We start from the raw sequence: 144,179 nt of genomic DNA on the forward strand, positions 1-144,179 counted from the left end.
ACCCCCCCCCCCAACCCCTCAAGTGTAAGACCCCAGCTGTCCCCAATGGAGCAGAATTCCAAACTTCCCCCTGAGCTTCCCTCTGCCCATTGTCCACCTTGGAGGTAGCCGGTCCCACACCTCCTTAGTGCTTGACCACTGGACCGATTGCCAACAACAAAGTAATCATATTACAGTGGCCCTGGGAAACAGGGACAGCTATCCGCGGGGATCCCCCCCCCCGACTAATCCCCACCAGACTGCGGCTTGTTTTCTTTTCATCTCGACTCACCTTGCGCGGTCGCTCCACGGATGGAGGCTTCTTTAACCATCCAAGGATGTCGATGTCCTGTCCTTAACTCCCATTCCGGCCATAAATCGCCAGTGAATGGCGATGCCTCGCAAAAAGAAGGCCGATAAAACAGCCGCCGGCTTCCCAAGCCGACAGCCGCTAAATCCGGCCGAGACGCTGCTGTTTCATATGAACACATTTAGAGGGACTTGGGTAGCACTTTACTTGTGGGGACACAAGTAATGTAGTAGTACACGCTTACTTAATGTATTGATTAACCAGAAACTAAGTGTTAGTTATGTACGGTACCCCTGTTCATTCATTGTAACGCTTCATGTATTTCATGCAGTTACTATATTTGCTTGTTTTGTACTTGAGTAGTAGTAACTGAGTTACTAAGTTACTTCTGCTCCATCGAGTAAAGTGTTAGCAGTACTTTGTTTCCATACACCCAGTACTATTCCAGTGCTCATCATCAAAGTCCCAGGAATGGAAATGGCAGCCCTGTTATCTCTGGATCGAGGGACGATTCGAAACGGGGGGGTAAAGAGGGGGCATGAAGTCATGTTCGCTTGTGTGTTTGGTTCTGTAGAAAAAGAAAAAGTTTTAAGAAACACAGATGTGATTCAGGCTTTTGTTAATAAAACGTTCAGGAGTAACTGCATTCAGTTATTTGTAGGCAGCTTTTTCGTGACTGTTCATCACTGCGGGGCGGCATGGTGGTGCAGTGGTTAGCAGTGTTGCCTCACACCTCTGGGACCCGGGTTCGAGTCTCCGCCTGGGTCACATGTGTGTGGAGTTTGCATGTTCTCCACATGTTGTCGTGGGGTTTCCTCCAGGTACTCCGGTTTCTCCCCACAGTCCAAAAACATGCTGAGGCTAATTGGACTTGCTAAATTGCTCGTAGGTGTGCATGTGTGAGTGAATGGTGTGTGAGTGTGTCCTGCGATGGGCTGGCCCCCCATCCTGGGTTGTTCCCTGCCTCGTGCCCATTGCTTCGGGGATAGGCTCCGGACCCCCCACGACCCAGTAGGATAAGCGGTTTGGAAAATGGATGGATGGATGTTCATCACTGCGTTCTTCATGATACTCCAGTGATGCCGAGGCTTAGGCACCTCCTCCCCCCCCCACCAATACTTGTTGAGCTTGATAAAATTCAGGGCAACCTGGCTTAAACTATACATAAATTAATATGTGAACAGTGAAGGCCTGAAGTAGGGAGACTCCGCATGACAGCGGCAGGGCAGTGAGGTGAGACACCCACACTGAGATTCCTATTTTCGTCTGGTGCTACAAGGCTATCCGGCCTGCTAACTTGTTGACTTTCCGACTCGCTCCATTGCTGTTAACCGTTGTTCAGCCGATGCCACTGCGCCCCCCCCCACCACCCCACTCAAGAATGTGCAACCTTGGGAAATATTTTCAAAGGAAACTCATCGTTCTCTTGCCACCCCCCCCTTCTTCCTCAGGATCTCTCAGAATCAGTGACGCTGGGTAGACAGCTTTGTCAACAGCTTTGACTTTTTCTCATTGATGACATAATAAAAATGTCATTTCAAGAGGAAACGGTATCAGCAAAGACCGGCTCTAGCCCTTTCAGTGTGTTCTGCTCTACACATGTTGCACTAAACACAGTGGACAAAAAACAATACTCCCAACCCCAGCCATTTAGGACTCAGCCAGCATAAATGTTTAGCATATTTATATCGTTGTTTCTAAAAGCAGATTTTTTTATTTTGTTTTTAATCCTAAGATTTAATAGAACGGGATCTCAACAAAATCAACCCTGACCCCAAATGATCACAGTCAGTATGTGTTTGAAGTGCGTTTCACCATTAACGACCTGTAGATTCAAGTACTGTAAACATTCCCGGAAGATCTGGACCCTTCAGATCCAGGTCTATCAATGACAGAAGCTTTTTAGCTTTGATTAGCAATCAGTGTTAGGAATATAGCAATGATAGGCCACCACTCCTTCTATAGCAACTGTGAATGGTGATCACATGATCACGCTGTATCCTTGCCTGATCACGATGTCTCAGATATAAAGCACTAATATTTAAACAACAGCCGGTTAGCATATCAGCTGTGCGTTACCTCCTCCAATTAGGTGGTTACTTTTAAACTCGGTTCTGATACACCACAGAGATCTCCAGTCGTGTTGCACGGCTTTCCAGTTCTCTTCAAACCACTATCAATGCTGGTATGGAGAGGAAAGGACTAGATTAGCACACTGATGCAGCTAATTAGTGAAATTAAGTGCATAAGTGAAGGAGAGCATGTTTATACACTGTCCAGGCAGAACGAAAGCAGAGGGTCTGGAGGTATGGGGGGGAAAGAGCCAAAAAATATGTTTTATTTGAATTTTTTTAACAGATTTCTGTACATGCATATCAAAGTAGTTTCTCCTGCTTTTGAGACGACTTTCTTACCTCTTTTGCACTTGACTGTCAGAACCGCACCTCATCTCCCACCTGGAGATATTTAAGGCAGCCCCGTGTCTTTCCGGGCGCTAACAGGCTATTTGTACGCAGCTTTTCCAGGAAGCCGCTCCGGTACAAAGCAGCAGCACTCAATGAAGAGGACGGGTGCAGCCGCGCGGGCGGCGGTGTGTGATGGGTAATGCGACCCGTGTTCTGGGAAAGGGGGGCCTTTTGTGTAGCTGCCCGCAACAACTTCCCCCTCTTATCACCAACTTGCATCATGGGAAACGGCTGAGAGCAGCACAGGCTCTGAATAACTATGGTACACATGTAGCTGCATTTTTATTGGCCGTGCCAATAAAACCCCATGTCCCAATTGCCGTGTGTTGGCCAAATTTTTTTTCCACTACAAATCACTCCCCCTTACCCAATGGAGGCTCAGCTAAAAAGACCCCCCCAGTTCAGTACAGCTTCAGGTGGTTATTTGGTTTATGGTTTAAACACAGGCTTTTAATCTGAAGGACGGCTGGTGTTGGGTCAGGTCAGGTTGGGGAGCATGCAGAGGTGCAGAGCGCCACCACACCCGCCACACGGCGAAGCACCTTGAGATTCTTGTTGGCAACATCCCCCCCCTCCCAGGCCGACACGGTCCAGTCGCACCCTCCGGAAATCGGCATCTATTGGCCGCAGTCGGGTGTTACGTGGGCGCCCCCTTGAGAGAGAGAGAGAGAGAGAGAGAGAGAGAGAGAGAGAGACAATAGAGGAGATGTCACCAGGTGCCTGAGGGTCGTACGCAGATTTCGGGATTTTGGTTAGAAAAAAATATTTTTAGAATATTTAGAGAAAAAAAAAATCTGAAAATACTGAATAAGCTTGACCTGCCCCCACAGGAGGGAAGTTAGTTATACACATAAAAAACTGAGAAAGAAAGGAAGCAAAAGACCCACATTTTGGCATAAATGTGTCCAAGTTCTCGGTTTCCTGTATTTGGAGGGAAAATTTTGTTGGTACAAATCGACAGCGTAACCCTTAATTTGGGGGGTTGTGGGGACTGTCACCCTGCTGTAGGCTACTTTGGAATGGGTCCACAGAACCCATATGAACGAGATCCAAGGGCTAAATTAACAGGGATGTTTTTACCGGATCATACAGCCGAGTCACGTCACCACCGTTACCTCCAGAATGGGCAAAACTTAGATGTGTATCTCCTCAGTTTGTCTCTATGGCGCGTCCACATTGAAAATAAAAGCCGTTTTTGAAATAAATGTCAGAAAAATCTCGCTACAAATGCAAAAATTATGTGGATTTTCTTTCTTAGCCAGGGAAGATGCCAGGATCCCATAACGGATGATTAATTACATAATGTCATTTTAACAGCATTTCAGACTATGCATGTCTCGCCCCATGACCAGACATAGTGGCCTATTTTATCCAGATAGGGCTGTTGTGTATGCAGGTTTTCACTTCATTTACTAATAGATTACTAATTAGAGGACTGATTGGCTGAAGAGTCCTCACACCTGGGTTTGAACAGCTGACTTACAGGTTATCCCCAAAAACGAGCGCACACACCGATCGCACCTCCGCTACGAGACGAAATAGCAACAGAAAAAGGGAGTAGGATCACTTCACGGTGCACTTCTGCCATCTGGTGGAAGAAATATTTATTCAGATTCCTTAAAATAAGTGCCTTAGACAAATATGGATTGAAAGGCGTATAAAATATTAAGAACTAATTTAACAACACAAAAAACTAAAAAAAAAAAAATACATCACACTTCTAATAGTTGTAAGCTATTGACAAAATAGCGGGATAAAAAGAAATCAAACAACTTATTCATTTACTAGACAATGCTTCTGATTCAGTATTCCTCGTTATTCATACACATATATAAGCAAGATCCCTTTTAATTCTCAACAATGCAATAAAAACGAATTAAAAGCTAATTAAAAGCTAACATTACGCATTGGCCAACACACGCTAGCCAACCTTACTTAACTCTTACAAGACGGTTAGTCCAAACCGGGGGTTAATATTCCATTTTAAAAACGTCACTAAACTGCACATATACACGGCCCTTTGTAACGGTGTGGTCAAGATTATTTGGTAGTTCAATCCATGGTCGGCAGAAAAAAAGAAGAAAATTACAGCTATGCCAACCTGGAGAGGTGCCTTCGTATTACAGCGCCACCATGTGGCATCACTGCGTATGAGCTATGAATATGGCGCATGCCCCTCCCTAAAATAATGCAATGAAGCAATGGACCCTTTTAAAGATTTTACAAAAGATATAACAACTAGTAATAAGCCGTTTGATTGTAAGAGCCTTTATTTGGAAAAACCATAGGACATACAAAAAAAAAAAAAGCAAATTAAGACACTGCGACATTAAGGTTTTGGCTCCTGCGTCGGTGGCGGCTGGAATCCAATCAGGAGACATTATCAGTCATAAAGTAATAGCAACAACGCAGGATAATAGGAATTTACCGCGGTGCTAAGTGCCATTATTCAACTGTACAAATATGATCAACCAACCTCGCGGAGAACAAGCAACAATCAGCATGTAAAGTACGGTAAATCCAGTTCCACACTTCAGGTGCATGGGCTGAATTATAATAAAGCTTTTATAAAAGAACAATAATTTCCCCCCCTTTTATATGCAAACTAATAACATTTATGTCGGAGCTGTAACCTGGACTAAAAACCTTATTTACATCCCAGAATCCATGTCTACGCTTAATCCTGAAGCACCGAAATGACGGCACCAACAGGTACGTTCAATAATGATAATGGAAGACATTCCACAAAGATAAAACAGTTCATTCACTACATGAGGCATATTAAGGGTTTTTTTTTAAAAAAATTATTCATGAAATATAACTCCAATTCCGTTGAAGGGAATGCTCCATTAAGTGGCTGAATAATCAGGAAACACACGAAACGCAAATTTAAAACGGACCGTTAAATGCCAAAACATTGTTGGCCTAATTTGTAAGCACATCACTCCGCTACTTCGCGGTAGCAACGGCTTCAATACTGTCATGATTTTTTTAAATTCTCATGTAGTTACATATAGTTCAGCCACCACCGTCTTATAGAGCTGTGTAATGAAGATTCTTTATCATAAAAAACAAGCAAAAAAAGAAAAGAAAAAACATATTTTTTGGCGCTGCACCACCTAGTGGTAAATAATATTAATTGTTTATACGTGGAATTTTTTTTTAACTTAATTGTTGCGTCGTGTTAGACGTTGAACTAAAATGCTCTGTAATGTATGCTATCCCAACATTTAAGAATAATAATACAAGTGTATGTGTATGAATAACAAGGAATACTGAATCAGAAGCATACATTTGAATTTGTGTTGGGGTGGTGTGTCACTCAGCAGGATATGGCTGTGTCTGCAATCGGAAGGTTACCAGTTCGAATCTTGTCCTCAGAAAAGCAGCCACCCTTGCACAAGGTCCTTAACATCCTGAAAAATGCTCCAGGGTTGCTCTCACCTCTGTATGTTATGTCTTAAAAAGGAGATCGAGATAGAGCATGCAGAATCAAACACATGCCATTGAACTTGTTCTCATACCATTATACAAATGGTAAATAAAGCTTTTAATTAAAAAAATGAAACAATTCAATAATAACACAATAATAATTATAATAAATAAAACCAGTCAGGTATAGATATTTTTTTTTTTTACTTTTATTGAACACAGGTATTTCTGACAGAATGCAAAGTCAAAATGTTTTCGGTTAGTACTCAGTATTTACACCAGTGACAGTGGAAAGAGAGGGTGGTACCAATGTTTCACTTAGTAAAAATCTGTATATAAGAGAGAAGGCCCCAAAGCAGGGAATGCTGGGTAGGAATGACAATGGAGGATTCTGGGAAAGTGACACAGCCTTTTGTAGAGGGTCAAGGCCTGTAACTCACAAAATGCACAGATTAATGAGACCAATTTGCTACCAAAACCCTTTTGGTTTTACTATCAGAGAAGGTTCAACCGCCCTAAAGTTTGCTCCAATGCAACAGGCTTCATTCTATAAGTTCCCTCATGGCACAATATACTGACTGAAAGATTCATGTAAACTCACAAAGAACTTGGTCCCACATTTATGTCTGTTGAGTGAAAAAAGTCAATAACCACAGCAGCCTCCACCAAACATCAAAGAAACATCAGTCTTGCTTCTTTTGTTATCCTTTCATACGTGAGTGTCAGATGAGTTCCCCCCCCCACCCCCCCCCCCACTTTATTGTGAATGACATACATCCGTAGAGTAAAAGCACTTGATGCCAATTATGTAAAAATGTTCTGAACGGACAAGAGTATACAGAACACTTAATTAGCATACAACAAAGAAAGCCTTCATGAGTTCAGATTCCATGAACTGCAGTTCGAACTCAGCCTCAACACCAACGTTATAAATCTAGACCCAGAATTCAGTCTGTGTACTTATGCATGCTTGTTCAAATAATAACACAATATTTGTCTTTTTTTTGGTGTTTTTATATATTTTCTTAAGTTTGGATCACTTGCATTTCTCTTGAAACTTTCCTGCACATCTTGCCTGATGTATCGAACTGATGCGATGAGGGTCAAAGTCAGTGACCCCTCATGTTCAATTTTGCAGGCTGTTAATTTAAGGCTGGGATGAAGTTGCTCCCTCTGCCCTCTACAGACCCTGCTGCTTAACAGTGCTCCTGTTTTTTTGTAATGTTTTACTTTCTTTGTTTGTTTGCATAATGTATAGGCGTACTTCAAGCAGTGCGCACACCTCCGCTCTGTAATGAAAAATGCCTCGGTCATCATCCACTGAGCCTGTTATATGCAGAAAGACATTGAGCCACGTGACATAACTGCTACTTACTCATTTACTCTCGTTTTTTTTTTCTCTCTCCCAGGATTCGATCTCATGAACGAGTAACGGCGCCGACTGACATCTCCGTGGGCCTTGGCGCTGAGTGACAGCGGCTGGCAGTGGGCGGGGATAGGGGAGACCCAGACTTCAGCCCATCTAAGCTTCCTCTCTGTTGCAGACGCGAAACGCAGAACCACGATGAACTTTTTCCGAAGGCTTCTCCCTTTTTATCGTCTGTCATTTTTTCATAGACCCATTTCGTCTCCAACTATCCGCTATTCCGTTCACAACCAAACTATGCAATTTTTTTTTATTATTCTATGACAAAGAACACATTTTTTTTTTTTATTCACACTAGAATATTCACGCATTCACAGTGCACAAGCTTGCAGTCTAAAAGAATGAAAAACATCCTGTACAAAAGAAGGTCTGACTGGGCATTTTGTGTTTCCACCTCCACACCAGAGCACTATGGCTTAAATAATGAATTTGTTCAGGCATTTCTGCTCTTCACTATGCCTAAAGACAGGTTAATAACCTTCTAAGCGCATTACTTCTTTCCTATGCCTAACTTCTCTTTGTATTCACACTTCTGAAGAGGGGGTCAAATCGAAGATACTGACTTTAGATCACCGATGTTAAACACCTCAGGATATAAAGCGAACAAATTTGGTCCATCTTAGCCATTCTGAGGTTTCTCCATGCTTGGTAAACAACTGGAGACTGGTTCCAGATGACTGTTCCTTGATGTGTGATGTGCTCAACCACAGCACTGTGGAGGAGGTGCTACTCTGGGGTCCCACCCACCTCTCCCCATTGGCTAATGGGTCACCATTCCTCACTTTTGTGCTGGCCAATAGCACATCACTGTCCCTTCTCTCCCCACACACACTATTCTGAGGAACAGGTTAATTTTCTTGGTTTATGGGGGGGAAATACAAGATAACCAATCGGCGTGGAGCAGGTTTTCCTACAACTGCCTGTATGAATTCGTCTTTTGGTACCGCAACCAGACTGCCAAACTCAAACTCTTTTAAACTGCGTCAGAATGCTATGCCTTCACTTGTATTTTCATGTTTGCATTAAATCAAGCCGTGTTCAAAAAGGGGAAGAAAGATTAAAGGTGTATAAACATCTGAAAAGAAAAAAAAGGAAAAATATGGAATACGGAAACCTCTTTTGGCCAAGCAAGCATGCTAATTCTATACTATATCCCTCAAAATAATGACGATTAAAAAAATATATAACATAAAAGGCAGTTATTTTTGCACATAATCTTTTAACACAAGAGAACATTAAAACAACTCATTAGCAGTGAAAATAACTGTGGCGATACAGCACATAATAGAACAGACATAATTAGAAATAGTGTGTGTGCACAACATAAAGGCATCGTTATCGGATAAAGCTAAATTTCCTCTCGGTAATCTACTCTGACGGACTGAGATGTTGTTCCACTTGAGAGAGATTACTCACACAATTTCCCCAAAAGAGTGCCCTTGAAGTTCAATTTTGGTTCCCTCCAATAAATCAAGATAGAACTTAAATACAAGATCTTGCTTTTTTTTTTGCTCTGAATGGTAAAACGTACGTTGAAAACAAAACGCAAAACAAAATAAAAATGAACTTGGGGGGGGGGAGAAGCATGTACACAAGATCGTATTCCATTCTACAGATCTACAAACTCGTCGCTTGTTCTGAAAATTCATAAAAGACACTGAAGAAAGAAACCATTTGTAATCTCATTTCAATGTTGTGGTGTGACGTCTTGAAGAGCCGTGACTGACGTGTTCCAGTTGGGCTTGATCATGCTTTGACCTCATCCCCGTTTGTTTGAGCGGCTTCGTTAGGGTCCGTCTTCACTTCCGACGGGGTTTTCTTAACATCTGTCTCCTCTGGTTTGCTTTTGCCGTCTGCTGGGGCCATCTTCCTGTGGGGAGAGACAGGCGCAGAAGCAGAATGGAGTGAGGAATCCCTCGAGGAAAAGCAGAACATCCTCTTTCTTCAGCGCGAGACATCAGACTTGCAGTACTGAGCACATTTCTGAATCTGGGCAATGAAACTTTCCGTAGGGTAGCTATCTGTCACAGCTAAATGTGACTTCAACATCCGTTACTATTGTGCAGAGAGGAAATGGACAGGTAGGGGTATGAACAGGTGGAGAAGAGGTACGGCGTGAAACGGCATGCAGATGAGGAACAACCCAACCTGGGGAAGAATAACATGATCATGGAGGATGAGACCCAGGAGGAGAGCACAATCCCAGTTAGCAGGTCCCAGTTGGGACCGCATCTGCTGCTAGATGTACTGGATAAGGCTGCACCGACTACCAGAGTTAAGATTGCCTGGTCTAATTCATTCAGCCCCCCACAGCAAAATGCACTTTGCACATTCCCCCCATTTTCTGCCACTCCGGCTGCACCGCTGCCAAGAGCAAACCATTTGAGGAACCACTGTGAGTTTGGCCTCAGGATAAGTTGGATAAAAAATTCTGGGAATAATTTAAGAGTCACAATGCACATGATATCGGAATACTGATTGGGACCCTCTCAGAGGAGGCGGAATAATCCAGTCTTTCTCAGCAGCTTTGCTTTGACTACTGAGACCGCCGCTGGGCCGAAGACTCTGTCAGTACTTGTAAAGGGGGGGGGGGGGAGTAAAAACATGGGGTGCACCTGGACCCAGGGAGCATTTCAGAGAGCAATGAACCTAGAAAGTGCCTTGTATGTGTATCAGGCACAAGATCTGAGTTGTGGATTTAGCAACAGGGTCTCGCCATTTCTGCGTCACTCCAAACTCCGCGGGGCTTTTGACGCTGCTGTCGGAACAGCCCGTCGCACGTCACTGGCCTGTGTGGATGATGCCTCCACTCGGCAAGCCGGTGAGTCCCGTTGTCTCATGGGTACTGGAGCGGACGGGCAGCCCCCCCTGAGTGTGGGCATGGCTCCCACTGTACCAAACAAGGCGGGTGCCGCCGCCGAGACAGCACTGTGCACGCCGCCCACGGATTAACTCAGCGTTTTCTGCGAGACACATATTCCGGGTGATGCTGTACCTTGGGCCTTGTATAAACAAAGCCGTTCCACCGTGTCATGAGAGAAGGCTGAAAAATCCTACCCAGCTTAGGTTCTCAGCAGTAAACAGGCCGCAGAGTGCGTGCAGGAACACAATCCAGACAGCCTAAGGAAAACTGCGAAAATTCACATGGTGCTAGAGGATTACCAAGGTTTATAGGACAGTTGTTGAGTGAAGAAAGCGGGACACCTTACCCTGAGTTCGCCAGAATTACCACGAGGGGGGAATGTTGCAGCCGAGCAATCTAACGACGCCATCGCCATTGTCTGACGCAAAGATGGATGGCTGCAGGCCTGACTCAGATTTGCTTTGATTATTATCAGTTGATGAGATTATGTGACTCGCTGTCTGTGAACTTCCCACAGTATGTGTGTGAGTATGTGCGCTATGGTGGACTGGAGCCCTGTTCAGGGTGTCCCTCGTCTTGCTCCCTGTGCATCCTGGGATAGCTTGGGATACCTGTACTCGATTTGCAGTCATAGAATTTGCATAAAGGCAGGGATGGGTGTACAAAAGGCATAATTAAACATATATACCTTTTCATTAACTGAATAAAATCAGTGAAATAAAATGTCACTGCAGACTATCAACAAATTAGGCATCTTCGAGATTTTCAAGAAAGAAGCATTTGTCATTGTTTAAAAGCGTTTGCTAATAGAAAGCCAAATGTTTATGTACAAACCCAGTTGATGCTGGGCACGTCACTGACAGACTGGGAGGATCTGGCACCCAGTGCTGTCACAGCTGAGATTGTATCAGGCATAAGTTTAGACACTTTAGACACTATAACGCCGGAAAAGATCTTCGACGGAAATCGAACATGAAACTGTCAAATGCACTATGGATGAATTTGAGTCTGTAACTGCAAGTAATGTTTTAGGCAGGAACTGGAAATGTTCCTGCCGTTAAGTTCAAGACGGGTCATCAGCCAGATCCTGGATCCCTCACCAGATCGGGAAGCAGCAGCTGGGTGATTGGATGCAGTCACATCAGATGGCTAAATCAAGAGCATAAATCATTTTCGTAAAGCCTGCTGAATATGAGATGCATCAGAAGGAGGCAGGGAAGTAGGGATGGTGCGGACGAGGGTGTGCAACGTGGCATCCTGTGATGACTGAATAGATTCCCTCTCCTGGTTATTTTCGAGCAGACTCCAGCGTTCCAGTTTCCGGAACTTGTGAGGCAATGTGAGCCGGGAGAGGTGGAGAGAAAGCGATGCTCCCTGAGTTCTTGTAAGGTGTGAGGTGCCTGGTGAATATTTTACAGCTGCCTTCAGAAACCATTGGAGATGCATCGGTATCCAGCAACTTTCCGAATCTACCCCAGCATTAGATGCTGAAGGGGCAATGGAAAGCAGGACTTTTGGGATGTGATTTTGTCTTGGGGAAGATGCAACTCAAAGGCTCTGAAATATTGAAGAAGCTTCCTTCTTCTCCCGCCGTTGGGCAAGAGTCATGGTGTGTTTTTAATCTCGACTCCCTCGGACTCACCGCCCTTCTGCAGCCTTTTCAAGTCAGTTCTGTTCTAGACTATCAGCTCTGAATTTATATACACTTAAAAAATAATGATAAAATGAAAAGGTTGGGGGGGAAAACCGTGGAAGAGGCTCCTGGAAATCTGATCTGTTCAATCTGCAATCAGTCCTGGAGGCCATTTCTGGGGGCCACCAGGGAATCCACTCCCATCTGAAGGAATGTCACGGCTAAACTGATTTAATATGGTCCTGTTCCGTATTTAACCAGGCTTGGACTTTGTTTCTTGGTTTGGTTTGTGGGGAAACACAGCACAATGACAGAGGCTCCCTGGAGATTTACATTTGAGTATCCAAGCAAATAGAACGAGGTAGGAGGCGTGCTAGGCAAACAAAAAGCGGGTCAGAACTGGTGCGTTAAGCTGAAACAACCCTAACACAATGCTAAACATAGTTTCCTCCTCATGAAGGAATGCTTACCCTGCCTCCATCTATAAAGCCGCCTTATTCCATAATAGCACTCCGTCTTCTCTTTCTCCTTTTTGTTTAATCATGTCTATTTACTTGCAATGAAATTGTTTTTAAACAACTAAGTGTGCACTTCTGGTTTCAATTTGCTCGGTGAAATTGTGAGGCAGCCTGACTCAGGTACTCAGCGATGTTAAATTCGAACGACTTGGGAACTAGAATTTATTTAATGGGATTAATTCATCATGTCAATTGATTGACCTCCGGGCTAATGGTTCATCCCTGGTCAATTACAGCGAAACGGGATCTTTAAAAAAAAAACAAAAAAAAAAACAATAAACAACCCATGAATCTCAGTGAAACACTTTGTCTGCTGATACACCTGCACCCAAGACCCTGTTTAAATCAGGCCATGAGGAAACTTTAGCGTTTGAAAGTATAGCAGCCACATGGAAGACACTCATCATGATTAGCGTCTTGTCAAATCAGGATAAGCAGGGAACATACCCCGGAAGACCAGCGTACTAGGATGAGCAGGGTATCACACCCTGGAAGACCAGCATACTAGGACGAGCAGGGAACATACCCTGGAAGACCAGCGTACTAGGATGAGCAGGGTATCACACCCTGGAAGACCAGCATACTAGGATGAGCAGGGTATCACACCCTGGAAGACCAGCATACTAGGATGAGCAGGGAACATACCCTGGAAGACTAGGATACCAAGATGTGCAGGGAACATACCCTGTCAGAGAAGGGCATCAAGATCGCCAGGGAACATGTCTTGGAAAAATAGGACATCACGATGGGTAGGGAATGTCCATTCCCCTACATCTACAGGCAATTCAGAGCCATAAGACTATGCGGTCTAACCGTTTCCTTCAGTTCCTTCCTGATGGGGTCCCATCTATGCCTGGTCCTCACCAGTGTTCATGAGGGAAATGGGGAGGGCTGAGCTACAGCAGAGCGACTGGTGCGGTGCTCGTTATAAAGTGGTAGGATTAGTGTGAGAGCATGCATGTGGCAGGACAGGAAACACACAGATGTCACACACACACGGGTTAGACACACAGAGGAGACGTAAAGGAAGCCATACTCGTCCAGGGCTGCTGCGGGGACGGCGCTGGAGTCTGCAGGGGGCCCGGGGGGCTTGCCCAGAGCATCAAACACATCCTTGGCAAGGTCAGTATCTGAGGGCTGGAGGGGTCCTCCGTCTATCTGAAAGTCTTGGTGCTGAGGGGGCTTGACGGCATTGTCGGGGGCGGTGGCGTTCGGGACTGGCACTGGGGGGCTTTTCGGATCACTACGTGGCGGCTCGCTCCCAGGGGGCTTTGGGGCTTCAGCTTTGGTAGGCTGTGTGGTGGGGGCGGGGCTGGGTTCAGATGCAGGGGTGTGGTTGCTCACGGCGTCGGCAGTTTCCGTGCCACCGGTCGCCTTGGTTACAGGGGCGTCGCTCAGGTCGACCAGGGGGGCCACCTTGGGGGCGGCTTCGGAGGGGGGTGGCAGTGGGTGGGGCGGGAGCGGCCGTGCTAGACTTGGGGGTACTGGATTGGGGGACTGGGGGGGCGGCTTTGGCGTCGGCAGCAGGGGGCGCTGCGGCGGTGCTGGAGGTGAGCGTGGTGGACTCACTAGCGGGGCTGTTCTGAGTCGTGACAGAGTCAGAGTTAGTGGTGACAGAAGGGAGCAGGTCCACCACTGTGGCAGTGGTGTCAGCTGCCAGCCTGCAGGAACAGGGCAGAAGAGAGAGAGACACGATGTAGAGCCAGTGAGAGCGAGGGAGAGAAGGAGGGATAGAGAGAGAGAGAGAAGGGTGGGGGGGCCAGAGCGTGACATGCTGTTACAGAAGCACCACCCACAGGAAGATCCCCCCAGTTAGCAGAATTAGAGGAGTTAACAGAGGAGCAGTAAACAGAGCAGTAGAAGGTAGATTACATTTATGCAAATGCCGTGCTGACAGAAACCCACTGCGGGGCTTCAAATCACAAAAAAAAAAAAAAATCCAATTTCCCTCTAGTCGTTGGAAAACCAAGCAGAATAAACCTCAGTGCCGCGAGGAAACATGAAAACATGCTGCTCCGAGTCCACATGGACACGCACTTCTTGTTTCCCAGGCCATGGGCAGGAGTGAGAGAGCGGAGGAGGCGCTGCAGTCCAACTGCAGGCGACGGGACCAGCTTGGCGTTTTCCCGCGCCAGTGACCCACGGCCCACGTCTACTACCCATAATTCAATGGCCTCCATTTCACAGTAGCTAACCATAGCCATAATCCCAACTGCCCGATCTGAAATTGCTTACAGAATATACTACACACATAAAAATATAATATTGAAATGAACCATTGGTGAAATTCACACGTGCTCACAATTTAATTACTGCTCATTATTATTCCAGCTTGGGTATAAATGGCTCCTCTGAGTGCGTAATGCCGATTTGTAGAAACAAGGCTGAATGCTGGCGATACAAACCGCTGCCTTCCACACTGAAGCAACCAATCGCAGAATTATTCTCTCTGCCAATGGGCTATTTTAAACAGAAGTCACACTCGGGGTGGGCGACTTACTCAGGTTCCGTCAGGGGTGTGGTCTCGTTGGGCTCCACCTGGCCCCCTCCTTCGTGGTTGGGTGTGCGCTCCTCCTCGGTCCTCACCTCCACGATGGGCTCCTTTGACTCGTCCTTCCTGCGAAGGGAGTGGCAAAGTCATTTCGGTAAGCCTCCATCCATGGCCAGGTGCCCGTCGTGTGATGCTGGGAGTGTGGCACTGCAGATGTGATGTCAGAATGTGGGTTTACCCCTTGTCGTTTTGGGTACAGTGAGTGGGTTAGAGCTACGCTGATGAGTATCCCTACACTCCTAAGCCAAGATCTGCGGTGTGAAGCTGTGTGCTGAGAGAACACCAGTGCTTCTTAGCACCGAAAGCTGTAGCTTCACATTCAGAGGTTTAGTTGACAACTTCATCCAGAAGCAAATTGTACTTTCAGTTTTTTTTTTTCCTCAAGAGACTCAGGTTTAGTAGCTTAGCACAAGGGATGTGAAACAGTGACCTTCACATCAGGAGCACACATCCTTCACCCTCCGTAGCATTTCCCCACAGTCTCCATTTAGTACTTTCCAAACGGGAGCAGGAACCCTTCTGCTGCGCGTGTTTGCCAAACTCTGGAGAAGCTGACCGAGGCCCACTCACGTAAAAGCAGCCTTCCCCTCCTCAATGTCCTTGTTCTTGGAGCCGGGGCCCGGTTTGCCGCAGAAGTTCACGGCGATGCACATGAGCAGGCCGCACTTGTTGAGGAAGTAGCACGTGATGTCTACAGCCACCAGCAGCAGCAGGAAGATGACGACGAGGATGCCCACGATGGCGCCTGTGCTCATGCTGGAGCCGTTGACCATGGGGTCTTCAGGACGAGGGGGAAGGGAGCGACACAGAGGACAGCATCGAGTGGGTTACAAAGAACAGCCAGCAGGCATCAAGAGGAGTCCCACAAAACATCACACTCGAATTCATTACTCAAGCAGAACAATCGAGTCTAAAAAGCACTTCGCTGGAGATCATTTTACCTTTTTCACACCAAGATCATCCTGGAGAGAAAATCTTTGCAGAAAACTGATTTTTAATCAAATCACAAATTACAATTGTTACGTTATGGGTCTTTTTTTTTTCGTTAAGCAGAAAAAAAAATGTGTATTTAAAAAGTTTACTTGCCTCAACAATACTTGACTGGTGGAGTACAAAATACATCAAAAATAATACAAAACAAAGGTTTATTTTTTTTGGGGCAGACAAAAATGCAACATACTTACCAGGAATAAACAAGTTCATATTCATGAGAATATTATAATTGCTACTTGTGCTCTATTTGTAACTAATGCACGACTAGTTTCTCTTTCATTAGTTCTGCGACCAAAATTTTAGTAAATGCCTAAGACACAAATGAAAAAGCAACTAGAACATAAACGTTATAAACGGAAAAAGAGAAAACAAAAGGCCAGACAGAGATGAGTCCATTCCACTCATTATACAATGTAATTTCCTGTCGAATCAACCTGAACTTTCGTTGTATTACATTTATGTTAATATTTCACTCTGGGCTTTAGCTGTGACTCTTCAAATAGCCCCTGAATTTCAGTAAGAGCTGCTGAAATGGGACAATGCAGAAACACCGTATGTCCAGGTTCATTTGACTGACAATTACTCATAACACAAAACACACAAGTGCTACAAACTTTGGTGATTCTCAAATTTTAATGTCACAGGTTAGATGACAACTTTGTTATGCTCCGTACTTCAATTGATTTTTTCCATGTCAAACTTCAAACTAAGGTGATGTTAAAAAGGACATCTAAAAGGTATTTCATTCGTTATTCTTTCCTCTAAGACTACACAGGTTCTTAGCAAAAACCTTGCTTTGGAATTTCTTCTTAGTCCTGGGAGGTCTGGCGTATCGTAGCAACGTATCAAATGCATATAATTGTACAGAAAGGAACCAAAAGAACATTTTAGCAAATACAAAGAGCACAAGCGCATGAAATTACACGTTTTTACACACATAATACATGGATGACAGGAAGACCTTGATTAAAATTCAGTATCGGTTCCACCTCTTTTGTGCAGTTTCACCTGATGCAATATCTTTAGCGCGAGGATCTATGCGCAAATACGGTGTAACGCTCACTGGGGGCTTGTGTAATCTAATTTTATTATAAGAGGCAGCCTGTACAATATAATGAAGAAATCTAGACCGACAGAATGGAGGTACAAAGTCTTGCCAGCGTACAAAAAAACTAGTGTCCTTGTCCCCGTCTGGGGAAGTTGAGACTCGATTTATGAGGGAGCTCATTGTCAAGGGGACAGCCAAGCTGAAGGAACGGGCCCTTAACTGTTACCTGATCTGTAGCTACTGAGGTCTAAGCCCCATCCCCGGGACAGAAGGTGCTAATATGCCTGGCTGCGTAAGACTGGGTCGCGATGGGTGGCGGCGGCAGTGGTGCTTGGAAAAAGGTGTTTTCCAAAGCAATGTTGGACAGGAGTGAAAAAAAGCAGCCTGAGTGGATGTGAGTTAGACGCTGCCAAACAAACCTGTCAGATTATAATGAGAACATCAAGCTTCCTGTAGTAACGTCCCTGTCAACTGCTCGACAGGAAGTGACAAGCAAGTGCTGCGAACCAGGGATCTGTAGCAAGCAACTGGCTACTCATTAAGGCATATTTTAACACCCTTAACAAACTTCACTTTTTAGTTTCTTACAATGCTCTGATCTCCTGTATGGTTTCAGAGATGAACGATGACAGTTTCGCCCCCAGGCCCGCATGCATGCAGGCACGTAACGTCAAAGTACAGTCTGGCTCTCTTTAAGCCATCGTGTCCTGCCCTCCTAAGCCCTTTTTCTCTACCCCGTGGGGCCCCAAACAGTCCACATCAGCTCTAGGGATCTTCCAGAGGAACATGCACTCCTGTCCGGAGCCTTACGGGCATTTGTGTGCGCCGCGCTTCACCTTGTGGAGCAAATATCCGAAAGCAGAGTAACAGGGGCGCTCGCGGTGTCAGCATCGCCTTCAAACCGCATCAGGGCTTCCGGCGTGACATTTTTAAAATCTGCTGACAGCAGCCAGATCGCAGAGAGCAGGACTGTAACACTCTCAGAACTGTCACAGATGAAAAATAGTTTTATCTTAGCTCTAGGTTCTACTCTCCCTTTACATTGAAAAGCACCAGTTTTAACTATCTTTTTTCATCTCCAGGAAGCATGAATAATATTCTGAAATATGGTCTGAAACAGGCATAATTTCAGTATCATTTTTGTCGTTATGGTTATTAATCAGTATATTAAATTTTGAAATTTTTACAAAAACAACATACTTTTTTTTTTTACCCTTGTCACTCCTTCATCTGCCACCTAAAGCAGGTACTATCAGCGGGAAACAGCGGAGAGCACACTGGGGCTCCTACATCCATCGTCTTATGTCGAGTTGTTTCTCTCTGACACTGTTTTTTGGTCGGGCCTTCGGCAGGTGAGCCGCACCCTGGCCGACGGGAGTCGAGTCACGACGGGAACGTCATGGATATGTTCGCAAAAAACACGGCCACCCGCATGAAAGAACCTCCGGACAATAGGCCGGTAACCACGGCACCATTGCGTGGATACGCTCCTTGCTCATGTAACGAGCTTGTCGCATTTTTCACCGTAAATGTTATTCACAGTACGCCATGTCTGTCTCAGGAAGGTGCCCTTTTCCCCATTCGAGTCGAGCAGTTTTCCCACACGCTGCTCCTCTCCTGATTCCAATTTCCATTCCGTATAATCAGAAAAGCAGCTGACTGGTGAAATGGTACAGAGTACGGAGGCACTGGAAGCCGTGTCGGACACTGGGGTGTCATGTGACACAAAGTGCATTTCAATAAAAGAAAAACCCAAATTTGAACTCAAATGATTTAATTGGCACATGCAAAGTTGGGGGGGGTTCGGTGCAGCTCTACTCCTTACCTTCGGAGCCAATTAAAAACAAAGATGGGGGTGGGAACCACATGGTATGGTGGGGGGGGGGCGGTTAGGGGGCATTCCAATTGGGTGGTAGCTCGTGCAGTCTAAAATATTCATACACCCAATTCCTGTGTGCGCCCCCCACAGCACACCGGCTCACCACAAAATCAGCAGGAAAGCAAGAATCGAGAGGGGGGGGGCCAGGTTGCTTTCAACGCTTACATTTCACAGAATGAGCGGTAAATACACACTTGCTTTCACGCACCTGCACTTCAGAGTTGGAAACTCACAGTTACTATTTTGTCCAAAAGAAAAAAAAAAAAAAACACATCACTATATTATTATGGTTCCTTAAAACCCACAATATTTACTTCATGAGATCATAGCATAGGTACAAAAATCATGTTACAGGGTGTCGTCAAATTACAATATTCACTTTTCGGCATGTATCCCTTTTGTTAGACAGTCAAAGCATTTAGCGTAGAACACATCATTTTTAAGCGAAAAATGAAGGGAGCAAAGGAAGACAGATTAGTGTAGGAAAGAAAACAACCTATAACAATTATATACATTTGTCACAACATAATTAGTATCCTCTCTCGCGGCGCTGAAGACTACAGTCCGGTTTTCATGCTTTAGCACGTTAGCACTGTAGCTAGCAGAGAGCCATGGGAAGAGGACATGGAATCGAGAACCTTTAACGCGTGTCAGTCTCCTGTAGACGTAAGACCCGTCCGTTTGGGGTCGCACAGCGCCTGTGCTCTTCCTCAGATCGTCAAATGATCAGACTGATTATATTCCAACAAATTAGTACCGAGAGTCTTTTCTAGCTGTGGGGGGAGGAGGGGCTGCAGCTTTGTTTACAGGGGATTTTAAAACGGCAACTAAAAAAAAAAATTAAATAAACATCCAGAACGATTAGGGACCAAGCACGCTACCTCCACCATTTCCACAGAAATTCATATTGCTTTTTTTTTCACTTTTGCACTGGGATCGAAGGTATAAAAGCAAACGGCCCGCCAGGATGTGAGAGGGCAGATTTTTCTCCTCCTGGCAGGGGGCGGGGGGGGCAGAGACGGTTTATAAGAGCAGGAGCGCAGTCAGAGTGGAGAGAGTGAGTGAGAGGAGGGTGTAGGACACAGAGGAGCAACCCAGGGTGGCTGGGATCACGAACGGGACACGACACAGACAGATCACGCGTGAAGGGGAGCCACAGTCAAGGGACAGGAAGCATGTTTTTGTGTGTGTGTGTGTGTGTGTGTGTGCGTGCGCGCGCCCGAGTGTTTTTCACACATAAAATCAATGTAAACATAAAAAAGGAAATAGTGTGCATGGCAATGAGATGGTCCAGTAGTTTCCACGATCCCAGAGGAAGGGAGGAGGGGTGGGGGAAAAACGGGAAGAAACAAGGGAAGAGGGAGAGAGAGAGAGAGAGAGAAAGAGAGAAAGATAGAAAAATAGGTCAAAAATACCGAAACGTAAGCTTTAAAGGTAAATCGAAAGCAAACCAAAAAGGGAAAGAGGGATTCAGGCAAGTTAGAGAAAATAAAAACCCAAACGGTCTTCAATGAGAGCGTAAGGAGAAGCAACGTAAAATAAGCAGAGCGGGTTAGGGGTGCCGGTGATGAGGCCAGGGTAGCAGGCTGAGATGGAGAGGTCCGGAACAGTCAACGATGCCGGATTATGGTAAATATGCACAGGATGACACTCAACAGCAAAGCAGGACAAGTTCCCTGGCAGATCAGCCAGCATTTACGCTCATCCTTTAGTCAGTGTAACTCCAATATAGGCCACTTTAGAAAACGCTAAAGATACAAAGTATCTGGATAATTAAATCAAACACCCAAACGTGGTGAAAAGTAAGATCAGATCAATTAAAGTTGAGAACTTTGTGGCTCTTCACATATCTAAATGATGTTTGTTGTTCTCAGCTATACACAGCAGGGAATCATGCCCAGGAAAAACACACAAAAAGGTGGTTAAGGTGTAATCTCTGCAGCGATGATATGGTGTGTGAGTAGACAGATGGAGAGGTGAACTTCTGCCACTAAGAAATGCATCTAATTAATTGCCTATTTTTGAGAAAAGCTTTTTTTAGTTACCTTAGCTGGGGAGATTTGGATTGGACAGTACGCCTGCCATGTCTTCTAGACCAGTTTAAATGATTACCGATGCTCTATTCTTGCTGTGGGATCTAATCCCCCCCCCCCCACCCCAGTTGTTCATATTTTGCGAGTTGATTTCTCCAAATCCTAGACTTCCTTCACTTTGTATTCAGAAACTCACATTTTTTTTTTACATAGAAAACGTTTGCTTTTCGAAGTAACTGGTGTGGTAAAGAAAGTACATTAAGCGCATGTCAAAGGCAAAATAATGACAATATTAATACACACATTGCGTGTCGGCATCTGTGTTCCACCTCAAACGATGCCGCTGGACAGAAAGTCGATAATAAAACTATGTTGTTGTTTTTTTGGATCGTCTTTGCAGATGTTGCAGACGAGTTGTAACAGATGTAACAGCGAAAGCCAGCGTTGTGGAATGGGGGGGGGGGGGCTGTGCAGTCGGGTGGGTGACCCTTCCCCCCCCCACTCTGCTGTTTAGGGATATTCAGCGATCCAAACCTCCCGCTGCTATGGGGGTGGCCTAAGCGTGCCAGGGGGGGCGTTATCTCCGTGCCATGCGGCGCTGGATGCGTTATAAAGCTAAGTTTCAGTAAAAGCGCCGGTGTGTTAGGCCCCGTTTCCAAGCATTGACATGCAGGACCGAGCAGCTGCAACCCCACCAATGCTGTAAAGGGGAGGGGTGTTCAAGGCTCCGGCTGCAGCCGGGCACCAGGCAACCTTGAACTCAAGGAAGCGGGGGTGGGGGTTCGGGCTTGATCAGTCAGTGGGGAGGCAGCACAATTGCAAGATGCAAACGTTCATGGGAACAGCACTGCCAACGGGACAGAGGGCGACAGGCTCGTCATACCAGGGGAAGGGGATCTAGGGTGGGGGGAGGGGCAACCCCGGCTTGGCCAGTGACTGCCTGCCACCATGGAGGAACAGGACTCACTGGAGCTGTTAAGTGGTGTCGGGCTGTGAGGAGCACCGAGCCAGAGCACCCCCCACCCACCTCCCTCCCTGACAGTGGAGTCTTAACCGGCACACTTGTTTTGACTTCCCAGTAAAGACGGGAACCTATAAGAGCATCAGCGCCCCACTAGCGTGGTGATTGTAGCTCACCCAGCCTAAACCCAGCTAGTCTGATGCTTTAAGTACATTGATTAGCATCAGATTTAGCGCGACACGATTGTGGACTGTTTTTGGTTAGTGCAACAGGCTAGCCGTTCTGGAGCTGAGCCCGGTTAGCCTGTCGGAGGGGGCGCGGCTGGGCGCCGAGGTCCGTTGGCAGTGCTGATACTCGCGTTGCGGGGGACAGTGTGGGTAGGGCGGGGGGAGGCTGTGGGGCGGCTGGTACCTGGAATGGCCGTGGGCTCAGCTAAGGTGCGGAAGCTGAAGGTGCCGGCCTTGGACTTGCCCTGCTGGTTCTCCGCCACCACGTGCACCTCATACTCCGTGTTCCAGTCCAGGCCACTCAGCACCACATGTTCGCTGTTGCTGGGCAGGCGGATTTCTGGCTTCCAGTCGGACACGTGCTTCTGCGGGCGGGGCAGTGCAGAGGACAGGGCGCTCACTGGCTAGTCATTACCCTCACTATCGGTGGCACTTGGGGCCGATCAGTTTCCATGGTTACCAAGATGCGGTACTTAACGCAAACCCAACAAAGACGAAAGTGCTTCTCAGTGCAGAAAAACAAACATCATGCAACATCCTTTCAATAAAACAGGATATTATATACTGTATTTAAAATCTATTGAAGTTAGCAAACATTGCACTTGCTACTTATCGGCCATATTGAATACCTCTACTGTGACATAGCCCATTCTAAAGGTTGCCCCCCATACTGTCGGCCATACTGATTACCCCTGTTGTAAAATAGCCCGTTCCGAAGCACGACCCTTATACTCACAGCCTTGTATCTAACTAGGTAGTGCTTGATAGGTGACCCCCCATCATCCTGCTTGATCCAGTTGACCTTGAGAACATTGCCCGTTGACTGCAGCTTGCCCTCCAGTTTGGGGGGGTTGGGCTCTCCTGAGAACACAGGGGGGCGGAGGAGGGAGTCAAAATGTCACCATGCCATTTATGGGCCATGTTTTCCTCCTCCTTCCCACAGCTGTCCTTTGCTTGCTGCACAATCCAGCTCACCTTCTCTCCAATTAACTTTTTAATGAAAAGCATAAATAAAAACAGGCACAAGACAAGGGCTGCCGATACTATATTTAATCACTTACTAAATACATTAGGCTTGTCTCTTTCGGCTGCTTTTAATAAGCTAACTGGGTGCCTAACTCATTAAGGGCAATCAGCCTTTCCGATGGGACATATTCGTCTTCCGTCAGCTGCCGATCACACAGCGGGCCAGCAGCCACGACCCGGAGTGCGGAGAGGACGCACGGACATGGCGTCCATTCCACGCAGACCTCATTATCGATTCTAGCAAAACTAAATGACAGGACAACACGCTAATTAGCTCCAGCATGTTGCCTGGACATGCTACACTGTAATGTTTAATTATGTTATCAAGGGCAAGCGAGGGGGGGGGGGGGGGAGGCGGTCGTGTTAGCTGTTAAGAGCATTTGCAGCTACATGGAGAATTAGCACAACAATTAGTTACGCATGGAGAGGTGATTGTCACGGACTCTCCGCCCCGGCTGCCCTTTCAGGTCGACCGCTCACCCTCTTCTCCTGAACCTACGTCACCGAGGATCCTGGAAGCAGCCTGCTCCGGTAAATCTCACGATTTATCGAGGGCCAGAACCTGAGGCCTTTATCCGGCTTATATCCTCTCACGCACTGTATATCACTGGCGCACAACCGCTTAACATACACAACGATAAAAATAAAGCATTCATTTTGAACAAATCCAAATCCAAAAGGATTCTTTCTCTGTGGCAACACCGGGAGCCACGCCCTATTTCACTCCTAATCTTCTTCCTGTCTGTAAATGTGGACTTGGGAAAAAAAAAAGGTAGCATTAAAAAAAAAAAAAAAAAACTCCATATAGAGGTTAGTGAAGAAAATCTGATTAGGAATTAGCCGTGTGACCTTGAAGCATCGATTTCAACACGTCGCGCAGAATGACACAAGCGTTAAGCTGTTTTATCTGATTCCAGTGGGCTGATGGATTTAACACTGCAGGAAAGTCCATTCGCAATAAGGACTACAACACTGCTGGAATGTAAATAAAAGGGTTAGTGGCAAAGAACACAGTTCAGCAGCACAGCAAACAGACACAAATATACAAATGTAAAGTTATATATTATATATAATACCAGTACATTATGCTCCAGTATGGCCACCCCATTCTCAGTGATGTGAAGGTTACCAAGATGCTAAGAAGGAAGCGCTAATCAAAACATGCACTAACATGCAACATCCTCAGCTCAGTATGCGATTGCTTTTGGCTTATTTTGCATCTCCTTGTTTCGAAATTCTAGCAAAGGTCTGCTTTCGGTGCTGGCGATGGAGTCACATTTGTACCTAACTTTTGAGGCTAAATATTATCTTGCTTTACTGAATGTAGCCAAAAGCCGCGCACATCAAAAGAGTTGCACGTTCGCTGGCGCTGTCACGGTTTGTTACATTTATTCGATTTCCATCCAACCATCTTCCATAATGTCTCATCCCGTACGGGGTCATGCTGAGCCTGCAGCTTATCCCAGGAAGCGAAGAACACAAGATAGGGGACACCTTGCATGATAATTAGTTTCATTCAATAAAAATGAATGCATTTATTGGATTGCTTTTAGAATTTAAAAAATACCGGTGTCGGACCATTTAGCAAGAGAGCGATATGGTTGCAACGTTACACAAACGCTGAAAACCGGTAGGTAAAAATGGGACTCCTGACCAGGCCTGATCGTGCAGACCAGAGGCTATTTTTGTCCCTATTTACAGATAATAGCAACACACATTTAAGGTTAGGCACACGCAAGACAAAAAACAGAGAACTAACGTGCAAAAGGGAGAGAAGGTAGAGAGGGGCAGACAGATAAATCAGAGGAAGCGAAAGGTATGTGCATGCGGTACAGCTGCATGAACTTCGCTGTCAGTCTGAGTCTCGCGGAGCCACGTCGCTCAGGAATGCTTCAGCACTTCATTAGCAGCAACAGTTCAGTGACTATATATGGAAGAATGTGGCAGTAAACGAATGGGAAATAAGATGAACATCTGCAACGGGGGTTTTGCTCCGTGGATTCATGTGATGGGATTCAGCCATTACTTTGGTTTTGTAGAAGGCACATCGGTTCCGTTGATGCGTGGGGCCTGCGCTCCACGGTTCCGCTTCAGATCGAGTGCTAATGGCTCTTTAGCAGCAAGGCTTTTGTGCTTAAATTACGGAGCAAGATAAAAAAAAATAAGCTGATCTGGTTGCACGTTTTACGGCAACGGTAGTAAAGCTTAATTAATAATAGTGCATATAAAATGGGAATTATGACATGGTTCCTTGAAATCCTTGAATTACTTGATGTGGTACCAAATTATAGCTAATGTAAACTATTCACAAGAATCTGTGTTTGGATAATTTGATCTTTTCTTAAAAATATCCTGGCAGCTATCTATTCGGAAGACCTAACATTCTCAGATCTTACAGCATCATGCAGTTGCCAACAATGGAAGATAATCTCCAGCTTAAAGCAAAATGATGGTATCAGAAGGTCATTTTTACTTGAGTTTGGATATGGAATGGTTTGTTAACAAGGTTAACAAAAAAATGTAGAAAAAAGTTTGTTAAACACAAAAGAATAATGGCGTATATGGTTATAAATGTTTTATGCTTTTCTGAACGAATTGGACCAATCAGAACAAAGAGTTTACCTTCTGTTCACCAGCGTAGACGACATCATCAGCACCATGCAAGAGCCACATGACAAAGTCACATGATATGCACGCACATGATTGGTTGAAAGGAAAGTGGAGGAGGTCACATGGAAAATACAAAAGAAATAAAAAATTGATGTAAACATGAGCAAAGAACAAAACAACAAGACAGTTAAAGACCAACTTGTACAAACTACACAAACAACTAAAAAGTAACCACAACATAAACATTTTTAAGACACTGAATACATAAAAATATGGACAGCAAGATAGATTCATGAAGCAGAAGGACCATATTTTTTTTTTTTTAACAATTCACAAAACATTCAGAAGCTTTTTAGGTCTTACTCCATCATTAGACATCTAAGTTATGAGTTACTATAGTGACGAGAGATGGAATGCACCAACTCCAAAGCTTGTGCTAGCTTTGTGGATTGTTTTCATATGGGAGTTTTTATCGGGAATGACAGCTGAACGCTCCCTTCACTTCATGAATCTACTGCAGCGATACAGCATTTCTAGAAACTTTTACAATCATACTTTTGTTACACACCGAACACAAAATACAGCCAAAAAGTCTGTTTAGCATCACATTTGTCACCATGAGTTAAGGTAAATGTCCCCAAGCAGAGTGAATAAGGAGGGATGGGAGGGTGGACACGCTGCAGAATTTTTAATACTGATGACAAAACAGATCCGATAACTGAGGAGCTGAGCGTGGTACGTGGACCGTACCTGCAAAAATGCCTTATGTAGACAAGTTAGTCGCAGGAGATGCGGTGGAGCACAGAGTAAGCAATGTTCTCATAACACCCAACGTCAGAGCAGAGTGGATGGGGCACCGCACAGGCAAAATGCTCCACAGCTCGGGCAGCTTCTGAAATTCGGGATGCTGCAACCTTACCCATAAGGTCGTAGGCCTCTCGACCACAGAAATCCTTAACCTGGCCCTCATATTGAGAGAGGGTGACGTGAATGTCCGTGTTTGGCAGCGGGGCGAGGGAAGGGACCCTTGGCAGAGGTGGGTGATAAATGGGTCTAGGGGCCAGAGGTCGGCCTGTTTGCTGAGGCGTAACGCCATAGCGTAGAATGCGAAACGCACAGCATACTTACCCGCATTCCCCTGTAAGGAAGAAAAAATCATACACGCAGCCCATCTGTTTAGTTCCACAGCTGATATGGTTACATTTCGCAGCCGCAGTCAGATTCACATTTTGCATTATGCATACAGACACCTCCATGGTCAGATTAGACAGGAATTAATCTGCTTTTCCTGCAATGCAAACATCCTTCCTGGCCATGGTTACACTCTGCCTCACCTTTGTTCTGTATCTGACATTTCCACCTAAACAAAAAATAAATAAATAAAAACACCACAGCAAATGGAACAAAAACAATCCCTTCATTTGTGAAATGCGGATTTGCCTATCAGGCCTACAAAATCATTAGCAGCTGTCCTTTGTTTCTGACATTTGGAAAGGTTGTTCCATCATCCGCCTTTTGTCTGGCTGCCTGAGAATTACTCGCAGGACAGCTTGTCTTTTGCTCGTCTGCCATCTCTAATTGCCGGTGACGTGCACAAAGTCGTCTGGGGAGTGGGTATGTTGAACATCGGGCTATGAGGACGGTGCAATGGGCCAAAACGCACATAAGGGCCACGCTGGCCTACTGTAAAAGTAGTGAGGAGTTTTACAGATCAGACTAAGGATATCCGTGGAAATGTGTGCATATGTGAATTCCTCGGTATCAGCCGTGTCTCTCAACCAGTTACCAAACTCTTTTTACCGATTACTATTTCTTTTCCTTGGTGATATACATTTTACCCAAAGACAAACTGTAAAATGGACAACGAGACAGATCAGATAAGCATCAATCCGGTATCGCCTGACCCTACCAATTGAAGCTAGTTATTTCATTTGAGGACAACAAATGCAAATGCAAACTGTTTTCCAACAACGAAACTGCAGGACAACGGTCACTCTATCATCAACATAAACGTAGAATGTAATGATTTCCACTGGGGACATGAAACAGCTAAATTCTACTTGCAAATTCACCAAAACCTGCTGCTTCTCCATTTCGTTGTCAGGGCATTCGAGAAAGCTTTCATCATTCACGCCTAAGGGGAAACATATAACGAACGACAGTCGCGAAGGAGAAACTGTCATGAAAATTCCCATCCGTCATATTTACATTTGCATGCTGAGAAGCTGTCTGCTCCTTAAGCTACAGGTTACGACTGCTACGGCGTTGCGGTGAATACCCAAACCACTCGTCGTAATGGGCGTGATATCTCCCGTGGTGCACGGTGCCTTGGGATTTGTAAACTGCTACGCTCTGTCCTCCACAGAGACAGAACGGCTTTAAGCCAAGTCCTGACCAGCTGCAGACTGACTGCACTTACTGAAGATGCATCGCGGGATTAAGCTTCCGCGACTCTCCGAGGATCAGCAATGATAGACGGCTTGTTAATTAGCCGAATTTATATGCGCTGCCGCATCAAGCTGCGCTTCCTTTAGGCCCGGTGAATATACCTCAGTGGCAAACACTGCCTGGGAAGACCTCTGCTAGCATTAGCTTCCACCACTGCTCGCCGCATGGCCGTCTGACATTTTCACACTGTCCGAACATCACCTGGAATCGTGAATTGGCTCCTTATGAGCGATCGGTGGTGCTCGCTGTGGTTACCAGTGGAATAGGTGGGACCTCACTGATGGGTCTTAAAACCAACAAGCCCCGAAGGATTGTTAGGAGAGATAAGCAGGAGTAGCGTTCAAGAGCACGATAACCTACGTTGTATGTAACATGCATGAAAGAGATCTCTCTTTTTTTGTTTTTGGGGAGGGGGGGGGGGGGGGGGGTGCCAGGCAGTAAGTGAGAGAAGCTTTCAGACATTTCAGTTAACATCAAGGTGCCGCCTCACCTCTAAGTAATTGATCACATGCAGTCTGTTAAAATCCATAAAATACGGACGGAGGTCCAATTAGCATGCAGCGTTTAAACGGCTCAGTGTGAGAATTTCACCTGCGAATGAGTTTTACTCGAGGAAAGCCAGCAGTCATTTCACCCCACTGCTTAAGCTGATTGCATACAGATAAATAAATAAAACAATCAAATAAATAATCCAGACCAGAGTGTTTTCCTTTTATGATCAGCGTAGAGGGAAGAGGTCATAGTATGATGAACGCTGTACAGTTGGTGCCTTCTGTCTTTAGTTAATGCTCGTATCGGTAGCCACTTACATGGACATCACAGCCGGATTCAAGAGGTGCCGGATAGAAAAGGTGGCGTGTGGGTCACAGAGCCATGACAAAAGAGAATGATCTTCTACTGAAAGCACTGTTAGTTTTGCAGGGTGGGGTGGAGGCGAGTTTGCAGGCTTGGGGAAGCGACAGCCAGGCTAACCCTTAGTCCCAAATCCCTCACCTGGGGTCAGCTTGCGGGCAGCACTTTTTATGCTAATTTGCTGTGATGCGTTATGGGTATGATGGCAGGACTAAGCAGGCGGGGGAGGGGATAGCGCGACAGCATGGAAGGTACACACACACCCACACCGTCGGCATACTCACTAGGAGGTGCAGTGCTTGGAGAAATGGGGGCTGGAGTCACTGATGGAACTGAAAGACGGCGAGAACATGGTGAGGGGCGACGTTTGAGGGTTTACCCCCGACCTCTCAGAGATCACAGGCACAGTCACGCAAGGCTACCAGAGACCCTGTACACCAGCAGGGCGGGGGCCAGTTCACCAAGGGTTACTACAAAATGGCCTGCCTTAAGCGAAGCCTTTCCAAAAAGAAAGTATAGGATTCGATATAGAAGGAGAATTTAGTAAAAATAAGTTATGAATTACTAGGTTTATGTATATAATAGACTTTAATTATATTGTCTTAAACTCTGCACAAGCAGTTTTACATATCATGTATATTAATTCCATGTGGAAGCTATGCTATATACCAATGTTCTTACTTAGAGTCCGATATTTTAGCATATATCACTTTTTCAGTGAAAGGCTTCTTGGGCAGAGACACATTCTGCAGGTGACAAAATGCTGATCACTTCCATTTGACCAACCGTACAAGCTAAGGAGAGCATGACTTAAACAGAGGACACCTGTGACCAGCCTGACTGATAAATCATGCTCTCCTGGGAGACGCAGCAGAAAAGATCTCAGGCATGACGCTTGTTTGATGTAGCTGACGGACAGCCGCTCCATACCGGCCAATCATCCAACGCATCACATCAACCACATTAAGCTACAAGCAATATCAGTCTGGGGGGTGGCGGAGCTGGGATGAACAACCATCAAAAAAAATGCATGGCAGCCCAGATTTAATATTAAAACTTAACATTCAATTTAATATATATCCAATGTGCAATCTGTTGATTCTGTTAGAGTATCTATTGAAATAAAACGGACAAATGCCGGACTGCATGTAGAAGTCAAGCTATGCAATAAAACTAATGTAACTGTTTCCATGCCGTAACAAAATCGTTACATTTTATACCACTTAAAAAGTAGGAAATAATATCAGGGAAGGACAAAAGAATAAAACAAAGACACAGTTCTTCTTTTCCCTCATTTACTAATGTATGCAAAGCCCCGTAGCACTGCTCCTTTACGTTAAGGCGAGGTTAAAATAAATTCACGATGTGATAAACTAGTACCAAGCCAAATGAATAATCATTGCCATCTACAACACCACTGCGTTCTCCACTAAATGCAAACGCAATAAAAATAAGCTACCATAATTGACGACTGCATTATATTCCAGCTACGTCGTAAATAGCCCTAACTGCTATCAGCATGAAAAGGCTTTTAATAAATGCAAAAGTAAAACTGAGACAGGAATCGAGTATAGAAAATAAAACGTGCAGAGTGCAACGACAATCTATTTTTGCTGCTCATTTCGTTACAGCATTAACAAAAGATATTTGAGGCAAATGAGCTAACTGACCAAGTTACAGCCGTCGCTCTCAAAGACGCCTCCCAGAGACGTGACTGCAAGTGACTGACAGGCGAGCAACTCTATTGGCAGAATATAAATTATAAAACTAATTAGAAAAATCCTTGCGGAGGAAAATTCATTTCCATGCACTGGGGGGGAAGAATGTGTGTCTGTGGGGGGGGGGGGGGGGGGGGGGGGGGGGGGGGGGGGGGGCTTGCTGAGAAAGTCAGGCAGGGCAAGAATACACAAATTAAAGAGTGAGTGCTTTTTAATTCGAACGTCAACCATTCATCAACATTTGTCCGTCGCTGCTAATAGGAGACCTTTATCAAAGCAATGACAAGCATTTTAGAATAATCCATTAATTAAAATGACCAAAGGAGTCATAAATATACCAACAAACAAACCTACACGTTAAATTTATGGTGCAAAGAAGACATCTGCTGTTTTTATGAATTCTGCATGGCCAACACAAACCCCTCCTTAGAAAAGACTAATAAAAAAAACTTGTCTTGCCTCCCAGGGGTGATTTTAGATTTTTTTTTAAATGGGGCGGGGGCATATAAGGGGCCATAATCCACACACAGGGGTAAATCTTATCATTAGTCAGCGATATGTTTTGAATCAGAGTGTGACAGGGGAGGGGACACTCTGGGGGCCAATCAGCTTTCAGCTGGGGCCAGTGCCCCTGTGGCCCCGCCCCTGTATACACCGATGTTCCTTCCCTATTATGTCGCCCTTCTTTTCCAAGTCACATGTAAGTATAAGAGACATATAAACTCCAGAACAACAAACGGCATATGAAGCATCTTCTGAACCAGCCATGTTAGTACTGGTTACAGTTCGGAGCGCTTAATGAAGCAATAATTGAGCCATGCTCGAGATGCTGCCATGCCAAACGGAAGCGTCTCCCACACAGTTGCAGATGTGCAGCTACTAAGCTGTCACTCAAGGCAGTAGCAGGCCAGGCCTTCCCAACTGCCGTTCAGCCGAAGCATCACACGGATAAAAACAGCGACGAGCACCACTGAAGCGATGCAGGTCCTGCCAGACCCTACTCACTCGCCCAGAAGTCTCTCGCCGTGTCTACAGGGGCAGCCCAAGCTACATTAATGCTGGGAAGCCTTGATGGCGGAACGTCAGTTGTGAATATCGTTTCTGTGGCCCAAAGCGTAGGCTCCGTCACGTCTATATAAATGCCTGTGGTTTCAGTTGTGTCCACGTCCCAGTCTGTTGCTTCAGTTGCAGTTATCCATCCATCGGTAGTGTCAGTCGTAGCTATGCTCTCGTCTGTAGTGTCAGTGACAGCTGTTCCATCTGTCGCCTGAACTATGCTGACGTTCCAGGCACTGTCACTTACTGGGGCGGTAGTCTCAGGCAACTGTCCTTGGGTTTGCTCCATCGAATCCTTGGGGATCTCTGTAGAGACTATGGAGACGTGGCTGGGAAAGTCCTTGTTGGTGATATTGTGTGCCCCTCTTTCCATATTATTGTCTACTGTCCCCATTTCCCCCAAGGAGCTTGTCATACTGCTCTCGTTCTCATCTTCAGGTACCCCTTCCCCTCCATCGTCACCAACAACTGCTCTAGGGAGCCCGGACAGGCTCCTCCAGTTGATATTCCTAATTCTCCGTGTAACGTTCCTAGTCTTGCGGTCAACGTTGGCCAAAACAAAAACATGTCTTCTTTCCGATGGATTTTTGCAGGTCGCTGTATAGAGCAACGGCATTACGTTGAGATGTTTAAGAACAGAATCGGCACCTTCTAATAAAGCAGCGACTAAGAAGTATCTCCTGAGTAAGATTCATCTGCTACCCCGGCATATCGGCCAATGACACCAAGGTGGAGGAAGAGGCTCCATTACAATCCGTCCACGTAAACCAACATGTTAGCCTGATGCACACCAAACTTTTTCAAAGGCATACTGTGGCTAAACAGCGCCACCTAGAGGTTACATTACGCCTGAACGTGATGAGAGTTGTTTTTGCTCGCACATTATGGCACAGAATATAGCTAGGCACTTCAGCAAAATAATATGTTCATAGTTCTATTCAACAAACATCTGTTGAGCTGACACTCCTAATCATCCCTCATGGCCACAAATGGATGCCAGACATAACAGAGATCGAGTTTCTAAATGTGTCTTATAAAAAAGCAACACTTTAAGAAAACTGATATAATTATGACAAGAGATACCCAATATCATTTGACAGCATTGGGCATAAAAGCCATTTAGTGATAATTGTAGCCTGCTGGTTATATACTTTGCAATAAACATGAAAATCACAAATCAGAGTAAAGAGGTAATAGATAATGCTTCAGTGATGGCTGATCACCAACTATAATTCCAACTGATGCCACACTTGCGCTACTCTTGTCAGTTAAAACAAAGTCCTTACTGCATGCAAATATTAGGATAGATTATTCTACAAGCTGAGATCTGCAGGAAACGTCAACACTATAGCTATGTCGTGATTAGTGTGGAGGAGTGTTACTGTGCACGTTTCAGGGTCGGCTCTGCGTTAGGTCAGCGTTCGAAGGATCACGATCATGCTTAATCCTTCCAGATTTTAATGGGAATCGGATGAGAGATGGAGGAAGAGGCATCAGTATAATGAACATGAGAGGTGATCGAACCAAGTGTTGATGTCTGCACCGGAGCACACATTTCACAAGTTGAGGTCACCCACTATTCTCTACGGGTCCCCTGTAGAATAACGAAACCACATTCCACCTAAAAGGTGCCATGGATCCAGGGATGTGGGCTGGCTTGCCCAGCATGGAAGAGGATTGATTTTTACTTATTACAACGCAAGAGGAGGTACATTGCTAATGCTTAGAGAATTATGCGTACATGGAGGTTGGCTAGATTCATCAGGCCTAATTTTGTGATTTGTTTTTTTTTTTTATCATACTAACTTCATGAAATGTGTCAAAGAAATGAAAAATCAGTAAAAACAAAAATACATTATATGAATTAAACAGACAGCAGGCCGCCTAGAGGGCAGATGGGGCACTTACTTGTAAAAGAATAGCCTGAGTTTTCCAATGGAACAAACAGAAAAAGAGAAGAACACAAAGAAAGAAAAAAGAAGAAAAGAAGGAAAAGGTGAGAACGGAAACACAGAGGCCGAAATAGGCGGGGCGCTGGCGGGGGGTTGGGGAGCTTGAGGGGGTCGGGGCGCTTGAGGGGGGTTGGGGGAGTTTATGGGCACAGAAGCAGCAGCCAGGTCAGAATGCAAACACAGGTATGTGTGTGGGCAGAATCTCCATTCGAGTCACAAAATGGCCCCGATTCGCTGGAGAAAGACGTGGCTGACGAGGAGCTCAAAACAACATGAAAAATGAGGAAGATGAAATGTAGATCTGGGGATTCTCCTCCGGCAGTACGGATCTTATCTGAGCATCACGCCTCCGGCTCCCAGGACATCGCATGCCGGGTATTTTCAATATAAGACGCTCGTTATTCCAAAAGGATAAACATTGCCTTTTGTGCAACTTGACTACACTGACCTAGTGACTGAAGCCGCCCAGTAAACCGAAAATCCCATCGAAGAAGTAATGACGAACTGCTCAAGAAGATGTGCAACTTCCAGGCAAGCTGTGAGAACGTGAAATGCGAACTAGAAACGGTGGCAAACTGGTGTCTGTGCCAGAAGACCCGGCAAAAGCCTCAAGACTATAAAACAATCGCCCTACGTTAATTACGCAGAAGGGTCCCCAAACACTGCTTTAGAGCGACAAATTAAAGAGCCCATTTGCTTGCTTTCTAAACGCACATTACTTGCGGGCAACTTAAAAGAAGCAAACCCAGTTATAACTGTGTCTATGGCTGCAGTAATACATTTAAAAAGCAATTACATACTTCATGGGTATTTCTTAGCTGTCGAATGCTAATACACCTTAGAAGGTTATGGAAAACCCTGAATTATTGGCTGTATTTATCAGTGACTGAGGCGTTAGCCATCTAAGCCAGTGTAGCATTTTGGGACGAACAGCTACTTGTACAGCAGAATTCCCCTGGTTGTTGATTCTGATTGGCCCCGTTGATGGACCATCGCTCTGTTCCCTGCAGGCACTTGGACCTGTTTCTTTCAATGGGAGCGGTGAGGGTTGGTCTTTGGGGTTCTTCCAGCTGAAAGCAAGCTACGGGCATCAGGACAGGACAGGAGAGAGAGAGTCGCACACCAAAGACACAGTGCACTTTGCAGGGCTAGGATTAAGAAGTGGTCGCTGGGGATTCCTCCTGTAGGCTAAAGGGTTAAGGGTGGACTGTCAGGGCACCTGACACATGTGCAGTGCAGCTCAGCCATCGTCCAATCGGGAAGCGTACTGGGCGGGGACAGCTGAGGAGGGGACGGGGTGTGGACACAGCTGCAGGGAAAGGGCAGTACTTACGGACTGGCTCTGTCCTAAAATCTTTGGGTGCGCTGCTCTCCCCTTCACCTTTGCCATTGATGGCTGACATCTTCACCTCATAACTGGTCACCGGTTTCAAACCCACGATGGTGATCGTGTTTATACCTGGAAGACAACGCGTACAAACATACATCTTAAAACTGTTGGAAAATTGTTGGAAAATTCGCCTTTACTTTCATTTATAGGCAAAAACTAATAGCTATCGACAAATAAAATGTTATTGGCAAAGTTCTCACTTTGAAAACATAGATTATGTAACGTAAATATGCAAAAATAGGCTTTAATAATCCTTAATTCCTCAGTGCTGCCAAAGAAGAGTCTGAGAGAATGACAAACCACCACCAGCCGATCTCCATGACCTGACACGGTCCCTAAAAGACAGTTACAAGCCCCCATCCCAAAAGGGAACATATAATTCACCCCGTAAAGCTGCTTGTCACACCGACTACATCAAAAAGTTTTGATATTCAACCAAAGCTGCAGAGATTATATATTCAGGAAATATTGGGCCAGTTTTTAAACAAATCACTCAGTTTGCATGCGCTGTGAAAATTTTATGGGGAATTGTGCTTTGCTTGGCTGCGCAGAAAAAAGCCATTATATGGAACGAGCATGTAAATCCTATAAAGGTGAAAATAAAAACACAGACAGGCAATATTTTAAAGGACAAAGACAACCATGTCGATTTAAATCGGGGTGGCTGGGGCGTGGATTAATGCGGGTGTGAGTTTCCAGGCCGTAGCAGGACGTTAGCGCTCTGCCTGTGAGGACGAGGTGGGATTTTCCCAAACGGCACAGAGATGGGATGAGGCCAGGGGGCTGGCCTCCGGAGGGGGGCTCTCTCTCACTGAGCTCTGCCACCCTGGCTGTCCAAGATGGCAGAGTGTTTGTTTTTAGAGATAAACACTGTCACAATACAAGAAGAAAAAATAAAGAAATGAGAAAACAGAATTGTGATGCCTGTCAGCTGGACTAAGAATAGCTACTTAGCTTGGGAATGACTGTATTCACCGTATTTTTCCATGACTGCAAGGAGTCATATAGGGCTACAGACTAACCATGTGCCGTAGGGTGGGTGATATCACCTAAAATTATTATCAAGGTATTTTTCACTCTTTCGATGGTGATGAGATTTGCAAACTACCCCAATGCTTTTGACGTATTCATAATATACTTGTAAACGTGTAACGATTTGTGACATTTGTTTTATTGGGTTGTTTTTATCGAGTTTTAAGATGTAAGTGAAAATCCAATCTCGGTTTAGGTTATATTAATGCAGAAATATCTAGAAAATCACCGACTTCCTAGCACTGCTGTGAGCACCCAGCCCCCATGTCCAGACCTGCTCAAAACCGCAGTCCCCACACATCACTCGCACGCCTGGCCCGTTCAGGGGTTTATGTTCCCACCTCCGCACTGGACTCGGTGCCAAGGTTTGGCACACGCCCTCGTCTCCACTCCCGCCGACACCGAATCGATACACCGCTTGGAGTATGACTGACAGCGTAATTTTCAGGGCTGCCGCATCCCGTTATCTCTCTTTCCCTCTGTCCATCTCCCGCCCCCTCCTTTGCCTCCCCTCCCCCGCCATGTGGGCCTCACCGTCATCGGAGGTGTATTTCTGACTGGTCCAGTTTCCCTGGTTCAGAAGACGCCACTCCACCTTGTACTTCAGCACTGGGACTCCGCCAGTGGCGTCGGGCTCGTCGAAGTGCACCACAGCCGTGCTGGAGTAGGGCATCACCTGCTCGATGAACGGGGCGGAGGGCACCTCTGTGGGGAGGGGGGGGGGGGGGGGTCGTTACCCGGGATGAGGTTCTGAATCGCTATTTCTCAGCTGCGGCCACTGAATTTTAACACTGGCTTTCGATTCCATTAAAATGCTACGTGACATTTTTATCAGAACTGCAGGACCACATTACTGCAATATGTTGCCCCATTTTAGAAATTAGCAGAACTATCCTCGATGCTCCTTTACACTAACTGGTCCCGATTAGATCTTTCCATTATGCCCATACAAGAAAACTGGCGTGGATAGTGACCTAAAGCACGTATTACAGGCTAAGATGGAAACACCAGCAAAAAGAGCAAATTAAAATGTTTCCATTTTATTGCATGTCAAACATTTTTTTTTCTTGGTATTATAACACTGGTGCCACAAAGGTAATAACACTAAATTAGTAACCGATCAACCAGAGCTGGGTTCCTGTACAGCACATGGCGATAAGCGGGAAGGAGAGGTAGCACAGCTGCTGGCAAACATTACTAGTCACCGGCGGATGGATATTGGTGGTTACTAACCTGCCTGAATGAGGAGGAACTCCTTGGATTCTGTGCCGACCGCATTGGTAGCCGTGCAGTTGTAGCTGCCAAAATCTGTCTGTGAGTCGGGGGTGACCTGGAGCGGGGAGAGTGAGAGAGAGTGAGACGTGTTCCCTGACCTCCTTCCCCCGGTAACCTTGAGCAAAACAGGCATTCATTTTCCCAGCTGGTCGCTTTGAAGGGATTCCATGGCGATGGGGTGGTCTCTGGCGCCGGTCCCCCCTTCGGTAATTAAAGATGGGCACGGGCACCAAGCCCACAGCGGAGCCATCACCCCTGGGAAGCCCAGCCATCCAGGATTTTGGTTGTTTTAGCCAAAATGGACAGGGATGAGGGAGTGGTTTGGGAAGGGGCAGGAGAACAGTAAGGACTAACTGGTGTTAGTGCCTTCGCACTCTGCTCCTTGAGTATACGGGACGTGTGAAAAGTACACGCACCACGTGAAGGGTGACACTATGACCACTGGAGGGCAGCTGTGCCCATCACATCTCGTACTTTGGAGAGTACCTCCAACTCCACCTGTAACCCTATGGAAGCCAAGGAGGAACCATCCCCAGCCCTTTCACTTGTGGTCCAGAGAAAATATGTTAAGGGAGCAGGGTGAGCCCCAGAGGACCATACCTCCAGGTGGCTCGCCTCGGGCGTGTTGAAGATCTTGATGTTGGTGGTGTTGGGGCCGGGCAGCTGCTGGCTGTCACGGAACCAGGTCACGGAAGCTTCCGGGTGGGCCAGCACCTCGCAGCTGATGTTGGCCGGGTTCCCCTCCCAGGTGTACACCGTCACCTTGCCTTGGACCTTAGGAGCATCTGCAACGGTATCAGGTCCATCAGTGTGGAAGCGGGATATGAAGGCCTGTATATTCGTCTTTTTTTTTTTTTTTTTGGAAATGGATTCTGTGGCTGGCAGCGAGATACATAAGTACTGAGTGGAGGATCTTAGCAAGTCAGGAGGCTGTTTGGTTCGGCCTGAATGCAGTAGATTAGCAGGGGAACAGCTTGTTATCGGCCAGACACATTTTGTGTTCTCCATCTTAAATGCTTCTGTGCTGCCTATCTGTGCGTTTTGTTCCCTTGTGGCATGGAGATGATGTGGATCACACTCCCAAGCATTCCGTCTCGAGTCGGATAGCGGTGTTCCGGAGTGGCGATCTGCCAGGATGAGGAAACTCACCGCCGGCCGTGAGCGGGACGGATCGGGGAGCTACTCCTAAGGTCAGTGGGAACACAGTTTGTTCTGGCTGGAGGAACTGGGGGCTTTGGGTATTTTTTATTTATTTTTTATTTTTTTGGGAGGGGGAGGTGCAGGCTTCTCATTCTCACATTGCAGGCTTTGCCTCTCCCCCTTTCACTCCTTACGGAACAGCTGGAAGGCTGCTTCTGGTTTATTAACCCTCCCCAGCATCCGCTACAGCATTCCAGAGGCTGGCTGAAGACACCCAGCGGGGGCCCTTATTAAAATTCAGGAGGAAACGGGTCCCTTTCAAGCTGCTCCCGGTCTGGGTAATGACAGCCCTCATGCCCTGAGAAATAAAGTACGCTCTCTGTGGACCCTGTGCTTTCCACAGTGCCCACAGCGTCAGCAATTTTGTCTGATCTGGGGTCAGATTTCACTGGACGACGTCATTCAGCGCCAATGGACGTGTGCCCTCAGCCCCGGCCCAGACAGGGAACCTTAAACCTGACTGCGAAATCTTGCCACGCGCAGAACCAGAACCTGATGACTCAGACACTGCCTAACTGCAATCAAAAATTATTTTATCAATTGTGTATTCTGATGCTATCGCACATAGCTCAGCCTGGACTGCTTGTTTGAGGCACTTGGAAAATTAATCCAATTAGCCTTTTGTTACATGTCATTTTCGAAATGGTGCTTGCCAAAGAACGAATGTGAACTGCAGCAACCCAGTACGGGGTAGCAGCTGGGAGAGTGTGGTAAAATCAGATAGCGCTAATGTCTTTACTCTGTATCTTTCATCCCCTAAATTACATCTTGGTGGCTAGCGTGCCGTTTCGTCAGGCAGAACATTCGATCGCACTCGAGTGACGACGCTACAGATTAAGAGTTAGGGCAAGGAAAATGCAGTGGTGACACGAGGCGGTGTTTAACGTTTGAGATCGCTTCGCTCATAATGGGCCGCGAGCCTCTCTGACGTGTCAGCTCGAGTGTTTTATCCACGAGTGTGGCCCTTTTTATTATTTCACTGCTGTAATTGTGTTTGAGTGTAATATGTGACATCAATGTTGATGCCGATGTTCCTACACAAAGCGATTTCAGTCATTGGCTGGGTTATTCCTGTGTTCCTCAGCCCAGTCCTCGAGGACCCCCAGACAATCCATGGTTTTGCTCCCTTTCACGTCCCAATACACTTATACCAAGTATTCCGTGCTCTTGATTGTTTGATTCGTTCTTGATTGTTTGGTTTGTCGTTGATTATTTGATTCAGGTGTGCCAGGGGCTCCCTGAGGACTGGGCTGAGATGTACTTTGTCATTCTGCCTGAGGCCCGTATGGATACTCATTTCTGCTCCCTTCCACTACCCAACACATCGGTACCAGCTATTTGGTGCCCTTGATTGTTTGATTCGTTCTTGATTGTTTGGTTGAGGTGTGCCTGCGGGTCTCCAAGCACTGGGTAGAGAGACATTAGGATAATCTGTCTAAAGCCTACATGGGTTTAGATTACACACAGTTGTGTCCTCCAAATCACTCTATGAATTCCTTGACCACTGCGCTCTCTACTGCTGTCCCACGCCTCTCAGTCATTAAATGGATTGGCAGCTCTGACGGAGTGGGCCGTCCTCTCAGACCCAGGGTACAAATCAGGCAGACCAACAGACATTGTGTATACAAAATCCCAGGTCCTTACAGCGTACTTCCAGGTACATGGCTTGGGCATCCTGCCCAATGGGGTTGCGTGCCGTGCAGAGGTACTGGCCAGCATCAGTGAACTGGACATACTTCAGGGTGAGGGAGGACACACGAGCATGGCTGCGCACCTCCACATTGTCATCCAGACTCTAGGGGGTGCAAGAGAGAAACAGAGAGAGAGAGCACTGAGCAGGAGGAAACTGCCCTTTATCCGCAATCAAATCAACGACTCAGAACTTAAGTGTCGAAACCTTTTTTCCTGCTTTGTATATCATATGCATACATATGCGAAAAAAATAACAGAGGTATTTTTTCATCTTTGTGTATTAAATGATATAATGAGAAACAGGCCTTCTGCTTCCAGGCAGTCTGGACCAACATTAGATGCTTCATTGCCAGGTTCAGTTTTACTCCCAACGGGGCCCATATCGGCCAGCCTGCCACTACTCATAAATTTGGCAGCTTTGCGCCTATAAAGTTCCTCTTATTGTGAAGACTAACAGTGCTACTGTGATGAGTGAGTTTATCCAAACCAGGGGCTACTCTAAGATTTTTTATGCCGGGGGTGGGGGGGGGGCATAAGGAGAGCCAACCTTATCATTAGCCAATATGTTTTGAATTGGTGAGTGACAGGGGAGGGGGCAATCACCTTGGCCTGTGGCGCCGCCCCCTTTACACACCCCGTGTAACATTGTGACATTGTAACTATTATGTTAATAACACTAGTTTCGGTACCGTGGCGATACAGCGTGGCAGTTACAGATCCGTCATCGTGTAAGGAGCACTGCATTCTTTCTGTAAGGCTCACGTCGCCATGGCGGTGAGCGCAGTCCTTGCAGCTCCTTCTTCATTCAGCCATTCACTCTTCGTCCCCCCGCCTTCCCCCCCACCCCACTTTAAAGGACAGCACTACCGCCTGATTAATCCTGATTCATAAGCATAGCCTACTGACCAGAAAGATTTTTTTTTTTTAAATCAAGTAATCAAAGACTTGCAGAACATTTAATGACTTCAATTTGTATTAGCAGGCTCTTGTAACTCAAAAAGAAAACCCAAAGAACGCGGTTATTATTTATGCTGCCGAAACAGCACTGATCACAGCTGCATGTTAATTGAAAAGTAAACAGTTCCCAGGTAACAATTCCCAAACACACCCACTGTCTGCCATTGTCATGTTGGCATTATGAGCTATTTTGAAACAATTTTAGTATAATTACATATACTTCAAAGCAATGTCAAAAACTCTGACAGCGTAATTCATGTTCCTTTAAATACACTCATTCTTGCTCTGAACAATCGACATCCTTATTACGACGAGAGCGTTAATGATAATTCTCTGTAGAAATACACGTGTGCACTTTCTTCTACATTTTACCTTTTTGAAACGCTTAAATATAACAAAAGAGAGAGAGGGAAGTGCAGATTATCTGAACGGAGGGTGACTGGTCGACCGGCGTACTGCACTGCGCATTCTGTCCGCCTACGGTGTGATGCGACAGAAGATCACGAGGAGGTCACAGGGCAACATGTTGAGAAGCGTAACACCTACAGCCGTGGTGACAGAGCTGGCTGGTGGCCGCTGATGTACCGAAAGCCGGGCTGTCAGTCTGCGCTGGCTGATGTTATGATAATTGCGAAAATTACAATGTGTTTTTCAGCAGATGTTTTAATCGTAAGTGATGTATAACTGGAAGCGGGGTTAGGCAGTGCCTGATGCAACTGGGGGTTAAGGGCCTCGCTCAAGGGTCCAACAAGAAAACCACTCTGCCGAATCCAGGATTTGTACTGGTGACCTTGCGATCATGCACGCAGCATCGTAACAGGCTGAGCCATATCCATATGTGACCAGCTGCATCGGGTCGCCCTGCACTAATCCCAACACACAGCCTCTTCCTGAGATGAATCCGATGGATTTATTAGTCATGTAGGCTGACACACCATCACTTGACATATTAAAATAACTACTCACGACTCCGCACCTCCACCCTGCTTGCCCTCGGAAAATGTCTTTTTACAACCCAAACAGAAGAACGGAAAAAAAAACGTAAGGTTACCAGCTATCACAGGGCCGGACCTGACTCAGGGACCTTGGTGTTGTGCTGATAAGACGATAGGTGGGCGGTGGGGAAACAAGCGTGTGCTGCCCTCCGTAGGACACTCCCTCCCCAGGAAATGGTAAGAGCAGCTCTATTGTTCACGAGCCATGGTGTGCAACCCCCCCCCCCCCCCCGCACCCGACCTCTCCATGCTGGCATGTGATTTATACCTACACCAATATCTGATGTGACCCCCCCCCCCCCACCGCCTCCTTGTGGCTGCTCCTGCTCTGCCGCCGTTATCTCCTACTACTCCTCCTCCTTCCCGGATGTGCGAATGTCGCAGGCCGCGGGAATCGCTGCAGAGTCGGGGTCCGGATAAAAGGGTAAATGCACCGGGGCACCGGCGGCGCAATTATAATAAACCTCCGACAGCAGGATACCTGCAGGGGGGCCGATTGCAGCTCTGCTCAGGAGCCTGGGAAAATGAACCCCTGGGGGGGTGGGGGCTGAACGTACACAGAAGAATCCTGTCAGTCAGGCAGACCAAGCTCTCCTCCTCCTGTTGGGATTTTTTATTCCGGGGTTTTCCAGTGGCTGAATAGGTTGGCAGTGGCTCCTTTTTAGCTTGTTTAACGGCCTATTGTACAGTTACACAGCAACGCAAAGGATCGGGCTGGGACTACTCTTGTAATTCCGATTAAAATCAAAACAGGGTGAGTTACGTTGTAACGATTCAGCATATACTTCAATCCAAAGTGACACCCACCTTGGCGGTCAGACTAGCCCAGAAGCAACTGGGCCCAAAGGAAACATCACTCTGCTGACCATGGGATTCAAACCAGCGACTTACCGCTCACCATGCATAGCATCCTAACCCGCTGACCCACATATTGCCCAGTTAATAATGGGGGAAAGCAGCTTTGTGTCACCTGATGTGAAAATAACAGACCGTAGGGCATCACGGTTGGCAGATTCAGTTGTAGCTAGCTGGGGCACTTCTTCTAAGCCAAGGCGTGCAGCAGACTCAGGCCAATCGGGCAGCAATTTGGTCCCGCCACAGTCTGGCCAGCCGGGTGTACCCTGTGTAATCCAAGCTGCCCCTCCCCCCTGCCGCATGACTAGAAGCCTCCACCGCAGACGCCGCAGGTAGTAACTCGATTTGAAATGAGCCGGCTTAGCAGCGAGCCACGCTGCTGGGAGCGCTAAGTGACGTCGAGGGGTTCTCAGCCCAATACAATTCCTCACCTAACTCTCTGACGCATCTTACTATTGAGGTGCCCCCCCCCGCCCCAAAAGAAACACTGGGAATGGATGGTAGCGATTCTGTGACTCTTGTCCCTAAGACCAAGAAACCCTGAATTATATATATAGTTCCGAGTATGGCAGCAAAATATGCTTGCTCTCAGAACTACAAGTCAGCCGCTGTCTGTAATCTGTCCCTTGTCATTGGCTGAATGCACCATCTAAGATGGGCAGCGGGGGAGGGGGGGGGATTTACACAAGTGAGCCATGACACTCAACAATGCTGTGCTGATGCAAAATGAAATGAAAGTCGCATCGTAGAAGCTCGATTTACCCCTTCTACTATCTCCACTACATGATGTATCTAACATTGATCTTGGCGATCTGTGCTTTTGAAATAATCATTTCCAGTATTTCTCCTCAGTTTAGCAGTCACTGTTGTACATGTCTGTCCGTCCGTCGGTCCGTCCGTCCATCCATCATCCATCCATCCATCCACCTTCTGCATCCACATAATCTGGAATGTCAATCTTTTATACATGACAGTATATCTTCTCATGTATTTAGCAACTAACAATAAGTCACTTCCTAGTTAATACACTGAAAATTTGCAGAAAGACAGAACCTGAGAGTATTTGTGTTTTCCCGGAGACTTCCCAGAGCTACCCCAGAGGAATGTGACACCTCTCTGTCTGGCCCATGTTTACTAAGTGCGTGTTTGTGGGATTTGACAGGAAACAAATCTCTAATCATCATCATTTTTTAAAAATTATGACAACCAATGTTCCAGTGGAATCTGAATTTTCAAAAATATCACACACTTCTGATACGCTACTGAAAAAGAAACAAATCTTGTCGCAATTCTGAAACCCTGGTCTCCTGTGTAGGAGAAGTATTAGAAACTTGAGAAACAAACATTTGATTGCTTTATAAAGCCTCTGATTTTAATTAAAAAAAAAAAGTTAAAGTCTATAAATCTTTTTATTTGGATATACAGGCTCTCAAGATTATACGCTCTAATGGATGAGTGAACCTTTGTAAGCCTGAAGCGGTAGATGAGCTGTTTGGGTTGGTTAAATTGGTTAGTCCATGCCTAGGCAGATCCGAACATCCCTGGATGAATCCATGGCAGAGAACGGAGTGTTGGCTTTCCCTGCTTCTGACGCCCATCCCAGAGCAGGTGAGTGAGAGAGACCGGCCACCTGGAAGTCACCACGGACGTCAAGATGACTGCCATGCCAGAGCAAGGCCTTGGGGACTAAGTCTATTAGTTACCAAGGTTACCAACTGTCAGGTTTCGAGTTTCTGGGTTTGGACTGGCTGGGGAGGGCCAACACCCCTACTCTGGCCTACCACAGGGAGGCGCTAACATTAGTAAACTAAAGTCTGGCTACGTAAGTAGTAGCCATACCTTGTGGGTCTCGGGTCGAGTCCAGGAAGCCTGGAGAAAACAAAGGAACAAAAAAAAGGCGAAAAAAAGAAAAAAATCCTTAAAAATCTTCAGTCACAGTTCAGGCATGCACTGCACTGAATTGCACATGCATAATTTTCTAAGAATGCAGCCTGCATTTTTTACCTGTTGTGGTCCAGTGATATAAGCTCATGTTAAAAGATGCATGTGTTCAGTAAAAAAAAAAAACAACAAACATGTTAATTAGCATATTCACACAATTACAGTTCAATTAATTCACGCATACAATTTTAACAGGTATATTAAACAGTTAATCAATGCCTGGAATTTCTTTTAAAGCAACACATCTTTACTGATGATGTATTAACTGCTACTAAAGGCATTACATGCACACTGGATTTTTTTTTAGTAATTATCTATTTGAGTGGGCTAATTCAACCATTTGATTAATTTAATTTTATACTATATTTAATATGATTTTTTTAATGTCAATGGACTATCTAAAGAGCTTACAGTGGTATCAAGGCTAAACTGTCCCTAATTAAAATCACACTAAAACCCTAAGGAAACTTGTTTAACTTCTGCGACAGAATAATTTTAACTATTTAATGCCTGTAATTTCAGTCCATAACTTCCTTTTTCAATAAAACTGCTGAACCTCAAACAAATATTTTAATATTTATAAACAAGCGCTTTGCATATCAGATTGTTCTAGAATTTGTTATTTGCTGACAATTTTTTTTTTACCTGATTAATACAACACCCCCACGTTTTAGTTCTATTACAGATAATGACTCATAAGAAATGATGGAAAATTTCTTAACTGATCACTGTCGTTATTAAAGAGAAATTTCCTTGGCAGCCACATTATGTGGAAAAGTGGTACATTTGACCGTATTTTTCTGGCCATTAATGTGTCCCTCTGGCTCGACGGTGACACTGCTTGGGCCCCTACGAAGCTGTGGGTTACCCTCGCACCACAACGTGTTACGCCAGTCGGCATGGCCCGTGTAGTCACACGCAGTCAGAGGAGCAAAACTTTTCCCCCCACCCGAGTCACCAATGGAGTCGAGGGTGAGAAATTGATTGAGATTACCTGGCAGTTAAGGGGGAGGGCATTTAAAAAAAAAAATTCTTTGTGGCTTTCAGGAGTTTCACATTGATTAGAGACCCAATTAACACATCACAAGTCTGGCCTCTTATCAAAAATTTTGATGCTGTAAAAAATCTTTTAGTCTGTATAATGTTATAGTAGACTGTGGAATCACAATCAATGCTACAGAGTTACACAGACATTCCTTTATTTTGTTTTGCATGTGCACAATGACCATGCAGTTGACCTGGATATGTATACCCAGAATACAGACTTTACTATAGTATATTAAAATAAAGGTTTATATTAAAATGTAGCATGTTCTTTTTCTTGCTTAGTGGGATCATTTACTCCAGCCACCCTTTACTTCGAAAGTAATCTGTGTAATTTCTACGCCAGTGCAGAGTGGACGTACTGTAAAGGGCCCTTTGTAGCCTTTAACAGGCACTCACTGTTTTTTTTTTTCCCCTAGGGCCCGGTGGCGGTTCTGTCCGTGTCGTGGGAACTTGGAGCCACGTCGATGCAGCATAGGGCCGCCTCGCAGATGAAAGGGCCGCGGATGTTGGGAAACGCCAAACGTATGGCCTGTGTATCACTCCAGCCTCATAATGGACTCCAATTTCAGGCTTGCTATTAAAACCAAGCTTATGAAGGAACAGTACCCCCCCCCCCCCCAACATAAAACAGATGTTAATTAAGGGGGGGAGAACATTAAGTGTAAATCTAAGAGAGAAACTGTCTTCCCAGCAATGGAACAAGTACCTTTAAAAGTTAAATAGTGGCGCTAATGTACACTTTGATTATCAAATTAATTTCAAATATGCATTTAACATGCAGACTGAAAGACTCATTTCTCCAGTCAACTTTAATATCCCTTCCATCTCCAAAAGATTCTCACTCTAATAGGTAATCAGTTTTATCCCTCCGGCAATTTGTCACTGAGTACATTTTCAAACTTTATTAACTACTTAAAAACAAACACTAGTGATGTTTATTAATCCTATTTAAGTTTCTAAAATGAATACTACATTATCTCTAGGCCCCTGCAAACTAAACAGTAGTTTATGAATATTTATGATATTAGTAGACTTATTTAATATTCGCCATTTGGTCATTTTTATTTTTAATTGTATGTAATTTATTTTTGTTTATTTAATATTTTTTATTTACTTTTCTAGCTATCATGAATATGCGTGCTGATCTCTGTGAACATGATGAATTGGCCTGTAACATGGATAAATAAATAAAATTATACGAATGGATAACTATGGGAAGTTGGGATGAGGAGACACATGATGGGAACGACCAAGACACGCTCAAATCTGACAGGTCTTGCCATAAGGGGGCCCTGCGTTCCGACGGATGGGAGCCTGGATTTAACGGAGGGCAGAAGGCTTCCCGTTGAGACGGCATTCCTGAAAGCCGGCTGTTGCGATACTGTCACGGGATTAAGATCTTGGAAAGGACTGCAGATGTGTGCTTCCTGTTTGCCTGTCTGTCGGGCCTACGTGTCAACCAGGCCGTCGCTTTGCTTTTCAGGGTCACACTTCCGCTTTCTAAACATGCATGCTCGCCTCTGACGGCATTCATTGCGGTTTGGACCGCAGGGTTCCATTTGCAAAATATTGAATAATACCTCACGTTATAAATATAATTAGGAGGCAGGATGCCACAGTGACCGGGAATCGATGATTTGAAATCACCTCTTACATGCAGGCGTCACGTGTCTGCGGATTTTCACGCATCCTTTGCAGCTAGAATTCTGTAAGGGATACTTTGTGCGTAATCTGTGCTGTAATAAAAACACGTCCATTCAAACGTAGGCTCCATTCCCTTCCCGTGTTGTGAACGATAAAATTAATCGCCGCATGTAAGAGATATCATGTCTTGAGTCAAACTGGACAGCAAAGTCCAAGCCACACGTTGATCAGAGAAAGTTGGCTCAAATGCATTTTATCAATGCAAGATATTACAGAGATGAAGCCAGACTGCATCGTCGTGTTCCGTCTCTCTATTTCTGAGTCTGTGCCTCAGATACTCAGTCGCGTTTCGTCACGACACGTTGGCTCTTCTTTGTTCACATCACGCACTGTGGTTACACAATGTTCAATTCAAACCTGACTTTTTATGGAATATTTGCACTCCCCATATGTCAGTGAGTGGATTACCAACCAAGACCAGTGATCCATTCAGCCTTATGGGCTGACTAAGCTAAAAGTAGCAGACAGGGGTGGTCCAAGTGCCTGGATTAACTGTATCCACTGGAGGTGATCGTGTCCACTGCACAGCCTTGCTGACTCTCGAAATTGCATTCAACCTGTCCCGTGCCTTTAAACTGGGCCCAGCGCACCAACTGAGCCATTTTCTTACCTGTCACTGGAGTTGGGTAATTCAGGTCCAGAGAGTAAAAGTCCAGACCGGGATTTTGTTTCAAGCAACCAGTTGAGCATAAAGAGTCGCAGTCACAAAGTACTCAACTGATTGGTTGAAACAAAATCCCGGTCTGGACTTTTACTCTCTGGACTTGAATTACCCAACTCTGTCTGTCAAGTTATTTGTTATGGGGAAAAACTGGATTCTCAGATCAGACACCATGGAGACACTGGAGCTGTTCACACATGGGTGTAACGTGAGATTCGTGAGATGTGAGCGTGTGCCATATTAATAGGACAGTAACATGCATGAACGATGAATAAAAATTAAACCGTGATGTAACGTGTCCGACATCTTCCGTAAAAACCTCATGGCCGACGCACAGGCAGCCCGACCGCACGCTTTCACATGCAGGCATGCAGGCGTGAAATGGACGGAAGGATAGTGGGGGGGTGCGGCAGGGCCTGAAGACAGATACACGCAAGCCTTCCAAGGACCTCAGCCGGCCAGGCTGTGTTTCCTCTTCGGCTGACGAGGAGCAGTGTGCAGAGATGTGAACCAGCCCCCCTAAAGTCCACCGCCACCACAGGCTGCACCTCTTTGGAAAACGCCTCATCCCAAATCCCTCACATCGATCTACGCCTTTTTTTTCTCCTCCTACGAGAAAAAAAACCCCCTATATTCGGTAGAGACTCTCTTGTCTGTCTTGCCGTGACTCATCGTCCCTGCTTAAGGATGCCCTTTCACTCAGCTCTTTCCCGACTGTTGCTGGTATGCTAAACCTAAGGGCAGTCTGGTGAGGCTCAGCCTGTTTCATTCAGCATGTCCTGATAAAGCCGTAGGGGGGCGACAGGGGGCTAGGTATGTTCACGCAGGCAGAATGGCAGTAGATGGAAGGGTCTGAAGTCTTGAATGGTGTGAGATCGATATCAGGAATTTATATCCTAAAGATTACCATTCTAAGACTACGACATCGCTCTGTCGGTTGAATATTAAGCATCGTCTACTGCGATACTCTCCTGAATATGGTGCTAGATGCTCGATTATTTCCTAAGACAGTTAAACACAACAATATACTTAAATATAGCTGTCTATTCTTAGCTATTAGTGGGCTGTTCCCAAACAGTCTGACACCAGTTCTCCATTTGGCAGAGATGGGAAACAGCGCATGCTAGCTACTGCCGCGGTATGAACGTAAATGAAAAGATTTTATATTATTATTTATATTCAGAATGAACTGTCCATTCCTGTCTGTTGCGATGCTGGTGTTTTTTGACACCACGACTCTGAACGGAAGGTAGGGGAAGAGTAGTGAAAGTCGACTGTCCTCCAGAGCTAAAGAAAATACTGCCTTAATCACGAGGGACTGTGTTCGCTCTGCCGTCTGAAGACTGATCGATGCGCTCAGTAATTAAAGTGTCTTTAGTCCGGGCGGCAGGTGAGGCTGAGAGGCTTCCAACCGAGTCTGGATACGTGATTCAGGGTTGCTTAACTGCGACAGTGGAAGCTGAGACACGTCACTAACGGTGGTAAACGCGGCGAAACCCCAGAACCAGGCCATTTCCTGGCATCACGAGAGAACACTTAAGAATTGCAGTCGGTGTTTAAACCATCCAAGTCGGTGGGTCGGAAACAAAGTATAATAAGGACCTTAAAATCCACCTAGAAAGGGGGTAAAAATAAGAGCACAACAGCATCAAAGCGGAGGCAGCTGGTTAAGGGCACAGAACACAGAGCTGTGTACTTGAAGTGAGGCAGAAGAACACTTAAAAATAGCTTGTTGGAGGTGGTCTAAATCGGACCCCCTTTGCCCGCCCACCCCCCCCCGGCCCCCCCACGGCTCATCACACCCAAAGCAATGGCGAGAAGAGAACATGCTGCTAGCAAAACAGAAACACCAGAGAAGAGCGGCAAGATTCAAAAATAATTAGCAGGGAGGATTACCGTCCTTCACTGTCCTTGGCACTGCAAGGCTATAGGCGGAATTTTCCTTCTGGAGCAGACAGTCTCTCTCTCTCCCTCTCTGCCTCACTCTCTCTCACCCTCTCTTCCTCTCTCTCCCAAAGAAAGAGAGAGGAGCTTCCCAAGATGGCTGAATATTGATCATGAGCACGGGCACAGTCCATCCTCGGATGCTGCCGCCCGATTCCGCAGCGATGGAAATGCGATGAAACCAAATGGCTCCATAACTGCTAATTATTTTTGTCTCAGCGGCTGGCGCTGAGCAAGGCGGACGGGGCGGGGTGGGGAGGGGGGCCAAGGAGGGACGGGGGGGGGGGGGTGGGATGGGTTGGTGTTTCCGTGCCGTCTCTCTTCCCTCTGCGAACACAGATGCCGCACAATGGAGCCGTGGGATAAAAACAAAAGCGATAGAGGGGACTTTCTGTTGGGGGTGGTCCGGGCATGCCAAGGGGATACCCCCGGCCCCCAACTCATGCACCAGATGGACACGCCGTGACGATGGCAGCATGGGCGGGATGGAAACATGGCTGGACTGATGGCAATGGAATTCGTTTGTTTTTACTTTTTCGTTTCTCTTGTTTTCTTTTTCACCCCACAGGTAAAGGGTCCAAAGAAAACGGAACGTCTAGGCTCACTGTTGACGTGATCTGCTTTTAATCCAGGGGGATTCCGTTAGGGATGGCTAACGTCCTGCTGATCATACAACAACATCTTGGCCACATTAAACTGTTGAACCCTGATAAGATCATTAATCTAGGGACCATAAGTGCTTGTCTGATTTACACTGCATCGTATCACTTGTTAAGAGGTTATTGGGAGTTACAGGGTTCTAGAAAACCAAACAAATGTCTTCTCTCACATTTATTTGACTCTATCAGGGTTTTATTTTAATCTGAAAATACATCAGCAATAAAAAAAAATGTTTTTTTTTTTTTTTTTTTTTTTTACTGTACCTGACTGATTTCGTACCTGATAAATCCTGTTATATGGAGCCTGCAAGGGAGAAACCAACGAATGAAATGACCAACGGAGACCACAGAGGTAGCGTGCTGACTTGAATGTGCTGCTCGCGCTCTGGTTGTCTTACACTAGGGGGCACCTGCGAGCGGATCAATGGACATCATGGGTGGGATGTTGACGCGCTAGCTTTGGGGGGTCCGCTCAATATTCAGCAGAGAGGAGGAGCGCCCTATCCATCCCGGTGTCCCTCTCCCCACACCATTCTTTTTCATCACCGGCATGTCACAGACCCCTGGTTCTCTGCGGCCGCACCCCCGCACCCCCGCACCTGCTCTCCCTCGTTGAAGACGCGCCGGCCGAAGCTCCAGACGATGCTAGGAGTGGGGTCCCCCGAAGCCTCACAGGTCAGCGTGATCTGCTCCTCTAGCTCAGAAGCTGTCTGGTTCTTCAGGTACGTGATTTTGGGTTGCACTGCAGAGGGAGGCAGAACGCCATTTGTACGCTAACTAGCGAGTCGCCAACGACCTGCCGTTTTGTCGGCACGTGGCCGACATGTAAATAACCGCTGCGAAGCCCCCCCCCCGCGCCAAGGATGGTGGGGGCCGCCGGAAAAACACTCACGCACATAAATAGGCTTTCCATAGTGTGATAAACAGTGAGTGGGGGGTTTTATGCATTATACCCAGCTGCCCTTACCAAACACATTCAGGCTGACTTCCTCCATCTTCACGCCTGCCTTGTTCTTGGCGATGCATGTGTAATCCCCTTCGTCCACCTTCCTGACGTTTTTTATTAGCAACTCCGAGCCGTCCTCGTTGATGCTGTACTTATCGCCTGATTCGAGGACAATGTTGTTGCTGGGAGGGGGGGGGGGGGGGGTGGAAGGGGGTGGGGGTTACAAAAACAGACATGGAGACGAGTTCAGGTGAGTAAGCCCCACTTTTGTCTTCCATAAAACAAACCCTTTGCTTTGTTTTACTCACGTCTTTTGTCCCTTTTCGATTAAAAACCGTAAAAATGGAAGGAAGGTCGTTTTTCACGTTCCCACTGCTGAAGGACTGTTTGCAATACGACCTCCCCCCAGACGGGTGCATAACGTCCAAAAGAATTACATTAATCTACGGCGAGATTAGCCAAATTACATCTGTATGAAACCTGGGGACTCTTAAACTAATAATAAAAAAAAGGGCGACTGTGAATGAAATGTGAAGCGAAACGTCTTTTACGGTGATCTGTAAGAGAGGAATTGTGTGTCTCTCTCTCTCACAGACCCTGATTAGGATGCTAATCAACTTTTTGGGATCTTTGGACGAGGGCCCTGACCCCCATGGCAGCGGGAACAGAGACCACACAGCGGCTCCACCCCGCAGCTCCCCCCCCCCCACCCCCCCACTGCGCTGCTAAATGGCAGCGCTGTCTACAGCCCCCCTAAAAACAAATGGCAAATTGTCGAGGGGCTGTTCCTTCAGCTTCCGCTCCCCCCAGGCTGAGGAATCCTCTGATCTGTTTTCATTTTCACACACCACCCTCCCCCGTTCTCTGCTCCGGTTTTTTTTTTCCTTCTGTTTCTTTTCACTCTCAGTCAAAATCTCCAGCCTGTTGAAATACTAACGTCGACGCTGAACGAACAGTTTCAAAGACCAGCTTAAGGAACTCAGGGCTGGACTTCGACATTCTGGTCCATCAGCTGGACAGAGCTCGTCTTTGCTTGCCTGCCCTTACCGGGCCCATGTCACGGTCGGCTCCGGGTAGCCATCGGCGTCACATGCCAGCATTATGGACTGCCCGACATCCGCCGTGGCGTTCACCTCCGCTTGCCTGGTCCGGATCGTTGGGAGAACTGCGGGGATCGGGAATGGTGGCTTAGCAGGAACACTGACGTTGTGCACAGCACAGAGATGTGGAAAGCAGGATGGACACATACACAGCAATCTGTAGTGCTCAGCACTACAGCGGTTTAAAACTTCCTTGCTGCTTTGCCCCTAAAGACTCTAATTAAGAAGCTGTCCTATAAACTAAATAAATGGGTGAAATGTTAAGCTCTGTTAAATATTCTGTTAAAATATTATTGGGAATTGGAAAGAAATACAAGCATGATTTCACTTATAACTGATGCTTTTAACTATCACGTCAAATAAACTTGGCCTCAAATTAATAATAAAAAGCAAAAGAAGTGTTTCCTGGCAACAGGATCCCATTATTCCGTCGTCAGACAGTCTCCCACAGATGGAAGGAGGCCGAGAGAAATCTCACCATTGACGACGACCTTGATAATCCTGAAGTCGATCTCCCCCCTGGCCATGATGCGGCCCTCGCAGACGTAATCGTCCTCGTCTGTCTTCTTGATACCTCGAATCTGCAGGTGGTTGTTGTCCAGGACCTTGAACCGTACTGTGGAGGGGGGGGGGGGGGGGGGGGGTGGGGGGAGACCTTCAGCTGTGGTTTGGAGACACTGATACCTTGTGAGCAAATCATTCCCATCACACTTGATGGGTTCTTGTGGACTCAGGTAATAAAAATGCATCAGGACTGCGCTCATGTTGCATATTTGGAACTTAGGACCAAAACCCAAACCCGAATAGTCATGTGTTAATTTAGCATAAACATACATACAGTAAAATCCCGTTATAATGGACTTCAAGGGACCTGGCAAAACAGTCCGTTATATACAAAGTCTGTTATGTCCAGAGTTGCTGTATGCCCAGAACATGTAGTAATCCAACTTTACCTGACCAGATGTGTAACTATTAATAATCTCGACTACATATCTGTGTTGGATATCACCGGCACGCCACGCACCTTGTAGGCGGAGCCTGCATGTCCATTATAGCCAAACAAAACTACAGCTAAAAGCAGCCCTGGGGACCAACTTGTTTGTCCGTTATAGGTGAGTCAGCTATATCCGATGTTTTTTCTGCATGTTCGTAAAGGCTCATGGACCTCGTCCGTTATAGACGATATTCCGTTTTTAGCGAGTTCACTATAACGAGATTTTACTGTAATATGTACAATGAAAAAATCTTAGCTCATGACATACAAAATCTCCTACAAACTGTCACTTACTGCTTAATTCATTGAGGAACCGTTGAAAAGCAACCTGTTTCATTGCTCATAAAAACATGTTTAATGCATCATTTATATAATGACTGGCTTATGGTTGTGTCTCTTTTGCTTTTTTCAGAGCTTCTCAATGTTTATTTTAAAAAACTGTTCACCTGCTGAGTGCTATTGAGCAACTTAGAAGCAACTATCATTAAATAGCTAAAATTCAAGTGCTGTTCTAATAATCAGAGTGGTTATAAAATCTCAGGTCATGGAAATATTATATGCACACATAAAAGCAAATCCTGTGTTAAGTCTGCAGGAGGGCAAGCATGCAAATATTTAAATGTACTTGTACTTGCATAAATGACAATAAGGCTTTTGAATCCTTGAATCCATACCCACAAAGGGAAGGTTACTAGTTTAAATTGCTGTGGTTGACAGCGATTTCACCATTGGGCCCTTAAGCAAGGCCCTTAACGCCGATTACTCCAGCAACCGACTGACCCTGCTTACTCAACTGTACGTCACTTTGGATCAAAGTGTCTGCTAAATCAATGTAATGTAATACATATCAGGTTTCAATAGGAACATTCACTGGAACAGTTCACCGACTTTGTTTGGCCCAAACACACTGCAGCAAACCGCACGGCCACGAAAATCTGGCAAACCTTGGCGTAAAATGCTGACCTCGATGGTAACAGTGCCAAATGCTACCCACGTGTGCTGCTGATCGACGTGCACATGCGGGACAAGGTGAGAGTGCAAGAGGTTAACTGCAGAAATGCTGAAAGTGCTGTTTACGTGGGCGCTTTGCAACGTGTCTGCAATTAGTGGCTTTGTGGCAGGGAAGAGAAAAAAAAGAAAAGCATAGAGCCATGAACAAAGAGAACGGCCAAAACACCACACCGCTGCAGTCGCCTTGTGTCTTCCAGCAGTTCGGGAGGGAGGAATGCTTTAAGGTTAAAATAGTTTGTTCCAAATAAGATGCAAAAGGGGAAAATAGATCAGTTGCACTGCAAGTTTCTACTTTCTTACAAACATGTTTCTGCATTTAGAAATCGCCATGCATACAAAACAATCTCCTAATTTGATCCAAGCACAAAGCAACTAAAACAAACAAGCCAACGATCAAACAAACAAGCAAGCAGACGAAAATCTAGTTTTGGCTTCCTATTCACGCTCAGTCCTGTCTGTCAGAAAAAATGCCAGTGATCAAAACGCATGGCTGTTTGCTGGCTCCTTGGGGACAAGCTGGGAAGCAGTAAGCGAGATGGAATACACAACTGATAGAGAAAGGAAAAAACAAACAGACAGACGAAAAGGTAAAGAGAAACAGGCCGGCACCACGCCTCACCATCTTTGTCCATCTGAATTTTGCCGCTTCCGCGTTTCCAGATGATCGTGGGGGGAGGCGAGCTGACTACATCGCAGACAATGTTGGCGGTTTCACCTTCGTTGAACTCCTGAGGGGAGGGGGCACTCTCGAATGTGAGCTTCTCTGCAAGATAAAATGTGGCCGTGATTTTCTGTTCAGTATGGTGGTCTTGCATTGTAGAAGAGCAAGCCCAAAAAAAAATAACGCTCCCCTCCCATTCCTGCCTACTGGCATTTGTGGGCCTGCAGATGAGTTTCTCTGCCTTTTAATACAGCAGACATAAATGTCAGGAGCTGATAAAATGTATAATATTTCAATTATGGCAAAAATCTTTCTCGGCCTTTATTCGTAGGCCATAAAATTGCAGCTTTAAGCTAGACCTCCTTTGTCTAAGACCTCAAACGCTTTTTACCCCATTATCCAGTAGCCACTGATGAGAAGCAAAGAATCAGCAGAAGAATACTAAAAACACGGGAGCAGAAAGCCAGTGCTTACGATAGATCTTCACAGTCACCGTGGCCTGAGTTTCCATGTTGCCATTCTTGGCCACACATTTGTAAATGCCGGCATTGTCGATATTGGCCTTGTAGATGGTGAGCGTTGAGGAGTCATCATTTCGGGTGACACTGATGTCTTGTCTGTTCGGCAGGATCTTTTCGCCACTCGGGGAGAACCAGTCGATTTCCTTCACATCACCGATAGCTTGAAAGAGACCCCAAGCATTCGAGGTCACGTAACGTAGTAACCGTGATGAGAAATCCTACCCACACTTCCCACAAGCTAGGTAAACTAGACAGGCTAATCAGGCTTTTCAACACTTAACCGATAGGTGATGAATATTCAGCATGACCAGGTCAACTGCCAATCATCTGCACTGATCCACCCTCACTGCTCTCCCTCCAACCACCTGATCATGGTCACCTAATTACTGTCAGCTACGTCAAAGAAATCCCATTCATATTCCTATAATGGAATTTGTATTTTATATGTTTATAGACATTACATTCCAACAAACTGCCATATTTCAAAGCGTCAATTTGTTGCATATCAGCAAATTAGGTTCTTCCCTCATTTTTATTGACTGCCTAAAAACATTCTGCTGTTAAGTGCTTAAATAGCTCAAATTCAAAAACTATGCTAATAATACTTGACAAAATACACAGTACTAAACAAAATGTGAGCAAAAAAACTGCCGGGACATGCTGCTGCACCAGGCCCTTTCACAGCCATGACCAAGATAAACAGTTAAAAGACGGATGGACCAACAAAATTTGTTTTGACAAAATGACACGGCAGTGACCAGAGTCTACTGTGGTTAATGATTTCTACTTACATCCCCAATCAGATGACATACACTTGTGTCTGGTGCTGGCCATCAGATCACTTAGGTATTATTCATCTTGGGGAATTAGACGAGGGATTTGGAGGAGAATTCCCATCGGATGGTGCCACTTGTAACCTCAAATGTCTCAGCTCTGTGACTGATACTCAGAGTAATTGATACTCTCACCACTGACAGTTGTCACAAGATCTTGCTTACCTTCACACAGAAAGAACTTGGACTCTCCCACGCTGATCTCGCCTTGGGCGGGTGTGATGTTCACTTGCAGAGTGGCTAGAAGAGAGGAGAACATCACAAGATGTCAGAGACCGTCGTCACCTAGACGTCGGGAAGGCGGATGGGGCAGAAGCGGGAAAGCGAACGGACAGACACCACACGAGCGTAAACAGGACACTGCACGCTGCCGATTACAGCTTTAACAAACAAATTATTATGCCACCAAATAAATTGTGAACCGCTTGCCTTGAAAAGTTGCCTCTTCCCTCTGTTCATTTAATTTGTTTTGCTAAACCAGCACTACTTCCTGTTCTTTGAGGACGTTTCGACACTTATTTGAGAAATACATCAATACACATATAATACGGTTTCTAAATAACCAGATAAATAAATAAAAAATTAGCTTCTGCTTAGCTATAATGTTTAATGGTTAATTAGACTCAAAACGTAATTTCTTCATATAGTGAGGTCTGTTTAGAATATAAGCTCTCTGACATTAACGGACAATTCGGGGTTTGTGAAACTGCTCCACATCTGGACAGGGTCTTCATCTTCAGCTTGCTGAAGAGCTTATATTACCTTGACAACACCGCGCCTGCCTCCCTGACGATAAGCCTCGTCTGGTGCTGTGTAAGGGCCGTCCGACCCGACGCATTCCTGATCTGTACGCGAAGTGCCTGTCCTGAGACTATCAGCAAACCACAAACTTAACAATCTCAAGGTTTCAAGCAAGACCTCAAGGAGGCAAGGAAACTGTCACTCCCTTTAATGCTGATGTCATAGTGGTTCTTGCATTAACATCATCCGCGGAGGTTGTTACTGCGTAACTTCTGAGCGCCGACCTGTTGGTATCGAGTCGCTAAGAGGAATAACCCAATAAACACGATGCTCTTTTGGGTGGTTCGGTGACACCAACCTCGGCTTTTCGCGCAGGCGTTAAGTTTGCAGAAATCTCATCCCTTTGGAATGAAAAACTAAATGTTCCCACCTATTTTTGTTCCAAAGGACAAAGAAATTTGCCTTGCAATTAGCAGAATTTTGTTTACACCAGGGCAACTCTGTCCCAAATAATCTGACTAGGAAAGCAGCAGCATGTTATATCAGCAACAAGTTATCAATAATTTTATGGAACCAGGGTGTTTAAACACATATTTTTCAATGAGTTTTTTTCCCTCTACGTCCTTTATTTCCTAATGATTTTTGGGTCATTTAATGCATATCGAATAAGCAAACAAATCAAAAAATGGTAAATCTATAATGTGCTAAGTCTTGTTTGACAGGTACATTCCATCCAATTGTTTCATTGATGAAAATTATAATATGGACGTACACGTCTATTTTCATTACATACTTTTTATTCCAAATAAGCCCTCTCACCATTAAAAATAAGAATGCCAGAGGGTTGACTCCTTTGAGTCTGTGTAAGCACGGACTCTTCTGAGTCATAGCGTAACTTGAGTCCGGCAGCCGAGCCGTGTTGCACCTCACCTGTAGTAAAAGAAGGTGCGCATGCTGTGGCGAGGCAAACCTACCACAGCTCTGTAATTGCCCATTAGAATCCTTTCCTCATGCTCCTCTGAGCCGATGTAGCAATTAGTACTCAGTGCTGGGTAACAGAAAGCGATAAGCCTCCCATAAACTTAATTTCCGCTCACAGTTGCCCCCGAGTTCTCGCGTTGAGTTGATATTGAATAACGACACTTTATAAACGTTTTCAGCGTAGTTTAATGAAAGAAACCTACATAGCTATGTTGCGGTACTTTTTACTTACTGTCAAGTGGGAGGTATTAAAGTCATTAATCAAATCGCGGTAGCTTCTTGAGATCTATCTAATCCACTTCATGTTTTTAAATCATCTAAACCAGCCAGCAGAGAAAAATAAAGCCTTAATGAAGCAGCTGCTGCATTTTATTTTTATGAACCGCATGTAAACAACTAAGGTGGCCTGACTGTGATAATGATAATTTAAAAACCTTGGATGTTTTATTTCTTGTCGGAGTATGAAAATATAGCTGGTCTGGAGTGACATGGTGCATTTTCTGAGCATACCATACTTCGGCAGATTTTCTAGACCGGGCCTCTGTCCTGTCAGGACACAGCTAAGCCCAAATGACAGCAACGACAGATCTGCCATAATGCACATTATTCCCAAAGGCTCATCCAAGACTTGAAAACCTGGCGTTCAATGAATCGTTCGAATCAGAACAAACTGCACTAGATTATATGGCGGGATGTTCTAACAACTAAGAAATGACAAAACCCAAGTCATGAAACGTTAACTGGCCTGGAAAATTCGCCCTTTATTATTTTCAGTGTGAAATGCATGGGCCTGAAGACTCCAGCTATACGACCACAACAATCTTTTTTCATCACAGAGCGTGAGATGTTTTTACTGGTTGAGAGAGCACCCAAAAAGTGTTCATGTGGTAATTCTTGCATGCAGTTACAATATGACTAAAGGCTGCGCAGTAGCTAAAATAATGTATATTGCCACCCATTTGCTTGGAATTCATCGTCTGATGGTTGATACCACCACCCTCACAAAAAGACCACAGACACAAATTCTCACGTTACTGGGTCCAGGGACTGCAAAAAAAACTACGTTTGTGAAGATTTTGTCGCATGGTTTTTGAGAACATCATCAGAATTAAAGAATGCTATTCACATAATTTGTACTCCATCATCCAAAATCCAAAGGATGACCTTTACCAGCACTATTTGCCTGTTCTTTCTTAGTGTCTGAGCTTATTGTCAGAGGGATTAGAAGAAAACATTTTTCATATTATTTGTGAATATAATCAGTTCTTCATTTTCTAAGTTGCAGACTATCAAACTGCTTCTTGGTCCTTAAAAATGCCAAACAAAGTGGAACAAGCAAAAAAAAAAAATCAACGCAGTGAAGCAAATCGACATGTTAATTGAAAAACAAATTTGGGACAGTCTGCCCTTCACACAAGCACTTATTTCATTCAGAAGCATGTTTGGCAAAGGAAACATATGAGATCCCTGTGTGCAAAGCAATTTCCAATTAAAAATTTTCAATTTTAATGAAAGCAATGTTCATCTTGAATCTCCTACTTCTGACTAATCAACTATAAGTTTCAGAGAAGCATTGCACAAGGACAATGAAGGTGGCCAATCATATTCCACTAGATATCGATAAAAGAAGCATCACTTATTTCTTCTCCTGACTTGAGGTTGTTACATTGTTTACATTCTAGAACACTTGCATGCAATTTCCACCTGCTTTGTAGGCAAATTAAAGAAAGCTTACCATTGTTTCAACATCAGTTTCTGTCTGGCTGTGTCAAGGATTATCTCAAAAAATGCCCTTCGGCTTGGAAACAGGTTCAGTCAAATTTCAGTTTTGACATTTAATTTTTCAGTTTCACGCGGGGAAATAATATTTTTAATTTAGCCTCTTTTAATGTCAAAATATAAACTGTGACCTTATACCCAACAGGAAAATCTATATATATTTCACATCATGACTGAACTTCTGATGAAAAGCTGCCTTAAACAAAGCTCATGAAAATATGTGGCGAAGATTAAATATGCTAAACTGGAATCTGGAGTCAACAAAAACCTTCTCCATGTCTTTATTTGGCCATGATTACAGATCAAAGTGTTAAAAGAAATTTCTGTTCTGTTTTAAGATGATGCTTGTTTAAAAGATACAATGGCGTGGATGTAGAAATTCACTTAAAAAAAACATACTTGGTTACACACTGGAATCTGCTGTTCAATCTAAAGATTTAACAGCACTGTGACATCCATCCATTTTCCAAACTGCTTATCCTAGGCAGGGGGTCCGGAGCCTATCCCGGAAGCAATGGGCACGAAGCAGGGAACAACCCCTTCCAGCCAGCCCATCGCAGGCCACACTCACACACCATTCACTCACACATGCACACCTACGGGCAATTTAACAAGTCCAATTAGCCTCAGCATGTTTTTGGACTGTGGGGGGAAACCAGAGTACCCGGAGGAAACCCCATGACGACATGGGGAGAACATGCAAACTCCACACACATGTGACCCAGGCGGAGACTCGAACCCAGGTCCCAGAGGTGTGAGGCAACAGTGCTAACCACTGCACCACCATGCTGCCCCGGCACTACGACATTAAATGGTTAATTCTGTTTTTCAGGAGACGCATTCCCTCAGTGTTAAAAACAATGAAAGTCAGATTAGACAGGTTTCAATGCTGGCGTCCCCAGGAAATTCAACACTCATAAAATCATAAACCATCAAACCGGGAAATAAGAAACACACTAAACAGTTATCGCGCAAGCAATACTCTGTGACATTCGCTACACTATACTCCTAATGTTTAAAAGCCATCTGTCAATTGCCTTCAGCCTATTACATAATCCTTCTAATTGTCATACAAATAGTGTAAATGTAATTGTCTCTGCCATATGCAACATATTTCCCACAAACTATCTGGCAGGTGCTTGCTAGTGGCGGTTTTCTGCGCGCAATATGAATTACATGATATGATGTTATGATGCAGAAGCTGAAATGCGGGACAACTCTAAATCACACGTGGGAATCTGGCGTCTGGATCGTCCTGTGTGGTTAGAGCGTCAAACGGCCCCATCTGAACGAGCACATCAATTTCCAGAAGCAAATGAGAACAGGCTGTAACCTGGCAGACTCACTAAAGCTACCGCGCCTCAATACATATATCATGTGTTTGGCCTATTTTACTACGAAAACTGCGGCTAAGGACTCAAAATAGCTTCCTTCCGCCGTATCGCGACATTCAGTTGTCCATATAAGGTTTTGCGTCGGTAATAATTCTTGGCCAATCCCATCTGTCCATTAAAGCAACATTTATTATAGCGCAAATTTTAAAAACTATGCGTATTTAATTTCTAGACCGGTGTAAAATTAACGTTTTCTTTTTGCATTTCTTCCTGGTGCGTTTTTGATTTAACATGACACCCAGTGAGCATTTCGCTATATCTGTATTGAAGGCTTAATTGCATTTTCCAAGATACGATGAGCACCTGTGTTAGTGGCATGTGCAAGCAAAGAGTGTAGGAGGAGCGCGCTTTAGGTATTCTGCTCCTTACGGAAACAGCTCCGCTAGGCAAGTTGTGTGCAATTTATGGCTGTGTTTTACCTGCTCACAAACACATTAAATCATTAAAACTCTCTTCATTAAAACTTTCTCGTGGCACTAATTTTTTTTTTTTTTACCATTATCCTGGAGTGAAAAAGAGCTTTAAAGTCGCACATGTTGCGATGTGCTGCTGATCAAATCTAGAGCGGGTGTTCAGTCTAGATCACTGTGCATTTGGGTAGTCTGTGGTGTCGCATTGTAAAATATTCCGAACCAATTGACGCACAAACCGTAGGTTTCGCAAAGTCCCCGTAGCACTCAGAGCTAAATGGACCAGTGCAGCATGTATCCGAATTGGTAATCTCCATTAATTATGAGTAAACACTGCTTCCTCATTAGCTTACAGGAACGTAAAAGGAGCTGCCAACTGTGCCGTTGAACCTGCAGAACCGTCGGCAGGAGGGAAGCACGCGTGTGCGCCCTTGAACAAAGACGTTTCCAGAACACTACCGTATGCTCTGCCCTGGTGTATGTATCAGGGAGGACGATGCATCATTTTTTTATTACCTGACAATGAATACCAAGCATGTACCAAGAGCGCTGTAACTGTTGTGCCGCAAATTACCCCACGTCATTGGCTAGCTCTGAAGCAGAAGGCTAATGATACGCTCCTAGGGCCGCTGTCAACCAGTCTCTACAGGAGATTCTCTAATGAACATCTAAATATTTGTGTCCAAGCTTAAGCAGCTTTGGAACGAGTTCCACGTTTTATGCCTTAGCTCCCAAAGAGAAAAAAAAATTATAATCACTCCAAGGGAAACATGCAATTATGGAAAAAAGTATGTTTCATTGGATGAAAGCGATAATAATATGCTGAATAGGATACATAATATCTGGCCGATAATCTTCACTGATTATGCATTGTGAAGTGACACAGCATATAATTGAGCAAAGAATGAAACAAGTTGCAAAATACTGGGGCAGAGGCTTGAATAATCAGGAAATATGGAGATAAGAAAACAGCGTCAGCGTGACGTGGAATGATGGGCGTGGCAAACGCTATGAAGCAAAACTTCCTTCTTTGATATACATTATTACTGGATGCAGCTTCGGGTACGTATCGCGTTTAGTGACAGGTAGTGATTCCGAGGGTACAGGGCATACAGACTGGTTCCATTACCCACTATGTTAAGATAAGCGCCGATTTTAATGTATGGCAACAATGGAGCATTAAATTAAACATCAAATATTAATTCCCGTTTATATTAATGCTCCTCTTGAAATGAACCATTTCATGCCATTAACAATGTTATCATTCTTCTTTAGCGTGTCGTAAGTAGAAAAATAAAAACAGAGCCATATTTTGACTACTTTTTCTTACAAATAAACGTGGCAGTTCATGATAGAACTCAGGTGCCACGACTCAAAACAGGAATGGCAGGGTGTAGTTCCACAAACAAACAGAATGATCCCCTAACTGGCTTTCTGTCTTAATTTACGCGAGGTGTAAAATGTCAACAAAGTGCCCCGATAGGTGTGGCCACTCTTGATTAAAAGCAGTATTTATATTCCATTATTTTGTGTGCTGTTGAAATGAGCCAAACTAACGAATGTTTTTGCAGCCTTTTTCTCTAAATTATGCATATGTAATTTGAGTTTGGCAGTGAAACATGTCAGGAAAGTGAAACATAAATATATAAATAAAACAAAACAATGTGCTGGAAGGTGATCCGCATGCAGTTTTAGTTGCACCCCACAGGTGTAGTGGCCTGTACATTGATAGTAGGACCGGCCAGGCGCCAAGTGACACAAATGGTTTTCTTCACCGACAGTGCTGAATGGCGTCCCTTAGAGGTCACGTAAGGTACTACACAAAAAAGGAGATCACCTTGGCAATGGGCACCTAAGGTGAGCAGTGTGTACCTGGAGAGTGGGGGGGGCTCTCTGTCTCAATCTTTCTAGCCAGACACACCTTATATCAGTTGCCAGAGGAATCGCTAGAAATTTATGAAAAGGGGGGCTGAGCCTTTACTGGGGGGGGGGATCTGATTTTAATGAAAATGAATGAGAGCTCAGTATTTAAACTAATTAGTGTACATTTATTTGGGGGGGGGGGGTAAAAATCAAAACCGCTATGGTGCCCTTGCTCAACCCATTAAATGTGTAGCAAAAATGTCGCTATGCTTAGTAAAAGAAATGGCCGTTACATGTTCTGTACTGCCACCCGTCCAACCCAATTAGACACTGCGGTAAACAGGGTAAAACGTTTTTCCCTGAGTCATGCCTGCAGTAATTAAAACCACCAGTGGAAGCCATAAAGAAAAACAATAAAATTACATTATATAATTTCCTTACATAACCGATTCTTTAAACCAAAAGAGCCTACATAGCTTACAGCATTAGACTGGGGATGCTGTACTGAAAAAAAAAAATATATAATGTCCCTCCGAGACTTAAAACTGCAATGTTTTGATCCGAAGACCCATTTCTACTCTATTATGTGCCACTAACGTATCTTAGATGAGCAGGCTGATCATCAGAAATAGTCTTAGCTAATCCCGATGCAATAAAACCTTGCTAGTAAAAATGTTTTTTATAAAGTTAGTTGTCCCTTTTCTGAAGGTGCCGGTGAGTGGCACTCAGCTACTTGTATCATTCCATTCTCACGTGTTACAAAGACGTTAAATTCTCAGCTTCAAAACCCACGTGAAATTTTGCGGCCTACAGACCCATATCGATTATAGATATCTGCGATACTATACATTAATGATAGGCCTCCGTTCTTTCTTTATGTTCGCTTTTCCCATTAAAATGAGAAGAAACCCTCATACAGGGCGGCTATCAAGCTTTTATCGGAAGAATGACGATGGTGGCTGTGAATTTGCATGCAATACAGGCAACTTCAAAATCCTTTCATTCCTGGCTAATTGCCTGGCTAACAAACGACAGTGGCTCCTCCTCATCAGACGGCGACCCCCCCCCCCCCCCCCCCCAATTAAACCGTGAGAATCGACAGAAGGATCAATGCACCGAGCTAAGATGTGGCTGCAAAGCATTATCACACTTTTAAAGAAAATGCCGATAACTGGATGAGAAGATAAAGCTTCTAAACTGGATCCTTGCTGTGAATGTCTTGTTTTTTTCCCATGCATTTCTATTTAGGCTTGAGGGTGATTCTGAATATCCAATCCAAGGAGCTATGAAGGACAAAATGAGTTCACTGAAGTACCAAAACGAAGGCACAAATAGTAATAAACAGACAAAGACAAAATTGATACAAATATAATAGCTATAAAATGCAATCTCACTTATCACCAGAAACACGTTGTAGCAGAAATGACCACGTCCAAGCAATTCCTGCTTCAGAGTGAGATGTGTGAGTTGTTTACACAGATAAGACCATCTGGCAAGTTAATAAACTCTAATAATTTCTTATCATTGGAGGACAACCATTACCCCCCCCCACCCACCCACCCCCTCCTCCTGCATGCTCCCACCAAGATCAACCAGTAATCTGCCATTTGTTCACCAGAAGAGAAGGACATCTGAGAAGAATCTGAGCAAAGAACACGTCAGGCATCGTCTTGCGTCATTGTATAATAATTGAAGGTAGTGTCTGGGGGGGGGGGGGGGGGGGGGGGTGAGGTGTTGAGCTAGGATGTCTGGGTACCCTTCAAATGAAGCTGATCTCTGTGGACCCTCATCACCCCAATCCTACCCCTCCCCCGAACTTTGCTGGATCGAGACAGACTTTCCGGCACATTAGAGCTTCATGGAGATGAAGCACCCAGAGGCTCGGTTCTTAAAAGCATGGATGCTGGTAGTTAAACATGGTTTACAGGCTGAGAGTCGAGGGAATGGGGCCCACAGGGGGCGGACTGTGAGGCTGGAGTAAAGGTTCCCCGCAATCGTAAGCTATTTATGCCTGCTTACGAGCGCACCGATCTTTCCCGGCATGCTGATGGTCCTTGTCTGGGGAGAGCAGTTGTCTGATTGCTTCATCAATTTCAAAAACGACGCAGCATTATTAGTTGTCTCCTACTCCAAATTTATAATCGTGCAGTGGCACTCCTCTTCAGAAGCAGTGCTGGCTCTCATCTGCGGCACAATCCCTCTAATGGATCCAGAAAAGAATAGAGAAAAGTGTTCATAGTCAAAGTTCACCCGACTCCCTTTCTCCTTCGGTCAACAGCCTGTCTCATTAACACAGCTAAGAGTCACCAGTCCAGATTTTCAAATTGGCAATTACTAAAGGCAATTGTTCATGTCCACTCTCCACTGTTAGACAAAAACGCTGCACAGGACGACCACTTTTCCAATGGGAAATTTCTGATTCAATCATCAGAAAATTATTGGGAAACAAAGAGACACGTTCTCTTCAGATTGGAGGGTATAACTAACTATCCACTGTCTGAAATATCGTCGCTCTAAATATTGCTATATTTCTCATCTCAAACTGTGCCAGTGGCCCGAACGCACCTCCTTTCCCCACTATGTTCCACAAAAGATGGCTGCAGGACTGGCTAAGTCTGGCTGACGTGTTATTTTAAGACGAGTTGTTCTAGGTTTTGCGGCTCAGTATGACGGGAAACCGAAAATACCAGAGTGAATGCGATGTATGTGGGGGGGCGGGGCAGGGGGTATCGGGGGGGGGGGGGGGGGGGGGGGTTTCCAATGGAGATGAGTGAAACAAAGTAGCTGGAGTTAATCACTCAGGAAGGTGAGTTAGAAAGGAGACGCAGATTTGTTCTGAGGACCCAGCATGTGGCTGACAAGGGCACACATAGCTTCCCGGGATGGAAATGCAACAGACCCTTAATTAGGGTTAATTGACTTGCCACTGTATGTCTCCGGGGCGGCTGGGTAAGCTGCAGAGTCAGCAGAATACGCCGAAAAAACTTTAAACCAACCCAGTCCTCCCTGAGGAGGCTTAAAATAATGTGCGCCCCACCCCCAGCAATCTGAAAGCTTTGGTGCTTGGCATTCTACATTAGGAATGTTTTGCCGCCTAATCTAAAATTTAATTTGAGCAGCTCCGATGCACAGATCAGGGATGAGAGAAACGTTCCCGGTGGAGACACTGCCTTTGATCTCCGTGCGACACCACTGGGCTGCACTGCCGTTCGCGGCAAATCACTGCCATGGCTGCGTGTGTGAACCGCACGCTTCAGTCCCCACTGATCCGCGGACGAGATGTCAACTCTGTGACTCTCGGCGAAACGGTCAAAAAAGGATGCTCTGAGAACCGTCAATGGCAAAACGATGCTTTATAGTCAGGCCATCGGAGGAGGAAATGTAAAAGTAAATAATGCCGTTTGCAGCTCACGAAAGAATGAACAGAAACGTCCAGTGTAGAGAAAAGTACTGACACTGTAAGCAGCACAGTGTCAGCAGTGACATAAATCAGCAATGTCACACAGCTTTATTAAGCCCCCGATACATAAAATATATAAACAAAAACAAATGAAGACAAAATCCTCCCTCCCCCGCTGAGTTAGCCAAATATCTGGAGCTGGTGGCGGTACGCTGGCCCCACGCTGGCCCCAGCATCTCTGGTGGCGGTACGCTGGCCCCGCGCTGGCCCCAGCATCTCTGGTGGCGGTACGCTGGCCCCACGCTGGCCCCAGCATCTCTGGTGGCTATCCCATGACTAGGTGGTGGCGACATCCCGCTTTGCCCGAGAGATTAATTGTACAAGGACTAATTCACACACGTACAGGACCAGCCGCGGATGCCAGTGTTCCAGCAGGCTTTAGTCCAGCGTGTTACCATTACGGTGATATTTCCTGGAAAGCAGTCAGGGATGACACAGGTGAGCGGAGCGTGACCCCCCCTATCTAGGAAAATGGCTGTTCTGTATAAGGGGGCTGAATACACGGCTGTGATACTCGCTGGTGCATTTACAATTTTCAAGTCATATTGGAGAGAAGATGCACAGGGTGACTCTCTTGTAATGCCCGTCTTTATGGTGACGAGCCAAAGGCCGGCTTAATAATTCTTTGTCTTAACTATACAGTCACCAACTATATGCTCAATAAAATCACAATATGGGGGCTGTCATGTCATCTTATTTTGGCCTTTTCAGAAAGTGATACGGGGCGAATCAACATTCTGCACAGCCCCAGTCCCAAGAAAACGAAGAGAAAACGACAGGCCTTGTTTGAGGACTTCGAGTCAGCTTGCATGGGTGGTGGGGGAGTTATGGCCCAGGAACCATCCGGATGTGTCTGTTTATGGTCTTTCCATCTGACTACCCATGTAGGGCAAACGGTACCTGCTGGGTGTTTTTTTTTTCAGCACAGAGACAAAAGTGACCCCCTAAAAAATGGTCCAATTATTTAAAAAGTTTATCATAATGTTGCTAGTATGACTTACTGTGACAAGCTCCTTTATCTCTTCAAATACTTAAAACTACGACAAAAGAACAAAAAGAAGTGCATGTGTTTCAGTTATGAAACAATAATAGACATCCAATTAAAGCAAACAAATCTGGTTATTAGTATTATTATTTCTTTACCACTGAAAATTTCCCAGAATACTCAAAAAGACAATTTTACCCCACAGACTGCAGGCCTGTCAATAAACAGAATGTTGTGGATAAATAGTATAATTTTGTTCTCCCTGCACGCCTTCCTGTCTTACAAATCAAAGGCCCATTGAGTTGTAAATATATAATGTTCCAAAACAGTTTAATAATGCCTTTCTTTTCCAAGGACTTCTGGGTTTTCAATTATCAATCTGAAATTTTGAAAAACCCTGGATTTTTGTTTTATTTAAATGCCTTTAAAAGGCACGGGTGTTGTTTAGTTAAGAAACAATTTTTGCAGCTGCTGTTGCCTTATTGTGTATTAATAATGAAATGCTTGGGTCAGGCTGCCATACTGTAATCGACACTGAAGGCTTTCCATTTAAAGACAGGCGGTGTCTGCACATGCATAAGGCTGATTGTGTTCCGCACAATTCCTCCAGACCCTCAAGGCTACCATGCAAAAACATACGCTTCTGTGTTCGGCGACAGGGCCGCTTAATTCTGAACACCGTGAGGCAGAACACTTGGCCGTTGTTGGTCCTAATCTCATTACTTTGCCGAGGATGTATAAAGGGGTGGTCTCACCATTACTGGGATGGGTATTCCAGGGAAATTGAAATGCATGGATATTCTGTGCAGATTTCACAATGGTTCGGTTTATCGATTAAAGTACCCAGACAGCGAACAGTTAAAATCTCACTGATGTCATGGGACATTATATATATATATAATATATTATTTCACACAAGGTACTTAACATCCCATAATTAAAGGGCCTGGAGTCTGCAGCAGACAAGTGGCTCATTTCAGAATTTGCCACTCAAAGTGACACGATCTTGAACCCAGAACTGTAAATGAACGTGGCTGACTGATAAGCTGCTGATAAGCTGTCAGACAGTCATTAACAGCAGAAGCAATAAGAAACTGGCAAAAAAATAAAAAACAAAAAAAAACTCTGAGGCTCTGAAATTCCACAGGTTATAACCCCTTGTTAACGATATACGTAAAATCGTGTTTTAAATGTTATCGGTGCTTGTGAACCCAGGACAAATTTTCAGAGCAACTTAATGGAAAATTCTCACAAAGGCAAAGATGGCAGCTTCATACACTTGGAAATGCTTGCTGTGCACTACTGTAAGTTATACGGACAGACTGGTAAACAAGCACTTTCTTACTCGCTGCAAAGAAAAAAAAAACACATTTCCTTCTCTTGCAGGAGCTCCTGCCGGCCAACTCAAAGATCCCCGTGAGACTAAGTCCTTCATTATTCCCTGCTATATTTTTCTGATGAGTCCACCAGCCTCATTACTTTCTGTTAAGTTAACGGGATCAGCTCCATGCTTGACTGAAAACCCTACAGCGCCTTTGTTCTCAGAGCTGCTTTCTGCGTGCTCTTGACAGCCCACATCTCCTGCCAGGACCAGGGGGCCCACTGTTTTGCGGGGCACTCTGGGTGAAAACCTCCACTGTACGTGAAAATACCAAACAAGGGGACACGAAGAAAGACCCCAATGAGTTAGGTGCCGTCCCAGACTCGCCTCATCAAGTACAGTGGCCTTTCAGACGGGTCCGGCAGTGATACCTTCCATGGCGATTTGTCATAGCGCTGCGGCATAACTGTTCAGCTCGGAAATTAACCTGTTTGTACACCGACAGTGTTTACATTCGCCTGTAATAACTGCCTAAATTGGACGTGCAGTGGAAAACACAGCTGCAAAAACACTCTTTTGATAATTTCTGATTACAGCATTACAATGATATGCAATCAAATAGCTATGAAACATGCTCCCCACCCAATAAGTTGTAGAAACCATTACTACTAGCTACTAATTTTGACAAAATCCCCATGTCCGACTAGAACCTGCTTCCCATCTCTCCATCAATAAAAAAAAACAGGGTTGAAGGATGTGGAGGGCGAAGGGTTAAGTAATCAGTGGAATCGGGAACTTATTTTCCGTAAGTCCCTCGCAGCTGTCCCATAGGTTGCTGGAGATGGACCGGCTGCTCATTTGCTAATGAAACAGATGAAAGGTGCCTCCCAGTGAACTGACTGCGGGTTCAGCACCGTCTGTACGAAACAGCGAAATGCAGAAGCGGCACAACAAAGGCAACAAAAACAGCAATAAGAGTGAGTGTTCCCTTAAAAGTAGCGGGAGGCCGTCCAGCTCCGTCCACGTCTGCTCCTTTCGGGTCATGCCTTAAAGCCTAAAAGGATTTTCTATTCCACTAAATCTCCCTGGATGTTCTGGGCAGCCGCCCCCCTCCACGTACGTACAGTACACAGTCATACATACAAATAAATTGGTTTTAACAGAATGAGATTAAAACCGCCTAGTGTGCCGTTCATTGTTTGAATGTATGGTGAGTGCACTTCCAGTTAATGGCAATCAGCAGCATTTCTCTAATTATACTGTTCATTAAGCTCATTAAGGTTTCTGAATCCCTTTGACAGGATCTGTTCACAGAAAAAGTAAATCATACAAAGAAACAGGTCACTGGCATTTTTATTTTATTTTTGTGATTATCATTGGTCTGCTCAGTATCTCTGAAAGCTGCGCATTGCTCTCGGTGGACCGTGTCCCTTGCACTTTGTAGTCATTTGCACATGGAACTCCAATGCAAACAGTATTTATGATATCTTTGCAATGTGTCTATTGTGTTCTTTATTTTCACGCACAGTGTTCAAATGTACTTTCGTTTGGCACCAAACCACAAACCAATTCCGGTACGTTTGTAAACACCGGCGATGTGATCCGAGTTCCGGTTCCATAATAAAAATTGCGATATTAGCAAAGGAAAAAACAAAACAACGAAGAACTAGAATTTTCAACTCCAACTCGTTGGTGCATCCTCATGACAGCGTACAAGATACTTGCTCAGGGTTCCCACCCGTCTGTAGATGTCTGGCTATTTAGAGCAGAGTGGCGGACGGCCAACTCCACATTCAAGTCTCCTAAATCCAAACTGCCCTGTTATGTGAGGCGTCCATGGGTCCAAAATGAAAGAGCAAAACATGCAACATCAGTCTTACATTTCACTACTGCTTGGCACATTATAGAAGGAAACTGAACCCGGGACTCTAGTGCGCAACTAAAATATACCGATACTGACCACAGCGGAACTTCCCTGGAAACAGCGGGACATGTACACGTCCCCAATGTACCCTCAGGACCGCGTCATCAGACAAGACTTACATTTGGAAAAGTATGAGAATGTGTCCCTTAAATAATTATGACTGCCATTCTTTTGAGGGTGACACATAATCACCTGGGACTAAATACAGCTTTGCTTTAAATGATGTCCACTCTTCATTAGCAAGTTCGACTGCTTGATGCTCACCACTGCTCACAAGAACCACCAGGGGGAGTCCAATTCTTTTACCAAAGTTACAAAAAGATTCCTGTTAGCTAAAAAATAAAATAAATAAAAAACTGAAATAACAAACATTGCTATCGTATTGTGAAAATGTATATCAGTTTCCCTGAATGAACAGGACGCTGTTGACTCTCAACCTGTAATTTTTTCTGTCACCGGTCAGATGAATATCCGCATGAGAACTAAGTGCTGCCCAGACTTCGGCCAGCGCTGGAACAGAGATGACACGCACAAGCTGCATGCACCTGCTTACTCGCCTTCCTAGAAAAATCAATTTTGTAAGAGGTCTCCAGACAAGCACTAACATACAGTTCTGCCGACTTTGCAGGACTGCGATACCATGGTATTTACGCAGCCTTGGATGAGTGCCGTTTTAAATGCCAACACCATAAAAAAACAAAAAATAATACACACACACACACACCTTTGTGGGGACTCTCCATTCATTTCTATGAGGAAAACTCTAATCCCAACATAACCTTAACCATAAGTAACCAAACAAAATATGACACTTTTACTTTTTTGACTGCATTCACAGATCTTTGTGGGGACCTGAAAAATGGTCCCCACAACATCAAAATAACAGGTTTTCATCACATTGTAGGGGACATCTGGTCTCCACAACGTAATATAAACCTAATCCGCACACACACATGTACACACACCAACAGGCTGCGGATGCAAATGAACTTTCTAAAGGAAAGGTGCTGGCAAGGGACCAGTATAGGACATCTCCTATTGTTTTCTCTCAGACTGTGGTTGAGCCTCTAGTTACAGAAAGATGTATCCAACAGCTTACACACCTATTGTGGATCCCTTAAAAGCAGACCTTTCTACTCCAGAAGCATCTCCTCATTCTACGTTGCCTAGCAACGGGAAACTGAGAATGGAGGGGTAGATCATATTGACGGTGGCATCTCTCTCCATCTTCTCTTGAGAATAGGGTGCAGGGGTTTTCGAATGGCATGTAGCATCTTCTCTAAATGCTTTATATTCTCATAAATATTTGATGCTCCTGAAGCATGGTAGAAGCTGCTACTATGCTGTTTTCAATCAGAGTTTAATCAAGTTCCCTTTCATACATAACTCATATTTCAAGTGGAAAAATCTTATAGACTAAACATGAGCATGAGTAGGTGTTGAATGTGGGGATGCTTGATACAAACAATGGTACAGTATCTCTTCTTTTCCTTATTCCCTATTAAAGGGGTTGTACTATGGCTGGAATTTGCTGATGCCCCATTAGAGCAGTGTGAACAAACCAAAGGAAAAATTAGTTTGGGATGATTGGCAGTGAGCAGCTGAGATGACTGCAAAAGACTGTGGTATTCTATTACTCAGAATAGACTGGTTTTGTCAGATCATCTACGAATCTCTTGAAACAGTCCCATATTCTATGTTCTTCATTTTTTTTTACCTGACATCAAGATTCCATTCAAAGGGCTGCATAATCCTTAATCTCTTAAGAAGAAATATGCCAAAACTGCAGTGCAGAATTCAAAAGTGCAGACTTCTTGCTTCAGGAATCGCAACCTGTTTGTAAAGTTTTGTCGTGAAAAAAAAGGAACAGCCTTTGGGCAGTTTTTGAGCTAATTCAAACAAATAAACATGCTCTGCCGAGAAACAACCAGCTGATGAATACGCCACAACACCCAGACACTGTTTTGGCACGCAGACGTCAGCTGGCATCTGGCAAATGGCACATTGATCACCCTGAGCTTGCGTTTATCCAAGCTAGTATCGGGGGTGAGATCAAGCCGGATGCAAGGTGGGTCATTGGAACAGTCATGTCCTAAACCCAGGCAGTTCGTGAACGTTGACAAAGGTCAATGTGTCAACGGACTCCTTTGACAGCGGATGGCCACGTCTTAAAACTAGGCTCTTCACATGCTGCACGTTCGATTACTATTGCATATCTGTGCATTATGTCAGAAGAGAGTGACGGTTACCCAGTGAGCTTCTTGTAATAGAATAAAACCCTAAATGAACATAGAACCCCTACAGCCCAAAGAATGTGAGATCAGGCCCATATGTTTAGTCAATTCTCACATACCCCAGGAGAACAAATACAAATTTGCTGCCCTTTCTCTTATGTCTTATGACAAATTTGGACAGAGGGGTTCGAAAAAACAAAAAAGATCTAATTAATCTTGACTATGTTGAGGTGGGATATTTAGTGGAACTTGCAAGGCTGAGACTGTGTCAAGATGTCACAGGGACAAGATACGCAATTGGTATCAAAAAGTCTCAGCTTCATGCTGGATATTCCTCAGCTGTCATATACGCTCTTAATCGCCCTCCTCTTATTGAAAATGTGTCAACAACTCAACAGCGTTTTCGGACAACCCTCTTGGACGGCCGGACCGCCGTTATAATAAAAAGTTCAAAAAGAGAGAAAACGGAAGAATAACTAAAGCCAACAAGCCTCTTGGTTTGGAGACTCACTCAGTCGACAATAACCATCGTACCCAAATTTTACTTTTATTGTTTATTCAAGACAAATTCAAAAGAGATTTGTACTAAGAACTTTTAGCGATAGCTAATTAACACACACACATTATGTATGTGTAAATATATACGTGTATGTGTGTATATATGCAAGAGATGCATCGATTGTATTGGCCAACTATCAGTATCAGCTGATACAGCAACAATCAGCCATTGGCCAATTCAAACCCAGCGTCAGCACGTTTGCGGGTCCTTGAGCAAGGTCCTTAACCCCTAGGTCCCTGTTCGAGCCAACAGGCGGCTGCCCTTTGCGGACAGCTTACTCTACAAAGATCAAGTTGATGGAGGCATAAAGACAATTTCCCCACTGGGATCAATAAAAGTATCAATTATTATTATTATTAAATATGAGCCGATATTTATCTTCGATTATTCCCTTTAAAATGGAGACCCATATTTCTTTGCACACCCACATACTAAACAGAAAAATGACTGCTGTGGAGAATTATTTCAATGTCATTGAAACAGTAGCATTTTGCAAACACTAATCTGCTAAAATTTCAACCAATAAACAGTTCACCACAACAAGTCTGACTGCTCACCTTATGGCGAGACAGTGAAGAGTATGAAGAGTTTCTGAAAAACAAATCTGTTCCAATAAAGAAGGCTACAGTACTGGCGAATAATGCAAATCTGTTACAAATGCAAGCATTTGATAGCAAAAGAAAATTCAGCGCAGACAGTGCGAAATCAAAAGATATTACTCTGAAAATTTCTGAGTTTATCACACTCGAAGATCATGTCTTCTCTGCAATAAATGTTAGAAATATACACAATGTATACAGTTATAAAATATAGTTATCTGAGACTATATTTCAGTTATAATGCATATTTGACCACCCCCCTTCCCACACACACACACACACACACACACACATATATTTATATAATGACAGTAGTTATCTTGCCAAGTGGAGTGGGACCAGCTAAGGAAAGTATTTTCCTTTTGGGCAAGAAGAGTGGTAGCTCAAAAGTCCCCTGATGACCAGCAGAAATTGCATGTGTGTGTGTGTGAGTGTGTGTTTGTGGGACGGGGGCATCCCGAGTTGACGAAGGCACTGCCTGATTGGCCGTTCAACATGGAAAGCGCTAAGGAAGGTTTTACTGCGACAGTTGATCTTCGAGGCATCAATGTAGATACAGGTAAATGATTTTCCAGCTGTTCTTACACTCCGACTGATGGCCTGTAGCTTATAGAACCCCCTACATGAATCAAAACAATAGCCCGTTGCAACGGGAACCATGCCGTCAGGCAGAGGTTGACGCAAATACCCCAAGAGTGATTGAGCTGGCTACTGCATTCCATCATGAGTCATCCACCTATCACAGTTATCCGGGAATGGCATTTATAATCCTAATGAAGACGCAGTAAATCTAACAGATTTCTTGTTGCTTCTTCCCCCCAGAGAACACCTCTGACTTTTATTCTTCAGATAAATTAAGGGAAAGTGGTGGTATGCCAACAAGTTAACGCTCCTCTTCTTCCGGTGACCGGATCGTGCTACGGAAAATCCCTGTGCAAATCGCGCCTCCTTTATAGTGTTTTCTACCATGATTTGCTGGGATTCTCGTCAAAATGATTGCTTCCACCAGTGAGGCCACACAGGCCATCAGTCAGATATCCTGAGGAGGAGGCTCTTGGCGGACGTCCACGTCGTTAACACCACGCGGCGGCCCTTGGGTCTTTGAGGGAGATGGGAGGCTAGGTGTTTTGATACTATTAATGATGAGTATTAGCTGTACACTGCATCCCATCATATTCTACTGCTCCAGAGCACCTCCCATGTGCTTTTAAAAAAAAAATGCCAGGAAGACCAGAAAAAAATAGCAAAACATCTTTGAAATGAGAGCCAGTGATGACGTACCCCGCAGCTTGTTCTCTTTGCTTTTCATTAAGTGAGACTTCTGCTGTGTAATTTTAAAGACATTCATAGAAAACTAATTTAATCAGATAAACACATCACTCTAGGCAATGAATCCATCATGCAAACAAACAATGGCATAATCTGGGATAATTATGGAATATGTAAGCAATACAAAAATATACTGCTGTGTGTTTCATTATATGTTGACTTACAAACGGCCGGATCGTTCCGCCTCCAGCTCAGTGGTACGGTGCAAAACCCTCGTTCAGAAACATTAAGATCATGTACTTGAGCTGAGGGTAATCGTATTACTTACTTTTACTGCGGAACATGCTTGTCCCATGGTTTGTGGCGAGAGATTCTGAGTGCCGGCAAGTTGATCCGGAGCATTCTGGGTAGGCTAATGAGTTCCACTGCCTCATGGATGATGGGTGTGGCACCAAAACTGTTTGCCCACCCCTCCTCTACCTGAATGGTGGCTCAACTGGTACACCCGTGTGAACATTCAATAAATGGCCCTCCTGGGGGGGTGACTGGCTCTCTGGATATATCCTTTTGACACCAGGCACTGGGACACCTTGACCCAGTGAGTAGCTAGAATTACAAAGTGTCTTAGCAGTCGCACAGCTAGAAGCAGATGCTTCCATCTGCATGTTGGTCCTGGGAAATGATGTTTCCTTTCATAAAACAAGGATGACCTCACATAATCCTGAAATACTCTGGGTCTCTCGATTCATTTCTTTCTCTTCCTTAAATGTTGAGATGAAAAAAAAAAATCCCCTGAATAGTACCAGATGGGTCTATCGTACTAGAAGACCTTTATCAAAGGCAGCTAACGAAGACATGTTATTAAACCCAGGCATAAAAACAATATTTCAATTTGCTCTCAGAGAAGATAGCGGAACCGTTTTCTGGGTAGCAGCACTATTTGAGTTGTGATGACTATCATCTTACTCATCCTGAGTCATCATACAAGCTGTGCTGGGTAATGCCGTAGGGGGGTGGGCAGCCGTCTGTCTCGACAGGGAAAGTCAGGTGACTGTTTCTGTTTATTCCTTTGATTCTGCACTCACAGTTGTACCTATTGGAATGCTTTTCTTAATTTCTTCAAACGAATCCAGAACAGAAACTCGATGGTTCTCAAGGTAACAGAAGACAGGCATGAGTGTGACTTTGTGTCCCTAAAACCCATTTTGTTCTGCACCCACGCTATTCCCATCCATCCATGGGAAGGGAAGAGGTACACAAAGTGCTCTCTGGCCCCTCATGTTTCCTGTCACTGAGATGGCGAGGGTTTGCCACATGGTGCCGGTTCTCTACGTGGCCTTATTCCCATTAATCGTGAGCTATAGACGCAATAAGGAATTTATCATGTCACACATAACAAATTATAGGCTTTTCCAGAATGAGAATTTAATCCAGCAATAAAAAAGGAGACGGCTAAAAACAGGATATCGGAAAAACATTGCTTTATGTGCAGTTAATTTAATAAAAGAAGAGAGGGGAAAATCCGTTGTCAGGACCCAGCGGGCAGTTTTATATCTGAATGGCAGAGATCTGACAGTCCTGTTTAATTGCAGCAGATGGATCCGACATGCTGGGGAGCGACACGCGGCTGCACCTGGCCTTGTGCCCCCCCACCCCCTCATACCTACCGCTACGAGGGCTAACACGCAGTGTCCTATCGACGTGACGGGTATGCAGAAAAGAAAGCACAGGACCTTTCAGGAAAATACAGCGTGCACATCCAATCATGATGAGGAAGACGCCCATCACGCTCTAAGTGGCAAACTGGTGGTGACATGTAATAATGTACCTGAGCCCACATCAATATGCCTACTTCCCTACGTGTCCATGAGATCTACGACGCTCGCGACGCTGCCCCGAACCGCTAACCCTCGACAACAACGCTCAGGTGATCAGATTACACACACAGCGGTGCCACAAACATTGACCTGTGTGGTTTGTTTAGTCTCTGGATGACATTTAAGCTTTATCAGGGTGTGAACTGAAATTTCATTACATGATGCTTAACTAGGAAAGGATGGCGTTTATCCAGTATACTGCCCTACAAATGCAAAGCACAGCAACTATGCTGACAGTGAAACTGAGAAATGGGGCTTCAAAGTTTTCTGACTGCCCACCCATTTGTGTAGCATGTAGGTAAACGATAGTGTGCTTATTTAAAACGGAGCATAGCTGAAGTAAGATATTTTGTCACAAGATAAAACAGACCCTAAAAGACTGGTCGGCCATAACTCAGACAGCGCTGGTCATAACTCAATTTTGATAAAATGTCCAATTGCTGTGCTTTGCTTCTGTAGGGCAGAATACCGATCGCGTTCAATGACAAAAGGCACAAACGCTGCCCACATGTCAGACGTGGATTCCGACGTGAAGGCATTTAAAACGGATGGCACTGTGTGGCCATGTATGGCTATGGATACACCTGGAACTCCCATGCCAGCATTCAACGAAACTTTCTTAGCTATCAGTCTCTTGGCGGAGCGTCTCTTTGCAGATTCACACCGTCTGCTTAAATGTCTTGCAAAGCTCAACATTAAAATTCAGTAAAAAAAAAAAGAGATACAGAAGGAGCATTTGACAAAAACAACATCCATTATCATTAAGGGGAACACAAGCTATAGTGTCTATTGGGGAATGTTGGAGACATATGCCGTTATATCAGCTCAGTCATTTTAAGAGCGTAACTGTCAATACTAAACAGTATGCATTACCTGCCTAGGAGTGTTTGTTTTAATCTGTTATTAAGCTGCAATTAAGAACAACAGACCAAATATGTTAATGCAATGATTGCCATTTAGTGAGCGAACCATTGTGTTTGTTTACAGACGTGTGGTTGCGAGACTGGACTATGATTGGTTGGGGCTGTGATTCAATCCAGCACAAAGTGAAAAATATATGACATATTGGATTCTAGACTGTGTCACAATGGTAGGGCTGAAATATTTATAGTTTCCAAAAGCCTCTTATTCGCTGTGTCTCATTGTCAGGATTTTTGGAAAGGAGGGAGCCTTCAGTCGAACCAAGTGTTATGCAAACTCATTATTACTCATTTAACCTCTCAGTCACCATGCATGCCATGCACGATAATGGACTGAACTCTGCTGTGTTAAATGAATCCACTCATTATGAACAACCAGGACATGCATGCAATATGAAATGTAGCATCTGCCAAACGTGACGAATGACAGGCATCCTAAAAAAGGGAATCTAATAAAGTCAGAAAGCCTGAAAAACAGGATATTGAAAACAAAGAGAGGTCTTTATTGCGGTGGTGACTGCAGGGGTCTCTCAGCCCCCTGTGTCCAACACGGTCATTTTAGAAAATTATCAAGTTAAATTGCTTTCAACTGTCACCATTTTTTAAAAAACAATAATAAAAATACAGACACCAATCTCAAATCTTCACTGTAAATCCGAACTACTGCTGAACGACGGACAGAGCGCAATGACAGAGCAATTAGACAGTCGGTTTCCCCGTCTCAGTGACGGTTGCCAGGCAATATGGGAATATGCAGACTGCGACATTACTAGCAGTAAGCGGGACCTCTGCCCTTAGTCTCAGTCAGTTTCTACACGTTTCCCCCTACACTGGGTGTGTTGCCACTGGCGTTTTAAATGTATTGAAAAAAATAACTCACTCAAATGAATCCTGACCTACTTTCTGGGCTCACTTTTCTACATGCCACATCGCCATCCCTGACTGCAACTGTCAGTTCCAAATATCACCTCCTGATTTGACATGTCTCACAATCATTATGAAGCTTCAGCATTCTCACCTATTTGAATTTCACCTACGGTATATTGCACGAAAATTCATAAATATCAAAAGCTGAGGCAATCTTTCTTTAAAACGTGATGTATATCATTACCGTGTACAGGAACCCGCTTGGTAAATTTTTCACGGTTCATATTATTTATAACCTGCTTGGTCCTTCCTGTTGACGGCACCCAAAATGAACGCACCATTTTTTTGTTTTATCTTGCAGGAAGATCATGAGCCTCTCGTGTTCATCCATATGCATGATAGGAGCAGCTCCAGGAAGCCCGTTTGTGGCCAGAAGTTGTGTTCTGGTCTCTCTGTTGGCTTCTCTCCTTGCAACTTCAATTTCAATGGACAGTTTCTATTTGGTTTGCAGTACGAATGGTCCCTGCAGTAGTTACTCAGAGACTATTAAGAAATCTTCCCCCAGGCTCCCTCCTCATCCCACTCCCACCCACACAAATTAGTGTTTCTCCGATGTCTAACCCAGATGTAGGCATCCCCTTCAGTCAAAAACCCTACCAAGGCGATCACTATATCTTTACAAAGATAGCCCACTGTGGCAGAGGTGTGGTGTCTCTCTCACTGCTCATAACCAACGTCGAGTGCATTAAACCCCGGTATGGTGCCAGTTATGCACCACCGTTGAACCCCTGAACAAAACTCAGCGTAGCCTGAATGCTTGTGAGTCAGCCTGGGATTCAGGGAGTGCAGCTTCACAGTCTATGCATCCCTCAAGTACCTTCTCTGAGTTAAAAAGATAAAAAATGTAAATTTTATTCCTTTGTTTCACATTAAACAAGTGTTTGAGGTGCTTGCTCAAAGTAATACAGTCGTTTTAGTGACCTTCCACGCAGGGATCTGTCGATTTGTGATATATAAGCCGTATAACCGGTCATTCCAACCGTCTGCTGTTTTGTGTTTTGGTTTTGCAGTCCTGTGGTGTTTGCCATCCTTGACTGACCTTTGGTGCTCGCACAGGTGGCATACACCGCTTATCACTAACGTCTGCCCTCCGGCGATACCACGCAAGGTGTTACGCTCCAGCTAGTTGTTCCCTTTACTCCAAAAGGGAGACGCAGTGACGTTGCTCCGAGTCGGCGTTCGGTGGGAGAGGCTGCAGATACGGTCCTCCTTGCTGAATTATACATGAGGCAGGAGGGCCTTGGGCAGAGAGGCCTCAGTGAAAAGCCCCTGGAGAAGCCCTGGTTCCACGTGACACGCTGTTTGCGGAGAGCTGTGTCCTTGAAACAGGACGACAGCAAGATGAGTCACTGGCCACTAAGAAGCCTTAATAGCAAGCGCCTACTAATCCACTGCCACCGCTACCTGTAATTCCCGCACCAGGCACTATCATACAGTGGCAATGATTCCCGATTACTGCTGCTTAAAAATAAACAATTCAGAATAAAAAATATAAACTGTTATCAATAAACAACTCACTCGGTGAAGACGGAAGCTTCCTTTTACCTGCCTAAAATGCTATTTTTTGCACAAACATTATGAGCCATTAACATATTACATACATCAGAACTTTCTGTTTTAGGGGGAAAAAAAATAATCACTCCATGCTGCAGAGATACATCTGCAAAGTCACAGCATCTCCCAGTGGGTTCTGATAGTGTCACACCTGACACTTGAAAGCTCACTGTCTTCACTGCCGTTCTGCATTGATAAAAACGTCACTGCACTCCAGGGTTACACGAACAGGATAAATCACCTTTCTCTAAGAAAATATTAAAGGTGATGCCTAAACATGCCTTAGTGCCAGGGCTTTTAAAAGGTCACCAAACAGAACGGCGAGCTGAAAAGTCAATAGGTTTCCATTGTCACCCATTGTTTCCCTTCACTCTGGACACACCCACTTTTATACCCCCCCCCCCCCCCCCCCACCTATTCGTGCCATCCTTGTTACAGTCCAAGGACCAATACCATATCAAGCTTCCTTGCAATATTTTAATATTACCCATCATGGCCATGGTCACAAACCAGAGGCAGAGGACCTCTGGATGAAATAATTTTCAAAGCAGCTTTAATAGAAAGCTGGGAAATGCCCATAAGGGTGTTTCGATAAATTAACCAGTTAGCATGCTTTTGCTTTAGCTCACAGAATCTGAAGCCGGAGAACTTCATTACTCAAGAAAATGCCCAAAGGGTGGACTATTTATCAAACACAGCTACATCAAAGATAGTAGCAGATGGCACTGCGGAGCAAGGGAAGGCTTCAGAAACCTAAAATAAGCTTTTCAATCACCTACCCCATCTATAACCTCTCTCGAGCTAAAAAGGAGCTTTTGTATGTGGTCACAGAATCATTTCGCAGACCTCACGTCGGAATAAAACCGCAGTCCCAGTTGAATATACATGAATGGAACATTACCCACAATATATATATATATATATATATATATATATATATATTATTTATTATTCAACGTGTTATCAGATGGCTCACCGGTTTCTAGATCATAAAGTTTCTTACAAAATGACATGCTATTTTAATGTCTGATCTGGTTTATCTCTAAATCTGATGACACTGATAGAGAGAGAATTACAGATTACCACAGGAGACAAGTCCCGATAATTGTCTCCAGATTTAGCAGATTTAGGACTCTCCACCGTCACCTGCCCGTTGCCCATTTTCTCAGACAGTTGGTCGCCACATTTTCCCAAATATCCTGGATGGGGATTTAGCTGTATGCCACAAAACTATTAAAGAAGCCCCTCCTCCCACTCAAGAAAGCCTGTAAAAACAGATAAAAGACCCCCAACTACCTATCCAGAGCTGTGGTTAAAAAAAAAAAAACAAACAAAAGGAGGCCACGCCCACTGGCAGACAAAAGGCAGGTTACGCTCCGTATCGAATGAGTTCATTATCTCCACCTCCAGCTTTCTCCATCCACAAATCACACCCGTCACCTGAGGAGAAAGGAGCACTTATTGTGATGGGCAGTGTCTGGAAAAAAAGAATTAGGTCCTGAAGATGTGTACTGAGCTGAAGACGATCTGCAAACACGGACACCGTTTCCAGTATTTCAAAAGGCAACTGCATCCTGTTCTTTGTTTTTACGTATTTGAAAGAGCATCTTACGATCTGTCCCATCGGCATCTGTTCTTAATCTGTGAAAATGTCACGAGAGCCGAATGTTTCCAATTTAAGCAGCCCGCGCAGAGCACGGACGCCCATCGAACCGCCCCCCACCCCACCCCCTGCATTGTGCTTTGAAAGGAGGTTCCTCACTGGCATTATAAAGTGAAGTGAAAGGATTTCATTGTGGATCCCCCCCTTCCCACCCAGACCTCCTCTTTGTTATGTTAAAGAACGGGCTGGCAAAACAGGCTGCATCAGACTGGCCATTGTTTATGGCGGTTGGGAACAAAGGGCGATGCCCGGTCCAGAGGTACACGTTAGCGACGGTGGATGAGCGGGGCTCAGGAATACCCCTCTGTAAACGTGGAAGACGCCGAGGCACTCCTGCTACTCGAGAGCAAACAGCGGTGGCGCTCTTTCTAGTGCTTGAGGTTCTCGGGAACGGGGGGGCTGGTCATACAGTGGCGGGGTGCGGAGCGTCTGATCTGTGAGCTAATCGCAACGTTTGTCACGCTGACACTCTGTTGAGCCAATACCTCCACAAAGGGGGCATTCACCGTGTTTAGTGGGCAGCTAGATGGAGTTGAATTGGAGGACTCTGCTAATGAGTTCAGCAGAGGGAAAAAAAACACCCCAATAAATCTATAGTTCCGAGTTAATGAGCATTGTGCTACAGTACATAATCATCTGAGATCAATCGAGCCCCAGAAAACGACACAAATAAGGCAAGAGTCTACACAATAATTCTGGGACAAATTATATGAGTGCTTTGAGGGTTTCTGAATGGTTAGTGATGTTTTTAAGACAATAACATTGAGCACTACCTTGTTTTATTTACAGATTTATTTTGTGCCCCGTGTTTTCCACTGCTTTGGTATCGCCTGGCCTCCTGGTGCCTATGTGCTAATTTTACCCCTTCCGCTCCCCAGGTCCCAAAGCCATTTATTCCACTCACTGCTGACGGGAATTACTCTGGGTCATAGCGGTTGCCACGGCAACCCTCTTACACCAATTAAATATGTATGCGTTTAAAACAACGGGCATGTTTTCCCGTGCCCGAATCGCGGTCCGCGAGCGGTAAAGACCGCATGCGTGCATGAGGCGCACATCTACCACGATGCTTTTGTTGGCTCTGCCATTCCTGCAGTCTCCGATCCGCAGGATACTGGAAAGTCAACCTCGCCGGAATTGTTTCTCAGCTGCTTGTTAAAATTCGAAGTGAGCTAAAGACACCCTTTATTTTCATGAAGACCATGCTATTCGTTCACGTGTCTGAGAATTCATTTCCGTGTTGTACAGAATTGCAGAAACCCCTCCCTTTTGCTCATATAAAGTTTATATAAGCAGAACATATATATATATACACACACATATTATATATATATATATATATATAGTGTGTACATATGTATACACATGCACTATATATATCTACACACACACACATACATAATACATACATACACACATACAGTTTATGTTTACTTATATACACACATCATACTTTCTGGAGTCAGCATTGCTACTGAATGTGCAAGGCTGCTGTCCTGCGGCACCTTCTTAAGGCTCGATATCAGCATCACTGTGAGCCGTGAAATATCTGCCTCGCATATGCCAGTCTTGGCCGTCTTTTATCGGTCCTGCCATCTCCCCAGGAGAAAGCGTCTCCGTCTCCTGACACGTCTTCCCCCAGGCGGGGGAAACGGCGTCCTTGGCAATGGCGTAGCACATCTCCCACGGTTTCATCTCCGCTGATAACGAGTCCCATTTCAGCGCTGCCATGAGCATTGCTATTGGCCCACGAGTAGAGCCGGGGGTGTGGTCATACTTAAGCGCCCATGCACCCAATGCAGTCCTCTGTTAGGTTTGTGGTTAAGAAGCTGACAATGAAATACGCGCATACGAGTATCATGAAATACGATGCATATACGAGTATCATCATGAATAATTCAGTCCTCTCGCTACCATTTTCATAGAACACTATTCCATAAATTTGCGTATTATTAGTATTTCCATTGTTATTTTCAGTGTAGCTTAAGCTATCAAGCGCCTAGCTGGATTGAGGAAGGCCAGAGATTCTCTTAGGATATCTCTGCTTATTCAGAATGGATTTACTTCATCTACTCACGCATGAAAGTAACAGCAGGGTTGGCTGCCCTTGTAAGCCGTGGTCGCCGCTGCGGCTACAGAGTCCACGTTTGGGTTGGCTTTGGGCATGTGGTGAATCTGCAAGAGGACTTGCATGGAGAATCGAGGGTCTGGATGTAAGATGGTTATCTAAGGAACCCATGCTTACAGTGAGAGACTGAAAGGCAACAAATCACCGGGTGGCTGAGCAAAAAACAACAAAAGGAAGATTCGGCAGGATGGATTAACCTCCCCAAAAACTAAAACTACACTAGCACCTCAACTTAATCACATTTTTTGATTTCTTTAACTCCTCAACAAGCCTGTTCAGTGACAACACCAGATCTAAATGCTTCTGTGGACGACTATTGGTGTGACATTAAAAAGCATTTTTCATGCCCTGAATACATTTTAAAGTCCTAACGTTAAATTACACACCAGCGACGTTCCGTCCAATCTCCGCAACCATAGGCTGGAGTTGAATTAATGAGAAATGATTACAGCGGGTTCAAAACCTCGACTACAATCATCGAGGGAGTTGGCGCCTGCCCGTTCTGACACTTAATATAGCTAATAACAGTTCAGAGCTCTAGCGAAGCGTTTTCCTATAATTTCGGCGGCTACCTTGTAGGTTTTATTACGTTAGGCTGTAAAGTGCTTTATTGGTCTCGCCTTTCAGATTGCTTCCTTGCAATTAAGACTGCGCGCGTGCATGCGACCCAGCGAACTGCAGGAGGATGCAGCGGGAGCGCAGGTGGCACACGGGGTCATCAAAGTGGCAGGGGGGTGGTCGGCGAGGCGAGTAAATACCGCTAACACAGAGTCAGGATGTTTCTCATTCGCCCATGCTGCCGCAACTGCAGTCATACTCCCTGCTATTGGTTTCCATAGAAACGCAATCCCCCCCCCCCCCCTGCCAGCCCACCCTGTGGATGCACAACACCCATTTCCACCCTCCCCCTTCCTCGTAATCCTACTATGAATAGGATGCAAGTGCACAGCTTTGAGGGGAAAAAACAGCTTAGTGATGCGAAGGGCGGGAGTGAGCCGGGGCATGTCACCATCGTCTCACGGGGTCCGCGATACACGGCACTGCTGATTTTATTAAACGCTTAGAAATATTCACTACATCGACGTTTTGAAAGGGGATTCGAGGACGTGTTTTAATACGTGTTAATTTCTATAACATCGTGGCCATTTTTTCTTTCCTGTCACATGCCTCAGGTGATCTTCCAGCGACTTCCCTGTTCCAGACTACATCATAACGGGGGTCACCCCCAGCAACAGCCCCTCTGCAGTCGCTGTGGGGACAGTGCCTGTCGCGCACTGCCGGACTCCCACGGCAATCTGACGGCATCGCGACTCTGCTGAAGCGAAAAACGGAATGTCTCTTGTTAACCTCGGCGGTATAAGACACCTACGTATTTGCACTGACCCGTGTTAATCGCAGGCGAACTTATTTATGCATCACGTTTATCACATTTCAGCTGTTCTTTAAGGCTGTCAGTTTAAAAGGCTAAATGACAGGTGGCCATTACAGAATCTTTCACCCCGTTACTAAATTTACTGGCAGAAACTACATAGCTTGGATATAATACTTAGATGAAAAATGTATTAGTTAGGTCCCCATAAATATTTACAGACTTACAGCACAATGTGCATATGTAAGATACTGCCCATCAAAAGGACAGTATGTCTTCTGTGTTAGAGCTCACAGCCAGAGTACAGCTAGCAGAGATGGTGTAACTGGTTGAGAGTGGAACCCATGGGGCTGGCTTTCTCCAGCACTAATGGGAACGGCAGACGGCGGAAAAGAAATGCATTCAATTTTGCTGGCCGAGCCTGGCGGCTAACGTTACCCTACTGCTTCGGAGAGGGGAGGACGGCTCCGTGAATGCAACAGGATATAATACGATCCGAAAAAAATTAAATAAGGAAACATCAGCGAGAGACTCGGGCCATGTGGGTGTGGAAGGGGAGCGGTGATTTAAGCGGGTAAAACTTTCTCTTTACCGTAACTTAAAAGCGAGCAGCCCACACTCAGACAAGAAGAGATGGGACTGCGGCTCTCCCCACGGAAAAATTTGGTTTGTTTCCGACTTATGCCTAGTGTGATGCATTTCTTGGTACGGATTTCTTTTTCTTGAAATCACTGACAGGGGAGGAGTAAAAACTGAAATAAATAAACAACAAAAGCGATGACAGACAAGGCTGCCACACTAACGTTGCGGAGGTACAAAAGTGGCAACGATTTTTTTTTCTGTTCCAGCAGCATCAGGCTAATTGAGGCCTTGGTTTGACTTTTATTATGCTGTCTATTCTGACAAGAGAGAAAAATACTGACAGCCATGTGACAAAATAGAGACTTTTGGCAAGACTAAGAAGCTGCTTGTGGTTTCTTGCGGTGGCTTTTCCTCTCTCGTTCCCCTCCTGCCAATAGGAGCCAAACTGGTGTGGCGGAAAGTTCCGAGTCTTATTTATGAATTCCTGGTATTTCTCCGCTGCAAAAGCGATGATTGCAATTGAACATTTAATAACACATTTACCACCAACCAGGCAGTGCATTTAGGTATATTATTAAGAAACAGGGATCTTCTACACTTGGATTATTACTTGTTCATGGAGTAATTCTGCAGGATAAAGAAGCTTGTTAATCATACTTGCCTCCATCAAAGCTGAAGGAATGCCTGTCAACCAACAGATGCTGCCATTCCACACAAACTTGTCCCCCCCCCCCACCCCCCACAACTCGTATTCATTAATTCCTGCATTAACATTCTTACCTTAAAGAGGTATGTGGGTATCAGAGGCCAAAGACGGTGGCCGAAATCAAAGATTGGGAGGGGCATGAACAGGGATGGTTCCCATAGAGATGGGGAGGAGAGGAATCGGGCAGTACCAGGAGCAGAAAGAACGGAAAAGGAACTTTCGCTATGTGTGGGGGGCCAAGCACATGTAAAAATGATGACGGGGGGTAATTACACGCCAAAGTCAAATTAAATGTAGGGTCACTGGCCCTGCGGAGGGAGATTATTAATAATGACACAAACCATGTGCCCTACCACTGCTGTCTGTTTTCATATTGAACAACAGGTCTGTGGTTTCCAGGCCAAATCTTATTCCTGTCTCTAATGGCACTAATGTCTCCTCAGCCTCTGATTCAATGGTCAATACACCCCCCCCTTCCCCTTAAAGCGACAGTAGTTTTATTTCTGTTTATCACGACATATAATGTGTAATACAGCTTAGTGAAAGAATGCACTCCATTATGCTTCAGTTAACAGGGGACCTGATTGACCCTTCCACCCCAAAATCCCTACTAATGAATAAACAAGGCTGACCAATATTGTATCTTTTTTTTTTTTCTGAACGGCTATGGTTGTCTCTGGTTTTGACACAGTTCATCCACTGTGAATTCTTTTCCTCCAGACAGTCCTCTACTTCAACCTCCGTGTTTCTCTGCATCTAAAACCCTGAGGCTCCTCAGTTCGCCGCCCAACAATGAAGCCATTTGCTCACGGCACCAAAATAATTTCATATTTCCTTTTTTTTTTTTTTTTTTTAGCCAGTTGCACAAGTACAGGTACACTGCAATGCCTCTTTTCAAACATCTCGTCTTGCTCTCCTTTGAGACATAGAAACACACATATATACAGGTAAGAGCAAAGCTTGGGGTTCAAGTACAGGGTTAGCCATTTATCTGGTGCCCCCCCCCAAAAAAAAGATATTTAGGGGAATTAAGGGCCTTGCTCAAGAGATAAGTGACAAGATCTGAAGCGGCTACGTTCCGATCACAGTCACTGCCAGTGACTCCCGTCCAGTTTTTTGCACTGCCTAATACAACACGGGTCTAAGAAAGGAGATGGATGGACCGAAAACCAGGAGTTTATAACCAGCCATTGTTTGAGTAAACAGTGCTATTTTTAAAAGGGGAGGGGGTTGTTATGGCTGCACAGCGATGCCAATAATGGAGTGTAAAAGCAATTTATGGTCATGTGGTCCTGACACACCAGGCCCCATAGACCAGAGAGCCAGAAAATCCTTCCCATCTACTTCCCAAGGATCCCGGTGGCTTTATAACACAGTTCATCTGGTTAGTGCACTAAGATCTGATGGATTTATGCCTTGGTCATCCATACAGGATAAGTGGGGGCACAACCTATAACCCTAGCCCCAGGGATTTGACCCTAAAACTACAAGACCCCTTCATGAATATAACCTGGGAGACAAAATAACCCCAACCTATTTACTCCATATACTTTGGTCCTTCCCTTGTTTTATATAAACATTTCCATGTTTTGGTCTTTACTTGTTTTATATGAACATTACCTCCCCCCATTCAGCTGTCTCTTGTCCTGCAACTATGGCATTAGAATTTTACCGTATTCCTTGCAATACATGTGACAGTGAAACTTGAAACCTAATCCTTGAGACTCCACTGTTCAGACAAGGACGCTAAGCTTCGTTCGAGCCCCGCGACCTTTTCAGGGACACTTATCGCATCTTTAACCGCCCATCTGTGGTCAGCTGGGCTCACGCTTCTCTCTGACCGAAACATCCCCAGCGTGACTGTCTGGCAGGGGTGAGCGGCGAGTCTGGGCAGAGCGGCGAGGTGGGGGACGACGGGGGGTGACCTACATGGCGATGAGCCTATCAGCTGCGCTGCTGTGCTCTGTACGTGACAGCAGGGAGGGAGTAACACCGACTTTTCCGATTATCCTTCCGTCACCTTGGTGTGATTATTTATATAACTGTACTGTTGCACTGCTCCAAACCAGCGGTACAGTAATTAACATTTACTCAAGTATTCTGTAATCTATTAAAAATTTTATTTGTAATACAATACGTACGGCTATCTGAAAACAGGACAGGCGCAGGAATCTGTCCACAGCCAGGGGGAAAATCAGAAGCGAATTCATGTAAAACGTTATCTAACGAGGCATATCTTTAAGTGACCATGACAGGCATCCAGAAGACAGCTCAGATCCTATCGTGGCAGGAGACATGCTCCTACCACGAGGGATTCAGGGTGATAGAACAACACTGGAGGTAGAATGTTATGGAACAAAGAGATGGAGGAACATGCAGCTCAGCAGAGTGTAATGGCGTCCCACAGAGGCGGCGGGGAAGGTGTGCGCAGGGTATTCCACAGGACAAAGGTGTGGTTCATGCTCAAACACAGCAGGGCCGCGGCTTGACACACCAGACATACGTGTATCGTCTTACAAAAACAGGTACAGCATCCTGAACTAAGACAGGCACACAGATCAGTTCAGCAAACTAGCCCTAACAAACAATGCTTTAATAATGACATCGGGCCAAGTTTCATCTAAAAACCAGGAACTCGCTCACATTGGAACAGCAGCAGAAATGTTAAATATTCTGCTTCTGCTTTGCCTTTAAGCCAAATACGGGAAGCAGACAATGACAATATAAATCGGCCACCCAGACTGAGGCTGTCTCAGTCCAGATGTTTAATTAATCATCTTAACCCATCTGAATGCAGCTGCTCTATCCCGAGTCATAATACTGTGCATTATTCAGACGCACTTCACAGGACTAATGTCTCACTGAATTATTGAATCCCGCAATTCCGAGGGCTCCGCAGTCATGGCGGAGAGGTCTCACGAAGCAGCGCGGTCTCGGCTTCGCCGGCTCTGTGCACTTCCCCGAGACTCAGCAACACGTTTTAATTTGTGGTTGCAAATAACAAGGGCCCAAGGCTGGGGACGGCATTGCGTTTGTCAAAAATGTCACGACTGGTAGATTTCATTTGAAGTGCACGCACAAGCCGTTCAGTAAACGGGACGCACGCAGACTGTTTGTGAATCCTACGTTTCAGTTTCAGGCTCATATCTCGCCTGTTCCCGTTCTGAGACTGACTCAGAGTGATGTTAATCTCTGCCTAGAGCCAGCCGGTCGTATTTGGGAAACCTGCATGCTCAGCCTCCATGGGCGTCTGAGAGCATTCAGGGAGGCTACATCAAGGTAGTTTCCACTAGAGGCAAAGGCCACTCACCTGGCATGGGAAGCATATGACATTAGCTGTCAATTAGCCTTCCCTCCATTCTGTTTTCCTCTGCTTTCGGCCCATGGAACATTCCACGACTTAAGCACGACTTCCACAGCCGTGGTTAATTAATCAAGACAACTGGAAATGGCAAAGACTCTCACGTGCCGCCAATTAATCTTCCTCTTGCTGTACGCGTCTCGAAGCAACAAGTGAGCTCTCTCTTCAGTTTTAAGGCCTCGCTCGTCAGTTCTCTTGGCGTTCCTAAGTAAAGTTAGAGCAGTTGCAACTACTTTCGATTATTATTACCTGATGTAGGACACTCCTGAGCTGCAATCCCCCCTGCCCCAGCACAGACCTTATGCGGCCCCTGACACATTAAAGACAGCTGCCATGGATGTTTAAGGAACACCATTGTGTTTCCGTGCTGTCATCACCACTGATTTTACATCCTGTGTTCCTGTCACCACAAGATCTTGAGGCCCTGGTCACATCCACCACCTGCCTCCCAGGACATGTCTCAGGGTCACTGAGCTAATCCTACTGACCCACAACTGGAAAAACAAGACCTGCCGCTGATCCCCAAGTAAAATGCAAACTTATCCATCCATCTATCCATCTATATGAATTTATGTTCCTCTACTGAAGTACCCTTTTATTTAAAACTTAAAAAATAACATTATGAGAATAACATTCTGTTTTCTCCCAGGGATTCTGCCACGAGTTATGACTTAAATACAATGTGAATCAATGGCTTGGAGTTAGCTTTGGATCCTCAAGAGTGTCCAAGAGGGGGTCTGTCTGATAAATCATAGAGAAGAATGGAATTGGACTCCTGGTGGTGTAGCAGGATTAGGAGGAAACCAGCTCATCTTACCACACTCAGCAGGGTATTGGCCGCTTTCACGGACATCCTACCATTGTTTTACCCAAATTATATATATATATATTTTTTTGCATTCTCGCTGCAGATTGGTTTGATTTCGGTTGGTTCTATCAAAATGTCAGTGAATGCAAAACAGGAATCCAGGAAAAAAGGAATCCAGGGTAGTATCAGCCTTAACCATACATAAAGTCCTTCGGTGCAAAATGTGCTGCTCATATGTGACTGACTGTATCCACAGACTTTGATCACTGGAGGGTACTGAATCGTGCTAATTTGGCAGAGACAAAATGAACACGATGGCGCTCTCCTCTCGCATCCTCCTTCATGTGCTGCTAGATCACTTCTCTGTGTGCTTCCCTGCAGACGACCGCAACGGACGGATAATAAACGGCAATGCCCACATGGTGCTCGCTTCAGCGCGAGTCAAACCCGGGCGACGTTCTCGACATTGCCAGCTACTCTAAGGATTAAGTCTTCCCCCAACAGGCAAATAGTGTGCGAAAAATATGCTTGGAAGAGAGACCGAGAGACAAGCAGGGCTGGAGTGCTGACAAGTAAAGGGATCGTGTGACATGAACGCTCGTCCGACTTCAGGGGAGACCCGTTCTTCACAGCGCGCAAGTTCAGTTAAGCGGAGGCCCTGGTTCGGAAGCTATAACGGTCCGGAATAGTGCCGACGTTCCATTAGTTCTGTTATTCCAGCATGCGATAACCAGCATGCATGATATGGTGTCAAGGAAATAAACAGCTTGTTTAGACAGTGGTGAGGAAGGCCATTTCTCTAGAGATTCGCAACTTGAATGGTGTATCACCCCCCCCAGCTCCGAGAGCCTGTCCTAATGAATGCAGATGCAGGTTTCGTTAGGTGCACGATTTCTTTATTTTTAAATATGATTGACGCTTTTCCCTCTGCTGGTCGCAGAGTCTGTTTATTGCCGTTCTGGGACGAGTCTTGCTGCCGGATGGCCATATTACTGCCAAATGCTACACTTCCTGCAACCAGTGCCTGTGTCCAATTAGCCCCCCCCTATTACTGAGGACGCCTTTTTGCGGGGGGGGGGGGGCAGCGGCAAGGTTTCCATCCACAGGGAATGGATATGTTGTGACGTATTGACTTCTTGGCCTCCAGTGTGCTAACAGGACACAGACCGGGTTTCCGGGCCTTGCTCCAGGCTCAGTTACTCCCCCCACCCCAACCCCATTCCCCCAAGTCTCCACACACGTGGCCGGCATGCCTGCTGTGGGGCATATACTGACACCAACGTACAGTTAGCGTCGCTACCGTCTCTCTTCCTACTTCGCATCTGGGGTGTGTAGAATCCCTAGGGAAGACTGCGCAAATAAAAAAAAAGGAACTGGCTTTGCCCAAGTTGACTGTCACACAGCATACCATGTCCTCCCCCCTGGGACACCAAGGCAGACGAGCCCCCTCCACAATTTCCATCCCTTTGTCATCCTAACCCCCCTCCAGCCCAGCAGTTTGCCTGCTCACTGACTCCCTAGGAAACCTAATGGGGTGTGTGTGTGTGTGTGTGTGTGTGTGTGGGGGGGGGGTCAACAGTGTACAGCCAGTATAGGCTTTCCCAATGGGGTTCTCAGACTGTGTCACTGGAATAATTTTTTGCACAATTAGTACATTTTGAAATGGAAAACAATATACATGTGTGCGAAGGTAATTCCATATTCTATTAAAAACAAAAATGACGTTTTTAATTTAAAAAAGGACGTTTTAATTGGAGGTATATGTGCAGCATATGCCGACCAGACACATTTTTACACGGGTGCAAACTGCCCTGAGGCACTCATGCAGTAACACATGCAGTAACACGTGGCGATAATCTGGATGAGAAAGTGGTGGTCCACAAACTGTGGCCAAACGCCAATCTAACAGGTATATGCAACCAGAATGGCCCCATTCTTCTACTTTGCTCTAACCATAGTTTTTCAGAGACTTTATTCTTAGGCTCTAACTGCATCTTTCTGCACCTTTCATTAGTCTCAGGTTCCCTGCGGGACTCCGGAGTTGAAACCATAGTGTGAATTCACAGCAGTGCAGCCCAACAATGCACCATGGAAACACGGCTAATTATTCTGCGGAAGGGATTTTGAGACAGGAGTGTGGGTCTTCGTCTCCTCATTTAATGCCGTTTTTGATGGAAAAATGCTGACCGCTCAGTTTTCAGGGTTTCCAACATAAAAGCACAGTAGTGTCACTCAGAAAACCTTACTCTATCCCGAGTCTCGGGATACAGCCTTACTCTCCGGCCCAAATTAGCATAAACGGTTTCTGTGAAGCTGATTCGCTACCTGTCTTTTGTCCCAACCCTCAATGGAAAAGGGAAAAAAAAACAGCCACTAAACTGACCAGAGAAGGCCCTGCACTTTGAGAAATCGAGCCAGCAGCTAGACTATGGTTGCGGGAGAACTTCCAACTGAGAGACTGGGAGGTTTGTCTCCTGGACAAACAAGAAGCTCACGTCTCCTAATATGTGAAGCAACCCCACCGCAACGGATTCCTTGTCTCATCCACTGCACCCTGCAACCCACCGCGGTGCTCTGGTGCGATGGGCAGGTCAATCTACCTATAGCATTGTGCTTATTTCCATACAATGGCTGACTATACGGCGGAGTGAATGGCAGACGCTTAGCAGAAAGGCGGCTTTCCCGGTACCGTCTTTACAGTACAAATGTTGACAATAAACGTCAACTGGTCCTGTGTTGATGTGCCGGCTTTAGTACATGCCACTGCTTAGAGTTGATCGTTAAACTTCTGGCCTGAAAACCGCGACATAGTACGAGTATGCCAGAGGGTGGGAGGCGACAGGCATCTGCTCTGTGAAATCCCAGTGATTTCAGACTGTCAGTCGAATTATCTCGAAAGTGCTCTTACTGCTGGTTCCCTGGCTTCCCTTTCCGGGGAACTGACAGTGACTGATTGACAGGTGATATTCCTGGATCTGCTTTCTCTAACTGCTTTTCTCCACTCTCTTATAGATCATTAGTAACATAAGCCTGATTTCAGGTTTTTAAGTTGTGATACTTGGTATTGGGAAAGGCTGATGACAGCTGATGAATGGGGATGAATCTGTTTTAGTTTGAGTGTGCCATTTCGGCCAGCGAGATGACTGGAATATGCTTACGGAAGAGCTGAATAATATATCATGACTCTGCTGTTGACTGGGCAATATGTCACTGTATAAATGCAACTGCAATTCAGGCAGGTTGAGACCTGTAAGAGTACAGCAGCAATGCTCACTGGCAATGAGAATATCCGAGTATTGCGGAGACAGGTATTTTTTAAAACCCAGGATGCATTATTCCACTCAGAACAAAGCTAAAAAGAACCTGACTACAAGCGTGTGTTGGATTAATTTTTAAATACAATTTATTTTTGAATGAAAAAATTAATGGGGTCGAGTGCGTCGTCGACAATGCAGCGTATTTTTCAGTTTATATCTCGCTGAAATCTTTATGCAGAATCATGAAAAAACCGCTGGCTAAATCCGCAGTCTGTCTTCTTTTCAAAACGTCCATTGTCGGAAGTATTAAAGTTTTTAAAATTAGGCTAAATCGGGAAAAATTAAACCATGTCACCTTACTTTGTTTTACCTGCATCGGGAGCGTGTAGTGCTGCCCTCACCTGAAGATCGCTATTCACATTCTAAATAGCCGCATTTCCGCGTATTCAAATCGCATTCGCATGGTAATTAGATGAACAGCGCAGCGGTGAAACGCAATCCAGATACATCCCCATCAGCGCCATAAAAGGGGGGGGGGGGCAGGGGATGTGGCCAGGTGTGAATGGCTCATGCACACACATGAGAGCTCCTACATATTCAGTGAATGGTGCCCATGACTACTGACATGAGTTCGGTTTTTCTTATTTATTTATTTATCCAACTGAATGTTGCAACTACACCATTTAGTCATATTCCTGTAGCCAAGACTTTGGTGATCAGATATCTCGGATCAAAACAAACTGCCACCATTGCTTACTATGTACTTTTATAATGTTTCTGCAAATATTCCAAACAGCATTTTCCGATGTCTATACTTTGATGTCAAATTACAGATTTAACATAAATCTGACATATTTACAAATATACATTATAATTAAGATGAGTGTCAAAACAAATATATAAGAAATCATTTATTTGCCATGAATTAAGTTTATGATATTTAAAGAAATGTGTGATCATGCCCCAGTCAGTGAAAGTGTGCCCCCTACCCGTAGACCCCACAAGATAACATATACACAGGATAATGCAGAAACCACTCAACACAAACCTTGGCCACTCTGAGTTTTGTCATGGTAAAGTGAACATTCCCAGAAATCCTTGCCTCCCTTAAATTGGGTTTTAGGTACAGTGGCCTCACAAAGCAACAAAAATCAGAATTGACATCCTCTTTCATGTATGCTACGGGATTCAATCGACAGGATCACTATCGACCCGCTCCTCAAAAGCAAGTTTGCAGTTTTGTTCCACATCGACTCAAATCTGGTAGTATTAAGGTCAACTGAGGTATTTTGAGGAAATGTCAAAATGACTGCATTCCTCGGAAACCAGTCAACTGAAGATTGGCAAGGCAGACTCAGAAACGTAGGACAGGGCGTATGGCCAGCCCAGCAATGGGATCTAACACACCTTGACGACACCTCTAGCTGGTGGGAGCAGAAAACATACTGCGCCTGTTTCCAATTTGAAGCCTAACAGGGGCTAGTCCAACTCAGGCTTCTCTTAAGATGAGGCCATTTCTTCTATGAGAAATACAACCCTGGTCAGTCCTGGCAAACAGTAGGCCAATATTTTGCTCCTTTAAATTACTACTTTTGCAGGAAGCTGCCCTGACAGAACTGGTTTTGTATGACTTCATGTTTCTGAGGGATGAGAGCACTGCATTCCGTTAAGCACTTCCCTGAGCTCTGCTAAGATATTTTGTCAGCACAACTTTGTTCCCTTCTCATGCGGATACTTATTAGCTCCTTAGCTTGCAGCATGAATTGCAAAGTTTCTGAGGGAAGCAGAGGCTGAACAGCTAAACCTTTATTCTGAGGTGTTTATGGAAGAGACGCAGTGCATGCTGTCCCTGTTAACTCTTCAAACACCCCCCTTCTTCGACATCTCTGCCACTGCACCTTCCTTTTGGGTCAGACTTCGGGTCTAGCCGAAATTGAAAACCGTCACCATCATTGCATGCAGTTGACGTAATGTCTTACAAAAGTCTCCACTGCTGGAGATGTCCGACGCGACTCCAGGAAAGCGATAAAACTTAAGTCTTTCGTAGACGTCTGTAAAACTCAGAACTCCTCTGCTGGTGAATGTGATCACCTGGCACTGGGGACAATTCACATCAAAAACAGAAAAGCTCAACAGTTGGAATTTGGCAATGAACAAGTTCCTGCGACTCCGAAGCCAGGGAAAACAAAGGAGACTTCAATCAAGTGGTTCAGTTCATAGGATGCTCAAAAAAGAGAAGGTCATGATGGTTTATGCGATTTAGAACCAAATTAAAGCAAAATCGCTGGCAATGCCGTCAATAAATGGTAATAATTTTAAAGATGGGGAAAAGTCTTGTTAAGTACTTACAAATGAAATCTAAGTCACACAAAAATTAATACAAAGCCGTTAGATAAAGGCTGGAAATGTGTGCGTGTCTGTGTGTGAGAGAGAGAGTTTGCTTTTGCTTCTAAAGCTCTATAAACAATTCATAGGCAAGAAAAACAGACAGAATTCATATAACAGTGAGTTAGTATGAACAGCCTATTACCTGGAGGTTGGGGAGGGATGCCTCCAGATGTTAAGAATAAACAGCATACCTCGCATAAGCTACATGTGGATCTCGTGAAGGCAACAAAAGAAAATCCTCAGCGAGTTTGGAAAATAAACGAATGTGCGGATTCACAGCAGACGACCAGCCTCTCTACACAAAGGCGCAGCGCACATAAACAAACACGTCGTGTTATCACCACCTCCTTTCCGCAGTGATAAAAGGCCGCCTTTGTCCCGTAATCCTTCCGTATTACGCTCCAGCACCTTGCCCAATTCTCCGATTTGTTTTTAATTTGTCACGGCTGCCTCTGGTGCACAATAAAAAAAAACAGTAACAACAAAGGTTAGGCCAAAAAAAAGAAGTTACAGAGAAATATTTTTACAGATGGGGGGGTTTTAACAGCTCTCCCAAGAACTTTGCCAAGGATGTTCGAGAACATGGGGGCTGCCTCTTTTGTGGCTATAACAAATATCACCGATCTGCCTGCACCTCACATCTTCATTTACACGCAAATGGCAGAGTACGGGTCAGTTCTCCAGCACACGAGTCCCACAAAGAAACCAAGAGCCGCTCTGCTGACTCCAGAGAAGCAAAAGTACCAGCTGCAGCCCAGTATAACTCGCACCCTCCTACTCTCTCATTTTTTTCTTTCCAAGGACAGGCTATCAAACTCGCATTAGGAGAAGAGGTTCCCATTGTCAACAAATGCCGGCATTAATTTACATGAGCAGAGTGTGCCTCAAAAAGGGCAGAAACTCATTTGCGGGGACTATTTCCTTCCTGATAAGATATTTTAATGATCAAACTCTCGTTCCCTCCTTTAGTGATTGCAGTCTTCATTGTCAGGTATGTGCAGTCACACAAAAAAAAACAACCTTTCATCTATATTATAATATACATACCTTCTTTGTGCATCTAGATTAATGTGAATCACCGAAAAACCAAAAATAATGACTTGGATTTGCTCTAAAAAATCTATTAGGCCTGAGGTTGAAAGGAATGAAGACTAGATGAAAAAACAATTTTTAAAGATGCACAGAAAAATCCCAGACAGTATTGATCTGGAATGTCAGTCTCAGTCACTATACGGTTCCCTCAGGTGGAGGATCAAATTGGTGAGTTGTAGTGTTGCAACAGTGCTGAATCAATAAAAAAAAAGCTATGCAAGTATCAACATGAAACCTAAGTCACTATGGACCAAATCAGCCGAAAATCATCAATGTAAGGCTTGTTCACTCCCAAGTTAGAAACATTCATTTTACTACTGCTGGTTGGTACATCACTGCTTTAAAGATCTCTTCATATATATCGAACACAAACAAATCTGCAATGCTTTTAACCATGTTTCTATTTTCCGTGGGGTGTAAATGAACCCTTTTGCATTCTGGGCAAAGTGTTGGCAGCAAGTAAACTCTGAAAAGTTTTACTTCAGTGCATCATGTTGTTTTAAACACCATTTTCAACAGATGTGCCACTGACAAAATTTCCAGCAGCTGTTACTGTAACTGAAGCTGTATTTTCTCCATGTTATTTTTGTGTACAGTACAAGTTTTTGGTACCTTAGAATAAATTAATTATGGCAAACAGAAGCTGACTTTTGCTCCACGTATGACAGTGCAGGACTCAACCATTTTCTTCTGTGCGTTGCCAACTTGCATGTTTCACCTCAGCTAGGCTTATTGTGCTCTTCTATCCAAGCAAACTTGCACAGGGTCCTTCGTATTATCGAAGGGTAATCTATGAGGGCACTATGACCCGCTTGCACAACAACCAAACCATTGCCGCGGTGGAGCAAGAGACCACTCCCATTTTACAGGAGCTCCCCAACAGGTTTGGGGAATGAGTCCACTCCAGTCGTTCGGCAATTCTTTGGAAACTGCTTGCTCGGACTATAATGCATGAGAGGCAGGGTGAGCAGAGGCAAAGGGAAACATAAAAGGGTTCATTTTATTTCTTACAGAGATGCAAAGGATCCTCTGAGCAGCATGCTGTTTGGACTGGACCTTATCGCCAGGACCCAGTGCTTGCTGCAACGCTGAGGGCGGCTAACGGCAGGCGTGCTTCGAACGAGAGCCGCCCTTTAGTGCCCTATTTGTGAGATCCTGTTGTCAGTGCTAATGGAAAGTATTGATTTTGGTCCCCATGTGTTCCAACTGCGAAAAAAAATGGAATGGAAAAAACTAAAGCAGAGTGTCGAAGCGGTAGGATTTTATGTGTGCTGTAGGGCTTGATGCATGCTGTTAATGCTTTAAAAATCCACAGGACACATGCTGAGTCTGACTGATCTGCGGCAAGACCCTCCACGCTCTAAAATGGTCTTTTAATTGCCTTCCCGTACAAGCCGGAGTGGCGTTCGCACAAGCTGTTCTGCCTCGTCACGGTGCCCACCATGCAAGACGTTTTCATAATCAGGGCGAGGTCTGAGGGGCTGTCGCTCAGTGACATGTTAATCAGCCGGTCAATTTACGACCTCAAGCTGAACGGTGAGTTCCACGGTGAGACCCTGCTGGGGGATCGTTGTTCACGTTTGCATTGCAATGATGGGAAGATATGGGACGGTGCCTTGGGGAGATCCTGCACATCTTCACGGGGCCAAACCTGGAAGAGGAGTGTGGCCTACTTTCCTGACAACACTCCACCAGAAACACCCTATAATTTGTCCTACATCAATATGCGCAGGTCTTCATATTACAGAGCTGCCTTTGCCATTTCTCTTAGTAGTCAAGGGGGAGAGCTACAAAAGCGAATGCTCTGTGTGCTTCATCTCTTCAGCCGAATGAGCAGCATTGTGTGAGACGTGCCACTCTGGCTTGAATCACACATCTCTTACCCTGCTACTTCAAAGCAACTCTCTCCTTTAAAAATTTTTCTTGACAGCCATACCAGGCCTTTGGTTGGTGACAGAGGCACAGTGGGGACATAAACCCCCACCCAAAAGATATCCGAGTCCAAAGGGATTTAAAAGGGGTCCAGGATCGAAGTTAATAAACATCATTAACCATCAGCATCAAAAAACCCATGTCGTTGTTTCAGGTGTTCTTGATCAAAAATAATCCCCCCAAGCTCAAGAAAGTAGAGGAGGAGGTGCCTCGATTCGGCATGGCATGACAGCCCGATGGACTGTGATCTCCGCCGGGGGAAGAGCCAGCATGGAGATAAAAAGAAATTAGGATTTTTTTCAAGGCAGAAGTGCACTGTTCTATGCAGGGAGAGGGGCGGTTATCTGACCCAGAACATGAGCAGGGAGAGCTGAGATGTTCCTTTGGAACGCTGATAGGATCTCCCACACGAGGGCTACAGATACTTGAGGGCTGTGACGGAGGCGAACGAACACGTTCGGCAGGTTGTTATCGTCCGCTGTTGCGCGTTAACCTTGACTGCGCTCCCACCCCGCGGCGCCGAGCAGCACCGCCCCTTTTTCTCTTGTTCTTGCCCTCCGTTCTTATGGTTTTCATAGCTGCGTAACCTTTTCAAACAACTGAAAAGGCACAATGGAGCGGGGGGGGCGCAATCGATATGTGGGGATCCAACTGGCCTGACAAAACATGACTTGTTTTTTATAGGGGCATAATGATTTGGCCATCAATCCCCCCCTTCCAATGTGGGGCCAGGGCTGTGGATATCTCATGACTCATAAACCACACGGACTCCATGAACAGCAGGTCATCGAAGTCAGCGATCATGTGGCATGCTACCCAGTACCTTCTCTTAAAAAAGCCGATCAAAAACACACGTAACGTTCCTTACTTTTCAGATGATACGCTTCACGCCGCTGAAGTGGGCACATTACTCACTAGTGAGGCCACCCCGTTCCCGGAAAAGGAGTTTAATGGTTGCTGGTACCACAGTTCCCACAGACAAGCCATCGTCTCTTGGCCAGTTCCATAATAGTACTGGGGACTGAAATGACCTGGCAACTCCATCTCCCCTCCGCCTCTCATGATGGAAGCTGTGTAATCGAACATAAAGGCATTTTCCTAGGCGGCCACTGGGTTGAGATCCTATATCAGCAGACCCTTTTTCTGCCTCTGCTCTGCTGGGAAAATGAAACACCAGTGTAGGAATCATATACATGTAATAACCGCCTATGGATTGTGCTGAAAGACCACATGCATTAATGAGTCAACAGAACTCGATGAGAAATTCGGCCACTAGTGAGTCTGGGCAATACTTTGTTTGTGATGCTGTGGGACCTTCTACTATAGAGTGTGCAAAGTGATTCTCTGATGTAAAAGCGTTCTAAATCGAGGGCCGCAGCACAGTGAGACATATATTAGAGCTAAATTAATAGTACCGCGCAACACAAAACCATTGCTCCCTCTCCCCACATAATTTTTTCTAACCATCCGAAATATAAAAGGCTCACAGAAGTTCTTTGAAAAGGCCGCAAAAGAAAAAATAAAAAAAGCGTTAAATAAACAGGTTGAACTGCAGTACTTCTCTCTGGCGGTTTCAATCACTTGACAAAAATTAAAAGCAAAAAATATTTCATATGACAAAGTTCTTAGTTTATTACAGTAATGGAAACCAAATCAAATAAACACATTTAAATTATTTATCTAGATATGATATGCTTTGTTATAGTACCGTTTCCTGGAATCAAGAAAGCGTCTAAATCAACTGATTTTCCTGGTACAATAAACACTATTACACAAAAAGATGCATTTATATTTCAATACTAATTTAGATGCACTTCTCTATTCCCCACCTGTTTGGCAAGAACTGGAATGAAACTGCTTTCAAAAGACCTCAAAATTAATTCCTCCAAAGTAAAAGACGGTTATAAATAAACAGAATCGGAGTGAGGTTAGCAGAATAGCTAAACCTGAACTAAGCTTCCAGCTACATGAAATACGCTTTTTTCAGGCTGTTTTCCTGATATCAGTCTCATTAAGAAACTGTCCCTGCCTGTGGAACACGAAAAAATCACATTCCAGGAGCATCAGGGATGGGATTAATGGCTACCAGTGACTCGACAAAAGAACTAGGTCAGGAAATCTGGATTCAATTCCCGTGTTTCAGCTCTGGTTCCAATGTTGTCCAAAGATATAAACCAGACAGCAGATGAACATATTTTTATTTGTCAAACACAACGGGCACAGGCGCAACAAATTAAGGCTTATGAAATGTTCCGTTCGCAGTGCTATTAACAACAGCCAAAAATGAAAGGCATTTTTTTTCTCTCTCTGCATTCCTTTTCTGAGAGAGGAGAACTTCCCGGCGTTTAATTTAGGTGCGTGTCTTTCTGTCTTAACTGATCGCCCCTTGTATTTGTCAAATGCCCTTCATTATGGGCCTCATGCATCGCTAATAGTTTCCTACCACCGGGGCAGAATGTGTATTAACTGAAAGAAAGCACTTTATTCTTTTCCCGGGTCGTTTTCTTCCTTCATCACTGTTGACGACCGGACCGTCTCCCGTGCCCATCGCTGATCCTAATCCAACATCAGTGAAGACATCAGTCCTCTTAGATCATTGGCAATCAAAGCGGTTTTGATGCCCTCCTCAACACCCCCCCCCCCCCCCCAACTCCAAACCCCACCGGTTTCCTCTGGCTGCGAGGGATAAAGCCCTCACCTCTCACACGCACAGATAGGTCTTGATCAACATCAGCAACAGGAGGCCTGCCGGTTGCCATGACAACACATTCTGCAGCCGGGAGAGCTGGGGACACGCCTGATGAATAACAATGACCCGGCAATGACTTCAGAGAAAAGTGGACCCCCTTCTTTTTTTTTTTTCTTATGGCTGCTTCCCCCCCCCCCACTTATAATCCTGGGAGTTTGTGTGGGTTGTGCTTTGGAAGAAAAAGGGTTGTATTTTTGGGCAAACCAACAGGAGAAGTCCCGCTTTGCCACGAGAATTCAGTGTACTTTCCACAACGGTATTCTCCCCGATGCTTTTATTAAAAGTCTACCACAAATATGGCGCAAATTCCACTGTAAACATTTACTCCCTTCGGCTGCCTTGTCGCTCTTCGTTCAGGCTGCATTTCCTGCTGCTTTACTATCATCTTCTGAAGCATCACTTGCAGTATTTGCTGGGTCACGGCAATGTACACATAGTTGTGTTTCTGTGGGGTGCGCGCCCTCATATTCGAAGTGATTCACTTGCATTCGCATGGTCCAGTGCTTGGGAGAGGGCAGAAACGCGCAAGAACGTCACTGCTGGGGTCGAGATGAGCCTGTGTGTCAACAACGTGCAGATCGAGGCGTATTTCCTCCAATCACAATCCCCTCCCGGCCAGAGTCCTGATACTGCCACGGCAAATGAGCTGCAAAAGGTACAGGAGGAGCTGCAGGGGGGAAGGAGCAAACTGAGGGGAGCAGTGGGGTGTGGCTAAGCACCCAAGAGCCGCGACACGGTGTAGTTTGCGGATATGGGCGATGCTCCGCCGGTCGCTGACAAAGACAGTGTCGGGTAGCACTTAGGTTAATAAGATTTCCAAAAGGTGACATGGGGGGGGGCGCTTCGATTTTACGGTTGCCTGAATTATCGGTGCACGCCCTGACATCTTTTTTGAGCAGGTGCGATATTAGTAGCAATTCTCTAGGCGCCACTTACTAGGCTCCCCTAATGAGAATCGCTTTTTATTGCCACATTTTATATCTGTCTTAAAGGCAACTTCTAAACCGACAACGCAGGCGAACAGGCACGTTCAATGGCCTCCGGTAACCATGCTACTCGTCCATGCTGTCGGGGAATAATCCTCTAACACGCGGGGGTAAAATAAATAAATAAAGAAATAAATAAATTGCGGAGAGAAGGACTCGGGGAATAATCCATGCGGCTAATGCATAAGCAGTAACTAATAAAGAGGCTTTGTCAAGCCGGCGCTGCGAGTCCGGCCTGCTTCAGGAAGATAAATTATCACCTGCCGCCGACAGCCAGAAGCGGGAAGGTCTGGGTAGTGGAGGCAGGTGGTATCACAAACCAAACCTTCAGAAACAGACTGGTCACGGCCCCCCCCACTCAAACATCCCATGAGTGAGGACATGGACAGGTGGCAGAAGACCAACCTCTCGTACAGCGCGTCCCTTGGCGGCTGAGAGCTATGGAAAACAAGCCTATATTAGTCGTCCCGTTAACATTCCCAATGATTAGGACTTGATGGGCACCTTTTTTGTTAGTCACTCGTGTTTAACTTAACATCTTAGGAATGGATAGATTTTTACGTTCTGTCTTTATTTATGTAGGGAAAGAGAGGGGGTGTTGGGGGGGGCACTGCGTGGGAAGGAGCTGGTGGTTCAAAGGGAACGGCAATCGGGATTGACGGCAGTGCCTTTAGATTCACAAAATAATCTTATGCAAATAGTGCTGGAAGCGAATGGCGGCCATACAAAATAACGTCTGCCATTTACCTGTGAATTTAAAGCAATCGGTGTATTTGTCCTTCGTAAAGAGAGCGCCCCCATTTGGATGTGGTCCTTATTAGCCATGCAGGGAGATCCGTCGCTAGCAAATGCCACTTATTTTCTTAAATGCTTGCCCTTTATGCGTTTTATGTAGAAATAAGTAATGTAGAAAAGTTTTCTTTTTTTTTACACTTCGTTCCAATGAATGCCATTACATTCACACTGAGCATTTATAAATCACAGCTTATTGCCTGCCCTCTGGATGACACTTTAGCCTGAATGAGCCTCTGACTCAGAAGAAAGTGTGTGCGAGTGTGTGACAGCCGGGCGGAGGGGTGGGAGTAGCAGTCGCCAACCATCTGAGAGAGGAGGAGGAAGTGGCCGAATCCTGCCCCACCCAGCCTGGGCCTCCTCGCGTACCTTCATCCACCAAAGAGGATTTATATCATTTGCATGTGTGCGCCCTTTCTCTGGAGAGGGGGCGGGGCTAACGCGGGGGGGGGGGCGGGGGGGGCGGGGATGCCGGCCTGGCCGCTTGGCACAGGCCTTACGCTGACTTTTCATTTTTTCGACCCGGCAAACTGACCCCCCCCCACCCCCGAGACAGCAATAAAAACAAAAAGGAAAACAAGCAGATTTTTGTTTAAAAAAGCTTGCTGGTCGGGGTTATTATGGGATTGCGCTAGCGTAAGGGACTTTGCTAGCCACAATCTTGTGATACTTTTTCCTCCCTACAAAGAAAAGGCGTCTCGGGGGGCCTGTTTCCACGTGATCCTTACAACCACCCACTGGCCCCGGGGGATGCTCTGCTACTGTCCCTTTTCTCACTCTGCCCTTCAGAGAGAATGTGCTGGAAGACCCCTCTGGGATTCGCACCCCTCCTGACATGTTGGTGGCCTAAGCCTGGGGGGAGGGGCGGTTCAGTGCTCCTGGTCTGCTCCAAAGCGTACTAGGTGTCAGGGTTCACCTGGTTCTGTTTAGGCGCAGACTGGCCCACGACTGGCCAGGTCCTGCCACCCTGCAGCTCTGCGGGCTGTCATCCGAAGCCACCTGTGACATTCCGGCCACACAGCTGGACGTTTTTCTGAAGCAAAGTGGGTTAAGTACATGCTAAATGGTACAGCAGGGTCCCTTCTCCCCCTGCCCTTTCCCCGCCATACCCCTGCTGCCCACAGTGTTCCATGTGCCCGCTGCCAGCTAGCCTCACCCCGCTGGAAAGAATCAGCAGGACTTTGTGCCAAATTGTGATCTTTTTGGGTCCCACAAAGGGTAGTATCTAAACAGTTATGTAAAAGTCAGCAATATGTAGCCACGTGGGTTGGTGTGTATCCCAGTGGGTTAGGACACTGAATCTGTAATATGAAGGTTGTTTGTTCCAATCCCAATTTCAGTTGGGGGCCCCGGAGTGAGACCCTTAACCCCCCAGCTGCTACTGGAACTGGCTGATCCTGCTGCTTCAGAAATCATTGCTTTGAATAAAAGCGTCTGCTAAATTAATAAAATGCAAATCTCTTAAACATGGCTTGAAAACCTTACAAAAGAATGGCGATCGAGTGCCTCCTTTGGTTACCACTGTCACTTTGGTTACCCATATGCTGCATGACTGCATCCACTAACTCCATGACACTTAGGTTTGATTGCCTGATTTTTCCCATTAAAAACATATTTTTGCAGAACTTAAATAGTTCAGGTCTAACAGGTAACAAAAATATGACATTTATGAGACGACACGGTTATCTTTGGACCTGGTCACCTTTTCAGAATGTCTGCGTCGGTGTTAACATTAGCCGGCACTGACATCTGGGATTATTCAGGCTGGTAAACATGCATGCATTTATTAGCGCTGCCATGAGCATTAGCAGCAGCGAAAACGAGCTATAAAACGAAGCGCAACAGCGCGTGACACGTAACCTTTAAGTCATCGCTCGCCATCAATCCAGCTGCAAATAACTTATGTTTGGCGTGGCTGCTGTTCTGTTAATTAACAGCTCAACGTTAAATCATTACGATTTAAGTGCATCACTTGTCAGCTGCGGCCATTAACGGGAGTGGGATGTTCAACTTTCATTTTACAGCAGAGATACCTTAATCCTTCCCTGAGGAGAAATTCACTTTTTGCCGATCCAATCCTGCTCCTTTTGAGAGACATGGACACATATACGGGTAACAGCAAACTTGGGGGGGGGGGGGGGGGGGGGGGGGGTTGGGGGTCACAGCACAGGGTCGGCCAGTGTACAGGGTTCGTGGGGCATCTGCTGGTTAAGGGCCTTGCACAGGGGCCCAATATTGGCATCAGTCAAGTGTCCCTGGCATTCAAACAAGCAACCCTGTCTTCACAGGTTGTAACGTACTGGGCCATGAACGTGCACAAAACAAACTGCACAAAAGAGTGCGGAATCCCTTAAAAATGTAATGTGATACAATGACTTCTGTTGGTTAGATGGCCCACGTCAACTTCGGGACAATTCGTGGAACTGCGAGAGCAGCGTCTTCCAAGAACTGTGCAAACAGAATTCTACTAAAACTGATCCCGCAAGCAGAGGACAAAAAGATGTAAAACTAGTAATGCGTCAGAGAAACTGTGAAATTATCCTGGGTCTGTGGCATTTTTTGTTCATGTAGCACAGCCTTATTATCCCAAACCACGGGTCTCAAAACTTACAGATACTCAAAAAACAAACATCAAAACAAAGACCACAGGACAAACACACCTTTTAATATAAATTCCCCGAGTGTTTTTGCCGAACTGCATGTTCCCCATTTGAAAATGAAACAAAAATTAAATGAATCTTTCTATTTTTATAAATACAGGTATATTGTGATTCTTCGTTTCACATATCCCATAATATTCTGTTATTGTGACATGCACGGATGTATAGAGAGGTGAGACTGAAGCTTCGGATCTGAGACCAGGGCCAGGCTACCGCGTAGCAATTGGGGATTAAGGGCCTCGCTCAAGGACCCAATGGCAGCGTCGGAAGTACAGTGTGTTGGACTGGTCCACAGTGTGTGCGCAGGTCCACAGTGTGTGCGCAGGTCCACAGCCAAACAGGTGCACAGGCCTGATCGAGGCTGGAGTACCATGTTCACTCTTCTCACCCAGAATTGGTCAGGCTCGACCATTTCTGCTAATAATATCACAGGTCAGCATCTTCCTTAAGGGGAATTCAAATGTCAGAGTGACGCAAGTGGAAAATAACTGCCTTGATCGTGTTACTTCCTAAATGTCACACTTCTACATGTTTCTGGCATTTAAAAAAAAAAAAATAGATGTCCCCACCATGCTTCTCTCTGCGGGGAAGTTGGGGTGGAATGCCTTTCTGGTAACTGTGTCGAGGCATTGGGGACAGGGATACCTCCAAGTGCTTGTTCCTGGGAGGGGGGGATGCCTTCCAGTGCCTGTTACTGGGGGGGGGGGGGGGAGAGAGGCTCATTTCAAGTGTCTGTTTCTGAGAGGGGCCCAGTACTTGTTTCTTGGAAGTGAGGGAAGAGAGATGCCTTCCACTGACTGCTTCCTATTTCTAGGAGGGAGGATGATGAAGTTTCCAGCTCTGCCAACACACAATGCGGCTCGGGTTCGAATCACGTCAGTATTCAGGGAGCCAGAGTCATCCTCTAGGCCTGCAACTTAACTGTAATTGAAGACAATTAAAATATTGAATTGCCTCTGCGGGGGCCTGATTGCTGGATTGGGGAAGAGTTGAGTGTGTGTGTGTGGGGGGGCACCCCATTGTTTAATTTATTGTTTAATTTATTATCATTCATCTCCACAGATTGGGGGGGGGGGGGCTGACTGTCCTCCACTGCATCAGAAGCAGCAGTTCACACACGATGAAGGCCGACAGCGCTGAGTTACTCAACATGCTGCTGTACAAGGTCTGAAAAGAAACGTGAGGGGGGCCGGCATTTGCACGGGCGGGGGGGGGGGCCCTCCAGCTGCCCGGCGGGACCCCCGCAGCCGCATCGCAGACACACGATGTCTCAGAGACAAAGGCTCCCAGAGGCACAGATGTTTGCACCCGGCAGCTCGCCTCTCCTTATGACTCCTCGGGGGTGGGGGGGGGGGGGGGCGGGAGTGTGTTTGGCCAGAATGTCTCGGTATTAAATTTCACGGGCGGGACCACATTTGCCCAAGGACACACTGAAGGTCACCAGCTGTGGACTATCGCCTATGTGCTTCCTGGGTTAATTTCTGCATGTCACGCTTTTGCAGATCATCCTGCCTCAGAATATATATACATATACAAATAAAAACATAGGCATAAACATGTATATATCATATTATTCCATAAAGCCACTCGACAGGCACGTTGGCCTTGACTTGACTACCAACTCACTGATCCAGGCTTGACTCACTGCTTGCTGATCCCTCAATTCGCCGTTCCCTAGAGTTAAAGCATTTCGAGACCTTTTCACCCTCTTCCTCACCTCCATCATACAGAACTAATGAAAAAACCAGGAGGTTTTCACCGGCAGCATGATCTCCCAGTCCTGGAATCCCAGACTGTATAAACATCCTCAGAAATACTCCAGAGAGTATGAGAGGTGAGAGAATGGACGGGCACCATCGGTTGGGTTCGTAGCCCATCCACAGTCTCACGGTGTCTGCAGCAGCCAGCAGGTTGAGGCCTACAGTGGATGGGCCCCGGAGCTGGTGTGCGGCTACTGACAAATCAAGCTCCTTGCGGAGCATCTCAAAGAAGATCTTCTAAGAAACGCATTAAGCCCCTTTTGAGTTCTGAAGCGCATATTGAACTGTGCTGTGTGAATCACTCTAGTCTGCAGATAACTTCATTAGAACCACAAGGTGGGCATCCGGATTATATGTACCGGCATGTTATTCTATCATGCATGTTATTTGATGTGAATTTAGAAGTGGACACTCGTGGAAACTGCAGAAAAGGGCGCAAAGTGAAAGCTTTGGTCAACTAAGCATGTTCCATTCAAATTTAATCTCACGGTGGCATAATCGTGGAAATGCAGGTTTTCTTTTTTTATGTCTGTTAAGAAAGGAAATGGCTCTTAAAAGGAGAGCTGAAATTGGAAAAGATTAATAATACCTTGATAAATCCTGAATTAAGATAAATATAATGTAATAATATTATCCAGCCGAAAACTATTAACTCTGAGACCTCTTTTATTGGGGAACAGAAACAGAAGTGGAAAATTGAACTGCATGTTACGAAGCAGGCGTTGATTACGGAGCAGTGAACGCCAGCAGAGAGCCGGCCTGCCGCAGTGTTCGCCGCTCTCTAGAAAGTCTCAAGGTTTTGCAGACTTTTGCAGGGTTTCTCGCGATTTAATTTCTCCTCTTGTCAGATCCCGGCGGATAATCCCTCCTGAGATATGTGAGGTACCTTGGGCAAATGCAATCAGAAATGCTGAAGGAGTCAGCACACGTGTGAGGAAGCACATCAATGAGCTTGGTCTACTGGAACTTTCGCTGGAAGGGAATCTGTGCAGTCGCCGCTTTGGACTGAAGACGTGTGCCCGGAACCAGGCAGAGATGACAGAGCCGCAAGGCCTGTGCAGTCGCTGAGCTGGATGTGTGTCTACTGAGCATCTCGATTTAATCCCTCACCATGATAAATCTATCCGTGACAGTAAGAACTTCACATTGGGTGAACTGTCCAATGGCCATGAGCAGCCTGCAGTGATCGTAACAATGGGAGGCACAGAAGACCTGAGCTTTAGAGAACCTAATCGACAAAATCTGCATGGGGAAACTTCACACTCTCTTCTGAAAGCGAGTACCTTTGCTAGCAATGTGAAAACACACTTGAGCGCACCTGCATGTCTGTACAGTCACACTCATATACTCATTTGAAGAGTTAATAATAATAATAATAATATGGTTATGACAACTATGGCCCAACTTTACACATTCTGAAAATGCTTGTTAAACACATATTTTAGAAAAATCAATGATCTTTGTTGTTCAACTGTAATATACAAGGTGTCTTACCTTTGAAAGGTTTGAGGCAAAAGTGTTCAGTCAACAGTAAGCCAGCAGGAGTGTTGAGAGTAGGGGGAAAAAAGAAAACGCATCGTCAGTTGCTTTCATCATTGATTACGAGCAAAACAGCAAAACAGTTACAATGTCTACACACTGGCTTCTCTATCCTTGGTGCTCTTATTGTACAGATTTTGACAGGCCATTGTGATGTTAATTGCGCCTTTTCGCTACAATTCACTGTAAAAACTAGAACTGCACTTGACAGGAGGGAACCTTGACACAATGTACTGCTGGTTTTTCTCAAAATTACATGAGGTTCTCATACCTAAGATTAAATTCCTAAGATTAAGGGTCATGTTGCAACACTAAGTGACTATGTGTGAAATTAACAGGCCTAAAGGAGAGGGTTTTCCTGCATATTTAATTTATTTTCAATATCTACCGATGGAGGGCCACCAATTTCCCTTGTCTTTGTACCCATAACACTGTAAACTACTCTGACACCACTGCTACCCGTGCTTAGAATAAGAGGTCTTTGTTGCTAGAGCCAAAAATATGAAATAGATGAGCCAGAACCGAATCTGCAGAGTTTAGGGCTATATAACTCACCTTCAAATGCACAGAAGAAAAACAGAACTATTGTATGCTGTACTTACAGACGTAGCCAAGTAACAAGGCATATTCATTATAAGCTAATCAAAAAGGTTAATGGAGGAACATCTTTTTTAGAAGTCTGTTGAACTTTCAACTTCGCTGGACCTCAGACAGTTTATAGGAATAATGATGCACAGAGTCAGACACACATGCTCGCACTTAAAAACAACAGCACTAAGTTTTGATGATTTTTCCCCAAATTGTCTGAAAATTAGCCATTTGGGAATGCTAACCGCTAAAACACATGGATTCATTTGCACAGTTTTACCATGTGAGGACAGGGTGACTCCAAAGAATCAAAGAACGGCCCTTGTGCTTTTATCCCTACGCAACATAGCCTTCCTTAAGTCACTTGACTGATTTTCACTACATGATTTTACTTTCTAACTTGGCCCGACTTGGAAGTTCGTTAGCCGGGTAAGGATTCAAATCCCAGCTTATGCATTTTAATGTTCACAACACCACACCCGAATGTTTTAATAAAAGGGGTTAACCTTTCATATCATTAATACATTTAAGCTGTATTATTATTTAAGCTGCACTGTAACCAAGAACCTTTTCAGTGCTCCTCAATCTATTTAATTACTTGTGATCTTTGTTATACGCGGATACGCCGCGCATCATCTTCCCCCTGCCTCATTCATCAGAATTCGGCCCGTCAACCCTTGTTTAATGTGCGTTGGAAAAATAATCACAAATGTAGCTGCATTTTTAAATCCCAGTGGGTCACCAAGAGGAGGCGGCCTGCAGTATAAAAGGCACTGGCACAGCGCAGCTGAACCACTAATTCGATAAGTGATTCGAAAAGTGGAAGCACTGAACTTCCTGACACCAAAATACGCCAAGCAGAACACAAAATGGACTGATGAATGGAAGAGTGAATTAATGGGCAGACATATGGATGAGCGGACTACTTTGTAGCAATGTAGCAATTCAGTACAGCCAAGCAAAGATATTGAAAATACATTAAATGGCCATATTTTCATACCAGGAATGCTTGCTTTATCTACGTTATTTAAACAATTTTACCTCTTCATTACTGGCAGTGTTAAATATATAAAGTGGGACATTATGACTTTCCAATCCAGAACTTTTAGGCTCTCAGTGACCAGTTTATCAAGTACACCTGCATATTCGGCATCTCAGAAACAGCCATCTTCTGGGGTAGTAACATTATACAGTGTTACGGTAACACCTTGTTAATGAGAAGCCAAAGGAGAATGGGCAGACTCATTCAAGCTTACAGGAAGATCACAAGTGCGAAACCAACACGTCTCTGTAACAGTGGCGTACAGGATGGCGTCTTCTCAACACACAACTCATCTACCCTTTTAGCAGTTCTGGTGGCAATAGTGGGTCCTAATGGATATTTCCAAGCCATGTGGTCACCAACCACTGGTATTCAAAAGTGTTTGTTCATGTAATTCAATTGATAGTCAATTTCCCAATTAACATTTGTGTCAAAGAAAAAGCTAACACTTTCAAAACTCTTCAGCAAAAAAAAAGTATTATTTTTTAAGCAATGATTCATTAAACTGTATGGTGGAACAAGTGATTTGCATAAAAATTTGGTCATGAAAATCCAACCTGATCTTGACACAAGCATGCGGTAATTGTTCCTTATATACAGCTATACATCTACATAAAAAGTTTGGTGCAATGACTCTTTCTCTAAGAACAAAAGTCCTGTATTTGAGCACAGGAAAAGAGATTAACTTTAGGAGTGCAGACATAATTTTCACTGGAACAATCTCTCATCCAGCAGACAGAGAGGAATGACCCAGACTAAAGCAATATGACTCGGGAACCCCTCTCAGGAAGGTGACACAGGAGGGATGATTTGGCTTCTTACTGCGCTAATACAGAGGATCTTTCTCTTGGTTTCTGTTCTAATGAGGTAACCAAAAGGTTCGTAATAAATCAGGGGGCCTGACCATCAAGTGGCCTCAGTCTGCAACCAACCTATTTCAAAAGGCTGGCGTTAACCATCTCTCTAAAATAAGAAGTGGGGAAAAAGAACTGCAAATGATGGCATTCAAACATTTCTTCAAAGAGCAAACTCATTTTGGTGATGGACCTGACCAAACACACAAAATGCATATGTCAAATAAATTTGCTCCAAGTACCATGAATGGCAAATTATTACCACTTAAAGAACACACACAATCTAGCTTAGAGCACCTCAAAGTACACCAAAGATCTTCTGAGCGCAATATACCATCATCTCAATTGTCCTCATCCCAGCTAGAGATGTAAAAATTATATAAATATAAAGTCTGGTTAAGTAAAAAAAAATGGCTTTGGGTTAGTTCTTCTGAGGAGATTTTGACATTTTAACAGGGCCTGTTGTCTGAATGAACTCATCTGCTCCCCACCGACAGGGCTCTCTCCCTAAACTGCATAACCTCTCTACAAGAGACAGGCTGCGTTAGCATTTTCAACAGCTGCCACTCGGGTGGGTTTACAAACAACAACAAGGAAGGAATGGCTTACTCAACTTGTCTTCCCAATCGTGTTTATTAAAGACAGCATGTTTAATGTTCGAACTGACAGCTATCCCACCCCCACGTCTATATCGATTAACGACCTAGACCCATACAACATAAACACGGTAATATACGTCGCATGATGGAATGCTACTTTTGGTCATATGAGTAAACGGGTCCGAGATTTCTATAAAAGTAATAAAAATGAATATTGAGCCAGGGGTTTAACAGTCTTAGTTTGAGGTATTCTATAAAAGTTCAACATCTTTTGGCAAGGACTGGAAGATTGCAATAAACATTTTCCAAAACCCAAAATCTCTGTGTAAATGAGCCATGGATCATAGCGAAGCTGGGAAATCTGGCCTGCATTTAATTGTGATACGTCTTTTTCTTTCTTTTCCTGCCTGCTCCCTTACCCCCCCACAAGAACCGCATTTTCTGACAATAATCCAAACTCCCTGAAAACGAAATAACCCTCTCATTTCTCCTTCTGAATATAAACCCTGTCGATTCTCAAAAACAACGGCCGAGTTCAGCAGGGGGGAAACCGCAAGGCTAAGGAAGCAGCAGCCAAACGCAGACACTTCACCGGAGTGACTGGGAAGCCAAGGGGAAGTTATTCAAAGACTGCGATAAACATTCTTCCCAAACTCATCTGTGGAGGCCATTTAATCGTATGCTCAATGGACGCCAATGGCCTTTGAAAACTCCTGTACGGTTCTGGTAGACTCAAGCTTCTGATTATTGCAATTTCGTCTGTCTGTGGTGCAGCTCCGTGACTGTTGTGTAAATAAACAGCACTAAAAAACCAACCAGAGTAAAACATTAAGAATAAGCTCAGAGGAATTAAACTGGGCACTTTTTTTTGATCCACATGTGCTGTGTCACATTTCACAAGCTTTCTTATTAAATTCTGGCTGCCCATTTGATGCTAAGACCGACACCATCAGAACTGGATATTCCGCAGAAAATGAAAGGATCTGAGGTATGAACAGTCAGATTTTTGGGGTAATTACTCCGCTCACCCCATTAACAACCAAGGTTAAATAACTATCAAGAGTGACTACTGCTAACCTAAATTCTTTTTTCAAAATATTTAATCGGGAAAGGATCTTTTTTAGCCTACGACCTCATCGCCTCAGGTAAAATTTACATAAGTATTCCATGGATTATTAAGCGTGATTAAAATCAGAACATTACTATTACGCTGTGCGGTGCAGCCACATTACACTGAAATAAAGAAGCCCGAATGTAAGAGCCAGATCCGACTAAATCAGAGAGAGTTCACCAGAAGGAATGGGTCATGAACGTGCAGGCTGTTTTTGGCACATCCATACCTTACATCTTCTAAATAAACGCGAATGCACATGCACGCATGTGCAATCAGCATGTCCACGGCTGTGAGCTTGGCCTCTAAGACGGTGCGGTAGGCGGAGTCTGAGACCCACACTCCTCTTCCGCCACTACTGATGGATCCGCGCCCATGCACATGCCGCTCACGCTGCGCCGCGGGCCACTGCCGTCTAACCTCAGGCTGTGGGCCGACATTCCAATTTATAAAATGCCGCATAATCCAATCGTGGGCACTGGCAGGCCATGCGCGCTGATAGCGATTCTCGAGGGGCACCGTGCGCCGGCTTCCGCGATAAACATCAGGAAAGCCCCAGTGTTTTTCTCCCCTCCTCCGGGTCCGGAATTAATCTATCTGCCTCCTGGGAGGTCACTGCAGCCCCTACACTTAGTGCTAGAAGGTGGATGGTGCTAAAACACACCTTTCCTGATAAAAGGTCACGGCATATCAAATTACTCATGACATTTCCATTACAATTTCCTAAACGGAGCCACTGCCAGCTCCCGCGGACCATGACATCATTTATTCACAGCCCCGCTTTCTCTGACCGCTAAGGATTGGAGGGAGGGAGGAAGGGTGCGTGTATGGGCTTGGTGCTTTGGCGGCGAGATAAATCACGTTGTCGGCCCTTTACCGTTCGGATGATTAACGCCATGACTGATCGCCGAGCTCTGTCTCAGGCTGTGAGCTTCAAAAGGGGAGCTGTCAACTGTTCCGTACAAAGCCTTATTTATCTACCGGGTCCAGGTGATCCCACATTCGAACATTCATGTCGTGAGATGCTACCTGGAAATCGACTAACCACAAAGCAGCACGCTGTGCCTGTGGCAGGTACGAAAGCAGGTTAAGGCCGCGTAAAACAGGTCTCCTCACAGATCCAAATGCAAGAATGCGGCTGGATACAAATTGGGGGCAAGTCAGAGTTAGGGTTTTGATTGGCTTTTCACAGAGGACTTGGCTTTGAAGAGAAATCCCTGCCGCTCTCCTTCACTGCCCCTGTGCAGAAATGCAAGGCACGCCGATCCCAGTCCTTAATTACACAAAGCTTTAAATCCGCGTTGGCCAGTTGCACAAGATGCTCCGAGGACCTTAATTACGGTACAGGACCTTGAACCACACGCACATTAAGTCTTTAGCACCGGAGTACGCTATTGATTTTGCTGCTACATTTTCCACCAGGCGCCCTAGATCTTTATCGGATATGGCATGACACATCCGAATGCAACAGCAGAGGGTGTCTCTTTCAAAAGCTATTCCCATCCTTCCTATAGGGGTCGTCGTATCACATTGGTACGTAGGGTTAAGCTCTGCTCTGCAAAATGGTCCTTCGCTAAGTGTTTGTACACAATGGTGAACATCGACAAAATACAATCTGTATCGACTCAGAAAATCATACTTCGGTGCCCTCGCAATCTGCAAGCAATTTAGTCTTTAGAATTCATCTGCACCACTTCAATGTCTTTTTGCACACCAGACACAATGTCTAAGTGAAATGGCAGCCAGCGAGCCAGCAAAAAAAAAAAAATGACACAGCAGCAAATATAGCAAATATCAAAACTGAATCTTTCATTTAGTTCATTTAACTTGTTAGTTAAATTAACAAAAATCAGTTAACAAAAAGTTATGTAAATGTCCTCATGGTTTTCTCTAAAAACCTGAGTTTGGTTAACTTGTTTGTGTGCCTTATTTATTAAGCTCTGTTTAATAGAGGTTTTTTTGCTAATTTGCTTTCTGAACACCACCCACCTGTACAGCCAACCTGGGATACAAACAGCAACAATGAGCGTAGCGGGAACAGTAACCAAAATCTGATCCTAACTGTTTGGCCCCGTTAGCCTGTTTCCAGGACTTGGTGGGGATACAAAGTAACTCTGCCGCTTTTAGCTTAGCCAAACAATGAAGTGTGAAATGCTGCATGGGTATTTTCAGATTATTTTCTACTGTTTGGCTTGGAAAGCATCTTTCCTCACGCAATCTCATCTGTTGAACTTATTTCTTTCCCTCTCAGAAACTTCTCAAAGTGACAGAAATAGCGCCTGCCGCTTCCACACAGGGAGAACCATAATTTAACGCTGCGACGGGGATTGAGGGCCGAAAGGCTGTTTGGAGAAAGTCCCGTGGGCTCCCAAGTAACCACTCCCCCGAGCCCTCAGAGGTTCAGATGGCCGGAATGCGGAGGAGAAAAGATCCAGCCGCTTCCACACGCATTCTTTCAGTCTGCTACATTCAAGCCGCAAACTAAAGAGGTGACGAGTTGAGTATGACAAGGCTAGCGCTCCTGGGAGTCCCACATAATATTGCGAGGTACTTTATTTTCGTTTCGTAAAGGCTTAAAGAAGTCAAACTTTTCCATTCCCCCATGGGAGAATACTATGACACCGAACCTCCCCCAGTCATCCACTCCAACATAAGTCATGCTCGACTCCAGCTACCTCATGGCTACCGAGCGCATTTCGCAAGGATTCACAGTGACACCACCAAGGGTGTTGGAAAAGGCAGATTCTATGGTATAAACGCGGCACGGCTAACCACCGTTGCATGATAAATACATTAGAATACTTTCTGGTAATGTTTAGAGATGCTAACCAACTGAAAAAGGCAGTAAGCTTCCATTATATTATCCATAAAACAATAACAAGAAGACTCAAGTACTGAGACTGCCAAGTACCGAAGTATACATAAACCGTGCATACTATGTCTGCACCGAACAAGAAGTCATGGCACTCTCTTAACTCCATTACATATATGAGTTACACAGCTACTTAAGTCCTAAATCCGAGATGCAAATATATGCAGGAAGACCTACAAATACCAGGGCAGTTACCAAGAAGTTTGTGTCTAGACAGATGTTAGTAACACTTGCTACCAAGCGGTTGCCTCTGAGAAGCATTGCTCCCTGATGTCTTGTTGCCAGTCTCTGGCCTTTATGAGGCCAGCTGAGTCTTGAATGTGGGTGGATGGAAGATGCACTGGACCAGGGAATCCACCAGCCAGTCGTCATACGGCCGCTGGAGAAATAATCATGAGGACTGTGAGCCACAGGGACGGACGTGCATTTCGCGAGCCTATCATCTGGCAAAGCCCTCGCATTACCGCCACCGCAGGCTGGCCCATCTCGTCACATCTTCCACGGCAAAAACCGCGGCCGCGTCTCGCCGACCGTGCCACAACCCAGAAACTGTGCACAGCTGCAAAGGTTGGATTGCAGGAAGCATAAAAAATCCCGTTAAATAATATTCCTCTTATTAAACATCAAATAGGCATACTTTATGACCAGGCGCGACGAGGGGGAGGGGGGGGGGGGAGGGAGTCTGGACCAAATGAACTGTTTGACCCAACTGTAATAAAGCAAAGACGTAGTTCCATCAAAGCGTAGCACCGAGAAGCCAATGCTTTTCACTGTGGAAAGATAGAGAAAGAAGTAATGGACGAAATCTCAACATACGGCACAAGATAGTGTAGGTGATTGGAAGGAAGGGGGGATTTTTTTTTCAATTCCTGTGGGGGCGGCATGGTAGCTCACAGGTAGCTCACTCATGATAGCTCACTTATGCATCGCACCTCAAAGCTTGTGGGCAGGATTCCTGCTCTGTGTGTGTGGGTGTACCTGTTTGTGCGCGTGCGCGTGTACATGATCCCGGTGCTTGCTTAGATATATCAGCGTCCTCCTGCAGTCCAAAAACGTGCACTCAGATCTACTGTTGTCCCTAAATCGCCTTAATTACTTGATGGTTGGTGAACGTGAGCCCTGGAACACACTGGCATCCCCGCCTTGTGAACTATTTATGAGGCTTCTGATAAATGATATGGAAAATAGATGGAATACTATTTTTGCTGAAGTATAATAGGCTATGGACCAGCAGGTGGAATTTATACAGACCCCCTTCCCCAGCTAATTTAGCAAAAGCACTGGTGCTATAGCGTGACTGGTGTTAGCGTGAGAGTAAGCACTGCCAGCACACTGTGTAATGGTCCATAGATTTTCATACCATTGCCCCTTTTGAATGTTGTCATTCATCAGCAATGCCCGATATTTGGAGGACAGTAAAAAGAGGTCCGGCGCAATTGCCACTATGGAACTCCAGATATATGTATGGAATGGATGGATCAATAGTCCACCGTGAAGAATCTGCTATTAAATACCACTGCTACCAAAATGTGCAAAAAATCTATCTGTTCTACTGAAAAAAAAATATTCCCCATATCAAGTTATCAACTATCTCGGCAAAAATGTATTAAGGGTTAATCTTCCGTACTACTAATGAAAAAAAGCTACTGAGAAACATGCCTCTGTGAGTAGTACTGCATTTCTTCCCAGGCTTGCAGAATTAAACTACCATTCTGTGTTGAGGTCAATACATATATAATGTGTTTTTAACAATGACAAATGGGACAAGCTTAAAAACTCCCAGGCAGGGACGTGACAATCTGTATCATAAGACAACCAATGAAAAAGCACGGATTAGGCAGAGAAAATGCTGGTATTCGAGAAGGCTGCTGAGTGGAATACAAAAGGGTACTCCACAAGAGTGACACCGTATCCATAAACTTTCCTTCTGCCACATTTAAACACCTGAGGGAGATGCAAACTCCTTACTATATACTTATATAGTTGAGAAGCCCACAAATGTGACAATTAGACATTTTAACCAATTGCACAATCTGTTCCTCAATCACGAATTAATCACACCATTTTAAAATTTTATTAAAATTTATTAAAATGTGAACCAGCGTCACTGAGGAGCATTACTAACACCTCAAAAATAGCTCGTATGTATTTTTTTTAAGGCTGGGTGCACTTTTAAAAATTATGGCACTGTTGCCATAACTCATTGGTCACCACATGACAGCTCTTAGCGAAAATCGTTTTTTAAAAGGAGCTGGCAAATGTGCTGCAGGAAGTGTAAAACAGCAGCTCTATTCTTAATGTTTCACTTTCCCAATTAAGTGGGATAGAGAGAGATGAAAAAGTGGCTGGACACTTCCCCGCGTGACACCCGCGTACAGCAGAGGCGGCAACGTGTAGAACAAAAAGGCCTGATGCTGGCAGACAAGCAGACAATAAATATGCAGGAGAAAGAAAATGGAAGCAAAAGCCGAAGAGTAGCCATGTGTCGAGCCGGGGGAGGCTCACATTGGCTCCCTCTTTGGTACAGCGGCCAGAGTGCAAATTCAAAATATGATTACACACTCGCATTTACACGCGTTACACGGTAAATGTCCTGATTGCGTGTCTTGCCTTCCTGCGATGTTTAATGATTTTGAGCTAAGAAAGGCTTCTTTTTTTTCCAAAAAAAATAAGTAACCACTGAAGAGGGAAAATCAATTAAACAGCATTAAAGCTTTTCCCTGACATTTGTTTTAAGTAGGAGGGAGCAGACGCACTTGATTAGTTTGAACATTTTTATGAAAACCTTTTAATTGGAGACAGAGAAATCCAATGGAAATCGAAAGTTAAACTTTACACCAGAGTAAAACAAAACATTCTATCAACGTTGACACAAACATGCATTCAACATGACAACGCATTAAACAATGGGGCCTTACCAGTGCAGTATACGTGGCAGTATTACAATGTGTTCTTTGTTCGACAAAAACTACTGTATTCTGGATTTGCCCAAAACGCAAACTTAATTCCATGTTCTGTGATAAGACGACATTATGTGTTTCTGGAAGAGGACGTGATATCGGAAGTCCAGAACTCGCCATCACCACAACCCGACGACGTTACAAATCACATTTCAAAAATCCCTTAAAATGTTCACAGAAGACATGCCTGGAAGTGCTTGATAACTGAGTAACCCAAACCTCCATAAGAACGCACATCGGAGCATTAGGATACCTGAGGCCGGTTAAATTGAATTTATTTCAGAGTCATACACATCCAGGTGCATATGAGGTGGCCAGTATCAGCCAGGGCAGATCTCTTTAATAACTTCCTCCGCCCAGGAGTCCATTACTTTCTATGATAAAGAGGTTAAGTATGACCTTCTGGCCAACAACTCTGAGTAAGAGCTTGGTCAGAGACCTTCAAGAGGGTGCCAGGCGTTTTACCTAATTACTGCCGCTATGTCCCGGCCAGATTCTGTATTTTTCTTAAAGCAGTAACGAGCATGTTTTTCATACAATAGTTTAGGTATGGGATTAAGAAATGTTATATTTAAACTTTACTTGGAGGTTTATCTAAGAATCAGCCTGAAGTTAATCAGTAAATCAGAGAGGATTCATATCAAGCTGACCAGTAAAACTGCACCTACCAGACCAGAATCTGATAAACAGCCTCTCCTCATTTCATATCATCCTGATTACTAAACTAGGGCTACCCTGACGGGTAAAACACGCAAATGTTACCACGATCCAGCCACATCAATTAAGCGTAAAAAACAGCATTATCCCTACTGTTTTGTTTACTCCCCGACTTGAAAGAGAACGACGACAGGACAGCACTGCTCGAATTATTCACAGTATATTTAACGTGTGCTTTCGGGCCTGTTCTGTAGAGCCTCGAAGCCTCGAATCTCTTTCCTTTGTCCATCATGCCAAGACAGAAAAAGAATAAGAAAAACATATAATTCTTCATATTTCTTTAAATAGAGTAGGGGAGGAAATCCATTAGCAGAGCAATGCTAACCCGTATGGAAAATGCTGAGAAGACCAGTGGAGGATTGGCTAGTGGGGGGGGGGGCAGGTGTGGGCTTCAAAAATGAGAGTGACAGGAGTCTAAGGCATTCGCTGGGTCAAGTGGGGGGGGGGCTCCCTCATCACCGCATGGCCCCGCTCCCAATCCCCACATACACAAGCCCATGCATGACTTGCGTTGATGAAACGGCGTTTAACGGTTAATGGGGAGGCTTTGGCTCGCGCTCATCCATGCGGCGCGGCTCCCCGGCTTAGCCAGGCCCTGCTGCCGGGGAGCCCAAGCCTGCTGCCCACGGAGCAGACTCATATGTCAGCCACCGCTGCGGAAATAAATAAGGCCTGTACTTTCACAAATTAATGGTATTTTCGGGCAGCCGACAAGGGCCGTTATGCCTGTGAGGATGTTCCCCTTGAATAAGGAGGGTTAGGGAGTGCTGACAGCGCTTTGTAGGTTGCCTTTCATGGATCAAAGAGATTAATTGGTCCCATTAGAAACGGACAAGTCGGCGAAGAAACAGAAATTACGGCAAGAATGATTTCCTGTGTGTGGTGAACGCTTTGCCCTGGCTCATTCCTCAGGCAGACAAAACAACTTATAATCAATCAGGGAGGACTTTTCAAAACCAAAATGAATGTCATCTCTATCCTGAAGAGGATTTTTAAAACAATGGGTCTGCACCCCAGCAATATGGGTTTCTCCAGACGAACTAAATACACCTGAAGTAAGCACAATATTCAAGAGGAACACTTGGGAGTTTTTTCCCACAAAAAATATTTTGTGGGTAGGACGAAAAATTATTGGTTCAGAGAACTATCCAATGAGATTGTAGAGGAGTTGGGTCCAAGCCACTAAAGAAGGCAGGACCAAGACATATGATTAGTTGGTCCCACCTCCTTTACTTGCTTGGACTCATACTCTGATTGGTTCTCTCTCTGAACCAATCATTTTTCATTCTGCCCTCAGAACATTTTCATATAAGTAAAACCTCTATGAGAATTATCAGCAGGGCAATTTGATGAGTTTAACGTCACTGAAGATGCCTTAAGGCAGTGTTTCTTAAACCGATCCTCTGGGACCCTCTTACAGATCCTCTGGGACCCTTGAGTAACTGAGAGGGAGCAAAAATGTGGACCGTTTGAGGATCTCCATGGACAGAGTTGAGAAACACTGGTTTAAGGAATGGACATTTGGACGTACTTAACTGCATAATAATCTCGGCCTGTGAGCAGATCAAGTAATAATAATAATTGATACTTTTATTGAGCCCTGTGGGGAAATTGTCTTTTTATGCCTCCCTCACCTTGCTCTTTGTAGAGTAAGCTGTCTGTGAAAGGCAGCAACCTGGTGGGACACCCAGAGAGCTGGGGGGTCAAGGACCGTGATCAAGGACCCACAGATATGCTGAGGTTGGGTTTGAACCAGTGACCTTCTGAGTACAGACACACAGGCTTAGCCAACAGATCCACACGCTGCCCCTAAGTAATAAGGTCACCAGCATTTAGTGGTGAATATAAACAATCAAATGCCTACATTAATGAGATGTGATGCTTCCCATAAACTTTTACAGAAAATGAGTCTTTTTTCCCTAGAGAAACAAAATTACTTTTAAGACAGAATATAGGTAGGCTTAGTCTGGTAGAATGACACCTGATTTCTGTAGATTTTTTCATTCCTTTAATTAGATTTTTTTTTTTTAAACAATAGAATTCATACTATCTATTATTTCTGTGACTGAAGAGTTCTGTAACAGAAGCTATCATTTTGATCATTTTGACGTGTTACAGAACAAATACTGTTTGACATCACTTGCGGTTTCCCCAAAGTCTACTCTTCATCTTTTGAGATGAAAGGGTTACAATGAAATAAAAAAAAAAAGAAATAAGAAAAATATACAGTGCCATCTTTCTATCAGCCACACAGGGAGATTTGGAAGGCATGTATTTCATCCGGAAACTCAGGGTTACAATGTCGCCACACATCATACCAGTGAGTGACTGGCTCATTCTGCAATAAAGAAAAACTTTCCCAGTATCTCATCACTATTGTATTGATTAAAAAAAAAAAAAAAAAAAACCTTAACACCACCAGCATAAATAAACCCCTCGAAAGCCACGACTTCAGAACTTCAGTTGTGAGCTAATTTTTTTTTGTTACCATGGTAACTCTCACCCGAGATCTGTCCTGCTACATTAAAAAAAAAAAAAAAAACTGGCCACACCAGTCAAAACATTCTGTTCCAGAACACATGTACCAAGGGCCATTTGGCGAAAGGGCATCCGGCGCCGTTAATGGCCGCCATAGGCTCCCACCATGGCGTTAACCGGCCTGTGACAGCGAGATCCTAACTTACTTACGCGGTTGCCTGATGAGCCCAATGACCTAGTTATGTAATTTCAGCACTCAACAATCATCAGAACATTTCAGGCCTGATGCACAACAGCATGGGCCCTGCAGCTCCAGGAATAAGGCAAAAACCTGTTCTTCATACAGCCTACTTAAGCTTTATGCTGACTTTACCAGCATACCCACAATTCTGCGTCGGGCTGCATTCTGCTATAGAGATAACAGAGTGACCATTCGTATTATTTTTTTAAAATCTACAAGCTTATCGCATTTAATGGACCAGGCCATCTCTGTAATTCCTACTAAGGGTGTATTTTTTCTGACAGAAAGTCGATAAATACAGCATTTCCCTTTATCTAAGTAATACGGTAGGGCCTAAATATTTCATTACATGTCACGGCTCTAATCCAGCCGGTATCCAGCCTCTCATCGAAATTAACGTCTGCAGCTTTGCCGAGCTGCAGCGTTCAGAGGTGACGGTATTACAATACAATTTATCCAATTACCAGCCAGAAATCACATTAGTCTAAAAGTGGCGGCAGGGTGGACGGGGAAACTGCGCCGGCCATTGTTCGGCCTGACCGTTTGCCTCGGGACATTACCATAATCCATTAAGAGGCCCAATTCGCCGTCTACTGTCTCTCAAAGCAGCTGTCACTGTCTGGAAGCAGAAGTGAAATGCTTAATGACTGGTCCAAGTGGGGGGAAAAAAAGAGTCTTGTTTGTGAAATATGACCGAGGAGCTCTCCCCATCATCATCATCATCATCATCATCATGATCATCATCGTCGTCATCGCCTTGACTTATAAGCGAGGCAAAACTGCTTGTACAGATGCTCAATTTAGGCCCTTTTTCTGCCCGACTTCTCAGCCCATGTTCACCGTTGTGAACGTGCCACATCCTGACAAATATACCGTAATAAAGTCTGACACAAACCTGTTGCTCTGTGACAAGTGTCAGTCAAGAGCACCACTAACGTTCAGGCACCTTCTACACGCGGGGCACGGAGAACAAAGTAACCCAGCCACCCCCTTTAGTCTGCCAACGTGCCATTTGTTTGCTTGGCACATACTGTTATGCGAGTGCTTCTGCACGAATGGGGGTGTGTGTATATGATGACGTTTACAGGTGCGTGTGTGTGTGTGTATTTACATGTGGGGCTGAAATCTGACATAATAGTTTAACAAACAGGAGCGATTTTGGGATTTTCATTATTAAGACGGGGGGCAGGGCATGAGTGACTATAATTCGTACAGAGCGGGTAACCTTATTATTAGCCAGTGATATGTTTTAAATCAGGGCGGCATGGTGGTGCAGGGGTTACCACTGTTGCCTCACACCTCTGGGACCCGGATTTGAGTCTCCGCCTGGGTCACATGTGTGTGGAGTTTGCATGTTCTCCCCATGTCGTCGTGGGGTTTCCTCCGGTTTCCCCCCACAGTCCAAAGACATGCTGAGGCTAATTGGAGTTGCTAAATTGCCCGTAGGTGTGCATGTGTGAGTGAATAGTGTGTGAGTGTGCCCTGCGATGGGCTGGCCCCCCATCCTGGGTTGTTCCCTGCCTCGTGCCCATTGCTTCCGGGATAGGCTCCGGACCCCCCGCAACCCAGTAGGATAAGCGGTTTGGAAAATGGATGGATGGATGTTTTAAATCTGTAAGTGACAGGGGAGGGAGCACTCTGGTGACCAATTAGCTTTCAGGTGGGGCCAGTGCCCCTGAAGCTCCGCCCCTGTACATGTCCCTAACACAAACAGTTTGCAAATATCCCAGTTTTATTTAGTGACCTTTAAGTAAAAAATGCAATTCAACTATTTATTATTATTATTTATTATTATTTTGTTTCAACCACCATCATATATTACTAATAAGAAATGTCAAATGTAAGTCCTTCAAAAATGGTGCTTACATATATTTGTGTGTCAGTCTGTGGGTGTTGAGCCATAAGTGTGTCTTTTGTGTGTGTGTTTGTGTGTGTGTGTGTGTGTGTGTGTGTGTGTGTGTGTGGGGTCTCCAAGAGAGGACTGCATTCATTTTTAAGGATCAACACAGTGCTAATTAACAAACATATAAACCTTATAAGCAGAAGTACACTCCTCAGAAACAGACGGCGAGCAGCACAGCCACTCCTAAGCAGCCCATAAACAGCTCCTTCCCAACCTTTAATTGAGTTTCAGCGGTGCTTTCAGAAGTGTGTTTGATAAGCACTGATGGGCCACGTGACAGACAGGCCCAGTTTCCACCCCCCCTCCCTTGGGACAGGACAATATGGCAGCAACACACATCCCACATTTCCCAAATCCCATTCTTCAGGATGCTGTACGGTGGCATCTGTGAATCGAGTGCCTACTGGGACTTATCTGATGCTTCTTCGCCAATCGCTGCCATGTTTATGTATGTATACAGAGGGAGAGGGAGAGAGAGAAAGAATGCAAGATGGCAGCAGCAGGTGCAACAGAAATAGACTCAAAAACTGCAAACAGGCTCAGGCTGCCCGTTCAGAGCCGACTGGAGCGGCTCCGGTTTCCACAGTTATCGCCTGCGATCTGACTTCCCAGTAAAACCTCAACCTCTTTCATCAATACCTTCATTACCAACTTACATTACATATAATCTACTTTCAAAAGGTTTTTTTTTTTCCAGAACGGTCGGGACAGGCAGTCTGAGGATATGGCACGTGAACACAGAACAAAGAAGGGTCTATCAGTCGGGCCTGAGCCAGACGCTCAAATCTCGGTGGCTTGCCAGTTAAATGCCTCACTTTTTTTTTTGGGGGGGGTGGGGAACAAGATCAGATACAGGGCAGTTCCAGAAGGCACAATAAATGCTGGGGTTTTTTTTGTGTGCGCAATTACGCAAATTTAACTTAACTGGCAATTTATTTTTGGAGAAAAGTCTGGGGAAAAATACAAAAAACTGGCACTGTGAGGTGTACTTTAATTAGACGCCAGGTCTGACAGGCAGCTGTCCTTTTGAATGAGCAGTGGTTGAAGCTTCACAGCTGCGATTTATGTGGCAGGGAGAAAAAAAGTAGCCCGTAAGATGTGTGTTACACATGTGTGATTCTCACTTTGACTGGTCCCACGTTGGACCACCGTGGACTGACAGGTCTTGAAGAGACAGCCTGGCGAATGGGGGGGATACAGCCAGAGGGGGGCCCTAATGCAGTGCCACACCCGATCCATGGTGGCCACCCAGTTGGGGTACTGGGCTGGGAGTGGGCTGCTGGGGGGGGGCACTGCCAGCGTAGAGCACAGCTGCCACCCATTAGCCAGCCTGATTAAAGTCACTTCACATCCAGACAGCCAGCAGGATCCCTAAGATCTCTCCTCCTATTGGACACTGGCACCCCATAGGCACCACCCGAGGCCCGTTTACAGAGTCTTAATACAAAATATTCCGGTAAGAACGTCACGCTGCAGAAATGGTCTCTCTGAGTTCCGGATGTTGTACTGGGAAAAAAGAAAAAAAAAAAAACACATTCCAATGTACCTGAAATTTTACAAATGGCGAATAAAGTTTTACTTCATTATAATCGAGGACCCCATTTATGAACGATTAGGAAGGGAGACCTAAGCAAAGTAGGGTCCTCATTGTTACATCTTTGTCAAAACACTAACAAACAGAAACCTTGTGTAGCCGAGTGATACTAAAGGAGGATCAGGTCCATACCAAACTACCCTGGCTATCTGCCAAACAAGCAGAGTGAGGAAACGCACGCTTTGTGCACAGCCAAGATCTCTGCCGTGCATTATGGACTGAAGCTCTCTCAAAACAGGCTGACAGGCAGCCCTGCCTGCAGTCCAGACGTGTACGGCTGGGCGTAACCGTAATCAGCTTAGAGAGACAGCAACAATTCAATTATAACCAATAGCCAATCCCCAGTGCCACCACGGTCAGTGCAAGCTCACAGCTGGGTATTTTTGCGGTGAGAGAGGCAAGGAGAAGAGCGAACAAGAGAGAGACTTTATGATCCATGATTACATTACGAATACACAATGCATTTATGAAAGACACGACGGATAATGACACTTAAATAAATAACTTGCAGCAGTGGAATTTAAAAAAGGCTGATATTCATTTTTCATTTCTAAAATAACTTAATGTTTTTTCCCCCTTTACCAAACAAATAAGTCTCATATTGTCCTCTAGAATCCCATTAAAAAGCAAAACATAAGAATTCCAGTTATTGCACTGATAGGACACTCCTGTGATTTGGATTACAAGGCATTGAAAGGCAGTTCATCAATATGTCTGCTTATAGTACTAAGGACTTTGAGGGACAGCAAATATCATATGGTGGTGGTTTAATGTAAAATTTCACAATTTTCAGGAAGAAGCACAAAATTCGTAGTATATATGTATATACTTCAAAAGGGAAAGAGAGACTCCAGTCTATGTGCTTGACCACATCTGCCTCGTAATAATAGGACATGTTCAATTCAGGTCAGATATGTTTCTGCATATTCGATACCCTCTTGTCTAAAAGCCCCTGCGTTCATTTTCATGCAAATTAAGGGAGAGCGCAGTGTGGCCTGTTAAATCAGGTGTGCAGCCAGCCCTGAGCTGTCTCCTCTTGAGGAAAAGAATGTGAATGATGTCGAAGCAATTAGGCGACAGCTCTATGGAAATACCGCTTGACGTCAGCTCGGGCGGTCCGGAAATGGCCCCCGCTCCCCCACACGCTCGCGCCACTGCGAGGCCCGGGGGCTGTTTGTAAACAGCTTGCCCCGGCGTGAGTGTGCGCTGGTATCCGCTCACACCACTGGGAGACTCGGGGAAGATTAAAGGCAGATCAGCACCACTCAGATCCCTGACTCAGCCAGACTCCCGTTTTTAATTTGACCTTTTTTTGAAACTAGGCCACGCCTCGCCTCGCCTCGCCCCACACCCCTTCCCCCCACCCACCCCGCCAGCCCATGCTCCTTTTAAACTCAGCCTTAGCAGGGCTGTAATTGTGGCTTGTTGGGGTAATTTTGGAGAGAGCTGTGAATGTTACTTTTTTGTATGAGAGGCCTTCAGCACCACCCTGCCCATGGCCCACTAAAAACCAGGCCGCCTGGATGCCAAGAGGTCTCTGCATGCCTGACCTCCATCTGGGGGGGCTGTGCCAGGGTTGGGGGGTGTCCTGGAAACAGTCGACATGCCTTCAGGGCACACGGGCCCTTTCTGGCTCACTGGACGGCGGCCCGATTTAACGGCGCCGCGGTGCGGGTTGACAGATGGCGGGGAGAGTCCTCTGCAGTGACGACGCAGCCAATGGTGCCCACCGAACGCCCAGCTGCCCGTGGAAGGGAAAAAGAGCGGGGGGGGGGGGGGCAGGTGATTGCATGAAGGTAGGCAGGCGGCTTGCCGGGAACACGGCTGCTAGATCGGCATCCTACTCTGCGCACGAGGGGCCTCCCAACGCCCCCAGACAAGCAACCACGAGCAATCGACACGCGCTTCCGGAAGAGGTGAATCACCACACGCACCCCCCCCCCCTTCATGCTGCCGCCCGCCTCTGGCTCTCCTGACGATTCCGCTATGCTGAAGGAGGGCGGTGTGAAATAAGGCCGATCAAAAGGATCAGGCGCGTGGAGGAGAATGATGCCTGGAGAACCTTCCTCGTTCTGAGCACTTCTCAGAGAAGAGTCGGTGAAGAAGAAAAAAATGCTCTCGACTCAGCCGGGCACTGTAAATAAATCAACAAACGTCCACGGGCTTTGGAGGCTGCTGCTCTGCTTTAATCAGAAACAATCCATCATTCTCTCTTACGTTTACATTTTTTCAACAATTGAATTAGGGCCGCGGCTCAGAAATGCTTAATGGCCCGCTTACCGCGGTTGTATGGGCAACATTTTAAAGTCACCTTTAGCTTTGAGTTTCGAGCAGAAGGAAACACCTGTATAAATTACCCTGTTTAAGCGGCTTAATTGTTAATGATGGCTGTTGTTTTAACTCGTGTTTATGAGGTGCTAAGATTACGCACTTGCCGGCGGTGCCGCAGCTAGCAGACCGTATCCTACACTGGGGACCAGGGCTCAATCCCTGCGCACTGCATTAGCTGTCTGGAGGAGGACACCCAGAAAACACAAATGATCTCGCCTCCTGTTGTCAGGCGGCTGGGTTCCCATCCATCTCACTGGTCCATGCCGATGACAAACGGGTGCCTGCAGGGCTGTAGGTGGAACGGAGCTCTCCCGAAAGCCTGGTGCATTCCTCCAGAAGGCTCCACAAGAAGTGAGCACAAGTAGGTAGCCAATGGCGTGCACGATTGTGGAAGGATGTCCTCCTCTTTAGAACGTGGGCTTTATGCTAATCTGCTTTTCAGACCCGATAGTTAGTTAGTAGTTAGAAGCGAAACTCCTAATATTAACTCTCTATTTTTGTTAATTTTTCAGATTTCATCAAAAGATATTCCCGATCACATAGTCATAATTCATGATGGTAACAGGTTACTTAATGCTGTCATAGTCAGTATAATAATTAAGGATGCTTTATACATCATGAAAATATTTATAGTGCATTATAAATGAGAGCTTCATAAAGAATTCATAATGCATAAACATGGCTATAATGTGTTATGCCTTTTTATAAATATTTATAGCCATGTTTATAATGCTTTATCAATGCATTATAATGAGTTATGAATATGTTCATAGATTCTTATAGACATGGTGTCCATAGAACATAGCCTTCAAATTTCAGATTTACAACAATGCCTCTCAACCATCCATCTGTCTTCTAACTGCTTATCCTGGTCAGGGGGTTAAGGGAACCTCCTACCATCTTCTCCAAGCCAGCTCAGGCAAGGGAACCAAAACACTTGCATGTAACACCTCTTTACCTCTCTTCATTGGCTCCCTATGTTCTATCTCACCCTCTACGATCAGCCAGCTTCGCCTGGTGATCCCTCCACCGCATGAAAGTAACGATCACTCTAGATGGGTCATACAACACTCTAGATGTTATTCATTTTCAGTTCCTTTAGGATGGAATAAGCTACTGATCCACATCAGCAGTTCTGATAACTTTCAAGAAGGGACTCAAAACCCAACTCAACTACCTCAACCAGCTCATTCTACCACGAACACGCTCCTCAGTCTTCATCCACTATTTCTTATGGTTTAACAACAACTCTGGATGCTGTCTTCTTGTATTTTATTTGTATCTAATATAAATCAAATCCTGATGGTATTTTTGATTGGATTAACTTTCCCTCTGTTAGGTTCTAACAATGTTTTTTTATATATATAATTCTTGCTCCAATGCTAATTTTTTTTACCAGTACTTCGGTACCTAAATTTGGCTCCTAGACAGATGTATGCTCATGATGCATAATCTTCCTCATTCTGACACTGCTTCGGACAAAGGCATCCACTAAATAAACAAATGTAATGTAATTTTTCATTTTGTAATCCTTTGTAGCACTTAATGGTCAACATTTGTCCTGCCGAGATAAGTATTGCACCGGCAGAGAGAACACAAACACTTAATTTTGATCGCTATGCGACGGGCTCAGCACTCCAACACTGGCCTAATTAAAATGTCAAGAACAATTATAAAGCGTTCAAATGACAGAAAACAACGAACTGCCCAGTCAGGCCTTCGGCGCACATGGACCAGCAAGCAACCAATGGCGTATTTTTTTGCGTGCTGGAGGATTCTATTCATGAAGGCAATTCTGGGTGGAGAATGAGGCTTACACCATGGTGTCACACACAGTTGGTGTCCCGACCCAAAAACGGCCTGGTAGCTACATGCACTCAGACCACAGTGGACCACATTCCCATAGGCACATTTGTGAAACCAATGTTCTAACACACAGGCCGTCATTAGACCGCTGGACTCATCTTGACCAGCACTGCCCTTGAGTCATAGGTGTTGGCTGACTTGCGTGTCACCTCTGCTTGAGCCCCAGGCCTGAGCTCTTTCTGCTGGAGGATTACTGCGGCACAGATACTTTAACCTTCTGCCATAGATACACTGCCACACCAGTGCACTGCAGACCCTTAAACGGTGTAGCTAAAGCTAATCTTAAACCAGCACTAGGCCATTAGTCATTGCTCACAAGTAGACTTTCAGGGTGCAGTTTAAAGGAAGATTAGTTGAGAATTAAAGGTTCTGGATATGCAACAAGGATCTGGGGCAGCACGACAGCAGTAGCTTGCAGTCAATTCCCCACTCTAATTCTCCTTCACATCGTCTCAGCACAGAGTTTGCCTCAGCACGAGGTTCAACATTATTCCCGGGAGTAGAGATATCATCATGTCCAGTTCCTCCTTTGAATAATCTCTCCCTTCTGGTTTTCTGTGCATTTCTCAGACTCGCATTAGATTTTCTAAGGCTAAACACTCGTAGGCTCTTAGCTTTTTTCTCATTGCTGGAAACTTGGAGGAACAACACTGGTTCCTTAACATCCCGCAGACTGTCACTACCAGGTCCTCTGAAAAATGACACCCCCCAGTATTTGTGGTGACATTCCAGTTTTCAGATGCTTACAGGCCTCGCATATAATTTCCGCAGTCTGTTATGCGCGCCGGAGACCTAAATTGGAGCAGGAGTTGAGCCATGAGTTCAGGTCAGCAAGAAACCCACAATGAAATGCAAAGTGTAACCCGAAGGTTTTTTCAGCCTTTTACTCTATTCTCCTGCTGATATTTTAGGTCTTTCTGCCCCGGGTGCAAATGCACTTGGACGGTAGGATTGACTTTCCATATGTTAGACAGTCATTCAGAAAGAAATTGTCATACAAGGATATATATATATATATATATATTAGTACAATGGAATGTCAGTCATAGCTGAGATTACAAATAGCAGTGAGTAGACTTTGTCCCAGTCCCCAAATCCCAAATTTTGGTGTCAGAACTGGACGACACAGTCAGAGGGAATAAGACACTGCTGGCTCACTGACGACTCTCCATAATCAGGTCCAGATTCAACAGCAGTGAGGCGAACCCCAGCACTGGAAAAGTTTAATTGGTTTTTAGATCTGTGCCTTTGTCATCTGCAGCAGCTGCTCTATCATGCATTTGGAAGAACAAGCAAAAAAACTAAACACCAGACACGTGGAACATAAAAGTACATTAAATTAATGAGCATTTAGCTACTACCTTGGCATTAAAGCAAGACTCAATTTAGCAGAACTGGTCCTACCCTATAATGACATACAAGGGCTTGTGTGTAAAGTAAACGGAATCAATTTCCCAGTTTTTCGTTGCTATTACATAACTACAAAGTTGGAATGTACCAATCAGTTTAACAGGCAAATCTATACAAAACTTAACCGAACTCATAAGATTATGTTGAATATTATTTACTGATAATTGCAAAATATGTGCTTTTCAATGACGTTAAGAATCTCTTACCTTAGAAGGAACGCATTGATGTGGAAGAGAGTCCATTTTCAGTTGGGGACAAGGGGAAGCATGGGAGAAGAACAAAACTGGATTAGAAGGAAGATCTCTTCCATTGATATTAAAACAGCAATTCAGAAATAAGTGAAAATCAGCGCTTCTTAATTCATTTGAATAACATAATCAAGTACCTTTTGTACTGATTTTTGTCAGGGAACCTAAATTCATATGTGTCTTAGTTACAATAATTTGCCCATTGCTGAAAACATAGTATTACAATAAATTGCCATCTTTTAAACCATTTTCTAAATAAGTGTCTGAAGCTGCAAGCAGTGAGAAGAGAAACCCATAAAAATCATTGAGTAATGTCTATCCCCTACAGATTAGACAAAAACATTAATATTTGGCCAATTTAGACTGCAAACTCACTGTTATTTATCTTACATAACAACATATCATTTAAAAGACTGTTCTGAATGAATTGCAGAGCTCCTACATTATTCTTCATTGTTCATTGACCATTAAAAAGAAAAAACAGATAATATGTAAGGCAAAAGTGAACAGGAAACAGCAGGCTACTTGATATATAAACAGACTTAATTCAGGCTCTACCACTTCTCCAATGAGAGCTAAATTTCCTCTGCCTGAAATATTGAATTGGGTGTTCTTTCAATCTTGAACTTTTAGCCAGAAATACAATGTTGACTATCTGAAATACTACATGTTTGCCAAATCCTAGGTTATGAGTTGACCGTCACCCCCTTCAATAGCAAGACACTTTAAATGTATCGCATTACTAACACTTTAAATAAGGAACTTTAACCAAGGTCAGGTCAGGCCATGATGGGGAGCATGTACTGGTGCAGTGCGTTGCCGCACCCAACACACAAAGAAACACCTTGGGATGCTGGGTGGTATTCCCCCCGACCAACACGCGACCCAGTCCCACCCCCCAGAAGTGACCGTCTATTTGCCACAGCCAGGTGTTACGTGGGAGTCCCCTTAGCCTTGTGCAGCCGCTCATGTCCTCAGCAATGAGGATCCTGTGAGACAGATCCCACTCAAGGAATCGTGCCACATGGCCATAGTGCCGTAGCAACACTCTCTCACAATGCAAGTAATGTGCTTCATTCAGGACTCCTGGAGCAACCGCTCATCCGACACAAAGTCAGCCTCAGGAACAGAAATGTCAAACGTCCTACTGGAGGATCAGCCTTAAACAGCTGCTCAAAGAAGCCGACCCGGCAGATCGCAACTGCAGTGTCATCGGTAAGCACCATTCCATCATCTGACTGCGACTCTCTGAAGAACAGATCTGGATGTACACAATGCTTTGATTCCTCTGTAAGCAGGACGTGGGTCACTATACCATAGATGATGTGCAACTTACTCACAGATCCCTCTAACAAATGTCTCCTTATCTGCCCTCAAAGCCCTTACAGCTGTCCTTCTCAGTTTCCAGTGCAGACCAAAGTTGCCATCTAGCTGTGCAGTGCGACGACTCTTGATAATATCCAGGGTGTCCTGATGAAGCACCTCCTTCTGGGAACGCAGGCAACGCCAACACGACCGTCAGCAACCTTCAAAGTCTTGTCACGGAAGATCTCCCACATCACATTAGAATCAGCAGTCACAAGTTCCTCACACAAGCTGCGTGCAAACTCATTAGAAACAGCCTGATCTTGGAGTCCGGCCAAGTCCAACCTCATTCTCCTAGTAGGTGGTAGACTACTGGACCTAAGTTGAATCTTCAGAGTAGTAACAAGTCTGTGGTTTCACAAACTGGGCACTTCCGTAGACCCTGTGGTTCTGTAGGAGCCTCCAGTGTCTGCCCACGAGGATGTGATCGATTTCCTTCGCCACACCACCATTATTGGAGGACCAAGTCCAATGATGCGGCTCAGGGCATTGGAACAAGGATCCAGCGACCCACAGCCTGACCTTTTGCAAAGTCAAGGAACATAGAGCCACTTTAACCATGGTGGGCAGACCCGTGGGGACCATCACAATCCACACAGACAGCCCTGCCAGGTCACACTGAAGTCACCCATGACCAGAAGAGTCACCTCGTAGGCACCAATTAACCACTGAGCGAAGTTGCGGATAAAATGTCTCCCTCCTCGAGACATCACTCACTGCGGTCGGAGCATTCACTGAGATGACAGACAAGCTACTACCTGAGGATGGCAGCCATCAGGGCGACCAGACCAATAACAGGTATACCCACCTACAAAGATGTGGCTACTCCCCGATCAGCGTACCTCAGAGAGTGCCGCCACTGAAATTCAGAATTTATGAAGCTCCCACGGCAGCAGAGGAAGATGGGCATCTTGCCAAAGAGACAAGACATTCAACGTGCCTAAGACCCAAGAGCCTCCATGCAGCGGGCGACGCCTTAGGACCACACCTGTTTCGATCCCCAACAAGCATGACTCCACTGGCCCTCCGGTGGTTTCAACTCTTCCGGGTATGAGGCTCCCAAGGACTTTCCCCTACCCCCTTCACATAGTTACTTCCATGGAAAGCCAAATAATAAAATGCTGCGTGTTTTGTCGGAGCTGTGTGAAGTTTGTACAGTGGTTAGAGTCCCAATCCCACCACCAGGCCCTAAATTATTCCCTGGAAGAGGACCGCTTGCAGGGCAGATGCAGTTTAACGTCAAGCCCAGGGGACACATTTTAACCAAGGCATATTTTAATTCTGATAATGCAACAGCAAAGCAGAGCAGGAGAACTTTTGGAAGTTTGACTTACTACGACCTTTGAACTTCCGCTATAGAAGACAGAGTGTGATTCTATTTGCTAGTAATTACATTTGTACTGGTTTATAGGATTAATACTATCTGAGGTTACATCTCATCCTTGCAGATCTGAGGGGGTGTCATATCGTAATCAGTGGCGCAAACAAGAAAACGTTATTAAATTATGTGCCCCAGTCGTCACTAATTTTCAGCAATGAAGACTAGAGAATGTGACCAGCTTTTAGTAATGAGCCTGTTCCCTTGCAGAGGTCTAAGCTAACATCCGTGTCATTATGGTGGAAAACATGAATATATAATGCATTTGCACTTTTATTAAAATGAGGGGGCACTGAAGTATGTTTGCAAGCTTGTTCTCTTGTTTACAGATTAATCTGTGAGAACGTTTCAATAACAGATCAGACAGGGAGGACAGGAAACAGGGTGTCTTACTTCGAGCAGGATGGGGTGATGAATAGTAAATAAGGAGCTAGCGGCTAATGCCTTTGGGCCACAGACTGAAATCTAACGTGGCAAGTTTTGTTCAAACCTCTAAATACAAAAAAACAAGGTGAGATAAAGAAAAATAAAATAGAGAACATAATAATACCGAAGATGTCTGAGAAAGCATAACGCCCAGTGGTTGTAAATCATCGCAGTTTAATGTCAATGGTTTCTGGGCTAAAAAGCCAAGTTTTCTGTGGGAATTCACACTCAAATTCGGTCCCTGTCGGACCCACAGACTTTCATGGTTATCGCTGTGATCCAAGGTGTAATGGGACATAAGGAGAGGTGAGGAGCACCCACTGCTGGTAAATACACAGTCGGCAACTAGATGCAAGTAAAGGCATCATATGGACCTACAGCGGCCATAACTATCTGTCACAGGACTCACCGATCGTTATCCTTTGTAGCAAATGGAGGGGGCCATCTCAAACCTAGCCGACAATCGGTGCCTGACAATGGACTCGTCCCGCCATCATTTCTCTGCACGCATCCCATCGTTCCTAAATGCTTCTCTTTTCACTCACTTACTTCCACTTCTTGGCTAACTTCCGATAAAGGAGCTGAGTGCTGGGACAAGAATGGCTGCTTGGATTTACGCAAGAAAGGGTCACATTTCAGAAGTTCTCGTAGCCACTGAACCAGTGGTTATTCTGCACTGTGGGTCTGTTCAACATGCAACCATAGCTCGAAAAGAAAATGAGACAACACAATCTTACTTGCAATACAGAATCCCATTCTACCAAGGTGACAGATGGTGTTATGTGGGGGGGGGTGATTTCAGTGAACACTGATATTTGGCCTTCGACTGTAAAGGGATCCCCATTAGGAAATTACATTAAGTGAGAGCAGACCAGGAGATGGGAAGGGGGTAGGAATTTGCTTGCCATTTCTTTTTATGGTGTTATAATAAAATGGCTTGCGTAGGTCTGATAAATCATGTAGGCAGAAAAATGCCTCCCCCAAAATTGAAAAGAATAGCAAAAATAATCATAGTTTTTAAAAGGACAACTGCCTCAGTGTATGTCACTAAGGGGATAGGATTCACAAAAGCCGTATCAAATATTCAATGCAAACATTATAACAGTTTTCAGACTAACAAGTCTTCTGTAATACCTAACACACTCTTGCACTTAAATTAATAGATTTTTCGATTCCAGTAATGAGTGTTGACTATTATTGCTGGACAGCTTTAATTGCTAATAAAAGAACTAAATGCTATTAAATTAGCGAACTCGCTAAATATTAGCCACCTGCTTGATAATAAGGATAATATGGCTCGGTTTAAAACGACACTTATAATTCAAGTTAACGGTCAATAAATATAAGCAGTCTGGGTGAAGAATTTTCCCCAGGATGGATGGTTGACTTCATCAAAAAAAAAAAAAAAAAAAAACAGAGCAGTGCTGCATGATTCGGTAGTGTCAGTGCTACACTTCCAAAGTCCAGGTCGGATCCTGAGAAGTTCCCCCCAGAAGTGTTAAGAACACCCACACCCACCATTCATGTGTCCACTAGACCTTAAACCCCAAAGAGGCACCCCTCTGCTCTCCCTGAACCTACTGACCTGAATACGGCTCCCAGGGGAAGGCTGTCTGTTCAAATGTATGCATTTACTTTTTCTGGACTGGAACGGTTTCCGTTGGAAACCAGTACCATGCTCAGGAACATAGGTGCATGTGAGCCAATTCAAAACTGGAAGAAAATGTTCTTACGAATGCAATGTTTATGGGAATCGCCTGTAATTTGATACAATGCTAAACGACCTAAATACTTCTGTTGGCAACACACTCATATATAGCCCCACCCACAAGCCCCTACCCCCTCCCACCCACCCTGTGCGTCCTGCCAGGACAGAATCAGCCAGCAATGTCAGCCACTGGTGCTGTACTACAGGTGTAACGAGGCGGTACCCATAGAAGGCAGTCAGGCAGAAAGAGAAGACATTGTCCTTCCGTTCGACTCGCGCCACTGCTTGGGTGGGCGGGGGGGGGGATACCTGGGGGCTTTCCGGCAGAATTTGCCAGGCTGCGGCCTCCGCCCAGGTCTCTGCTCCAACACCTCATGCCAGGAGGGAAGCGTTAACATCTCTAAATCTCCTTAATAAAAGGCACCCATGAGGACAGCAAAATAAGTAAGTAAACAAATAAGTAAACAAACAAACAAACAAACAAATGCATGAATGAATGAAGACATAAGCCTGTCAAGACACATCCAGCACAAGCAAATGAACAAGAACACTCTTGAAAAAAGGGGCAGACAATGACTCACTTACTCCCGCTGTCCATCATGTCCCTCCATTACGGGAGGTGGTAAGAAGGTTCCGCAAAGGTGAAAGTGTTCAAACAAACACTATTAAGCTAGAGCGAGGAACGAATCTCGCCGCGTGATAAGGTAAGCCCAGGGAGAAACGGGAGGTGTCGCATCCGTATCCTGTCATCGCAGAACCTGGAAGGATCCCTGACTGATTGCCACTCATCCAACCAGCCAGATCATTAATTCAGACGAGCTGTTTCCTCTTGAAACAACACGCTGCCCCGTTTAGAAAACAGAAAAGCAAGGATGCTGGGGTGGTAAGGGTGGGATGAAGAGGGATTTTTTTAAAGCATCGTCATTTCCATGGGAAGGCTGGGTATTCACTCTGGCAGGGGAAGAGAATAAATTTTGCAAAAGGCAAGAAATGAATTTACAAGACAGATTTTCTGCTTTTTATAAACTAGCCACATTTATGGCACCGTGATGTCAGACCGGCAGAATTTCGTGCCATGGAAAAATTACCCACAGCAACTGCTCCAGTTCAACATATCAGAGGGTTCCCGAAATTCAGAACAAACCAGCAATTTATCATTTGCGTTCAGTGAAACCGCCTCTGTTGTTCAATAAGAGCCTGAAACTGAACAGTTGGGACAAGCAATGACATCCACAAGGACTCATATCTAAGGTATGGGCTCTCTGATTAGTGTCTCACTGCACAACTGAACACAAACATTTATTTACCATTATTTATTGAGCAGATGGCTTTTGTCCAGAGTGACAAATGAGCAAAGCAGAGAGCGCATCACATAGTATATCCTTAGATGGACTTAGTACAATGTAACCCTTTGCCAGGAAGGGCACCACAAAAATCAGATGTTTTTCCAAGGAAAGGTGATGGGGGGAACCAGCTCGGCGGGGGGCAATGCAATCTCGAAAGATGCGCACATGTGACCTTCACAGCGATGTCTCTGACCGGCAGGTATCATTTAAGGGACGGTTGCAGGCACCAAGTGCCACCCCCCGCCCACCCCACAACGCATGATATCCCCAGGGCTAGAAGAAACGAGCATCGTGAAGTGTGTGTAAAGCTCGTTAAAAAACATCATCACCTACTCCCCCATTGTGGAAAATCAGCATCCGCTAAGTTATTTCAAGTCAACTTATGTCGTTCTACACCTCGTAAGCCTGGCACTGCACTGCGTGACATGAAAAACATTTCCATATCTCACATTTAAGCTGAACAAAGAGGTCATAAAGTATGACAGGAGAAATGCTACTAGGGGCTACGGGTAGAAGGAAAAAAACATCGTCTTGGTGAGCTTTAGGATCACGTTCTTTGCAGATGGAAAATCCGAGCCCGGTCTCACCAATGCATCCTGACAAGGTCTAATCGTCACACGGATGCAGAATCCAAAAATTAGCTCCCAGAAAAGTGAGATGTAACCCATAAAAAAAGGAGAAAGAATGCGGATGATTTTATGAGGGGCGATGCTGCGGATTTGCAGGTACAGCTGTCAGCTCGCACCTCCGGAGCGGGTGTGGTGGTTCCTTGCTAATTCACTCTTGAAATAGCTGCAGCCGCGGGCTGGTTGTCCCGAATCACAGCGAGCTCAGGGGAGCCGCGCAACTTAGCGTCGAATAGAAACAAGTGTTTTCTGAGGAGTGCGTTTTCATACAAAGGACGGCACTCCAACCTCACAGCCGCTTTAAGTCAGCAAAGCTGCTGACAAAGCTTTAGTAGCAGGAGCCCAGGAGAGTGAACAGGTTTAGTATCAAACAACAATACTGAAAGTGTACTTCCTGGGTTGGGTGATTCTAACATTTAAGATGGGGGCATAATTAATATAGAGGAGCCAACATTATCATTAGTCAATGACATGTTTTGAGGTGGTGAATGACAGGGGAGGAGGCGTTCGGGGGCCAGTCAACATTCAGCAACATTCACCATGGCCACCCCGGTATATACCCAAGCTTTCAGCCTTAAGCATATTGCCCTCACTGTTGTTTTGTGGTTGTTAGTGGCACAAATAGCTGGTATGGTCGAAAATGTAAATTGAAAGGCCAGGTTTCAGAAACAGAGACCTTAATGAACAACAGCCAAATTCCTGGATTAGTATTAAAACCAAACCTGGCAGGTAAGCACACTATGCATACCTCCGGCTCAATCAAAGACTGGCATCTTAAAATACATATGGCTAAAGTGCTGACGTGTGTTTTTATATTAGAAAAGCTGCACTGTGATAGCAGCGCTCCAGCATACTCAAGTCACAAACCAAGTTCAGTACTGTCCATACATGATTCCATCTTCCGATCAAGGGCCATACCATGAAAGCATATCACCATAGAAACTGGGCAAAGATATGGGAACTTTGGGATATGGCAGTCTCCTGGTCTTCAGTGCCAAAACTGTGTGAATCAACGATGCAGCTAGAATCCGGATGTTACAGGGGGAGGGGGGCTAGACCAAAAAATGGCTAATCTTTTCTTATTTAGTTACTTTTCCTGCATGGGACATCTCCAAACCGCTCTTGTTGGTCTCGCTGAATAGAAAGAGCCTCCTTTTGTCACAGCTGCTCAAAGCCCCCTGCAACATTAATAATTTATGAAGTCTGGAAGCCAACTGAAAGTCAAAGTGTGCCAGACTTGGGAGTCATGCACAGACCACTCCATATCAAATTCTGAAATGATTCTTTCTTAGACATGAACTGTGGAGCCAACGTCAGATCTGCAAAGAAAGAAGTCCTTCAGACTCAATATTCCGCATAATTAATTTCAGTTTAAACATAAAACCTGCAAGTTCATACTTGCGACGTCAGCGATCAATCTAAAACTGGATGCAGGCGCCCTTTCAAACCTACTGCTTTTTTCCCTCCAAGGGGCTCTGTAAAATTGATTGTCCACTCTTTACTGCGCTTTTACTGTGACAGACATCTCCATTAATCCAAACATCGGGCCAATGGATGCCCATTAGGTAGCCATGCTAATCCAATCCTTAAGCGTCTTGGAGATTATGGAAACTCAATTACTTTTATCAGTTTGTCAGTACATTTCACCCCTCAACTGTTGCACAGAAAAGCATTTTTGCTACAGACTTCTATGTGTCAAATGAGGACAGTGTTGTGGGCATTTTTTAATTTGCCTTTAAATGAAATTACAACAATCTTGGTTGCCATTAAACTGCTGTTTGTAGTTTGCTTGAATGTAATTTGAGTCAGGCTGTGGGGTAACAAACATTTTTTTATTGCATCTGGTTAAGTTCTGCATCAGAAGTTAGTTGGTTGAGATTTTAGTCAGCTAACAAGCTTTAGGTACCAGATGGAATTTTAAAACTGTTGACATTCGCACAAAATCTTGTACTTGCTGCTGGTCACTCCTTAAAACCTTAGCCCAGTTCTTCCCTGGAATGCTTGTGATGTTGTATCCACTTTACTTGTGTGTTTCATTTGGGACAAATGTGTCTGCTAATGATCAAATATAAATGTTCTATTGTTAGACTTCATATTTTATCATGTCGCCCAGTGTCTTGCCCAGTTTTAGTCAGTTGAGCTGTAAGAAGCTGGACCTGCTGAACCAGCGGTCAGTCATTTTTATCCCAACATGTCTTATCTTCCATGGGCTGAAAAGCATAAACCACCCAACCAAAGGCTGAAACTGAAAGTTCGGGCAACAAATCCATCACTGCAAACTTAAATTGAGGGGGGGGGGGGGGGGGGGGGGAGATAAAAAAACAGACCATAGCTGTTAAAAATCTATGTTTATATTTCATCCATGAGTAGACTTCACAATTTGATGCATCGAAGCTTTGGTGCCCAGCTGAAAATTTGCTTGCGTGATAGTGGAAGCCCCGGTTTGCAGGTGACCGTCATGGTGAGATAGACGTGTTGCTTCACCAGGGACCCTCTGGGGTCCAACATGCTTCTTCCGAGCCTATTACACTTGCTATTAAAGAACCTCA

At 45.0% G+C, this 144,179-nt stretch overlaps 1 protein-coding gene across 1 annotated transcript; it reads right to left on the bottom strand.

The window, feature by feature from the left end:
* Positions 1–6,377: 6,377 nt before the first annotated feature.
* ncam1a (neural cell adhesion molecule 1a) lies at positions 6,378–77,329 on the bottom strand. Its single transcript, XM_048983888.1, is given in 20 exon segments — positions 6,378–9,482; positions 13,663–14,054; positions 14,056–14,287; positions 15,127–15,243; positions 15,748–15,955; positions 22,503–22,683; positions 23,055–23,179; positions 35,314–35,439; positions 36,937–37,107; positions 37,636–37,732; positions 38,278–38,462; positions 40,522–40,672; positions 51,932–52,074; positions 52,300–52,460; positions 53,326–53,443; positions 53,857–53,994; positions 56,003–56,146; positions 56,519–56,725; positions 57,564–57,638; positions 77,246–77,329. Coding segments are annotated over 20 exon segments (3,111 nt in total). The 5' UTR covers positions 77,262–77,329; the 3' UTR covers positions 6,378–9,358.
* Between the last annotated feature and the right edge of the window lie 66,850 nt (positions 77,330–144,179).

Source organism: Brienomyrus brachyistius, chromosome 18 (genome assembly GCF_023856365.1).
Source record: "Brienomyrus brachyistius isolate T26 chromosome 18, BBRACH_0.4, whole genome shotgun sequence".
Taxonomy (NCBI): Eukaryota; Metazoa; Chordata; class Actinopteri; order Osteoglossiformes; family Mormyridae; genus Brienomyrus; species Brienomyrus brachyistius.